The sequence below is a fragment of the Ambystoma mexicanum genome, chromosome 3p (assembly GCF_040938575.1).
Source record: "Ambystoma mexicanum isolate Mex_15411 chromosome 3p, UKY_AmexF1_1, whole genome shotgun sequence".
NCBI lineage: Eukaryota > Metazoa > Chordata > Amphibia > Caudata > Ambystomatidae > Ambystoma > Ambystoma mexicanum.
This window is the reverse complement of record NC_090925.1, coordinates 249,226,084-249,370,262: the sequence shown is the minus strand read 5'-3', so window position 1 is coordinate 249,370,262 and position 144,179 is coordinate 249,226,084. Positions and strand designations below refer to the sequence as shown.

General features: G+C 46.5%; 1 protein-coding gene across 1 annotated transcript; it reads right to left on the bottom strand.

Annotated features, from left to right (window-relative positions):
* Positions 1 to 48,942: 48,942 nt before the first annotated feature.
* LOC138580303 (uncharacterized protein SCO4629-like) lies at positions 48,943 to 143,236 on the bottom strand. The gene is made up of 6 exons (XM_069650722.1): positions 143,025 to 143,236; positions 90,079 to 90,167; positions 87,728 to 87,851; positions 78,841 to 78,993; positions 55,916 to 56,098; positions 48,943 to 49,166 (listed from the first exon to the last, which is right to left on the bottom strand). Exons 1-6 carry the CDS (start codon positions 143,029 to 143,031, stop codon positions 49,048 to 49,050), a joined length of 675 nt encoding a protein of 224 aa, XP_069506823.1. The 5' UTR covers positions 143,032 to 143,236; the 3' UTR covers positions 48,943 to 49,047.
* Between the last annotated feature and the right edge of the window lie 943 nt (positions 143,237 to 144,179).

Sequence of the window (144,179 nt, the reverse complement as noted above, 5' to 3'; positions counted from 1 at the left end):
CAGGACATTAAAAAAACAGGGGTTTATGGCTAAGGGGGAGGTATTTTATACCTCGAGGTAAGGGGAGGGATGGGAGAAGAGAAGTTGGGCATGAGTTGCTGTCGGGGAGGCTGGAGTCTCACAGGTAAATATTGAGACGAGGAAGAAGGACGTGAAAGTAATGATGAAGGTGACATCATCAACACGGAAAATGGAGTTTGGCTGGCCTCAGCAGCGTCGTCGCTCTTGCAGGACCTTTAGCACTAAGGGAACATCGCGGGTGATAAAGGACGTATACGAGAAGCAGCTCGAGTGCCAGGCAGGGATATGCCACCCAGGTGCAGGGCAGCGCAGTACTCAGGCTGCTTAAAAGACAGGCTTGTACTGCTGAATACAGCCCGCTTTCTGAGCAAACTAATTGGCTGTGCACCCATCCCAGGGTGGCATTGTCTTATAATTACTTTTTGTGCCGGCCGTTAGGTGTCACTTGGAAAACCTACAAGACTAAACTATTGCATTAGAGTACAGATAAGGAGAACTGGCATATGAGGAGGGACACACAGCTTGTAGGTGTTGCTAGGTTGTTTGCCCACCCATTGACTGTCCGTGGCCATGCTAATCCGTATGGCCATTCCCACCCAGTTCCTACCCCTCCCAGCCCAAAACACCTCCTCACAGGAACTATTTGAGCTTGCTTTAACCAAGCCTTGCCATTTATTTGAACTTTACTCAGTTACAACTAAGTTTTGTCAAAACTTCCACGTCTTCAGGATCTTGTTCTCTGAGAAACTGCAGAAACCTCCCCAAAGCTGGCCAAGCCACTTAAGCTTGCTTAAATTCCTTTTACCAGGTCGGCTTTCAGACACTCGATTTATAAGGACTCTGCACATGACTTCACTGAAGTCCTGTTGAAAACAAGAATTGGCAAAGCCAACAGTTTTGGCTTGTGTATAAGGATTAGGCATTTGCCAGACACTGCTATTAGAGGTCCAGGTACTCACACCATTTTGCACCGGCTATCAACAGTGGCCAGTTAATACTGCTACGGCTGTGCCTGGCAAGCTCAAACGGTTGGCATTGCCTATACGTGTTGTTCACTGTCATGGTATTTACATTTAAAGACTAAGGGCCAGTTTCAGTGATGCCTCCTCCCGTCCCTCGTTGCAAATATCAGGGTACATTTATGAGCATTTAAAAGCACATCCAGAATTCACAAACGGGATGCACTTATAAATGCCCAGACAGGAGGGTGGTCCCCCTGCACCTTTTGAAACAGGCGTAGGGGGAGTTGCAAATCATGACAGGTTCACTTTTGACACTGTCAGGATTTTCTTTTTTAAGCGTGACAGCTGCCGTTTATACTGTAGTTGTCACACTTGCATTTCCTTCCCCCAATCAGGACAGGGATAGAAATGCTTTTTTTCCCTTGAGTATTTCACCGAGACAATGTGGCGCACGGGCGAGACCCTGGATGGGCTTCCAAATTCCCCACCATGGGGGGGGGGATCACTTGCAAGCAGCCAGGATGAGCAGATGTGCATTCTCTTTCTCCTTTAGGCATGATGGAAAGAGCACAGTGCATTAACTGGGCCCATGGGATGGGTCTTAGGATTCCCACAGATCAGTCACAGCTGTGTTTAGAAGGTTCCATGTCGTTTTATTGACAGGAATTCGTTCAAAGTAAAAAAACGAATTGCATTTTCTGGTTTCATTTGGGGGGAGTCCCCCCCAAACCCCCTCTTTCTTTATATTAGACATCGGAGCCCACGCCCCTCTGCACCCATTTGAACCCCTTACCCGACACCCCCTATATAATTCCATGAGTTTTTTCGAAAGAATTCCTTTGACGTAAATTACTTGGAATTCCTGTCAGCAAAAAGACGGGATACGTTTAGAAGCATAGTCCTGAGCACTTCCTTCTCGAGCCTAAAGCAGGTCCACCTTTGAGGTGGAAAGCAGACGCACAGCTGCTCGGGACCAATATGTACCTCTAGTGTTTGTAGTGTACCTGGCACCCCCACCCCAGGTCAGGCATTAGGTTCTTTCAAAGACGTTGGACCCCAATGGATGTTAGGTTTTCCTTCCAGGTGTCAATGGCTAATCTTGACGGGTGGGCCTTCAGGGACTGTTGCTGCAACATTAATCCTTTGCCTTATGATATGGTCTTTATCAATATTGAGATTGTTGGAACTGTCATCCACCCGCTCCCTGTCCTCCTGTCGTCTGTCCTTCTTGTCTTATTGACCTTTTCTCGTCCTCTCTCTCCTCCTGTCTGCCATCTCTTCTCCTTTCTCGGTCTTCTCCTTTTTGCTCCTCCAGCCTCTCACTTAAATCTCACTCTCTGTTCAACCTTTCACCTCCTCTCTCTCTTCCTCCTCCTTTGCCATTTTCTCTCCTTCTCCACTTCAGCCCTCTCTTCCACTCTGTCTCTTCTAAGCTGGTGCTCTTTTCTTCCACTCTCTCCTACCTTTCTGCCTCCACACCACTCCACTGCCCCCTACCATTTCTCTCCTCCATCTCCTCCCCTCAGCACTCTTCTTCTCCTCGCATCCTCTTCTCCACTCTCTCCTCCTCTCCCTCACCACCTTCTCTCTGCTCTCACTCTTCTCCTGCTCTCCACTCTCTCTTGTTGTCTCCACCACCTCCCCACTGCACTGGCATGCTCTATTCTGCACCCACAGCAAGCTCTGACACCTAACTGCCACACTACTCTGAAGGCCCAACCCCACTTATCGTTTCGGTGGGAACACCTGTGTGGGTTCATTGCACTAGCAGAGTGATTAGGGGTTCATTTTCTGGTCCAGGTTGAAGCACAGGTGCTTTTTGTAATGATCTGATGTTTGATGAGTGACGCGTGGCTCTGCCGCCATATATGTTACAAGGAAGCACCGCCATTTTGCTGTAAGGCCACTCATTCTACCATGGTGCTCCTTGGAGTTGACATTGCCTTATGTAGGTGTGTGTGGGCTCATCCACCCTCATTGCCTCCCGCCGACCCCTTGTCTGCAATAAGCACCTGCTTTTATGGTTCGCTTTGTGGATTACTCTGGATGTTTGACAAACCAAATGTGGGTGTGTTTGGGCTCTTGCCTGAGAGTTGGACGGGCCCTTTACTCTTCATTGCTCGGCCGGGTCTCTGTGATTTGTTTAGCCGCTGTAGTCCGCATGCCTACCAGTAAGAAACTCCTTCTCCTGCTATGCCCAAACAAGGAGTCCGTGATCTACTTCACAGGTGCGAGATTACTATGGCTCCACGTCTGTGGAGTTTATTGGTGGGTTCCTCTTGTGGGTTACCATAGTTTCTTCAATCAGTTCTTGGATAGGGTCACACTGATCGAGAACAGGTGGGAGTTGGTAGTGTCCTTGTCTTGGGGGCAGGGGGAGAGTCTTTGCAGAACTCCAAGCTCTTCCCTCCCCGTCCTTCTACTGATGCTTCCTGGTTTCCAAAGTTCTCCTTACACATTCCCCGTGCTGGGACAATGTGACCAGAATAGAGGTGGCAGATAAACCTGCAGAAGCACTGGCGGTGTCGACTGCCCACCATGAAAAGATACTTGGACTCCAATATGACAGCCCTCCCCTTCTTTCTTTATCTCTTCAGCCTACAAAGCCACAGTAGGCAGTACAATACATGTTCCGCTTGAGCCGCAGGAAGAGAAGCCGCAGGAGGACAATCATACGCTCCTTTTGCCATTTGGTCCCAGGTGTCCCCGGTGAAGCTCATAGTGCCCCAATCTGTCGCTGAAACTGCATATAAAAAGAGGAGGTGCTCATCCTCAGGTGTGGGAGTTTGAAAGGGGATCAGGTGAACAAAGTAGCGCGGCAAGAGGACAAAATGAGAAAATAATTGGGGCATCATTACGAGTCGGGCGGTAGCCGTTGCCGGTAAAACGGGCAGGCTGCCGCCAAACTCGTTTATTGTTCCGGCGCCTGGCTTCCCGGAATAACCAGGGGATTACAACCCTGGTGTTCTGGGAAGTCAGGCGCCGGAAAGATGTAAATCCCCATTCCCATTTGAGTCCCATACGACTCAATGGGAATGAGGTTGACGGAAACACGTTTCCGTGAAAGTCTGCGAGCAGGTGCCGTCCCACCCACCAGTTCAGGATTGGCGGGCAAGCCGGCAGCCGCTCACAGACTCGTAGTGTGCCGGTCTGTTAACAATGGTGCCGGGAGGCTTACCGGCACCGTTGTTACCGGACCGGCACACTTGTAATGAGTGTAATGAGGTCAGAGAGAAGCTGGAGGAGGGAAATAGGAATAAGGAGGAAAGCAGAGCAGGAAGGAGGCGGTTGGAGGTTGGTGTTGGAGGAAAAGACAAAAAGAAGGACATTACAGACCAGGGGACCACTGACTGTGACGAGGTGGAGAGAGAAAAACCAGACAGACAGTAAAGAAGGCCGGGAGGGTGTATCCTTGCCTACAGCCTGCTAGGGTTGTGACTTCCAGTCCTGACTGGTCTAACAGGCCACAGATCAGGAAAAAAGTGTTAAGAGGAACTGTATAGTATGGTATGGTTTTGTATATCTCTTGTACTGAGTTGTGCTTTCCTTGAACCACTTCATGGTTACATGGTGGAGTAGCCTTTTTCATTTCAGGAATCTCCCTTTTAGACTGTATGGGCCTTACTCCCCCCTCTGTGCTTAACACTAGTAAATCCTAGTTGAGCAGCACAACCTGGTTGTCTTGAGTCTTCCATTAAGGCCACAGCCCGTGGCAGGTCATAGATTGCTGTATATCGGCAGAGTTCCCCACCTAAGGGTTGTGGGCCTTAGATATCATTGGCTGATTGGCTTCGATTTCTGTAGATGGTTAAACATTTGTCACGGACTGTGTTAATTAAAAAAAGGGCATTATTACCACCTATTGTATTGCATTTGGTTATTTATATAGCGCTCTTTCCACATTAGTATGGCCTCGATGTGCTTTTTCCAGGTTGGAACGCCATCCGTGACCGTAGTCAATGTGTCAAGGAAAATTCTAGAAGTTTAGTTTTAGGAGATGGGTGTGCATTTTTTTGCCAGTCTAGGACTTGTGTGGCTGGCTAGGCTGGACTAAGTAGCCGAATGGTCCAGGCACATGGGAAGGCGCTGTTAGAGGTTGTGATAGAGAGCTACTGTTGAGATATTCGATGTGTGGCCGGCTATACTGAATTTCTTTTCGTTGATAGTCGCTAGTGGCAGAGGTGTTGAGGTATGTCTGGTGTTTCAGTCTGGAACGTTATGTTTGCTGCTAGACCGGAAAGCAAAGCCATAGCTGCATTCTATGGTGCATGGGTGCTTGGTCGTGCCTGCGGCCTGTGTCCTCTGGTGTAGTGTAGATATACGTACCAGAGGACTTCAGGGATTATACATACCTTGGTCTTTGGAGTTGTTTGGCTGGTGAGATCCCCGTTCAGAGAGGGCGGCATGGTCTCATCATTCATGGTCTCTCTAGTGAAAAGGGTCCTAGGAAGCACTGGCGTGGGTGGGTATATTGCGTTGTGCCTTAGTGATGGGTGTAGGCTAGCCTGGGCTACATAGCTCATTGTTCGTGGCCTCTCTTGTGGGCGTATCTGTGAGCGGGCGCAGTGAGAATATTGTGGGTGTGCCACAGTGAAGGCTGCTGGCTTACGTGGAGTACTTGTCAGATGGGAGTGTTGTTGTGCATGGGGTGATGGTGTGTCAGGTGAAACCACTGCTAGAACTGCCGGCCCCTGTGTTGTAATTGGTGCAGGGGAGTTGCTTCAGTGGTGCAGTCTCGGGGTACCATGGATCAGGGGAATATTGGGAAAAGCCAGCATTTAAAAGCCTTCCTGAATTGCAGGCGGTTTTCAGTGTTGCAAATGTTTAGTGGTAGGGAGTTTCAGATGATTGGCGCTTGGCCGGAGAAGGAGGAACCGCCAAGCCTTGTGTAGCTGTGGGGTGGGATCACTAGGCGAAATGCTGTGCGACATCTGAGGTTCCGGGAGGGTTGAAGGGGACAATTTTGTCTCGGAGGAACTCCGGGCCGGTGTTGTGGACTGCGCAGTGCGTGATACACATGGCTTTAAAGGTGGTGCGTTGAGCAATTGGGAGCCAGTGGAGGACTCTCAGGGTAGGGCTGATGTGTTCTCTGGCAGGCAGGTTAATGAGCAGGCGTGCTGTCGTGTTTTGGATTCTTTGGAGTTTCCTTAGTTGGGATGCCGGGGCTCCTAGGTAGAGGCAGTTTGTGTAGTCTAGACGGGACAGGATGATGGAGTTGATGGCCGAGAAAAGGATAGATGAGGTAAGGGAAAATGCGCCTGAGAATCCATAGGTGGTAGAAGCAGGTTTTGGATACGCTGGTGGTGTGTTGGGTGAAAGATAAGTATGAGTCCAACGTGCATCGAAGGTTTTTTACCACGTTAGAGATTGACAGTGTTTGTCCTAGTGGTTTGAGCCACCAGATTGGTTAAGGGAGGAGCACTGCTTTCCCGCAAACTAGGATTTCGGTTTTCCCAGGGTTGACGATGCGGTGCTTGGTCGTCAGCCAGTGGTCAATATCAGAAATGTATGATGACAGGTCCGGACTTCCAGGGCCTTCGAATTTGGGGATTTTGAGGATGATCTGGGTGTCGTCTGTCTAGTAGGTAAGATTTACGAGTGGATGATTGCAGGAAGGGGCTTTATGTAGAAGTTGAATATTAGGGATGTTGTGGATGCTCATTGGGGGACACCTTTACTTACTGGTTGTGATGTGGATGTGAACTGGTCGAGGTGCATGATTTGCGACCGATTAGAGATAAAGGATGAGATCCAAGAAAGGGCTGTGCTTCTGATTCCCAGTGTTTGCAGTCTGTCTAGTAGGATGGAGTGCTCAATGGTATCAAAGGCTGCGGAGAGGTCTAGCAGGATGAAAACCGAACAGCCTTCTGCATCGGCTGTTCTTTTTAGGTCATCCCAGATAGAGACTAGTGGAGATTCTGTTCCCCTTACTGATCTGAAACCTGATTGCACTGGGTCTAGGAGGTTGTTGGCTTCGGCAAATTGGCCAATCTGTTTGTATGCAGCACAGTCCATCAGTTTGGCGATGAACCGCGTTTTGGCGATAGGCTGGTATTTTTGGGAGAGGAGTGGGTTGAGAGTCATTTATTTGAGAATGGGTTTGATGTACGATGTTCTTAGGGCTTTCGGTAAAGATCCTGATGTGAGTGAGTGATTAAGGATTGTGCGTGCGACGTTACCTGCACAGGAGGAAGTTAGTATTCCTTTAGCATTGAGGGTGGGCAGGGATCTTCAGGGGAGCCTGACAGGTGGCTGACTGCTACAAGCGAGAGGAATTCTTGGTGTGTAATGGGAGATAACGAGTCAAGAAAATGTGTCTTTGAGGGTTTTGTGTGGAGGTCTGTGGGTAAGTGGGAGACGTGGTATATGTTTTAGTTTAGAGATGATGGCGGAGTGTCTTTCGTTGGCGGCATTGTGGAAGTGGAGCGAAAGGGTGTCGCATAGGGCTTGGGAGCTTGGAGTGGGCCAGCCCGAGCATGCAGGGGATTTGAATTCTGCTATGATTCTATGTCGTTCCTTACTCGGTTGCAAGGATTTTGGATTTGGTTCCCATAGAATGATTTCTAGCTTTTTTTGATTTCCCATCTGTATATTCTGGTTGTCCTTGCTAGGGCGGTTTTGTTCTGGGCTGACGGGTCGGCTTTCCAAGCCCATTCCAGATGGTGCTGGAGAGTTTTGAGTGGTTTGGAGATTGGCGTTGAACCATCTTGTCAAAAAGGAAATTATATCGTGCCTCCTATTGCAATAAATATATGTATATTGGCCTATGCCAAGCTGCTCGAAAGTCGCTTGTGAAAGAATTTGTGTTGCAAGGTCCTGACCTAAAAATCAATGTAACCCGCCATTTTAGGTTCATCTGCCATTTTAGGATTCGCTTTGTAAAAGTCACCCTGTGAGTTAAAAGGGTGGACGATGTCATTCCAAAATACAACATGGCCGTCTTGACCTCTGTACATAGCTAATATGTAACTTGCCTGCAGGCCACCTGTTGAGGTCATGAACTGAGACCTTGTCCTTCGTTGACTTGTGTGTAAGGGATTACTCGAGTAAAGAAACTAAGCCACGAGTATACTATAAAAACAATGTATTGAAATACTGAACATAGAACACTTGTTTAACCGCATTGTATTAATGTTTAAGAAGACTAGCATGGAAACTCCCAGATCACACAGTTATTGCATAGGCTTGTTGATACATGTATTAAAGGCAAACCAGATATATGCGGTTGTTCGAGACTTGGCACGAACCCTAGACCGGTGATGTATTAAGTGAAATATTAACCCGAAGTGGGGCTGGACATCATGCCCACCAAGTGTATAAAAAGTGAATGCATTCTAATGTACAGCGTCTCTCACTGAACATATTGAACCACACTGGAGTTCGTTGTGTTGTACTGAGGGCCGATAGCTATCCGATTTTGCTCTGTTTTTGTAACTGGATTCAATATAAAATAAAGTATTTTGTATGTTCCTTTGTAACCCGTGTTCGGTGTATTTCCTTTTGGGGTACTCAGCCTTGATATTTTGATTTTGTTTTCACAGTTGGCGCCCGAATAGGGACCCTCAAGATTGATGCAGGATTGTTGAAGGTTGACGCAGGCTATCAGACCGGGATCGGATGGTGTGACAAAAAGGGGCCCCACTGAACCAGCCGGTCCCTGGACGATTAGCTTGTGGTCTGAGACAGCATCTTGACGAGGGTCCGCTTATCGAGGCGGGCAGATTTGCCGAAATCACCATACACGAGGTAAGATTAGTTAGGTAAGATTCTTTGAAATCCGATCGGACCTCCTTAGGTTTGTTCAGGTGAGTCGTGACCTGACTCTTAATTCAACCCTGAAAATCTGAATTTGGCGCATTGTATCTGCAGACACAATTATTGACCAGGTAACACCAATAATTTGATATGCCTGGGAAATTGTCTACCTGCTTCAGGGCATTGTTCCGCAGTGATAGACAATCTTTGGAATTTAGCTGTCTGGCACCACAGGAGGGGTCGCCGGCATGTACTATGTACTGTAAGCATGGCATTGGAAGTATAGTATTTAATGATATTTGGCACAGACAAACCAGACATGCCTCCGAACTTCGGTGGCCAATCAATGGGAGTTTTGAAATCCCTCATACCTCATATTGAGTATTTAGAGTCAAATCTATTAAAGAAAAAGGCTAGACCTGCAGCATTTGATGTTTTGCAGAATTGAAAAAAAGAAGCGTTGCAACAACTTAAAAGTAGAGAGAAGCATGCGCGCCGTCATAAGACGAACGCCTAAAAAGCATTTTTGTATGACCAAGATAAACATTCTGAACCGACTAGAAATATGTACAGGGCTTTCTCACTTGGAATTCAAAAAATATATCCGTCCAAAGACCTCCATGCTTCCAATGAATTTATAGATAAATTGTTAAATGAACAAAGGCCTGGTGCCTCTGCGCCACCTCCGTATGTTCCTCTTCCTGCCGCTTTGCCTCTTCCTCCTGTTATTCCTGCTCTACCTGCTGTTGTTCCCGTTGTTCCTGCTCCTCCTAATGTTCCCCTTCCTCCAGCTCCTCCACCTCTTCTTATCGCACCAGTTACAGTACCTCCATTGAATTTCCTGCTCCCTCTCTCCCAAGTGGTTCTAAGCCGCTTGTAATCGATCGAGGTGCAGGGTCAAAGGTTGTCACTTGCAATACTATACCACTGGAGAAGAAACGTGAGTTAATTGCATGGGCTAAGCATTGTATGGAGAAGGATGATCAAGCTAGTGTTTTTGCCACACTTGTAATATGGATAATTTTCCTGAGAAAATTTTTTTTACTGAAGGTTTAGGGATTCAGTTATGTGTAATGTGGGGAAAATTAAATAATGCAGATCTCCCGCAAGGGTTAAGGGATTCTGTAAAGAAATAGAGTCCGTCTTGCAATCCTCAGTGTTCACCTTAGGCGATATTGATTTGTTATTCCCTGTACTCCTGCCCGTAGATTTGTGGAAACAAGTTAGAACTATAGACGACGTAGCAGGGTTGGGAGATACATGGGTGAATATAACTAGACCTAATGGAGAAAGGCCAGCTGGTGAAAAGCCGCCTCAGGTGATACTAACTTTGCCTGATAGAATTATTGCTAAATTAAAAACTATAATTCCAGAAAAAAGAATTATATGGGACAAACTTGCGGCCTGTGTCCAAGGAAAGTCTGAGGGTGCTACCGAGTTCTTTAATCGGTTCGAACAGGTATTCTCGGATTTCAGTGGGCAAGACCTAGGCACAGAGTCTGGGAAAAGGTTGTTTGTGGACATATTTGTGCGTGGATTGCTGCCTGACATCCAGCCACAAATTATGTCTTCTGAGAGCGCTTGGCAGGCAAAATCACAATCAGAGGTACTAAACATGGCTCAGTACTTCGAGAACCGTGTCAATAATGAAAAAGATAGTGTTGAAAAACGAAAAGGCGATTTGAAAACTAAAGTGCTATTGCAGCAAATTGTTAGAGGCCCCAGAGGGGGTAGTTCTCAGGTTAGAGGTCAGTATGTCCCGCAAGGGAAAGTGCCCCTGGGTCCTGTGAACATTAACCAGTGCGCTTATTGTCGTCAAGAGGGTCATTGGCGAGCACAATGCCCCATCCTTCAACAAAGGTCAAATAATACATTCGAAAATATGGGTAGACGACCCAAAGGTCGCCCGGGTGTAGGGGGCCCTGGTAGAGGTCAGTTTGCACAGGACCCTCAGCAATCTTTCTCACAGGATAAGCAGATTTCGAGTGAGGACACCAGGAACATATTTGATCATCCTTCCTCTGCATATTTATCTGAAGAGCTTCCTTTTGATGATATTCTGTTTCGTTAGGATTGCCCGAAGCAGGGTTTGGAACCTACACCTATTCCGTCAATCAGAAAGGTCCCTACGTTGAAATGATGGTGGGAAATAGGAAACATCAGTTTTTGATAGACACTGGAGCACAGAAGTGTTCCATTGATCATTCACGGGTTCCAAACATTCCATTGTCAGGGCAAACCAATGTTTCTGTAGGGTTTTCTGGCACACCAGTTGTTTGTCGGGTTTCTTTGCCGGTACCCATTTCTTTGGGTCCCTTTATGGACCACTGTCCATTTCGGTTGACTTCGAATTGTGGAGAGAACTTGCTGGGGTTGAATCTGTTAAAAGAATTAAATGCAGTGATTTATTGTTCTTCTGATGGAGTGCGCTTGACGATTTCACCACAGCAATTTTCTGTCTCGCAATTCTCGACTAGACCTTTGCCGCCAGAATTCATTAATGTACCAGAGAGCTCATGGGCTGTTGATGACAATGATGTCAGTGTTTTACAGATTGAACCTGTTAAGATAGTTTTGAAACATGGAATTGAGCTGCCACGCATCCCCCAGTATAAGATTTCAGTTGAGGGCGAGCAAGCTTTGAAATGCATTGTTTCTGATTTTGTGCATCGAGGGGTGATTGAAGAAATTTCAGGAAGTTTGTGTAACAGACTGATTTTACCCGTGTACAAGAAAAGCGATAATGCAATTCCATTCCGTTTCATAATTGATTTACGTGCCATTAATAAAGTCGTGGCTCCACAATTTATAATTGTGCCTGATGTAACGACAATCCTAACCATGATTCCAGCTACAGCTACTTACTTTAGTGTGGTGGATCTAAAGAGTGCTTTCTTTAGGATTCCTATACACAAGGATAGTAAATATTTGTTCGCGTTCACCTTAAGGGGACGCTCGTTCACATTTACTCGTGCACCTCAAGGGTACACAGAGAGTCCTAGCATTTATAGTAGGGCTTTGAAAGAACAACTTGGTACCCTTGAATTGCCCTCTACCTGTACTTTGCTTCAGTACGTTGATGATTTGCTTTTAGCTGCTGACTCTGAGAGTGCCTGTAAGTTGCCTGTGTTATTGCTTATCCATCTAGCTAAGCATGGTCACAAAGCTTCGCTTAAAAATTTTCAATATTGTTGGTAAAATCAGCGCTCGCTTTCTAGTTTTTCTTTGCTCTCTGCACCATAGCAGCCCGTCTTCGATTTTGCCTTGTATGGCTGTTGAATCAGGGGTTAGGAAGGGAGGAACCTGTGAGCCTGGGACCAGAAAAAGCAGTTCCGCATGCAGGCATTCAACAGCTTCCAGATGCAGTTGCTGTTATACCGAGGTCAGGGGTCAGGCCCAGAAGAGCGGAAAAGGCATGTAGACTGTGGTCAGCAGATGATAGATGTGGAGGGTTCTAGGTAATCAACATGCACAAAAACCAGCTTAACAGGGTGTAGTCAACTTCTGGAGACCCCCAAGGAAGTATAAACATTGAATAAATGTTCAAGAGGTCACAGTGGAGAGGAGCTAGCCATTGACTAGGGAGCTTTTAAGAGAGTTTGGCAGTGCGGTTGCAGTAATCGAGGTAGCACAGGGAGATGGAATCAAAGCTCTTGCCTGACATCCTGGGATGAAGATTCTCCGGTTAGTTTTGCACACAGAGCCGTCAGAGTCCCTGCAGTGAAGGGGCACCCACTTCTGTGTCCAGAAATGCAAGCATGGCCAGGAGCTTCAGGGACACGAGGCCTTTAAGCAGGAGCTGTGATCCCGTTGTCCTCACTGGGTCGGGGGAAAGGAGCATTGTTATGGTATCCTTCAGGTCATACTGGAAAGTCAGAGTTTAGCTGGGGATTATTCATAGCATCAGAGAACGCTAGAGCAGGGCTAGTCTTTCCTCAAGCAGCAAGCCTTCCAGAGTACATGTTTATAGTTCCAGCTGTAGACAAGGTGAGTGGGCATGGGGGTCTCCTCTTATCCCCCGTCAGAGGCAGTGCGAGAACACAGCACCCAATCCCAAGCCAAGCATCATTCGAACAGAAGGGTGGTAAGCCATTGACCAGCCATCCCTTTAAGCCCACCCATGCACACAGGAAGGGCTCACCCACAAAGGATTGAATCCAGACTTTTCTAGACAGGTATCTGCAAATAACAGTCAGAATTGGATTCAGTTGGACTACAGAGTCCCGGGTCACACACATACAGTGGTTAAAGATTACCACCTCCTCTCCCATATACAAAGACGGGAAATGGCTAGTCATGCGACACCCCCGAGGCAAAGGCAACCTTCAATTTGATGACTGCAGGAGGGTTTCAAAAATGAACCAGCCAGGTAAAATGGATTCCACTGTGTGGAACCATTTTACACAGGTGAAAAAGCCACCAATAGCTTAGCTACATAACTAACAGAGAGAGGCAGTCTCTCTGGAACTCTGTGGGGTACTACTGCCTTAAGGACGCCATACTCTCAGACTTTTCATTAAGCCTGGCTGAGAGAAAACATGTCCAAAACCCAGTAAAGTCAAAAATAGGTACAGGGGGCTACCTTATGAGGTATAAATTGAGCTGTTTACTTAACAGACAGGCAGACAGACACAAACACTGAACAGCAGCAATGAAATAACTGAGGGAAGAAAGCATAACAACATGATGTGAGAATTCACAGATAGCAACAGAACAGGGAAGAGTGACAGGAGGAAGAAATATGATCGATGGCGGAGATGGAATGAAAGGACATTGAAGCTATGGGAACAGGGAACAATCAAATTGAATGAATGGGGCATGGAGGACAGATGGGGAGATGCCTGAGACAAGCAAATGGACAAGCAGGGAAATGAGAAATAATGCAGAAGAGAGAAGCCACAAGATGGTTTCAAATGACCAGAGTACAGCGTTCCAACAAGCAGAGGACCAAACTTCCTGAGTAGAAACTTTGTCAGTCGTCTTGTGATGGCCTCAGAAAGTTTATAAAAGAAAACAACCCAGATGAGTTAGCTGACCTATGTTTGTGCAACTAGCCCGCCTGTAACAGCTGCCATCTTGGAATGGAGTTCTATTACTTCCGCTGATCTGGCTATGCTTAACTCTTCGCAGGTCCACTGTTCTAACTATCTTTTCCTGTTTCAAACCCAGTTATCCCATATCTTTCAGGCAGCTTTGTAGCATTTTTCCGTTTGAAGTGTTGTTCTGCCCCAAGGAGGAATTATATATCTCTCTGTATTCCTATAAAATCCTCACTCAAACTATACATCACAGACAGACCAAAGGATGTTGAATGAGGCACCTGGCAGAGCCTCAATAAGTCAAAAATGGATATTGTTCATTCATGGAATACTTTATGAGCTTTGGCTCAGACCTTGTGTAGGCAAATTGTCCATTGCTGAGATGGAACTTGCACGAAAAAGACCAAAGAGAAAGGAGCCAGGTCACTGGGATTAAAAATCTCTTGGTAGTAATTTTGCTCCTGTTCAGACAGAAAATGGCTACCTATGTAGTAAAAGGGCTACAGCATGCTTTGCTGCCACCGCTCAAGACCTGCAAGCCCCTCTCTCCATGTGTGGGAGGCACTGGGTGAGTGGGTTGTGTTGCTTGGGGCATTGGGTATACTTGAATGTGGTCTTTGTACTGTTTGCCATTGTAGCTTTTCCTTACATCATAGGAGCCGCAGAGTCACACTGCTTACCATCTGCCAGTACCGCTTTATCTACTGCTCTGCATCCCTATTCTCTGGAGGGGTGGATTGGTTGATTGTGAGTCACAGTGGTAATCCATGGGCCATTTCTCCCTGCTTTGCTCCCTGGGGTCTATCTTCTGCCTCTTACTCAGACCCTCACTTGATTTGCTGCCACTGCCAAAGATCTGCTATCCCCTCCATGCTCGAGTGTGGTGTGCAGCTCAGGGCATTGGGCCTGCTTCCATGTGATCTCTGTACAGTTTACCATCACAGCCTTCCCTTACATCCTGGCCATCACAGTTGTACCCTGCCAATGCCTCCAAGTGCTGCATGGAGCAGCCCTCATACTCATTTCTACATTTAAGATGGACCCTTAAATCATGACCACCCCACTTGTAAATGCTGACTATCTCAGAGTGTGGGCTTCTGCTGTCCCCCTCCCTTTTCTCTGGAGGGGTTGATTGTGAGCCACGGCTGTTAATCAGGGGGCCTTTTCTCCCTGTTCTGCATCTTCGGGTTTAACTGCTGCATCTTAATCACACCACTTGATTTGCTGCCAATAGCAAACTTCTGCAATCACCTCCCTTCTTATGTGAGTGCGTTGTGTGGCTTAGAGCATTGGACCTTCTTGCATGTGGTCTCTATACTGTTTCCAGGTGGGGAGTTGCAAACAACTGCCAGGTGGTTTGCTCTTCCACATTTGGTGCAGGTTTGTCCAACTATGGGACACTTCACCCGGTTTTGATGAGGGGATGGAAAGCCACCTCGATTGCATCTTCCGGACAGAGCAAGTCCCCTTGACGTGTTGCCACTTGCGTATTTGCTCCGAGTTGCTTGCAAGACCTGATATATTTGTTCTCCTCCAGAGGCCTTGGTAGTTTTGATTTGCGAGGCCTGTGTGTCTGCTCTGGATTCCGTCCTGGCGATTTGTAGTATAGTGGGCAGAGGGAGTGGTTCTCGTAGTAATTTCTGAATGAGGACGACATGCATCCTCCAATGGTCCTTAATCTGATCATCTCCTCATTCGTGAATTTGTGGAATTCGCAGTGTGCCACTAGTTTCCGAAGACAAGTTGAGAAAGCGTCCATGGATTTGCCCACTATTTGGCATGCCATTTTGAAGGTGTATCTTTCATGGTAGATATTGCGTTGTGGGTCACATTATGTGCTTCGTGCTTTTTTGAGACCAGCGTATGTGTTAACCTCTTTTGGCGGGAAGGTAGGTATTAGGCCTTCTACCTCATCTCCGACTAGATTCATCAGCAATCTCCCAGCAAATTTGTCAGGTGCATTTTCATCGTGAGATTGTAGGAAGTTTTCATATCTCTTATCCAGCTTTTCCACAGCATTCACAGTGCTTGTTTGTCGCTCATGTGGAACGGCCCAGGTCGTCGAAAAGCTGCTGCGCTGCGCGCCTCTACTTCACTTGGCTCACCTTCTGACATTTCCGGAGTGAAAAGTCTTTTCTTACACCTTGAAGTTCACGTGGTGCTGTCAAATTGAGGCTGAGACTGTCTTCATTGAAAAATGTCTTCAGTGAAAGATCCCACCCTCGTTGCCATTGTCCTATGGGTGGCTGTTAAGTGGGGCCCCAGTGTCCAGCATGCAGCTGGGAAGAAAATCACACACTCAAGGCAACGCCGCAACAAAGAATGGCAGGAGATTGAAAGCAAGTGAACTAATCTTTATTCTTCGTGCTGGCAGACTGCTGAGTGCAAGATACCTTCAATGCGCATGCATGAACATCGTGTATGCCCATTCGCGGCACGAGCTCCATGACGGAGCCGCGCAGCCCCATTAACCTTGTCCTTGCCAGGATATGACAATGGCTTCCCCTTTCACTGTGCCCGGCACAGTTGTACCAGGCTGACCATCTCAGAGTGCTTCCTTTTCTACTGCCCCCTCTTCCTATTCTCCAGAGGGGCGGTTTGGTCGATTGGGAGCATTCAGAGAGGACTGAATTAGGCAGCTCAGCAAAGGGAGGTCTAAGCAAAAGGGGAGTCCTCTTAGCCTCCCATGCATTCTGCCTGTGGGTCACCTTCTGCCAACCAATGATTGCCCTGCCTAATGTAAGTACCAGTGCTGCACTCTGCCTTTCCGCTCGTGTGGCTTTCTTCCTGAATATCTCTTATATACTCTTGCCTGATAATTATTGTTGCTAGTGTGGTTTTCTTACCTACCAACTTCCATTGTCTTTGTTTCCTATGCTGTGCTCTCCATCTTCCTCTCACCCCTACAGTTTCCTCCTTCTTCCCTATTTTTAACATCCCTCCCATACTCTGCATTCTTAACCCCTCTCTCTTTCTCGCTCTGGTTGCAGTGTCCAGTCTTGCACGCTGAGGCACCTGGTATACTATGGTCCTGGCTTTCTCCATCCATCTACGTGTGTTCCCTTTCCTCCTTCCTCTCATACCATCACCTTTCTTTAGCCTTTCCCTACTGCATCTTGAGACTACTATGGTATTGTATTGCAACATAACTTATTAAGCACTACGTTTGTCCAAAGGCATCTTGGTGCTCCTTAGCAGGGGGGCGGACAAATTAAATTAGCACAGCAGGGTTATCAGGGTCTTGTGAAAAGAGAGATGCTTAACTGTGTCCCTAAGAGAGAGCGAGGCAAAGAATTCCATAGGTTTTTTTGGGGGTGGGGTGGGGGGATAGTGATATTTCAGCATTTTAAAGGTCACCCAAAAATGGCAAAATGACTGTCTCTTTCATGTTCAGCCTTTAAAATGCGGAAATATCACATAGAGCCAATGACTTCGGGCCCTAATGTCCCAGACAAACCGGACAATGAAATGGTCAGTCCAGGTGACTGGGAAAGTTGGATAAACAGAGACCTCTGAAAAGAAAGAGAATAGGAGGTCCAAGGTATTGCCCAACCCATGAGAGGTGACTTGTTGAGAAAACAACAGTTCATTCATAGCCAAAATGAAGTTTTGAACTTTGGAATCATTCGTTCACCCAAAATCACAATGGGTGCATGCCTAAACTGGATATCAGCAGCTAAGTCCAGGAAGGCATCACAGAAAGATGGATCATGACCAGGAGGGTGATACACGACTAAGAAATGCACGTAAAATGTAAGAGATACAGAAATGCACGCCAAATGTACCAGGTACAGAAAAGCGAGCAAGCAACGCCTCCATTTTAGCATGATGGTTAAGGGTGAGCAAAGTGCCTGCATTTTTGTGCACGCTTCCTTATCTGCTCTGACCTATAGAACCCTTCAGCACATGGCCATTTACTACTCCTTTGCTTTTTACCCTCGCTTTCAAGCCCCTTATCTGGTTGTTCCCCATCTGCCTGTTCCCCCTTCCATTTTTCCATGCTCGTCTTACCTGCGTTCCCTCAAACTTTGCCTCCTTCACAATGCCTGCCTGGCCATTAGTCTGGTCACACCTCACTCATATACGGCATCTGCCCGGATGCAATGAAAACTTGGCTACATCCTTTCCCTACTGAAGAAGCCCACAATCAACACAGACAACCCAGCAAACTAGCGTCCCCAACGCCAATGTACTCTTCATTGCCAAGATCATTGGGAAGACTGTCACGCTCCAACAACACAAAACGCTTCTCAAACACAAGCTACTTCAAGAACAGCAGTCTGACGTCTGACCAAGATGCAGCACAGACACTGCCACCATCCAGGTAGACAAGACCCTCTTCATCATGGAAAAGGGCAAACTATGCTCTTGGTTCCGGCTTGACCTCTCTAATGCATTGACAAAGCCAACCACAAAGTGCTTATCAACACAGTCTCCTCCCACATGGGATTCAATACCACAGTTCTTTGCTAGTGGACTGCATATAGCGTCGGCAAACCTGGGCCTGTATCTTGACTCTTTACACTGTCTTATTTTAAAGAACGTTTTGCGGCTTTCCATTTCTATCCCAAACACTATTATACGCCACAAACTGAATTTAACATCTTTACGAGCCCAGTATTACGGGCTGCAATTATTGATCTATTCCAGGATTCTGTCTCCCCCACCAAAATCCCTTTTCACAGACCTGCACCAGATCCTGGGATATTGGTCTGTAAAATCAGTCATCATGCACAGGGATAACATGCACAATCTGTTGGAGCAAATTGATTCATCAGAGTTAGAGCTAACATCCAATCCTGATTCAGCTAATCTAAACCTTTCAGGGAGGTTGACTCTCGAAGCCTTGTCTACATACTCTTCATACCTTGAGTACCCTAGGTTTCCACGCACACAAGGTCATCTACTAGTGTACTTGAGGTATTTTCCATGTAACAAGGCTCATAATACGTATTTATGATTCAAATTGAATCCATTTCACACCAAAGAGATGACGAATCATTGGTCAACAACTCCACCAGCTGAGTTACTGCTGACTTGCCATTTTTGTAACTCCACGACAGTCATTGGAACATTAAGACATTGGATTTTAGATTTTTGCGCTCTGGCTCCAATTCAAACTATTTCCTTTTCCAAAGAATTGGATAGTTTTACATCAGACTACTCAAAGGAATTGTTATGGTTGATATTTATGTGGGGTGAGAACATATCATTAATCATTGCACTTGTTTGTTATTTTTTGTTGCATGAAATTGATTCTATTTTGTAAGTTGTATGACATTATTTTATGATATTTTAAGTTTTGTGTATTCATGTTTTTCTAAATTTGTGTAAGGTTTCATGTAAACCAATTCACAATAAAAATAAAAATATAGTGTGACAACTACCTCGCCAACAGACACCAGCTGCATCGGATGGCAACATGCAGATCCCAAAAACACCTGTGACTTGTGGAGGCTGTAGTGAGTCAGAAGAAGGATTCGGACTCTTTGAAGACATTTCTAAATTACTTTTATTAAATAAGAAAATGGCCTCAATTTCCCTGTTCTAAAGGGATTTCCCTACCGATCTAAAGGAACAAAAGGTGCTCGTCTTTTGTCAGGAAGTCCAAAAGAAAGAAAATAAATCTGTCCAAATCTAGCTCTACTCTGACCCTACCACTATGAAATTAAACCTAAATGATTCCAGGAGATTGACTTGATTCTCCCGATGCACCAGTCTTTCTGATGGCCTCTTTTTATCTAGTTAATATTTATCCAGTAGGATCTTCATTTATTGTCTCTCTTTACTTCTTTCATTAGCAATTGTAATTCCTTCACAACACTCCGGAGTTTGATATTCTCTTCAGCGAAGTCGTTTTTCTGGCAACCTTCCCCAAGATACTTCCTCACTTGTTAGTTGGGATTTTTAGGGCTCACAAAGCCTATTGATCCATTCTTTCTCAGCTTGGCTGGGGCTTCTTTCCCCCTTTGTATTTACCCACTTATGGATTCTCTTTTTCTTTCCACTTTCTGCACTTGACTTTGCAGCTTCTTGCTCACATAATATCTTCCCTTTGTTATTTATTTATTTTATTTATTTTGGTTGGCTAATTAAATTAACCTTCCAAAACAAAACATGATTTTATGCAAGACATATACAATACAAGTAATCAGAATATACCAAGTAAACACAGAAAAGGAGAAAGTAAAATAAAAAAGAAAAAAAAAATTCATACAGTTTCACATATGATTAACATAGTTGATCTTACGGATCAAAAGAAGATAAATAGTTAAAAGTTAAATAAAAAACACCACAGTAAAATAGATATGATCGCATTATCAATGTATTAAGAAAAAAAAAAATATTCTGTTCTTTCTTTCCCAACTCTTCCATTTTTTCAAACCAGTTGGTTACTTGGACATTTGGGGCATAGAAGCTTATTTAGAAATTGGATAGTGGCTATTCTTATTGTTATCTTTGGAGTTGCAAATAGCTCCTTCCATAGTTCATCATTAGAACGTCTTATACAGTGGTGCCTTGTCAATTTATCAATAATATCTTTTCTCTGGATTTTTAAAGCCACGCATTCTATTAATAAGTGTTTCAGATTTTCTTTAACTAATCCATCATTACAGAATCGGCAGAGTGAAGCATCTGACTTAATGATGCCCCTCCTTAACAAAATTTCTTTGGTCGGCCATAGATTTAAACGGAATCTCAGTATTTGATTTCTGAGTTTATGAGATGGACATTTCAGTAAATAATCAGTGGTTTGGCGGAGTTTTTTATGCCCAAACAAGGATCTATAAAAATCTTTTAATTTTAAACAATCTTATTGGGTTAGATTCCAGTCAAGTTGGTATAATTTAGTTTTGGCTTTAATAGGATTGGTTAGTAGGGTATCTAATGAGATGTTTGCTTCCGTCAAATCAGACATGACAGCCGCTCTCCAACTGGATGGTAATAATTGTACCGAGCGTAATAGATAATCTGCCAGAATCTTAAGTATGCCATTGCTTGCCAGGCCTAACACACATTTCCTAAATAAGCAGCATCTCTTCCACGATGCATGTATGTTTACTGATAAAATTCCCAACTCAAAGCGAAGCAGTGCTGTTGGACTCGAGTTTGGAAGATTCAAGACTTTCTTCCAGAATTTTGCTTCAAGTTTATTCCAATAACAAGCCTCTAAAGGCAACCAAGCCTCACACCCATAAGTAATGATAGGGAGTACCTTTTGCTGGTAAAAGATAAGAATATGCTTACATGAGAATTTACCATACTTGCGTTGCAGAATTCTCGCTTGAGATATTAGTGTGGTCAGTTTACCGTTTAAACTGTCTCTTTGAGGCATATTTGTGGGAGAATTACTGAATAAAACACCCAGGTATTTATATTCATTCACTACGTTCAGCTTTTGTTTGTTCAAAAACCATCGATACTGTTTTCTTAGTTTTGACTTATATCTCCCCAATTCCATCACTTGTGTTTTCTCCAAGTTTAAAATAAGATTATTCCCGGTGACATACTGGTCCAATTTATCAAGCATGTTCTGTAGGCCACTCGGCGTTTGCGAAATGAGAACTAAATCGTCCGCATATAAGAGCCATGCAATGGTCTGATTCCCAAGTTTAGGAGCATCGTTCACTACATTACTGAGTTCGTTGCCTAGGTCAAATATAAACAAATTAAACAATGTAGCAGCAAGAACACATCCTTGTTTCAGGCCTCGTTGGGTTAAGATCTCTTTAGATAGTAGCCCTTCAAGGTTCAATTTAACCCTCATTGAGGTATTAGAGTGGAGTAAATATATTAAATATACAAGCGGAGGTGGACACCCAAATTTTAATAATTTCTCGAATAGCAGATTCCGATCTACGGAGTCAAACGCTACTCGAAAATCAACATAAGCTAAGTAGATTGGTTGATTTCTTGATGCATACAGCTCTTTAATTGCATTAAGAGTCGTTATGTTAATACTGGTGCCAAGGCCTGCTACAAATCCAGTTTGAAATGGATCACGCCGATTCTCTTCTGACGCCCAGTTATTAAGATCTCTCAGAATAATTCTACTAAATATCTTACCCGGGGCGTCGAGAAGAGAAATCGGACGGTAACTCGCAGGATTCGCTCGGTCTCCCTTCTTATAGACTGGTACAGTAATGGCCTTGCACCATGATGGAGGAACTGCTTGTTTAATTTGCACGGCTTGAAAGACATCATACAAAATAGATGCCCATAATTCTGGATTCTGTTTTAATACAAAATTTGATAGACCATCTGGTCCTGGGGCTCTTGATGAGCTTGCTTTGTTTATATAGAATAGCACATCCTCTTTATCGAAATTAATTTGAAAAGATGGGTTAATTAATTCGAAATTGGGTTGTGAAATTTTTTTAGTTGGAGGTTCGTATATGTTAGAAAAGTAAGTCAACCACTTCTCCTCCGATACACCATTAAGTTGAACTATTGATTGAGTATCAGCTACTCCATTATTTAACAACTTCCAAATTTGCGATGTATTTTTAGTTTTAGCCACCTGTAGCCACTTTTCACCATCATGTTGGTACATAGCTGCCTTATTGCCCCGAACCCAGTTCTTATAGTTAGTCTTCAATTTGCGTAACGCAGACTCTCGATAATGTACCGGTAAGAGGGCTATCTGCCTTTTCCGTTTTCGGTAATGAGCTTTCCTCTCTCTGATGCTCTGATCAAATACATGAGTATGATACCTATTACCTTTTCCAATACCTGGGGCTGAAACCGAGGCAAAGAGATGCATTTTGTCATGATAATTAGGTGAATTCATGCCTCTCTTCAGGCGGTGATGGTCACTTGTTACACTAGACGCAAAAGCTTGTAGTGCATCACATGACCATTGTAGCCTGTTCCGTTGGGGATTTATGACCAGACCATTCAGTTGATACTGACAGTATCGAGGTTCAATCTTGACCTGGATTGAAAACTCAGCCCTCAGCATCCAATGATCACTTGCTGAGGTTGGTATTACCTTAAACTCAGATAATTTCTCAAATAACCTTCTATCAACATACATATAATCAATTGTAGCATTTTGAGCCCCACAAGTCCAAGTATAAGATGGTGGATTATCAGTGTCAACTGCTCCATTTAACATTATTAAATCCCAGGTGTTAATAAACATCATCCATTGGGAAACCCGGTCCATATTTCTTTTCTTAGTTGGTGTCAACAGATGTAAATTCAGATCCCCGGCTAATATAACATGCGTAATCTCTGTGGTGGTTATAGTATCTTCTATCAGTGCATTCAAATCATTAAAAAAAGTAGAAGTTAAAATTGCAATTGGATTCCAGTATACATTAATAACTAGGAATTTCAATTCATGGAACATTATTATTGAACATTGCAGATAAGGATTAGGGTTAGGCCCTTCTGAAATTATACTTGTCGTGGTCATTTTAGAGATAGTTGTCAACCCTGACATAGGTCTGCCTTTTTGTCCTTTGATAGCTGGGACTAAGTGGACATAGTGGTTATCCCAGGATAGTGGGACAGTTAGCCAGGTTTCTTGCATAAGAATTAAATCGCACTCTTCCAAGCAACCACTCACATTATTTATCAAATGTTTATGTCCTCTAGTATTCCAGCTCATGGCTACAAATTTCTGGGATCGCGCAACAAATTCATCTGTTCTTAGTTATGCTTTCCCACAGCTACATCCCCTAACTGAGTTGCTGTCATCACCATTCATCTCACTAGTAGTTTTTTTAGCGATCTAAACAGCCGGAGACTCTTTTGTGATTGGAATCAAATTAAAGCCCAAGTCAAAAAGATCAGATCTAGCAGACCAAATGTTGTTATAAATGATGCGAGATCTTATCCACAAGCAGGACACTGTTGGATCATTGTCATCAGGAAACTCTACTTGTGCTACATCCCCAGAGGAGATGTCCTCTAAGCTCGGAACATCCGAGAATATTTGCATTATGCTTCGTCTATTCATGGTGTACTTTGGAAATAAGCCTCCACGACAACTAAGAAATAAAGGAAATAACTCAGTGGACATTTTACTCTTAGATATTACCTTCGTTCCAGGGCGACTCTGATTATTAGATGTTTCTATATGCAGACAACGTTTGGTCTCTTCGACTGGAGATTTAAACGAAACATTCTTAAGAGTGTTTCTTCCATCGAGGGATTTAACTAGATCAGATTGACTATTATTCATTGCTTTCAGAGATGATTTAAGGGTTTTTTGTTCTGAGGTCAGAGCGACTAGACAGTCTTTGATGGAAATTAAAATATTACTTTGTAGGCTGTCCTGGGCATTAAATACTGGATCTATTACTGGTAGATCATTTCGGGAGGGTATTATAAATTGATTATCAGAGGCCCTCCCAATATTTATATTCCCATCAGCCTCTAATTCAGATTTTTCCACTGCTGGGATAACGGCCCGGGTTAATGGATAGGTCAAAGATGGCTTAGGATGAAATTGAGTCATATACTCATCTACTGCCTTTCTAAGATCCTGAGTGTTAACTATTGAGTTGGATCTTCCATCAGCATTCACTTGTTTATTCTTCGGGGCCGTTGAGGCTGAATTCCGAGCCATCAACTTTATAGGTTCGCTCTCAAGATCCTCCGCAATTTGTACCAACTCGTCTAGAGGAGCATGAGGGGGAACCACATAGTGGGGGTCATGGTGCAGGTCAATCTCCTTACTCATCAATCTTTGTCGCTCTTGTGATAAGTTCCGATATTTTTTTGAGATTGCATTAGAAGCTATCAATGAGCACTTATCTGATTTAAATAGAGACTTAAAGAATTGTTTTGTTTTCCCACTTGAAGGTGTTATCCTAGACTTCTGATTTTTTGATTTCTTCACGCTTTCTTTCAATTGGTGGTCTAAACCTTTAGAATTTTTGGCAAATATTGTATATGTCCCTTTTGGCTGTTGCTCATCTCTTATTTTTGAGACAGCAGCACTAGGGACCACAAGTTCCTCTTCACTCAGCATTAACTCGTTAGATGCAGGTGCTAATTTAGACATCTTCACGGAGCCTTCGCCCCTCACATTCTCAGTAACCACTTTTGCTGTTCTCACAAAAGGGCTTGGCTGTAACATCACAGGTACCTTCCCCACCTCTTCTGTTGTTATTTCTCTTATAATACCCTCAACAAGAGGTACCGCAATCTTAGACTTTTGCATATTTTTCTCGGTTATAATTGAACTCAACTTCCTATCCAATTGGTCATCGATGCTGTTACATGATGACAGCAGTTCACCTAATTGTCTAGAGAAGAGTTTAGCCTGATCGACATCAAACTCTTGTTTCTGGGCCAAAGATAATCCAAGAGCCTTCTGTGATTTCGAAATAATTTTAACATTGTTTTGTATTGAATTAATCTTTGAGTCTAAGACTTCAAATAGTTAAGCGAGGGACATCAAAGCCATATTCATTGCTTCTAATGTTATAGGAGCTACTTTTTTTGTCTCAGGAGTCGGGTTTACAGCTAAGCTGTCTCTATTTGGTCTCCTCGGGGTCGGTGGAATAAATGAGATGGAGCTTTCTGATTCAGAATTATCACCAGTTTTAAATAGAACTGGGGACTTAGAGAGATCGGATTCATCATCTTTGACCACAAAACAAGAGTCTAATGACTCCAGCTCTATAATTGCATTATCTTCAACAGCATCAACATCATAATTCCGCTTAGACAGGGGTGCTAGGCTAATAATCCCTGAACGTGCATTCAGCAACATCATTGAATCCGACAAAGAAGTGTTACAAGGCTGTTCTGCCACCTCATTGTCACCGTTTATGGCTTGAGCCAACCGAGGGCTCGAAACAGTTGGCTGGACAGATAAACCCTCAGGTTCGTTATAAAAGGGCTGCGCCTCTACATTAGATATACTTAAGTTATTAAGTTCAACAGTTCGAGCCACAGAGCGAGGAGAGCATCTAACATTAAACCCATAGTCTCTCAGGTCACCTGCGACAAAGTCAAGTCGCGATCTTTTCTTCTTCTTTATTCGCCTATCCAAAGGTACACCTTTAGCAAAAGGACGCATCGTTTTTGAGGGAATCGCAGGGCTGTCTCTTGAGGTGGACTCCAATAAGGCACGCACTCGTTCCACAGATGGCATACCAGATCTAAGAGTGAACATGGTTGGCACTATCTTGCTTCGTTATAGTACCTCTCTTTGGACTCCTCAATATTTATAGTGCATTAAACTTTTTTTTAAAAGGTTAACATTTAATTCCAAAACACTTAAAATCAAGCTCTCCCGCAATAACCGCGTCACCGCGGCGAAGCAGCAAAGCGGGACTTCACGGGACTTACACGGGTGCGCGCGCCCCTGAGCTTATATAGCTCCGCCCAGCCCTTAAAGCAATAGAGCCTAGACAAAAAGAAAATATATTAAAATATATTAAAAACTGTCTCGTAGATTCATATCAATTGTTCCTTCATGTAGTCAGTAATTCTCCCTTTGTTTTCACCTGCTGGGGCTTGTAGTTGTAGCTGTAAAAAGGTCCAAGGATCAACAGGAGAAGTGCTGGGAGCAGAGTCCGCGGCAAAGCGGGACTTCACGGGACTTACACGGGTGCGCGCGCGCAGTGCGCGCGCCCCTGAGCTTATATAGCTCCGCCCAGCCCTTAAAGCAATAGAGCCTAGACAAAAAGAAAATATATTAAAATATATTAAAAACTGTCTCGTAGATTCATATCAATTGTTCCTTCATGTAGTCAGTAATTGTCCCTTTGTTTTCACCTGCTGGGGCTTGTAGTTGTAGCTGTAAAAAGGTCCAAGGATCAACAGGAGAAGTGCTGGGAGCAGAGTCCGCGGCAAAGCGGGACTTCACGGGACTTACACGGGTGCGCGCGCCCCTGAGCTTATATAGCTCCGCCCAGCCCTTAAAGCAATAGAGCCTAGACACAAAGAAAATATATTAAAATATATTAAAAACTGTCTCGTAGATTCATATCAATTGTTCCTTCATGTAGTCAGTAATTCTCCCTTTGTTTTCACCTGCTGGGGCTTGTAGTTGTAGCTGTAAAAAGGTCCAAGGATCAACAGGAGAAGTGCTGGGAGCAGAGTCCGTGGCAAAGCGGGACTTCACGGGACTTACACGGGGGCGCACGCGCGGTGCGCGCGCCCCTGAGCTTATATGGCTCCGCCGAGCCCTTAAAGCAATAGAGCCTGCTGGGGCTTGTAGTTGTAGCTGTAAAAAGGTCCAAGGTCCAAGGATCAACAGGAGAAGTGCTGGGAGCAGAGTCCGCGGCAAAGCGGGACTTCGCGGGACTTACACGGGTGCGCCTTTGTTATTTGGTTTTGATTTGGGCTCTTCATGGGCTTTTAAGCCACCCTCTTTCTCAGCTTTGTACAGTTACAATTACATAGGTTTATGTTATTAAGGAAATCTTCATAAGTACTGGGACGGGTTTTCCTCACCTTGTCTTCCATTGCCCTGGTGAACTCCTGCTTCTCCTTCTTTCCTCGTTGCCTCTCCGCCAGTTGGAGAACGTTGTGGGTTCTTGTGTTTGCTTGGGTGATCTTCTCTGGTACTGGGTCTCTCTTTCTTTCACTTCGTTGCAGCCTCGTCTGTCCTTCTGCTGTACATGCAGCATGTTGCTGGGAAGCTGTCTGCGTTCTCAATGCCTCCCTCATTGTCCGTGTTCATTGGTCCCCCATTCTCGGCTTCCCTTATGCCGTATACAGCCTTCACTTTTCAGAAGCTACTCACGCTTCCAGTTGCCTTCTTGAGGGTCTCAGCGTGTTCTGTTGGTCGGACGTGGTCTTACCACCACCTGCTGCAGGACTCTGCTTTCCTGCCTCACAACGGTTCTCCCGTTGTAGGATACATTGGGATTCCAGCATCTCACTTTGGCCTTCAGTCGCTCTTTGAAAGTCAAAGGCTCTGCAACTACTCTCTGGTCCACTTTTTCCAGGCGTGCTCATATCAGGGGGCTTCCACGGCATAGGATAGTTTCTGCCTCCCCAGCATCCTCCTCTCCTCCCAGTTAAGTATTTGTTTGTTCTTAAAGAGATATCCTTGTTTCTCTCTTCAGGCTGGTATGTTACAGCATTACCTTCAGCCAAACAGGTATATGGTACATTAGTCTTTGTAACAATTAGTCCCATGTATGCGTCTAGGCTGGGTGGCTTAGGGAGATCCTAACAGGAATTGGAGTCCTTGTCCCGTAAGGGGGAGTGTCCCAGTGAGGTCCCACTTACCCAGACCCCTGGGGAGGGTCTTGTAGAGCAGACTCACCTCCCAGTCTCAAAGGGGAGGCTCTCACCTGGGCAGAAGGGACAAATACCTTCGATTTGTCACAAGGCCCACAAAGGCTCCATCCTCTTGCCTGTCATCTCCATCCTTTAATGGAGCCACCAGGGACACTCCTGGCCAAATGTGGCACCAACTAGCATGCTAATGACACACACAACTATCCCTGACAGTCAACTACCTTGACGACATTCATCAATTTAAACATTGCTTCTCCACCATTCAAGCCTGGATATCAAGTGCCTACCTGAAACTCACCCTTATCCAAATAGAGTTCACCATCCTCAGTGGTGCCACCAAACGCACCCAACTTCAAAACTGGCTGACACAGATGGATCTCGATGGCTTATCCCCCAAACACACTGCAAGTGCAAAGTTCCTCGACTTCACCATCAATTGTGACCTCTTCTTCAAAGCACACATCACCAAGAAGGCCAAAACAGCATGGTACCATATATCACTCCTGTGCTGAATCAAACCCTTTACCCCATCTCAGACTCACACATCACCCAGGTCCTGATGCTCTCCAATCTGGATGTTGGAAAATGTCCATGAAAGGCACCTAAACCACAACTCTAGCCCTTCTGAAAGCTGCCCAGCATGCCACAAAACACCTCATATCAAGACTGAAGAAACATTTCCCCCACTCTCAAGGATCGACACTGGTTACCCCTCCAAGCTCTAATCAGGCCCTCAAATATATTGCTGCATTACATCGAACATTTTGCAGTATTAAGAAAGCACATTTTGCAGCACACAATTTTATTTATTGTAGCATTTTGGGGCCACACCTTTTCTTGACTGGAGGGTGCTAGAGAGTGAGACTGCAGGAGCTCTGGGCTTTCATTATCTGCACCTTTTTATGTGTGGTTTCTTCTATCAATTTAAAAGAAAGCATCCAAGATATTCCTGGATTCACAGAACAGTGTTGTTTTTGCTCTTAAGTTTTTGTTTAAAGTGCATGCCTATTTTATATTAACTTCATTGGTCGTTATCAGTTGTAATGGTCCATTTACTCCCTTCCTATATTCTCCAATCTATCCAAGCATGCACACCCTCACAACTTACAAACCTATCACTGTGACAGACATGTGCATTCTCACTTTGCTCTTTCACACTGCCAAGTCGCAACTCACACTCCTCAGTCCCTGCCACGCTCCTAACTCGCACCTTACTCTGTCCAGTTTCTCCTGCATTCTTTCTCACTCCCTCTGCATCTCACATCCTTTCTCCAGGTCTATTAGGCTCTTCCCCATCCTTCTGCACAATCGGCCGCTCCTTCTTTTCTTTCTTTCCCAGCGTGCCCCCTCTTGCCCACTGCTCCCCATCTTTGTTCTTGCTCACTGCTCCTCCTCTGTCCCACAGCTACTTTTCATGACTACCTCTCTCCGTTTCGTCTATCTCTCCTTTGCTGCTTTCTTGGCCATATCTCTCCCTCCGGCCCATCGCTCCCTTTCTGCTTTCTTGCCCATTGGCCCCCACTAACCCCAGGCTTCTTCTCTGATTTCATGTCCACCGCGCTCTCTATCTGGTCCACGACTCCCCCGTCTAATTTCCAAGACGCCATCACACTAAGCTGGAAGGATCACCATCTCAGGAGGTCAATGAAACATCAGGACCCAAGATACTGCCAGTCTGGAATCTAAGGGGTGCAAGGAGGAGAAGACCAGGACACAAGAATTCTTCTACTGTCTTCTCATGTGCTCAGAATCAAGCTTCCTAACTTCAGGATGATTGCTTCCCTGGTGTGAATCAGGAAACATATGAAGACCCTGCTCTACAAGGAACACTTCAATGACAAATGAGGACCGTATGCTGATAAAGCGAGCCTCTCCCTCTCTATGTGCTACTCCCTTTGCTGTATAGTGAGCCGCTGCTTTCTAGCTACGCTGACACTGTATCAATCATCTACATACATGCATACTGTCTTGCCTTCTCCCGCTTCCTGTTCATTCCCTACATGCCACCACTGTGTGGATTGCACCTGGTGTGTCTCCTCTATATATTGTTTTTATTTTACCTCCACAATGCCATTCACGTCTGAACATATTTTGCTCGCCTGGCCTACATTGTCCTCCTGTTCATCACATCTTCTCTGCTTGATGTTAGCCTCTCTGCCCCTTACAGGGAACATGTCCCCCCTGGCTTTGTTGTTTGTTGTCTCCCCCCCCCGTCTGCCCCTCCATTACCTTCCTCTCTCCACTTCCAGCCTCACTCTCACCTGCTGTAAGCCTTCTTTCTGATCTCAGATTACTTCCTTGGCCTGACCCTCCTCTAGACTTCTCGCCCTTACTCCTGCACCCTACTAGACGCAGGTCTACCCTGGCCTTCTTAAAGTACTCCTGTCCTTATGCTTAATACTATATACTCTATCCCCATCTCTAGCATCTCTCTGTAGCCTCTTTTGATTGTGCTCTCCCATACACGCATCACCATGCCCCGCCCCGCTGGAATCATGTATGTAGCTCTCCTGCTGTCTGGTCTTATGGCATTACCCAATTTTGCTCTACGTGATTATCTTGCTCTTTTTTAAATAATACAATTCCTAACGACCCCCCTCCCGCCTGCTGCTCTAGCCAGGACTTTGAAGTGGACTAATCTTACCCCTTCATGTTTCATTCCCGATTGTCTTAAACTGCAGAAGCAGGGGTTTCCTATAACCCCTTCCCTTTTATCCCTACTCTAGATTCCTATCCGCCTCCTCTCTTCCTTCTGCCTAGATGTCCAAACTCTTAGTTACCAGCAGCCCCTGTTGGGCATATTCCATTAAGGCCTTTCCTCACCTTTCCCGCCCCTCTCTCCTCCTCTTATGCTTCTGGGCTGGGCCTTCCCTTGCATTAACACATACCACACACTCTCTCCACCTCTCCTCTTTTGAATACTCCTCCCATCTTGACCTCGGTCCTTTCCATCTACTGATTGGACACTCCCAAGATGCCCTGACGCTGGTTTCCTTATGGCCACTCTGCCTTCAGCCCTCCTTATTAATTTTTATGACCATTTAATGTGGGAAGTGCATATGTGACGCCCTTTATCACCTCCTGTGTAGATAGAAATAAATGGGAGAGTATATGGACCATCCAGAACAAGCCTATATATCTTCTCTCTGACCTCCCTATGCATTGCTCATCCTGGGTCTCTCTCCATCTCTGCTCTCCCTCCTATCACTCAACCTTCTACCACTTTCAAACTACACTCATTGCTTCAACTCCAACTTTACTTCTTGGTGGTGCTCCTTCCCCCAACCTTACGTAATGCAAGTCTTGTTACATTGGATCCAACCCTAGTGGGCCATGCAATCAAATACTCTACTGGATCATTGCTTCCCTCGATGCCTGCTCTACCATAAAGCATATGGTTAACACCTATGGCCAGTTGGAGGACCTACAGCTCAACTTTCTAGCACGGCCAGAGACTTGTTTTTTCAAAGACTAGACAACCTTGGTTGATGCCCACCTCCCGAACGAGTATAAGATCCAGGTTTGCAATAGAACCAACAAAGTTGGGGCAAGGGGTTAGCCCCAACCATGCCTTCCTCTACCACTCTACCACAGTGATCTCCAGCTACTATATCATTTGAAGGTCTGTTCTGTAACTGTCTCATTGACCCCCAGCACCTGCATCACTTTCATGTGACCACACTCCCTTCTTTGGAAAGAAGACACATTTCATTGGCAACCTTCAAAACCACCTCAAACATGATTGTGGTCCTAGGAAACCTCAATATTTGGTTGTACAGTCCATCCAACAGGCATAACCAGGCAGTTCCTATGTTGTTCAGTTGTTGGACTCTTCAGATTTGGCCCGATGACCCCACTCATTTGGAGGGGACACACACTGTGCATGCCATGCTGTCCATGTTATATGTTCATTTGTCCAACTATATGGTTAGTCTTCCTCCTTGGTCGGACCACCATCTTTTGTATCCCACTCCTCATGTTGACCTGGGATCCATCCAGATTAGACCTATGCGATGTGCATGCCTCGCCTTTGCCTCTGAAATCGTTATTGGTCCTGCTGAATCAATCCTTACTTGCATATTTCAGGATCTCATTGGCACTTTGGACTCCTTTACCCTAGCCACTAAAATGAAAAATAAGTTTCTGTTAATCCCCATTCCCATAGAGTCCTATGCAACAGTGCCAGTGCTTCCGTCCTAAGTCTGCCTTCCGTGGCCGCTGCGCCCGGCAGGGTCAGATCTGCCGGCACAGTGGCTCTGGCATGCAGATTCGTAGTTTGCCGGTCTGGAAAGAAGGGTGCCAGTGAGCTTAACGGCACCCTGGTTTCCAGACCGGCAAACTCGTAATGAGGCCCAATGACTGTTTGCAATTGGTTCCATATAGAACTTCAGATAATAACCACATAAAAAGTAAACCGCTGCTACCACGCTGAAACTCTGCCACTTTCTAAGAAAAGAATCTCACCCCGGAACAAAATGGACACTTTTCTGTACCCCTATTTTGAGGATTTTAAAAAGAGCTTCAATGGTGGCAAAGCAATTCAAGGTGTAGAAAATCCAGCAAAAATACTAGGGGCTGACAAATATAAGGGGACTTTCTTCTCCAGTGTTACAATCTGTAGAAAATTCTACTAACTAGCTTTTGTAGAAGTATTTATTTTATTTATTAGGTGTTTTATAAAGTGCTGCATTGTAAATAGCCGGGTCTTAAATCCTTTCCTGAATTTGAGGTTGTAGTCTCATATCCTTTTTCCTGAAACTCTTGATTTTGAAGATCACTCGGGTCATTTTATGTCTGCACACTACTGTAAGTGTTTTCTCAGGATGTATTTGTTAAAATTGGATGTGTTGGTCTTACAACCTGCTCTCCCGATGAAGCACAAGAATTTAAATTCTATTCTGCTTTTTATGCACAGCGAGTGTAGGCTCCTGGGTGCTCTCGTTATGTCATTATTTTACTTCAGCCCAAATATCAGGCAAGTTGTCCTATTCTGTATGGCTTGTTGTGTCTTGGTTTCTTTTTGGGAAGGCCCAGCGGGAGACTGTTGCAACAGTCTAGTTTGGATAGGAGCAGCGTCTGTACTGTTTGGATTTTAAGGCTCATCCTCAGTGATGGGATAGATTTCCAAAGTACATTAAAATTGGAATGGCAGCTGCTCACCACGGTAGACATAAGCTTGTTGAAGGATAGGAATTGGTCAAGGGTTATTCCCAGGTTTTTATTAGATATTGATGGGGATTCAGCCTAGTTTAAATCGTTAAGCCACAGAGTAGCAATTGGTGTGGCTGAATCCTGTCCGCCTAGCATCATTTCTGTTTTCCCTTGAGTCATGCATAGTCCGCCCTCTTACATTCAGGTATGGAATACAGAAAAACGCTCCGTGATTTTGGAAGCGTGGGGTAGATTGGCTGTATCTAACTGGTTCCTTAGTTGTGCGTCATCTGCATATATTGTGATGTCCTGAAGTCCATCTCCAAGTGGTCAAGGATGTCTTTGTTACGCTCACCTGGTCTCCACAGGGGCACCGAACGGAGCTGGATGAAAACTGTCTTCACCGGCATCACACGTAGCAGAGTGATGAATGGCTCCATGTGCCCTCTCTGGTTTGCCCTTCCGTCACGGAAGAAGATTTGCCTAAAGTGTTGAAATGAAATGTTAACTAGCCGTAAGGAGGAGGACCGACTTCCACCTCTCGTGATCTCCTTATGCACCCCTCTACTGTGTCTCACCTTAGTGTTATGAATGGCAGACTCTCCATCCTGCGACTGTTGCAGGGGTGCGTAGCAGTTCAAGGATCAAGTTACTTTACTGATCCTGCAGATTCTGAAGAGTTCCAGACAACTATGACTCAGTGGGTAAGTCTTTATACCAATACTCCTTGGTACGGATTGCTTTAGAGTTCAAGTCACCAAAAGTTCACTCTTGTGCCTTTTTCTTTGCAGGTTCCCCTTTGGTGCACCTAATGAAGCGTGACTCCTCTCCGAAATGGTGAGTAGAATTCCAAGGTGAGTTTCCACGCTAGCCGATGCAATAATGTCTTAACATACAGTGTTGTTCTTCTGAGCAACTAACCTGCTGTTCCTTTTCTATTCTGCAGCTTTAGTGCCTCCGGAGCGGCGATCGTGTGATGGTGTCTCGAGGGACCGCAAGAGTGTGCAGCTTTCGGGTGAGTATTAGCGCTGCGTAAGATTGAAATGTCTTTAATGCGGCCTTTTCCCTTTGCGCTGCTAACCTGATGCTTTCTTTTCTGTTCAGCAGGTGCGGCAGATCCGGAGCGGCGATCCCGTGATGGTGCTTCGATGGATCACAAGAGTGAGCAGCCTTCTGGTGAGTATTAGCGCTGCGCAGTGTTGCAATGTCTTTAACGTGGTCCTTTGCTCTGCACGGCTAACCTGGTGTTTCCTTTCCTGTTCGGTAGATGCAGAGGCTCCAGAGCGATGTAGTGTCAGATAAGAGCCTTGTTCTGTTTTCTCTCCTCTCTCTTCCTTTCCTTCCTTACAGGCAGCGGTTCGTGAAGACCTGGACGGGCGTGGCTGAAGACCGGGCTGAAGCTAGCAGACACAGTGAGCGTTATGCTGCAGGAGTGCAGAATTACGCAAAGCGTGTTCTGTTCTGAGGGTGTGGTTTATATAGCCTCAAGAAGTAGTCCCAGGTAAAGTAGTCCCTCCAGTATGCCTCAGACTGGCCTGCACGTGATTCCTCTTCCCCTGCAAATCGCCTTGCTTGAGAGGGAAGTATGAGCCTGGCGCCTTAGGCAATCCTTTGGGGCCTGGTCTGCTCCGGATGTCTGGGGGCAAGCACCGTGACAGCCTGCTAGGAGCTTGATGTAGATATTGAAGAATCAATTTAATAAGGAGGATCCTTGTGGTTCTCCACATGAAACAGTGGCTTTTTCTAACTAGGATTGGCCCTATTTACCCTGCCGGAGCACATTTTCAAGGATGATGTTATCCATTTCAGGGCAGTCCCCTTGATGCCTATGCAAGATTTCAGTCTAGCCATAGTTGCCCACCATACCATAAGCAGCTGAGATGCCTATAAGGGTATTTCCCAGAGGTTGCTTGGTGTTCAGGCTCCCCAGGATATCTTCTTCTCTTATGTCAAAGAACATTGTATGTATGCTTCTCCCTTGTCTAATCCTTGATGGCTTGTCATGGAAGAGAGCATTAGCTTTGCTAAACTACCAAAGTTGCTTAGTGAGCACCCTTTCTAAGCGGTGCTCGCTTCAAACGGTGGCGTCGAGACTGGCCGGTAGTTAGTGAGGTTGCTGTTTTGTAAACCCTGTGTTTTCATGAGAGGAGTGAGGATTCCTTCCTTAAGCTGTGAGGAAAGGATCACTGCAGTGTGAGGAGCTAATGATGCAGGATGCTATCCCAATGCGCCCACAAGCAACTTCGTAAGGTGCATCAACGAAGAATATGCGTATGCTATTGAATTCTTGATTATCTTTTAAGAAATTACAATTATTTTCCAGGATTAGAGAATGGCATGTGTCAACGTTTGCGATCTGATCTCGAGTTTTAGCTGATCTGAGCATAAACTGATCTATCCCAACGAATGGGGGGATGAGTTCTTGATGGAGTTGGCCTTGTCCACGAATAATGCTGCTACCATATCGTCTCCAAGGGCGTGGGTCCCTTCGGCAGCAGATGCTGATTGGCTAGGTTGACTCTTCATGAAAAGAGTACAGTTCTCTAGGTTTATTGGCTCCATGGTTCATTCACTGGTGAATGAAGGTGGTTTTCTTCTGCCAATAGTGTGACTGTATTTCCTCGTATGTTCTATGCATTCTCTTGTGTCAGGTGGGTTCTTCAATTCAGCCCAAGACTATTTGAACCTTTCCCTAAAGTCTTAACCAGTACTGTCAGTCAAGCTAGTTGTTCTTGATAGGGGGGACTTGGATTTCGGTGATTGGTTGACTTCTCTGGATAGGTTGACGAGCAGTGTGTACGGGTTTCCAAGACTGGGATCTTCCGAGGTGAAGGTAAACACATTTTTTGAGGTTTCTCAGTACATTCTCATATCTACTCTGAAATGGGTGGCTATGTTTGAAGGGCCAGGTATGCTCGTGGATCTCAAGGGAGTTTGGAATTGTGTGGGAGTCTGGAGCACGGCACACATAAGTGAGTGATTAGACTAGAATATGAGTACTATAATGAGGTTTACGATGGTACATGTCCATGTAAACAGGACGTCCAGGTTATGGTCCTGGGTGTGGGTGGGCCCTTAGATGAGTTGGGTAAGCTCCAGGCCTTCGATGGTGTCCATAAGGTAAATACCACATTTGTTGTCCCTGCTGTCTATCCACTTGTGGATGTTGCCCATCATGAGGAAGCCGGGAGGCCAGTAGGCTAGAAATAGAAGTACAAAATTGCTGGTGTTTGACCAGATATGTATAGCAAGGTATACGAGCGATAGGTAGCTACCACTTTCGATGATATGGCGTTTCCGTTTGCTCAAGTAGATACGGGCAATCCCCTGCCTTTTTTGTTTCGTCATTTTTTCCCTAGGAATTTTTAGTTTATGGGGGTCAAGGTGTCCGGGAATCCAGATAAAGTTGTCCTTTCAACAAGTTTCTGTTATGGCCAAACATGGTCATTTTTCAGATTCTATGAGGTTTTCTATATTGACAGTGATTTTAATAGTGGATCACTCATCATTGCATCCAATTGGGAGAAAATAAATAGTTTCTTTTTGTATTCACTCTGCCTTCATAAAGAAATTATTTCTGCTATGCTGTAACAGAAATCATTTCTTTATGAAGGCAGAGTGAATACAAAACGAAAAGAACAAAAAAAAAATTCTTTTCTTTAGTAAAGGGGGTAGTCCAAGGGGGCCCCCCCTCCCAGGACATGTGGTGGCCGGACAGGGGCCCCCGTTACGCCAGTGTCTGTGACGGTTGCCTGATGCAAAAGGCCATGTGGATTGCGCCTTCTTGAACAGGGAGCTATGAGCAACCATCACACACACACAGGTTCCTGACTTCAAATGTAGGGTCAACCATACGGTTTGGGTGCATTTGGCCATCTGAGAACTGATCACAGCAAACTGACTGACAAAGAACAGCCGGCATGCTATCATGACTGACAAAAAACAGCCAGCATGCTATCAGTTCTCAGAGGCTGAAACGCACTCAAACCAACCCCCCCATCCTTCAACCCCCTTCCCCACTTACCCGATTCCCGTTGCCTGGTCCACTTCAGCCCTGCAGCGTCAAATACCTCCCGCTAACGTGGGTTGGCTCAGACGCCGCAGGGTCCCTTTTTAATTTTTTCCCCCGTCCCCTGCCTCCAATATCAAGGAAACGGGGGACATCGCTGTAACCCGGCCCAGGCCAATACACCCCGATCATGGGAAGCGGGGACACCCCCGCAACCCCCGCTCCCAATGATTGGTTTGTATTATCCAATTTGTTCGAATATATTCAGTCGAATGGTACAGGGCAAATTTGGTCAAATGTACCATTCGGCCAAATATATTTTCGAACAAATTTACTAATACCATCCTTACCAGGTTACGTTTCATCCGTAAAACCAGCGCAATGGAAATGCGCTGGTTTAGTGAATGCAAAATTGTCATCGTCAAGGTACAAAAATGAGAATGCAACCTCTTGAGAGCCACACAGGTAGGTGAGTGGAAATTGGGCAGCCCCGCCCCCTGTTTTGCAACTTACAAGGGAATTCATCAATCTTTTGTAATCGCTAAAGCGGTCACAAAGCTTTGAATGGTTGCACATTCATCAGGGGCAGTTAGCAGTGGCGTAACTAGGGTGGGGCCGGGCCCCTCCTCTGAAATCCTGTGCCCCTCTTAATCCCCCCCTAAAGTGGCCTACCAAGCACGGAGAACAAGCTTCTTCCTCCCCCCCCCCTCCAGAGGCTCTTTTGTCAGTGGGACACCTCTCCGGTTAGGCAACTCAATGAGGGCGCCCGACGGGAAAGGTGTCCCGCTGGCAGGACAATATGTGCTGAGCAATTCCTGCTCAGCACGCTCATTGACTTGGCAGAAGGACCCCTGACCCTTTCTGAATGGGAGAGGTGTCCCGCTGCCAGGACAATGTCCCAAGACGTACGTGCAGCAGAGGGGCTCTCACCTTGCTGTGTCAACAGAGCATTTCGATGGGAGGGGGGGGAGGCACTATAAGCAGGGGCGTTTGTCCATAAAGAAATGTGAATGGGGATGATCAGAAGTGAGAAAGGTTATTATAATGCTGCATGCTTTATGGAATAGTGACTATGGCTTTAAAACCCAAGGTGGATTTCCTAGGCTCACATTAATCTACATGATGCTATTGTGACTTTGCATGCAGGATGGGGAAAATAAAACCAAAGCCACACTCTCATTCCTCAACATAGTTCTATGGCAATGTATATAGTGTATGGAACAAGTTACTTACCAGTAACTGTTGTTCTCCAGCATGGGTCTGGCATGTATTCACATGCTCATGAATATTCCCCGTCGTCAGGCTGGGAATCCTCGGTAAAGAAAAATTAGTATCAGTTTAGTTTCTGATCTGTCTTTCGTAGTAGTAACCAATCACTGATCTCTGCGTCATACTGACCACAGCCAATGACTTCCATCTCCCTAAGCCCCGCCTCTGGCAGCCATCTTCAGATTTGGTAGCACGTGAAGAGGCAGTATGACCAAGTGAAGAGCCGCAGAGGGGTAGGCGGGAGGGTTCGCATGTGAATCCATGCCAGACCCATGCTGGAGAACAACAGTTACAGATAAGTAACTTGTTCCTTCTCCAGGATGGGGTCTGGCATGGATTCACATGCTCATGAATAAAAGAATACATAACAGTACCCACATGCACAACCACGGGAGGTGGCAAAGGCTCAACATTAAGCATTACATCAAAAACTCAACATTAAGCAATTCTTACCTGCTCACCAGGCTCACCTTAGGCGAACAGGTTGCGCAGCACTGCTTGGCCGACCCTGGACTCCTCCCTGGAATCCCGATCGACGCAGTAGAATTTCGTGAAGGTGTGCGTCGACCTCCACGTAGCAGCCCTCCAGATGTCCAGCAAGGGCACTCCAGATAGGAACGCCGTGGTAGCTGCGATTGCTCTGGTGGAATGGGCTCTCGGACGGCCAGGCAGCGGTCGGTTTGCCAACCGATGACAGTACATGATACAGCCAGAGAGCCATCTGGAAATGGATGCCTTCGAGAGAGCCTTCCCCTGATTGACAGATCCAAAGTTCACAAAAAGTTGTGACGTCTTCCGAAAACTCTTTGTGCGGTCCACGTAGAACTTCAGAGCTCTAGCCACATCCAGCGAGTGCAAAGTCCTTTCAGCCGGCGACGAAGGAGACGGGAAGAAAACAGGCAACACCAAGGGTTCGTTGAGGTGGAAGTCCGACGGCACCTTGGGCATGAAGGAGGGGTGCGTCCTGAGCACTACCCTTGTGTCGTGAAAAGTCAAGTACGGGGGCTTGCAGGAAAGGGCCTGGATCTCTCCCACCCGTCGGGCGGAGGTGATGGCCACAAGAAACGCTGTTTTCCACAACAAGAACATCAACGGAGCCGAGTGCAGAGGCTCGAACAGAGGTCCCATGAGCTTGGTCAGCACCACGTTGAGCTCCCACGCCGGGGCCGGGGCCTTCACCGGCGGGAACGATCTGAACAGTCCCTTCATGAATTCTTTCACCAGACGATGAGACCACAAAGACGTCCGTCCCGTGGTTCTGGTGTATCGGGAGATCGCAGCAAGATGAATCTTGATGGAAGCGTGCGCCAGTCCAGCCTTGGCCAGCGTCAGCAGGTACGGTAGTACTTGAGGAGCCGTAATCCGTAGAGGGTTAATCTTCTGTGCGTGGCACCAGACAGAAAACCTCTTCTATTTGTGTCCGTAGCATTTAAGAGTTGAGGACGCCCTGGCCTTTGCAAGAACCTCTCTGCAGTCGGCCGGTATGTCGTAACCTCCAAACTCTAACGCTGCATGAGCCAGGCCTGCAAGTTCAGCGACTTCGGGTCGTGATGGAGGATGGCGCCTCCTTCCCTGGAGAGAAGATCCGCGTCCACTGGCAGTTTGATTGACGGGGACGCTGACAAGTCCAGAAGGTCCGGGAGCCATATCTGCCTCGGCCACATAGGTGCGACGAGGATCATCCTGCACCGTGACCTCTTGAGCTGGTTGATGAGCCGGATCAGCAGCGGCAATGGAGGGAACGCATATAGGAACAGGCCCTCCCAGGGGAACGAGAAAGCATCGCCCATGCTCCTCAGTTGGGGAAACCTGCTGGCGAACCTCCAGCACTTGGAGTTCGTCGCCGTCGCGAACAGGTCGATCTGGGGTGTGCCCCACCGTAGGAAGAGGCGGTCCACTAGATCCTGTCGTAGTTCCCACTCGTGGCATGAGCGCAGCTCTCTGCTGAGCGAGTCGGCGATGGCGTTTTTTATTCCTGCCAGATGAAACGGCACCAGAAACATCCCTTGGGCGACGGCCCAATGCCACAGATCCTGTGCCTCCTTGGACAGCACTGGGGATCTGGTACCGCCCTGCTTCCTGATGTAGAACATGGTGGTGGTGTTGTCGGTGAAGATCCTCACCACCTTGCCCTTGAGGGACGGAAGAAAGGACCTGAGGGCCCAAAACACTGCACAGAGTTCCAGGACGTTGATATGGAGGGACCTCTCCTCCGGCAGCCAAAGACCCCTCGCTTGCAGGTTTTCGGTGTGCGCTCCCCACCCTTCCAGGGAGGCATCCGTGGTCACTGTCTTCTGGTGGCCCGGGATCTGGAAGTCCATGCCCGCCGTCAGATGCGCACGGGTGCCCCACCACCGGATCGCTCGTCGGAAACTCTCGTCGAGTGTGATCCTGTCCTCGAAGCTGCCCGTCGTCTGGATCTAGCGCGCGTCCAGGAACTCCTGCAATGGGCGCATCCGGAGCCTGCACAGGCGGATGAGATAAATGCAAGAAGACATCATTTCGAGGAGGGTCTTGATGGACCTCACCCTGGCCGCGTCCGCAACCAGCATCCGCTGCACCTTGCCCAAGATGGCCCTTGTCCTTTCCTCCGACGGAGAGGCCAGAAGCGACACTGTGTCGAGCTTCGCTCCCAGAAACAGTGAGTCTTGCGCGGGCACCAGGTGGGACTTGGCGTAGTTTATGGAGAATCCCAGGTCCGTGAGTAGTTGGACGGTCCTTGCCGTGTGCTCTGCGGCGAGCTCCTTCGTCTTTGCTCGGATGAGCCAGTCGTCCAGGTAGGGGTAGACGTGGATCCCCGCTAGGCGCATCCGCGCCGCCACCGGTACGAGGCACTTGGTGAACACCCTGGGTGCCGACCTCAATCCGAAGGGGAGGGCTCTGAACTGGTAGTGACCCCCTTGGACCACGAATCTGAGAAACTTTCGGTGTCCCTTTAGGATGGGGATATGGAAGTAGGCATCCTCCAAATCCAACGACGACAGGAAATCGCCCTCCTCCAGTTGACCCAGGACGTGTTGGAGGGTGACCATCCGGAACTTCTGTGCCTTGATGAATTTGTTCAGTCGTCGTAGGTCCAGGATGGGACGCCATCCTCCCGTCTTCTTCACGAGGAAGTATCTTGAATAAACTCCGGAGCCCCGAAGCCTCTTTGGGACGAGCTCGATGGCGCCCTTACCTCCAAGAGAAGTTGAGGGACGTGATGTTCCTTCCTGGCCACAGGGGGGACGCGCGGGCACCTCTTTAGAAACTCGAGCGCGTGACCCTGAGCCAGGGCGTCCAGCACCCAACGGTCGGTGGAGATGGACTCCCACACGCTGACGAAGCTCGCCAGCCGGCCTCCCACCGGGGTGCTTCGGTGGGGGCCCGACCCCACGGCCGGTTCAGTCCTGCTTCGATGAGGCTTTGCCACCTTGTCCTCCTTGGCGACGACGGCGGGGTCCGCCCGACTTGCCTCGTCCCCTGTAGGCTTCATGTGACGACGAACGGGCCGCTTGACGATAGGTGGAAAATCCGCCGCTGGCACCTTTGGAGGCAACCTGTTTGCCTCCGCCGCTCCGAAAGGGCGGCCGTCGTTGCTGGAGAACACCAAGAGCCCGGGCCGTCTCCGTGTCCACCTTGATGGCTTGTAGGGAATCGTCCACTGTTTTCCCAAGCAGGTTGCTCCCGTCGAACGGCATGTCCATGACGGAAGTCAGTAGCCTGACCCATCCATGCCGCCTAAGGCACATGCCGTTGCCCAACTGGCGAAATCCAGTGTCCGCGATGTCCGTCGCTATCGTAATGGCGTGGTCCGACGCCACTTCTCCTTCCTGCAAGATCTCTAGGGCCTCCGCCCTCTTGTCGGCTGGTAGGAAGTCCAGCAGGGGACGAGTTTGTACCACAACTCCCTGTCGTAGCGGGCTACGATAGCCAAGGCGTTGGCAGCCTTTATCGGCGTCGCTGCCGATGAGATGAGATGACTCTGCGTCCCATCGTGTCCAATTTCTTTCCCTCGCCGTCTGGCGGGGAGGTTGACGTAGAGGCCGAGCCCCCCCCCCGCTTTCTTCCTGGCCGCCGCGGAGACGACCAAGTCCGGGGTCGGCTGTGCCCAAAGGCACAAGGGGGCCGCTTCAGGGACCCGGTACTTCTTCTCGTACCGATCCCTTCTCGCCGGCGTTGTGGATGGGTTCTTGAGGAGGGAGAGACCCTCATCCCAGATATCGTCCAGTAGAGGTACAGCGAGGACCGTCTTCCTCTTGGTCTCGGGCCGTTGATAAAGGAAACCTTCCTTCTTCTCTTCCGGGCAGAGCTGGAAAAGCTCGGATGCCCTGGCGATCATGGCGTGAAAGGATCCAATCTCGTCGGGCGGGGAAGCCCGGGGGGGAGGTGACGACGGGAGATCCTCGTCGAAAACCTCGTCGTCTGTACCCATCGCGGCCGTGTCAGTCCCTGTATCATCCCCATGTGTCGTGGATGGGGAGGAGGGCTGAGCAGGGCGCGATGGTTGAAAAGGAGGTGGAGGATGAATCCTTCTTCTCTTAAGAGGAGGGCTCCCAGAAGGGCCTGGCTCCGGGTCCCCCGTCGGGAGCGGTTCCTCCGTTGGTGGTAACGGCAGTCTCGTCCTTATCTCCGAGCATAAGGACTGTATAGCCAACAAAATGGCTGCCGAGTTGTCTTGCGGCACTGGTTGAGGGGGTTCCGATGGGCAGTCAGGAGCCCCGTCGGCACCCTCGACGTTCTCGTTGTCTCCTACGTCGGGGTCCCTCCCGACAGGATCGTCTTCTTCCACGCCAGCGCCGTGGCCTAAGACTTCGATCAGCTCCTCCTCAGAGTTTGAGGCCGAATCCACGACGACCTCCTGCCCTCCCTTTTTCTTCTCCGTCGGAGGTTGGCTCGTGGTTGATGGCGCCGGGAGGATGCGCCCTGCCTGGCGCCCGTAGAGCCCGACCGTTCGGCGCTCCCGGTGCCAGCAGACTCGCGGTGCTTGGCCTTCTGTTGGACCCCCGTCGCCGGGGCGCCCTCAAAGGTCTTAGAAGACCGCTCGGACTTCTTCTTCTTCTCGCCTGACGGGCTCTTCCCTTCCAGCCAGTTGGCGAGACGCAGATGGCGGTCCTTCATGGTCCGTTCTGACATATTGCCGCAAAACGCACAGTCCTTCTCCACGTGCGTCTTGTCCTCATGCAGGCAGTAGAGAGGCAAAGGGAGTGTTCGTCCTCAAAGACATTCTGAAGCAGGCGTCCAGGGCAGACCCTGAACAGCTTTCCGGGCGTCGAGCTTCCCTTCTCCTGGGCCATGCTCGAGAAGGGCCTGAGAAACTTCTGGAGTCCTCCAAAAGCGTGGCTCGACGAAATCTTCACCCTTGAGGGGCGTAGAAGAATCTGACACGGGTCCCCGTTGATCGGATAAAGAAACGGTGGAGCTTGAGGCTCTTTTGACTGAAAAAGAGAAAATTTTCCTAATAAAAAGCGCAAAAAAAGCACCAACGCTCGAGAGCGATAGCACGAGGATCCCAACACTTGAACATGCGGTAAAAATCTGAAGATGGCTGCCAGAGGCGGGGCTTAGGGAGATGGCAGTCATTGGCTGTGGTCAGTATGACGCAGAGATCAGTGATTGGTTACTACTACGAAAGACAGATCAGAAACAAAACTGATACTGATTTTTCTTTACCGAGGATTCCCAGCATGACGACGGGGAATATTCATGAGCATGTGAATCCATGCCAGACCCCATGCTGGAGAAAGTTAGTTTACTATTAAAGGATAGTTTATTATGAAATGTGGTTTGCTTCCAAGGCATTGCTATAAATAAAGTATTATTTAAGCACATGAAATTCAAAGCAAAACCTTAATAAATATCTATATCAACTAAACCTGGGAAGATGTGCTCGATTGCTTAAATTGTCCACATCCCAGTTTCAATATTTAACCAAAGTGTGTGATCCTGGCCGAATCATTAATTGCGGTGTATCTTATCTGCAGCTCTGTAAGTGATTCACTTCATAGCTTATGTTACTATATCATGTTGTTATTTTTTTAAAAAGCCTTATGACTATATATAATAATAGTGCAATTTAGGTATTTTACATCACAAAGATATTTGCCACTTGGCTTACTTATGGCAACTTATTCCAAAGTCGCTGTCATGATGCCTCCAAGTATGAAAGACTGATGATGCTCCCTGCGATGTTAATTCTGTGAAGTAATTTCTGTTGGGGCAAGCCATATACAAATTAGGAGGTTTGCAAGTATTTTGTCATAGAGCGCCTGGACAGACCGCTAATAGATGAGTTTCCTGCATCTGTAATGAGTTTTATTTTTTTTCCTGTGTTAAAATGCCATCTACCACAAATGTTATCAAAAAAGTAGATTGGGGCAGGGGTGGGTGTGTTTTGCGTAAATGAGACCGTATGGAATTGTGCGCACTGCATTGGGGTGGGAAAAGTAGCAGGACTTTTTTGTGGCCGCCCCCTGACTCTTGCAATGCTGGATACTCCCCTCAACCCCTACGTGGGCAACTCTCTCGGCAGTGCGGCCTGGTGTCCACCCACAAGGCACACACAGGACCGCAATACACAGGGCCACAATGCTACAGCCGGGCCAGCTATGGGCACAGCAGATGCAGTGAAGAATGCACCATAAAGGTGCACACAGGACAGCGGAACAGGGGTGATGGTCAGCAGTCAGGGTCCAGGGCTTGCCATGCTACTGCATGCGTGTGCATGCATGTGCTGCTACGTGAAAAGGCAATCCCTGCCAGAGGGAGTGAGGGCACAGTAAAAAAAGACGCCAATTTGAATTTCAACAATCAGGCCGGCCAGGGCACTGATTGTTGAAATTCAATTTGGGGTCTTGGCAGGTAGCTCGCCCCTGACAAGGGTTTCCCGGCCAAGCCCCCATCTTTGGTGAGGGAAGCAGGGGGCTCTGTGATCTAATGTGCTGTCCTTTTCCCAGCCGTCACTTGCGCGTTTTCAGACTTTTGGCTCAGCCGATTTTCTTTCCTCTGGCCTGAAAGGGACACACTGCCCTCGAGACATTAGAGTGGCTCCATCTCTGCAGAAGACACTGATTTAAAGGAACATATCTTGTCGCTGGTTGACCACTGTTATAGCGCACACACTGACACACACTGAGCTCCTCTAGTTCACTTGCCCGCTCTGGATATTCTCAGTGCTCTTGCTACATTTGCACTATAAAATGTCCACACAAATACACTGCTGAATAAGGAACCCACAGCCCCAATTGCGATCTGCACAGACCTTCCAAAAAAGCACCCGCAGACCAATGCAAGATGCACAAAAAGGCATCACGAACCGTGGGCATTAATGGCACACCTGTGAAAGACCACCTACAGCAGATGCTATCGGGACACAATATGGACACTATCATTTCAAATTGCATAAAATGGTAGGTGTCCATTACCAGCCAATGACAACAGGCAACATCTGAACAAATTGCCCATGGAGGCCGAAACCAGGAGTGAACCTAACTGGTGCTGTGTGTGTGCTGGGCGATATATCGAGTTTTGGAGATATACCGATATATATTTTCAATAACGATATAGGATGAGACACTATCATTAACATCACAATATACACATATATACAACAGAATTGCTTGCTGTATAAATGAACGATTTTTACGTCACCCGGGCCACTTTGGATTGCCCGTGTCAATTTGGGAAAAGCATACACAATGCCCTTTTATAGGCGGCGGCCCTACTTTTGTATGTGGCCCCCTCTATGCCGCCCACCCCTAAATATGCTTCCTGGAGAAACCACTGGCAGGTAGTAACCATTCACAAAGTGGAGAGAGTCCACAGATGACCACTTCTACTGTGTAATGATCAGTGTTTGGTTTTGTGGTTGCAGGCAGAGCCCCCACAAGACTGCAACCTGTACCCCAAGTTTCCATAGCAATGCAGCCTTTGGTTGCATAGTGTCTGCTGCTCCTTTCAGGGGCCAGGGTCACAATGTACTTGCATTGATAATGTAAATGGGAGGGCAAAGGCTGCTGTCCATCCTGAAATGTTGCATTTAGGCGCATGTGGAACTCCACCTTATTAATATTTATGAGACAATTGGTGGGTGCACCTTATTCCGTACCGCCCCTTTGCCCACTGCCTTCCTGCCCTTTTTTGGGCAATGGGCTACCAACATCCCACCATGAGCATAGTTCCTAAAATATGACTCCACACTGCCTGCTACCTCGAGTCCTACAATGGTCTCGGCCTTTCCAGGATGCCTGGGCTCACCTTAAATAGTGCAGAGACGCAGCTTGACTCAATACTCATGTTTACATGACATTTATTTCTTAACATACTCTATAACAGTGCGATCAAGGGGAGACAAAGACAGCATCCATAATACAAGTATCCCAAACTCGACCCAATGTATCGCTGTGCCGAGCGAGGCCATCGCATATTTACCATCACCAGATTGAAAATGATTTCTTGTTTCCAGAACAAAATACACCATCTTAAATTTTGTGAGTGATTCCTGTGATTAGTTATTTTATATGATGTTAGTTTCATTTATTTATCACTGCTTATTGACTATGCTGGCTAGGGCTTATGTGAGTTGTAGTCCAAAACATCTGGAGAGCGAAAGATAGCAGCAGGTTCTGGATGTAGTGGGATTAGACATGTACATTGGGGAGTTGGAGGGGCTATCCAGTCAGGGTCGGATTGACTCCTCTGCCTTTCAGCCCGTGGCTGGGCCGAAATCATCCCTGGGGAGTCGGGGCCGGTTTCTGGCCATGCCTGTACCGGTTTGGAAGAAAAAAAAATAAAAAAGAAATAAATACATGTTTAGCATTTTCAAAAAGCCTTTCATCCTTCTTAGATCGATAAATGCGTACCAACACAGGTTGGGTGATAATGTATGGATATTTGTTCGATAAAAAAGAGCTTAAGCGTAAGTGCTATACAATAACATTATCATTTGCCCTTGGACGTCTGCTTGGATTCACAGTAATTTAGTGTACTTGGGTACAATGCTATTTGATACCACTTCCTGTGTTGTCAAGGGGTAAAAGGTCGTGTTTCATCGCTTCCCGGGATGTCACTTTGGGGTGGGGTCAAATGACATCACTTCCGGTGATGTGACCAGAGGTCAAGGGTCGTGAGCCGAGGGGTGGGCCACTTTTTTTTGGGTGGCCGGGCCCATTTCTTGTCCCAGTCCAACCCAGGATCCAGTAGGTGTTTGCAAGAGAGTAAGGTATGGGAAGAATGAATGACTGGGATCTCAGCATGGGGTCACAGTACGTTGCCGGGGTATTGAGTAAGATGGGTGCGCCTTAGTGAAGGGATGGATGGCTCTTCAGCAGCTTCCTGAATTACAGGAGGATGCCGGAAAGTGGGATGTAAAGTACACAGCCTGTGGGCAAGGACTGAGAATTCTTATCTCCATGTTGGGTTCCCATGTGTGGTTTTGAACCCTGCCCTCCCCAGTCTTGCGAGGGATTGGTTGCTGGGGAGGGGGGGGGGGGGGGGGGGAGTACATTAGATAGCATAAGGTTCCCGTGCAGGTGATTTCCTCTTCATTGAGTTGGAGGCGACGCCCCTTGTCTTGAGAAAGGTGCAAGCTTCAATGAGCTAACCAGGTGATTTGGGTTGGCGCAATATGCTCAAATCTATGCATCCCGTTAAAGGGATGTGCGGCGGCATTAAGGACTCTTTTCATGGGGGCCAGAGATGAGCCTTTGAAGCTATTTTCAACTGGGAGACGCTTGTGAAAGCGGCAGAAGGAAGGGGAAGATATAGTCAGAGGTTCACTTGCCCCCTTCGTCCCCCCTCACCTCCATCCCAGTCAATTACAGTGCTACCTCCCTACTCACTGTCCCAACAGCACCTATTTTCACTGGCATGGTGGTGCAGTTGGATCTGGTGACAGGGGAGGACACTTGCAACAGCTCAAAGTTTCCTACAACTTTATGAGAGCACTATTGACCTGAAATAACTTGGCAAGGGAACAGTGTTGTTTAGAAAAAACTAAACACAAACAAGCATATGGTCAGAATCCCACTTGTATATCATTATTTCTCCAGGGCACTGTAAAACGGACTCATGGGAGCCAAGGCTGGGTGCTCGGGATAGGGGTTCCTTGGCATCAGCACCCTGGATGCCCCCCCACCCCCCCTTGCTTCAGCACACTGGATCTGTGACTGCAACTAAGAGGTTAAGCTCCAAGGGCCGCCCAGTGGCTCTATGGTTATGTACAGGGGGTCCATGGAACAGAGCTTGGAGTCTGCACCTGGCCTCCCGGGTGTGTCCACACTGGCTTCATTGGTGAGGTAGCTCGGTCAGAACTGGGCAGTCCATTCAGCAGGTTCTTCCACTGCCATGCTTCTGCGCCAATGCACCCTGCGCCAGCTGCCATGGCATTCCGGGTAAGTCTGGCATATACTCTTGCATGGTTGCCCTCTTGGGAAGACCATCCGGCCAGTCCAGCTGTTTGGGTCCTCCCACAACCCCAGAGGAACTGTGGGCTTTTGCTGGCCATGGTGTTCAGTAGAGAGCAGTGAGGCAGAGAGGAAGAGGAGATTATGCAGGGCTGGTTTATTCGTCCTCATCGGATCTCTGTAAGCAGCACTAATGCCAGAAGGGTGTCATGAGCGCATGCGTGTCTGCGAACACGTGGGGCTTATTTTGCCCGGTAGCCAATAGTCTGCAGTTCACTGTATGCCTCCAGCGCTTCTGGGGAGATGTGTTGCTCGACCTGAAAGCCTTTACTTGGGTAGTCTCGGATCCGCTCCACGGTAGCTGAAATAGGAGAGGAATCAGAACAGAGTGTTAACTGGGTTTCTTGTGAATTTCATGCAACACAATTGGCCAATATGTGCATTCGGATTGACAGCTATTGGAAAAAAGCTAAGATCAGCTTTCTCTACTGTCCCTTACAACCACATTGATCTGCCAGATCAAATGTGTAGCATCATGACTCGTTTTATTCAAAACCCTGAAGTCACCATTGGTGGCACCCTGAAAAATAGAATCAGACCACATTTAAACATTTAAATTAGTCCTCAAAATGAACCCTCAAATGTACTCCTGCGGTGAGCCATTTCAGAATGCATCCGTCTGATTGATGGCTGGCAGTGTGGCATTGTTCAGCTGGCAGTCCATCCTGCCTGAGAGCCAATATAGGGCTACATTGGGGCAATAGAATATTAATATCGCTGTGTGCTCGTGCCCTCCTGCCCGCTCAAACTTCATCCCCCATCCTGAAGGTGTGCAGAGAAATAGAGTAACACACTGAGCCCTCCCAGAGTGCCCATCTATTGCCTGTAGTCTCTTTGCAGACTTTAAAGTCTCCAGATATAACCTTGTTTAAACAGCAACACTCTGCTCTTGTGTGTTTTCAGCACTTTCACTGTTTTTATAGCGTTGCCCAATCGGCGGCACGGCTACTCCATGCATGTCCACATGCTTCCTACTCTTCTGGGAATGCATTATACGTCATGTTCTTTTCTTTGCATCCTGGGGCACGCAGCTTTGTTATCACCCGTTATAAACCTAGCACTACAAGTCCCAGAATGCAAAGACAACCAGGACTGGATCAGCATCCCCCAACTGCCATGGGGGATTTGAGCATATTTGAATAGCCATGTTGAGATGCATGTATGTGGGAAAAACATTTGAGAAGAACTGTGAAAGGAAAGTCTCAAGGAAAAGCCCACTAAACCTATTTGTATTTGCATTTGTATTTATTTTATTTATAACGCGCAATCCATCAGGCCCGGAGGCATCAGGGCTCAATTTGTACAAGGTTACAGAAATGCAAATATACAGAAAACATTACATACATTTACACAGAGGATCTATATACATATATTACAGTGGTTTCGGTGCCGCTAAGTAATAGCATAGGTCAGCAGGTCAGAGTATGTCAGACAGAGGCGCAGAGCCGGCCTTAAAGCTGGTCGAAGAGCCAAGATCTAGTATTGGCTTTGAAAGTGTTAAATGAGTCTTCAGCTCTGATTGTAGCAGGGAGGGAGTTCCATAACTTGGAGGCTAGGACAGGGAAACTTGAACCCCCTGCTTTTTGCAGTTTAAATCTAGGGATCGCTAGACAGTGGGACTGGGCAGTTCTAAGTTGTCGGGAGGATGAGTGGCACGACAGTCGACTACCGAGGTAGATCGGGGCTTTATTGGCCAGGCATTTATGCGTAAGGGCGAGTGTTTTGAGTGAAATTCTCTGCTTAACAGGTTGCCACTTTAACTTAGTTCTGGTTTCTGTGATATGGTGGTTGCGGGGAATGTTTAGGGCGGCACGAATGGCATTGTTTTGGGTGGTTTGGAGTTTATTCAGGTTCTCTTGGCTAGTGCCTAGGTAAAGAGCACTACAGTAATCAATTTTTGCCATGATAAGGGTTCTTGCTAGAGTGACATTGTTAGCCGTGGTGAGGAATGGTCTGCAAGCTGCAATGAGTTTGCACGTGTATGCAGACGCAGATCTGACAGCATTCGTTTGTCGGGTTAGTGATAGGGTGGCGTCAAGGTAGAAACCTAACGTTTTAGTATCTTTTGAGACTCGAATGTTATTACCGTCTATAGTGAATGACTGATAGGACGGTTCTAGTCTGCTCAGGCGTTGTGCAGTGCCCAAGATCAGGAGCTCCGTCTTGTCGTCATTTAGACACAACTGGTGTTGGGCCATCCAAGCTTGGATGACCAGGTAGACGTCATTAAGGGCCTTGGTGTCAGCTAGATAATCACCAGTGATGGGAATGAGTATCTGGGTGTCGTCCGCATAGTTAGTGTAGGAGACACCCAGATAGTCAAGCACATCAAAGAGTGGTTTCATGAAAATGTTATAGAGTGTAGGTGACACACGGGATCCCTGAGGTGCGCCACAGTGAATTGGGGAAGGGTCAGCGGCTGCGGATGGGGCAAAGACTCTCATCGATCTATTGCTCAAAAAAGATTTGATCCAGGCCGCAGCCGAGGATGAGAAGTTGGCAGCGGAGTGGAGGTGCTTGCAAAGGATCTGGTGGTTGACCAAATCAAATGCGGCTGAAAGGTCGAGAAGTAGTAGCATTGCTAGTTTACCCTGATCCTTTAATACCTCAATTTGGGTTTTAAGATCAATTAAAGCAGTCTCTGTCCCGTGTCTGGGGCGGAATCCGGATTGTCGTAGACCTAGCAAGTTGTTGGTTTCCAAATAGTTTTGGATCTGAAGGTATGCAGCACGGTCTAAGATCTTAAGCAGAAATGGGACAGTGGTGAAAGGTCGGAAGTTAGTGGGTATGCTTGGGTCTAGGGATGGTTTTTTAAGCAATGGGATCACCCAAGCGTTCTTCAGATTGTCCGGGACAATACCTGTCTTAAAGGAAGAGTTGATGAAGGCCGTGATGAATGGGGCCAACTCATGCGCTGAGTCCTTGATAATAGGGGCTGGGCACGGGTCACCTTGGCAGTTGGATGGCTTAATTCTCAGAATTAGATTTTCTACCTCTGCAACGGTAAGCGGAGAGAATGCGAAGGGCATGGTATTGGCAGTGTCTGGAAGGGTGGCCTTGGCGGGGGAATGAGTGCGGTTGTCACGCTTCAGGCTATCCTGCTTATCTTTCATTTTTGCTTGTAGTGTGGAGATTTTATTTAGTAAGGCTGCTTGGATGTTGGCACACCATTTACTATCTTTTAAGCACGTGTCGGGGGGGCAACTGGAGTTTCAAGCTCTTTTAGGATTTTGAAGAGTTCCTTTGAGTTTGAGTCAGCTTGTATAAAACGGTTGTTAAGAGATTCCTTTTTTTGCAGTGATGATAGCATCTTTATAAGAGAGTGAGGCTAGAAGGAAAACATCTTTATGCTCGTCCGAAGGGTGGCTTTTCCATTGATTTTCGGCACAACGTTTAGCTTTGCGGAGCATTCTTAACTGTGGGGTGAACCATGAATTAAGATGAGCTTGTGGTTTAGCCTTCCTGAGTTTGATAGGTGCTATGGAGTCAATGGCCGTTAGCATTGTTTGGTTGTAGGTGTCTGCTAAGGAAGTCGGATCAGAGCATGTGTTGGTCGCTGCATTAAGGGTCGGGAGTAACAATGGGAGGAGTTTCTCCTTAGTTATGTCTTTTTTGCTTCTAGTCGGGAGTGCTGGGGCTAATGGTGACGGAATTCGTGGGGTTGCTTCAATGTTGAAGGTTATGATGTGATGGTCAGACCATAAACAGGGTATTGTTAAGAACCTTAATATTGCAATTGGAGCCAGCTAACCAGTCAAGTGCTGGTTCTTGAACGCACCTGTGTGCGTTCTTATTTTCCTCTGCCAGGGGATGGCAGTCAGCGGGTGCCCCCCTTAGCAGGGAAGCCCACCAAGGCTGGGCCTTATGGAGGAAAAAGGGGGCGGGGGAAAGGTTGACAGGGTTGAATGGAAAGGGTCAAGAGGAAATGACTCACGGCAGAGCACCAGAAGTAGGGTGCCTATCCTAATGAGAGGTATTTAAAGCCTCATGGGACACGAGATTGCCCTCGTTGAAGTCCCACTCACCCACACCTCAATGTTGCAGGATCTGTCAGACGTTTGTAATTGTCTGATGTCAATTTCATAGGTTTGCCCAGCGGATGTTACATGGTGCATCCCTTTAGGAAAGCACTGGCAGAAACCCCCAGGGTACTGCACAGCCAACAGATTATAATTCCGGCGCCCAGGGGTACAAGACTCCGGGGGAGCCCTGAACAAAAGCAGAAGGATAAGGATGGTTTGGAAGTCCTTCCAACCCCAACATCGCCAGAGGTCGGGGGGTGAGGGGATTGGGACGACATGAAGATGTCACAAATGCAGCAAGAATGAATTGAAAAGAAACAAGGGGGATGTTGATGAAATAATACAAGAACAAGTAATGGAGGTATGAGAGCAAGAAAGAGCAGGGGGTAAACTGAGGGTAAGGGGCAAAGGGAAGGGAGTGGGCATGCAGGGGAAGGTGCAGGGGGTGGATTGGTAGGTTGGCTAGACGGTGAGGGCAACAGGAAGTAGTTTGACAGATTCGGGGGTGCTGAGGAAGGGGAGAGGGAGAAGGGAGAGAACGGGGAGGCGTAGTAGAGCGATTAGAAAGTGGGACGGGCAGTGGAAGAAGGGCTCGAATTGGGGTAAACCCGCATTGATGGCGGTGACAGGGGTTGTTGAAAGGGATTACGGGGCTAAGGAGCTGGTTGGGGCAGAATCGGGGGAATCCAGGGAGCATAGGGTTGGGATGGGGTGCAATACACAGGCTAGAGGGGAGCGCCCGATGGAAGTAATGCAAGCAGGGTACCCACTGGGACACCGACCAGGGCAACTCTTGGGGGGTGAGGGTTTGGCATGCTCTCTGATAGAATGAACTGGAAAACAACGAAATGGGAAAATAAATAAAATAATATAAAACATAATATGGCCCTGGGCTGAGAGGGATGGTTTGGCAGACCGCGGGGTTGACCCAAATGGAACTTAAGGATCCAGGCGGGGGAGGGGGGGGTTGCAAGGAAGCCACGCCCGGCACAGAGGTGTGGAGGCCAAACGGAACACCTGTAAGATAACTCCTGCCTTAATAAAGCTTGCTCAGCATATTAAACTTATCCGCCTTAGTAAATCGGAATTTACTGCTTTACTTTTCGCCACTATTTGTAGAGTAAATCCATCTCCACGTGCAACGCTGCACTGTGAAATTTGCCCCCATCTTTACCACAAACTGCATTAAATGCAGTAGCTTGCCCACGAGGTCTGACTTTCAAAGATGGCCACACAACCACAGTAGTGGGCTTGTAACTACTGCTGCCCTGCATGGCCCCATAGGATTGGCTGGAGCCTCCTATTTACCTTCACCCCATTCGCCGGCAGGCGGGAAGCCGGCATGCCCTCTAAAGCAGGACATCGAAGGCTCTTTGCTTCCTGTCCTGAGCCTGTCACGAGCCGGACAGAGCCCAGGGCAATACTCCATGCTAGTCTCACACCCACCAGGAACCACATTCCCTCCCTCCACTGACCAGTTTGTGACCTGGTAAGACTTCCAGACTCTGTGCTATTGAACTCTAAATACGGCGCCTGCATCACCCCGAGTTCATTGTAACCTGCAATCAATATTAAAGTGCACGTTGTATTACAATATTCACTTAACTAAAATATTTCAGTTGCAGTTTGTTTATGACCGCTCTGACAACCCTACGATTCCTTGCCTCAGCACCTGCGCCCACACTGCTGTGTAATTACGCCTCATTTAACCTGCAGCCCTCGATATATTATGCTTATCTACATCTCTGCAGGCAGCTGTAGACCACTTTGTTTTTCCTTTCTACGCAGCCAGCTTGCTTCCCCAGTGCGACGCTCTGCTATTTCTACCTCGTATCTTGTTCGTGCCCGACTTGTAACGGCATCAAACTTCCTGATCTGACTCTGCCACACTTGTGCCCACACTGTATTGCATATCTGTATCGTATATCCAGCCTGCCTGGGCATTGGTTACTACGTTGCCTTGGCCACTGCCATACTGTAAATTCATACTCCTTTCACCACGGACCCCTTGCTACACTAATCTCACCACTGTATAACTAGTTTACAGTCCAGACGCTAATGTCATCTTTGTCTATTATATGCTATTAGTGCATATTTAGTTTGCAGCCCTGACGCCATGTTTAACCATGCCCAGCTCGAATTCTGCCCTCTCTAAATTCTGCTCGTAGCCCTTGAAGCGTGTTGACCTGGGAATATACTGAATTACTTGATCCTACTCATCCAACCGGACCCACATTTCTCCTGGCCCGCACCCCTGTGCCATGTTAACTCGTGACTTTCTGCATTCCGCCCACAGTGTCCATGCCACAATGATTACCACTGTGCATCTAACTCACACCCTGGTGTCATGCTGTAGCATTCCCATCTCAAATCTTTGACTAGCTAATTTCTGGCGCCAGTCATGCGCCACATTGATCTGTGAACATATTGTATTTTGACATCAGCTCTGCCCTGCGCCCAAATTGAATTGTGTTTACTTCACATCTAGCCTGTACGAAGTGCTTCCTGCTTTCTTCCACTAAATGACATTTGGGTGCCTGCATATGAGACCCAAGGTATTGCACCTAGTTTATACTGTGATTTTTGAATTTAGGTGAACATCCACTGTTGAAATTGCACCTACCTGTTTGCACATTGCATTCTTAGCCTATACTGTGACTTTTGAATTTAGGTGAACATCGACTGTTGAAATTGCACCTACCTGTTTGCACACTGCAGCTTTAGCCTATACTGTGACTATTGAATTTAGGTGAACCCCCACTGCTGAAATTGCAACTACCTGTTTGCACATTGCACTTTTAGCCCATACTGTGATGTTTGATTTTTGGTGAACCCCTACAGCTGAAATTGCACCTACTTGTTTGCACACTGTAGCTTTAGTCATGAACAGGATTGTCAAATCTAGATGCCCTGCTGTAGCATGTATGCATTTTAGTCCTGAAAAAGATTGTCAAATCTAGATGCCACCCTGCTATTGTCGCCCAACATGCGCATTACCAAGACTTGCCTGAGGATGTGGCGTTCTTACCCAGCATGTATCCAATCAGCTTGGCCAGGCCCCCCGCAGTCTCGTTGTGATACTCCTCGATTCCCAGGGTCGGGGAGGTGACGAGAGCCTGGGTGTTCTCCTTGTCGCCCGGCCACTGCCGCAGGAAGGTGGCCAGGACCCTCCGCTCCATAAACGGTTGCTGCACCAGAATCACTCGGTTAGCTGCAGAGAAAGAGGAGAGTCAGGCCTGAATGAGTGATCATGCGCTGTGTGGTTTGGGGGTACACAGCACAGGTGATGAGCCAGACAAATAACAGGCATTGAATAAAAACAGCGAGCTAGGCATGCTGCATAAGGAAGGCTCTTGAAGCTGTGAGCTTGAGGCCTTTGAGTTTAGCATGAGCTTTCAAAACAGTATTACTCCCTTCACTAGAAAGAACACTGAGATGTAACAAAGAGTGGAATAGGTGTGGTTTACAAGCTTTGTGCTACTTTTGTAGGTCAAACAGGCATCACTACTAAACACAAAATGCACCACTCCACAGCACACCATAGCTCTCAACTTTTGTGTTGACCAGACAGGTGAAATCAGGTGTTTTTGTTTTGGGTGAATGAGCGCTCACTTTAGTCTGTAGACGGGTTGGGGCCCTGTCGCGATCATGACCCATCAGGGTCAGGTGAGAGTTAACAACCTCTGATATGCTCGTACAAGACCACGCACAACAACCCGACATTTTTTTTATTGAAGTGCCAAGAGGTTATATATGTGTTGACGGAGGACGCCCCTGGTGACAGGGCACACCCTACGTCATGGGTAGTAATAAAAGCACGCACACGCCCCAGCACGGGATGCAGTCCCGATAACAAGACCGTGGGTGGCGTGTTACAGAAGCTACAGAACATTTTATATGGGGGTGGGCGATCTGTATACCCCCGCTTCCCAAACATGTGCAGGTGCCTACAGGGGCATCGGGGTGCCCCAGCGGTGCTACCTACACACGACCACAGGGCACAAAACTGCGATGCCTGCATCCCACATGCCCCGGCTGAGACTTCCTGGCCAGCGAGCGCACACTCTTGCCCGGCTCAGCCTGGGCGCACAAGACTCTGTATTGCCGCCCAGTCGCCTACGACCAGCCTGCCTCCCCATAGCCAACGGTTGGAGGTCTCCTGGAGACACCTATCTCTGTGTCAGCTGATGCTACCCCACATGACCGGTCTGCCGGTGTGGTGGGGACTGGTGCTCCACGTGGCATACGGACAGAGCTGTAAGCGGCCTGAGGGCTCCCTCATGCACGACTGGGGCGGCAAGTCGGGATAGCTCACTGCATCCCACGGTGATATGATATAAGTCATTTGTATTGTAATTGTAATTGGTTATTTATAGCACGCTTAATACCCACAGGTTTCTAAGCGCGGACCCGGGAATCAAACCTGTGTTGCTACGCGTTGTCTTGCTTCCAAGGCGAGCGTGTTACCCCTGAGCTATCCTCCCGAGCGCGCCTGTACACAAGTGTTTCTAGGCGCGAAGCGCGGGTGGAGTGTGACAATGTCCATTTTTAAAAGGTGAGCAGGCCCCGTCACCTGCCCTCTCCCCAACAGTCCAGCAGGTGGCTTATGGCCCTGTCTACAGGGTGCTCGTGAGACCATGCCCTAGGGCACAAAAATCGTCTCTTGCCAAGGGTGAAACCAAGGTTTACGGCCCAGTCAGGGTGCTCCTGCCGTCAGACTTTGTCTGTTGATTCCTGGCGCCACCCGGGCACAGAGAGGAACCATGGCCATCGAGATGAGGGGGATGGGTTCTCATCAACTTCTCAAACACCATCAAAGGCCAGAAAGACGGAAGACGAGGCAAAGAAGTCCAAGATGCTGTTTGCTGCTGGCAGTGAGGTCCACCAGTTATTCAAGACACTTCAGGTCAGAGATCAGTCGTATGAAGTGGCCAAAGAGGTAATGGTCAACAGGGACTATGAATGATTTAGCCTACATCAGGCCCATTGAGACACCTCGGAATCCCTGGATGCCTACCAAGCTTGCCCTCCCCAGGATGGTGGTGTCATGACGGCTGAAGGATGAAGCAGACGATATTCGGGCACATTACCAGCCCTGTGCTTTATCACAGCTACAACATCAGATTCTGAAGGAGCCCGACATCCAGATGAACCGCATACTCAAGCTAGGTAGGGTTCACGAGCTGTCGGCAGCCAGAGCTGAACATATGGAAGAGGCCTCCAGGCATGAGTGGTCAGAAGAGGCCCATGCCGTCTCCACGAAGGGCCCATGCAACCAAGCCAACCCAAGGAACCAACAAGGTGCACCACGACTGCTGGACGACCAACGGCAGAATTGTAAAGGCTGTGGTGGAGGCGGGCACCCTCATGCCCAAGCATGCCCAGCTAAGGGCCAAACCTATGGGCAATGCACGAAGCCCAACCACTTCGTCAAACTGTGCCACGCCCCGTGGCTGATACAACAGCCCAACTGTCCCCACAGACAGCTCCCCACCCCCAGCAGCAATGTGTTGCAGCAGTGGAGGATGCTCGAGACTCCATGCTATCCAGGCTGGAGGGAGCAGAGGATGTTTTCTTCGTGTCTGCTGTGTGCCTCAGTGCCCAGAGGAGGTGCCGCCAGCCAAGGTATTCAGTGTCCGTACTGTAGAGAAGTAGCCAAGTACCCCCACCTCAACCACGTCGCCCATATTGCCTATATGTTGAGAGCCAGAGTGTGAGACACGTGCGGTACCAGTAAGAATACTGCTACCAAAGAGAATCCTGGAAGCAAGGTTCCCATTGAGAAAACCATACCTCCATATGAGAAAATACGATGGCCATTTGAATGAAATCCCGGAAGAAGCAGAGCAAATGAACGACCAAGATGAATGGTGACGTCATACAGAGTCGAGCTGACGTACATAGAAGGGATGCAGACACAAGAGACTGAAGATATTCTATAAGGCAACAAGAAAGTATCAAGGATAAGTGACATCTTGGGACCAAGGTGAAGAAGCTTATACCGCAGAAATGAAGATATCAAGCTATTTTACATGTGTACCGAAGCAGAGAAACACAAGCAGATGAAGTATTCTTGAGGCTAGCTTTATAGTGAATAGATTGCGGCATGCGCCAATATATACATATATGCATAAGTGAGTAAAGGATGGATGTTTCCACTATGTGTTATAGCAGAGCTGGACTAAAAAAGGAAGGCCTCATTTACAGTGTGTCGCAGTAAGAAAACAGATGAATTAAAAGTGAATCTCAGAAAGGCTAGGTTGGATGAGCCAAGCCAAAAAGCCAATGTCTTATCAGGCTGGACAGAGCTGACATTGGATATAAAAGTGTGTGAAAGAACAAGCTCCTGTTCAGAAGGCATGAACAAAACAAGGAAGACGTCAGAGGTCTATTAGAAAATAGTATTTTTAATACGCTAAAGGCTTGAAATCATGGTCTACAGTCACATGGACAGATGAAGTTGGACGAACAGGACTATCACACCTACGCCTGAGGGCAGAGCGTGCCTTCACTGCCCTGAATTCCCCAGAGCTAAGAACACTCCCAAGGACAAGTTCAAAGACTTAATTGACAGCAGACCACTGAGGTGATGATAGATGAATATGCTAATTGGTGGGAAGCTCTGTTTTAGACGAGCTCACCAGCACTTGGATGTCCAATCTGCGTGCTGCTAGTTGTAGGTGGAAAAGTACTGATGAAGGTTAGAGTGCCAACCAATTGTAAGGGACTGCGTAATTACGGGTCCTATAGTTTGTAGAGCCAATGGTACGTCGTGTATTTAGTGACATTCATGGTGGCCATTTTGAAGGGAGGGCTTAGTTGCCCCACCTGATGTTAAGAAACCAATTACTTTAATTCACTGTCCTATACTATTATAGGACGTATACTTAGACATTCCCTTAGACCCAGTCACTTTCTCCAATAGGTTTTTGTAGTTTGCCACGTAGGATGACGTTCGTTATACGTAGGTTAATGTCATCAATGATGATTTTTTGCTATAAAAGATTGCTTTTTTTTGTAATGCATTGGGGGAATTTGCGCTGAGACATCCATTGATGTCCGTTGTACTCCCGGTTTTAGATAATTGATATTAAAACAGTTATCCTTTTTGCCAACTACCTGAGACGTTTTGATTATTGATCTAAGAGTAAGCTCTGCATCCCCATCCATCTCCAGGGTAGTGCTACTTATCTTAAAGGGCTGGAGATCACCCAGTTCAGTACTCTCCACGTCCATGCCAATTCTGATTGACACAGGGGCATTAGTGAATGTCATGCCGTCGTTACAGTTCCGACGCCTGAAGCCAGCCCCGAGTTGGCCAAGCAATGGATTTGGATCTTCACATATGGCGGGCCCATCGCTCTGCTGCTATATGGGGCTTTTCACATGTGGGGGGTTCAAAATCGACTGTCAGTCTTGGCGGGGATTCTACGCGACGCTGGTCGCGACTGACAGTCTCCTAAGCTACTCATTGGTGGAAGATCTGGGTCTGGTCTGCTTCGCCTTCCAGGTCTACCGACGAGACGTGGACCCACTACTGGCAGATTATGGCATGCTCTTAAAAGGCATGGGCTGCCTGGATCTGCAGGGGGCCAGGATCTTCTCCATGACTGATCTGAAGGCAGGTTATCACCAAGTGCTGCTGCATGAGAACTCTCCCTCTATTAGCACATTCTCCTCGCATATCGGGTAGTTCCATTACAAGTGCCTGAGCTTCTGCCGCCAAAGTCTTCCAGCACACATTGAGGGTTGTGCTGGCACAGATTCCAGGCATCCTGAATGTGTGCGAGGATGTCGTCATCTTTGCTGCCTCGGAGGCTGAACACGTGGAGAGGCTGAAGGTTGTACTCCAATTCTTACAGGAGCATGGGCTGATGCTCATCCAACGCAAGTGTGGTTTCCTGCAATCAAAGGTGGACTTCTTTGGGTTTGTCTTTCACCAGCAGGTCTTATCTCCAGACAGTGCAAACATCAAAGACATCAAAGGGGCGGCAGCCCCGGCCTCCCCATCAGAGGTGCAAAGCTTCCTGGCGATGGTGACATTATATGGGACCCTCTTAGGGTTCTCACAAAGATCAGGACTGGAAGTGGGGTCTTGAGGAGCAGCACACATTTGTTGGCATCAAGGAAACCCTCACTGCAACTCAATCTATGGCATACGTGGACCTATCCAGAGACACAGAGCTGGCGGTAGGATGCTAGACCGGTGGGTGGGGTTAGGGGCAATGTGGCTGCAGGTGGATCCCGAGAGCAACAGGCGGCCAGTGACCCTTGTGATTAAGGCCCTATCTCCCATGGAACGAAGGTACTCGCAGATTAAGAGGGGGGCCCTGGTGGTTCGGTGGGGCTGCCAGCATTTCCCCTCTACATCTTTGGACATCCGGAGACCATTTCTTGGGCCACAAACCACTGGTTCCTATCATGCAAGGGTCGTGCAGAGACACCCCCCCATGAGGTTGGAGAGATGGCTGCTATAGATACATCAATATGGGGCGACTACCCCATTCTTGTTGGGAGTGGACGATCTCAGGGATTACCTGTCCAGGCACCCCCTTCCGCTTCCCAGTACCGCGGACGAGGTAGGTCAGGGCACGGAGGGTTCGGTGAAGATGATCAGGGCCAGCCTTAACTGCCTAAGCACCCTGGGTGGCAAAACAAAAATGTGGTGCCCCCATGTCCCCTCAAGTGCGCCCCATGTCATGCGGGGGAGGTGAGTGGCAAGTTTTTCAATAGACACTCATCAGCTCCCTATAGATATTAAATGCGCTCCGCTCTAAAGAGTGGAGCGCATTTAATTTCAATAGGGCACCTACCACGCCAGCTTGGGGGAGACCTTGAAAGACTCCCCTGAACTGCCGTGGCGGGGGACTAATTGGAAGGGGGGCCCAGGCAGTCGCCCGGGCTGCCCACTCCTAAGGCTGTCTCTGGTGACGATCATGAGAGCGGTGGTGCCCAAGTCCATGTCCCTAGCAGAAGTCAGGGAATCGGTCGGAGCAAGGGGAGGTGAAGACGATGGTCAGCTGCCCGAGCAAGAAGAGGTGGACCCGACTAGGTACCCCAAGAGACAAGAAAGAAAGATCTCAGACAAATTCAAGGACTAAGTGATGGAGTGATGTCTGACGCTGGTTGCCAGATGAGGAAAGTTTGCTCTGCTGCTCCAACTGAGGATACAATTTCGTGTTGAAAGCGGTGCTCGTGTGATTGGTTTGGTTATAACGTTGATAGAGACGTTGTGAATTAGACGCCCCTGGTGACGGGGCACGCCCTACGTTACGTGTAATCCCGCGGGTAATAATAACATTATTCAATAGGTACGGCAGGCGTCTTATTGTTATTAGGAGGAGACCTCCAGCTTGGAGGAGACCTTGAAAGACTACCCCGAGCTGGTGTGGTGGGGGGCTAATGGCAGGGCGCTCCATGCGGTCGCCCTGCCCGAAGGCCGGCTCTGCGCACCAGCACGGGATTGGGGGTGGGAGCAGTCCATATAACGAGAGAGAGAATATATATATACCCCAGGGGTGCACTGCCCTGCAGAGGACGCTCTATATGGGGCCCAGTGCTATCTCGCAAAAAGTAGCAGTATCCTTTCGCTTACTCTTGCTCAACACACACACCATTATTGGCCTTTACTGATCCAGCTCTATTCACGAGATTACAAATGCATTTAGCGCCACCTAATGGATAAGCACAGAATTGAAAGCGTTCATTAGGTTGGACCCAACTGCCGACATGCTGCATTGCTACTGTCAAGTATCACGTGAGTTGCCTTCTGACAGAGCGCCGAAAGGACTAGACTTCTGAACTTTGAAAAGCGGAAGTGGAGGGAGATGGGGCTGGGAGGAATGATTGACGGAGCATGCACGAATGTGTGTGCACACGTACACGCTCCAGAACAGCCTAGCGGTGCCATATAACACCAATTCCTGATTTATAATGCGCTCTAGGTACAAAGTACAGTTCGCGACGCAAAGGAGGAAAATGGGACGTGCGTTTGGGGGAGAACAAGGCACGACTGGACTTGGGGGTTGGAGGGCGCATTCAAGAACATAGGGGTGTTCAGTGTCTCCCTGAATTTGAGCTGGTCAGGGTCCGTTACCTATTGCGAGTGTGAACGCGTCTCGACCATCAGGTGTGCGATATACAAGCGTTATTGGTGATTTTGCACATCAGTGCAATGATCCAGATACACATGACCCTAGTGGATTGGAGGGAGTTGGGGGAGGAGAGTGTTCAATCTGTGATGGGGTGAGTGTTTGATTAAAGGGTTTACTGTTCCTTCCGGGGGCGCAGGATGACGGGAGCCTGTTGCAGGGACAGCGCAAGGGCCTTTTAAATTTCTTCAGTTGAAATTGAACTCGAGCCTCTGGGGAGGAGGCGGGAAGCAGCTGCTTCCTTGTTGCCAGTATTATAAATCAAACATAATACTTCTTTGATTCAAAACATTAAATGTGCGCTTTGCAGCCGACACGTTTTGGGCTGCTTGTGCTGGTGCCCGCATCTCATCACCTATCCTAGGCCCTGCAGTATCTCGCAGCGATCTTATCAACTTGTTGCCCTTTTACACCGGTTTTGACTACATTAGCACCCTTTGCTGATAAAGAGAGCTTAATAGCTTTCCAGTGTACATTTGGGGCCCAATTCAGAGGCTAGACCAACATTAGAAAAACATATTCCAGCTTGCACTGCCTCCGGGGCTACCAGGCACTTAGGGGCTGTAACTGTAAACCGACTGTTGCTTGTTCTCCTTGCACTGCTCAGAGCCGCGCTGCACTGGCTGCACTTACTCAGCATTGCTGCCCTGTTTTCCCCTGCCCTCTCCCTTGCACCCCCCTCCCTTTCCCCTTGCACTTCTAGTTCTCGCACTTGCACGATATGAATGACACAAGGCCTAGTAAGATTGTTTGTCTTCCCTCCCTTGTCTTGTCGCGCCTAGAAACACTTGTGTAGGGGCGAATTATAAATGACTTATCATATCATGAAGGAACACCACATTTTCTAAAAGCACCATGTTCCGCAAATGAAAGAATGTGGTGCACTGATATGAAAGCCTCACCCTCTTTCATTTCCCCAATTTACGGCCTGACAACAGCCCCAATGACCACCAGTAACGCAGGGCAAACACTGCAAGGGCTTTTTCCTTGTAAACGCCCAACTTTATTTACATTCAATAGCAAAAGGAGTTAAAGTACTGCCCCTGCAAAGTGTGATTAGCAACTGCACAAGCCCTTTCTGTATAAGATAGACATTTATCAGATGGCAGCACCACTTTTCTGATTTACTGACGGCTCAAGGGCACTTTCAAAATTAATAGAAAAGTGGCAGACATTTTAGAAATGCTCGCAGTGACACTGGTGCACATGCTGTCCCCCCGCAACGACAGATATTCAGCAGCTTTTGCAGCTGGAAAGTTCCCCCTCCAATCGGGCCACCTATCTCAGCATGGTGGTGCTGGAAACTGGAGGGGGAGAATAGATCGCTGACTGCTTCATTATACTGGGATCATTGGCCATCATTTGGATCTGCTATGGATCGCTTTCATTTCAAGAATTTCTAGAACACTGTGGAATGTTTTGTAGGAGTTTTTCTGCGATCAGAAGCCGTATGTACTCAGATATTCAGAATGCTTTTATTGACGAACAAGTGCCACTTTGACGTTCCTACTTGCAGCTTAGTTCATCATAAAAGCTTAAGTGTATGGGATTCTAATGAAGGATGTTGACAAATGTATAGCAAATCAGCCGCTATTCTTCAACCACTATAACTACACACTTTCGGAGGATAGACGCGTCGGCTAGTCAGGTTGGGGTCTTAATGAGAACTGTACTTATACCATCTTGGAGCCTCTACTTCGAATTAGGCTCACGGTAAAATTGTCATTTTTGGTTTGGAGGGAGTTTTGCTCATTTTCATTCTGTTTAGTTTTAACGATCTGTCCAGATTATTTAAATAGGGTCTGCAGGCCAACTATAGATTGCACAATCATATGGCCTTTAGGACTGTTGTGCATTCTTCGGAAGTAAAATAAAATCTAGCATGAGATGAAGACAGAACCAATACTTAAGAACTGGTCACTGTCATGGTGCCAGGCTGTCAATTTTGAATCATTCGATTGGACAATGCTATCTCCTCCCTACCCTGTTTTACCCACCAACACTTATATTTTTAAACCGTCTGTTCTCGTCTAGGCCACCCTCTGTCCTCAGGCATGACCGTCCCATAATTCATGTTCTGGGGTTTGACCGGCGGTTCAAGTGTACCCCGAACCACTCCAAAGCACCTTTACACTTCAGAACATTCACTTCTCTGCTACATGACAGACCTACAGTATGGGCCAATTAACAAGACTGACATACACGCATGCTATTCCACTACCTCCCCCCTTTTTTTCCTGTTGCACTGATTCTTCCTTTCCCATCCCCTTATGTTTCCCTTGCTCTTATTCCTTCTGCAGACCAAGCTCTGGATCCCTCCTGGGGGGCACAACACACCAACCTGCGGATAAGGCTGGGCATTCTGATACTCTGGAGATGTTGATTTGGCACAAAACAAAAGCCTCATTCCATATCCATGGAAGGCGCAGCGTAAATCTCCCCTTTTTAAGACAAACTCGCCTCTGCATTGCAGTACAACATACATCTCTATTTTGCACTGTGTTCTCCTGTGACTCTGTGCTTGTGCTCTGGTTATTTTCTCTGTGGAGCCTGTGAACTGCTAAGAGTCTTTCCACTCTTTCTGCTGCCAGGAGGCCAGAGCTTAAAAGCTCCAGAACACCCGGAGTGCGCAGTGTGTTCCTGTGGTCACCGTCATTTGGTGGTTTTGAGGTGCGGCTGATTTGGATAATCTCGGACCAGAAACAAGTTTTCATCCCCTTCGATTTGATCCTTATAAGGTATGCCTTTTTAACTTGCCTATTACCATGCATGGCTTACACAGGTTGACATCCAAGACGGCGGAGCCGCTTCATGTCAATTGTAAGGCAGTCCCTCTTCCTCCTATGCTAGTGGGGGGGGGGGGCAGGAAGAGGTGCCTGCCCCTGTAAACCTGGATCAATCAAGTGCTCTCTTGCAGCTGAACCTATCTCCACCTAATGACAGGGGGGTCTGTCTCGATCGGCTGTGTCAGGGAGTATTGCTGCCTTGAAACCGAAGGAAGGAATTTGATCCCTTACCCACACGGACCCAAACGATTTACGGGATTGCCTCGACTCTAATCGAATATCAGATGTTTCAATTCTGGTGCCTGTTATCTCCTCTGAATTGGCAAAAAGGGTCTGCCTTTCACTAAGGGTCTCGACACAGCAGCAACAAGGATACGTTTCCTGCCCAAATCGCAAACTGGAGGTCCAGTTATTTAGATCAACTCAGACTTTTACACCAGTGCATTTTTGTCGGGATGAGGATTCCCCATTGCATTCCTTAAGATCTTTGATCAGGGTTTTTGATCGACCTGGTCCTGACTTTTCTAATTGCTCCTCTCCCAAGTCCGAAAAGGCCCCCAAGCATTCCCATGATCAGCGAACTTCATCATTTTCTCCAACTCATGTGCCTCTGGATACACAAGCTATTGATGCTTTTTCTTTCCCTCTGTTGACTCGGATCCTTGACTCAATGGACAGAGGTCATGATGTAACACAGTTCGAACTACATGAGGTTCGCGCTGTTTTAAAGCGCCGAGTAGAGAAGATGAATTTTATTGAAGGGTTTGTAACCATGCTGGGCATGACGGACTCAAGCAGAGCTAAATATGCAGGCTCTGATCATAAACCTGTATCATCTGTCACTTGTCAAACATCTTTTCTAGTGCCTAATGTTGGTGATGAGATCAAATATGATTTAGCTTCTCTTCATGATAAACCTTCCCTGATGTTAGTAACAGGTGTTCAACCAGGAGCAATAGAAGGAGATAATAATGCTTTAGCACCAAATAACAGTACTATACCAAACTCAGATTAATTCCCCTGAGGATGTGATCAATCCTGTATCGGCCTCCTCTATCTCCTCAGGACTATCTTTATTACCCCCACCAGAAATTGGGCAAAAAAGAAAAAGAAATCTAAAAGTGCTAAAAGAATGAACTGCTCACTTCCTCAGAGTAAAAAAAGCTCTCTCAAATGTCTTTGCTCCATCAAAGCACAGACAGAAATGTTCTTTGAAGTTTAACGCCTCAGGGTTATCAGGGTGCCGATATTACACTTTCTGGATTCACTCTAAGCTCTAAATCGGCACCCACAGAAAATCTGGCGAAACAGTCTAAGCAAAAGTTGTCTACTGGTCCCACAAAGGGAAGTACTCCATTAATAACCAAAACCAAAAGTCCTTGTGACTAGTCCCCTGGAGATAAGCCTGCTTTCTACCTATTCAGCTGGGTTCAAGGAGGATGAGGAAACACCTGTTGATCAGGCCATTACTGCCCCCGTTGAAGCTGTGGCGAGTATCCCTGAGGGGGAGGCTAGTGTTCCCTCTACTTTGGTAGTTCCTATAGCTCCAGTGGGATTGCAACCATTGGCCTCACCAGCCTTACTGGCAGAATCCCCTAAATTCTGCACTCTAGAAGATAGGAGGAGACTAGCATTTCAGCCTCTGCATCCTGGAGCTACGGAATTAAAACAATTGTATGGCCTTAAAGGCCCGAATAAGGCCTCTAATTTTAAGTTACCCCGGAAAGAAGAGGTAAAATGTCTGGAACAAGTACAGGCTTCACCTGAGGGTGGGGTGCAACTGGGGGGATGACCCATTTTATCTTTCCCTGAAATGCACCTTTAGGGTAAATGACTTTTACCCACTTAACTGGCAATATATATTGGCATTGTTTAGAGAAAGTCCCACCCTTCATTTACTAACATCTAAAGACGTAGCCCAAATCTTTTTCCTTGATTTTAGACGGTTGGATATGGTTAAAGTGGGTTTTTACTCTTTATTGATCAAAAACGTGGTCATATCAGAATCAGAAAGTCTGTTAAAACTGGGTTATCAATTGTCCGAAGATTGGGCTGAATTGTCGCAATTACCAATTGCAGACAGAGATGGTGGGTCTAAGAGTAATCCCAGGGAACCCTTGATTATTCATGTCAAACTGGATGCACATAGTGTTAAGGGGACAAGTCATTCACGTTCAGAGAAAAAAGCTGTGGCTTATGACTGGTCACATATCATAACTTCTCTCCATGAACAAAACTGTGTGCATAGGGGCTCAAATTCAACAAATTCCACAGGTTCTTATCGTGGAATACGCGTGGCTTTAACCATCTCTGTATTAATCATATGATCTGGAAATCAGCTGATCTGATCTGTTTGTAGGAAACCTTTATATTGGATATTCCTTTTGTGGGTGGGTTTTCTGGTATCCATGAACCGCTAGAAAAGGCACAATAGGTAGACCTGTTGGGGGGCTCATCAGTGCCTGGAGGGTTTCTCCATGGTCTAATATTGAAAACCTGTCACTGGGTCGTGCAGATATCATGGACACTAAAACCTCATGGTGGTACGCTGGAGTAAACTTGTGGAGGCTCTTAATAGTGCTGAATATCTATTTTAACCCTGCTGCGACAACTTTGGGGGACTTTTTACTTGGCATAACCAATCTTATTGACTCACAGTCTTTTTAATAACTCTCGGATTATCATTATGGGAGATTTCAATTCAGAGTGTTGGATGGCTATTGTTATGTGAGGGGACTTGCTCGTCTGCACTCTAGTTCATCAAGAGCTCAAGGGCTTCAATTTCAGTCAGTTTTTTACGCTTCTGACTTGATATGCCTCCTAATTATACATCGACAAATGGCCTAAATAGCAGTACCCTAGGTTATGTATTTTGCTCTAGTATTCTATTTCCTAACTTTGCCTATTTTGAAGTTGTGGCCAATGAGTGCAGTGATCACTCATGTGTCCCTACTGCAAGGTCACATGACTTGGTTCCAATTACGGTTAGACCCAGAGATCATGCAATCTTGTTGCAACCTAAAATAGCTACTTGCTTTAACATTAAAGTTGGTCAGGATTTGACTGATGTTGTCTTCTCCCCAATTCCGCCTCAGTCTTTTGGTTCTCATGTACAGACTCTGCTTTGAGGGTTCACTTCCATAAAACATCAAGATGGGTCCTTCGGAAGTGTGCCTTTAGCCTACAGAAGTTGGTTGAGGGGGTTTTAGGCACAAATTGTTGTAAAGAGACGCCTAGCATATTTTGTCCGCTCTTGCCAACAAGGACGCCTCATGTTTATGGAAAAATAAAAGGGGGCGGATGTGCAATCAAGCCTGCAGTTGAAGCCCATCTCTGGCTCAACTTGCGAATACTACTTTGGAAAATTGTATGCTGTTCTGTCCTCGGCGGTCATCTATCCGATGCAGTGTAGTAACGTCCTTAATGGGCCCCTATCATGGGAGCGAACATAGACATTGGGGGTATTGTTTTGGCTTTAAAAAGGGCTAAGTCTACCAATGCACTAGGGCCTGGCAGCCTATCCAACCTTAACTTGAAATCTGCTCTGCAGCTATGGGCAACGGTCCTCTTAGTTCCCTTTGAGAAGATCCTTGCTACTTATCAATTTCCCCATAATTGGAAGGAAAGAACAGTAGTTGTGATCTTGAAGAAGGGAGGCAGGTCGGAACCTTCGAATTACCGCCCAATCTCCCTTCGCAATGCCCCGTATAAGATCTTTTCATGATTTCTATCGCAGGCCTTTGAACGATGGGCCGAAAGCTCTGCTAGATCCTATCATAACCAGTCAGGATTCCACAAGAGAACTAGTACATCTTTGAATTGCTTTCTGATCAAGCTCCTGACTAATCAGACAATCAAGAAGAAATGTACCTTGTATCTGGCTTTCTTGGATATTGCCAAAACATTCTATTGTGTTGATCACTCCAGGCTGTGGGCGATGCTAAGAGAATGGAAGTGTGCTGAACCCCTGGTTAAAATTTTGGAACATCTACATACTCATTAGAATCAGGATTAAGATGGATCACGCTGGATCTTTCTCATGCTGGATTTATGTTGAGCGGGGTTTACGGTAGGTGTGTGTGTTGGCCCCCTTTTTGTTTAATCATTATATTGTTTGCATTGGGATAGCTCTAGCTCGTGCTGCTTCTAACCCCCCTAGAATGGGCTCTTTAAGGATGCAATATCTGCTATATGCGGATGACCTTGTCCTTAAGGACAGAACCCCAATAGGTCTCCAAAGGACCTTATAATCCATGGCTGATTATTTTGGTGATTTGGGCTTGGACATAAATGACCCAAAATCCAAGATACTTGTTATAAACCAACGCAGGACACTTGTACATAGGCCTCAGCCGGTGTGGTTCATAAATAGTTCTAGATTGGAAGTGGTCTCTGAATTTAAATATCTTGGTGTTGTTCTAAAAACAAAGAAATCTCTTGGTTTAGCAAATCAGGCTCTTAAGCTTGAAGCTATTGCAGCTGCCACAAGATTTGTGCGTTTTGGATCAGAAACTGTCATTTCTCCCTTCTACAAGTTGTGAAAATGAACAACCTAATCCTGGTTCCAAAATTGATCTATGGAGCGGAGGTGCTAGAAGCAAGGCTACTTTAGCCCAGACTTGAGTCATTCATATGAACGTGATTGCTGGCACTTCTGTTAGGCCCCTATAGTGGCCCTATGCCATATCCTGGGCCTTGTTCCGTTAGAAGAATTGATGACTTGGGGTGGAATTTTACTAGCTAGAACTATTTTGTACCCTCCTGCTTTTTCCTTTTTTGTGCACCTCAATGCTCTTTTTAGGGTGGACATTTCTCCCCTCTGAATTCTTGGATGCAAGGTGTTTTAGCCACTCTGGAAGCTAATGGTATACTGTTGGAAGATTTGCAGTATAGATCTTCCAAGGTTGAGGTGAAATCATTTGAAAATGTCTGGAGTTCTAATAGGGACTGCCTTGAGACGTATACAATCTTTTGTCACTTCTCTTGGGATATCAAATCATACAATTAAATTAAAAATCTATGAGAAGATATCCATCCAAACAAAACGGAGTGTTGGCTACGTGTTACATTAAATTTGTTGCTGACTAATGAGTCCTTGGTGCAAGGAACAGAGTGGGAAAGGAACTACTGTATGCCGCTTATTCCAGAATAGTATTGAAACTATTAAGCATGTAATCATTGAATGCCCAGCCATGGATAAACTGCTTAATTTTATCTAATTATCTATCTGTACCGAGCTGACAGCCCGCGGGCATCTGGGCGCAACATAGAAACATCACTAACATGAGAAACGAAACGTGAAATGTTTGAATTCTTTTAAATCTAGACCCTTGTTTACATGGGAAATTCTGTGGTGGAAATTTCTCTGACAGCATAATAATCAATTGTTGATTACTACCATGAATTTTGTAAAAAGCATAGAGGTAGACTCTGTAAAACTATTTTAATAGTATGACATTTTAGGAACTATATTGTATATGTGATTAGGAGGACGAATTGTGTAAATAGTACAGAGACAATTTATGCCAAATTATTTTTAGTATGGAATTTTAGGAATTGTATTATTTATTGTATCGATTGAATGTCTTTTGATGTGTGTAAAGTTTCACTTGTTGATGCTAGATCACACAAACAAATAAATAAAATAATTAATCTCTATAAAATGTACAAAATTCTTGTTGTCAGTGTGTGTTATCCCCCAAAAATGTTTCCCCTGGTATCTTACCCCTCTGCCACCCGGTCACAACCAGCTCATATATCACTTGACCTCCTGTAAAGCACCAGGCAAAGGGATTGCTCAGCTCACAGTTGTTGCTCTCATGTGCATTGCTTTTGATAGAAGCGCTTGCCCCCCTTTTCAACAAATATATTACAATGCAATACAATTAAATGGTGGATGTTGTGCGGGGGTGGACTGGCTACCAACATTATGTAGCAAAGGACTAGTTGGCTAATTGACCTAAGGACTTTATAGCGGACCTGGTTGATTTGGGACTTCATTGTTGCTTGGAGGAACTGCTCTGCTCTTCCGCACTAATAAGATCTACTTAGCCCTAGCGACCCTGTTGAAGCAACATTCGAGTGGCACGTTTATACGCAGCTCATCAAGTCGTATAACCGATAGCAATTTTCAACATGTCCGGAGAAACGCAGTATGACTTTCTAAACAGGGGAGCACCCGCATCTTTTCCGGGTTCCTAGCGGGATCACAGTCTACCCCTGAACCTACACCACAATTGCCCTAAAACGCCCACTACCCCACTCCTGACACTTATTGGGAAAAGGTTTTTTTTTTGGTCAGAGGGACAAAGTGTGCATTAAGAATCAGAACGGCTAGAGTGGCGAGTTGTTGTATGTGGGTGAAATGATCCACCAGGGACTGGGCTGGTAGGGAGGCTACGGGAAATGCCTCCCAGGGTGGATGGGGAGGGATCTCACTGGCTTGCTGGTCCCCAAGAGATGCAGTAATACACCACTAGGCCTCACACTGCATGATACTGTGATACTGGGGGTCATTACGACCCAGGCGGTAAGTACGCCAACTTTACCACCATGGTGTAAACTACGTTTACACCATGGTGGATGGCGGATTTACCGCCCCATTCCAAGGTGAGTGGGGCGGTAAATCCCCATTTCCCATTTTACCCTTCCCCATTCCCATTTTTGCCCCATAGGGCATAATAGGAGTGGGGAAGGCGCTAATTACGCCACCGTAAATTACGGTGGCGTAATTAGCACCAAGGCGGTTTAGCGCCATGGATTTTAACGGCTGCTAAAAGCAGCCGTTAAAATCGGAATCAGGCGTTAAGGGTTAACGACGGCGTTAACCCTTAACGCCTGAGTTGTAATGAGGCCCACTGGCCTGTAGAACTAAATCTCCAAGAAGCCTTGCAAAGTGTAGCCACAGTCCAGGGACTGGAGCAACAGTCAGGTCATTGTAGAAAAAATGCATTCAGCAATCCTGTAGTGTTCACGAGTCATGGAGAAGCTGTACCCGAAAGAAGCACAAGAAGGCTTGCATACTCCACATTACAGTACTCCCGGTACTGCCCAAGCCGCAGCTGAGCAGAGGAACCGCAAAACACCATGGAACTGCTCATTGCATGGATATTGGAAGACTGCATCGCAAGCCACAAACATCTTTAAAACCTTTGCTGGGCCTCATTTGTAGCACAAAATGTCTATCGGGCCAAGCTCCAGTCCAGGAAATGTAAAGGGACTTGGAAAACAGTGAAAGAAAGAGGTACGATGTTAGTTGTTTTTTGCTGCCGATTTTTGGCTGAAAAATGTAATCGCAAAATATAGGGGTGGATAAAGAGATATAAGGGTTGGTAGTAAATAACTAGAAAGGTTGGGGTTGAGGGGAAATCCCCCCATCCTGAATTATTTAAAAGAAATGAGTTTTTCAGCCAAAAATCGGCAAACGAAAACTCAGCAGAAACAAAACCTGCCGATGGAATGACATAGAACAAGGAGAGCATTACAGAGGAGGCAGACACGCTTATCCATACTCCCTTTTATTGTTGTTATTATTATTATGGTATTTATTGAGCGTTGGCCCAGCTTCAGAAGCAACGTAGCACTTTACAGAGGCACGTAGCACTTTACAGAGGCATGCCACTTTTCAGAGGTAACAACATAACATATACAGCGGGGGGTAGGATACAGAGGAGAGGTGCAGCTGTACAGGGTGGCGGGGTGGAGAGGGGCGGATGGCGTCTAGCGAGTCAGTTGGCTTGGGTTGACGTGATGGCTTAGGTGTTGAGGAGAGACTCCTTGGAAGAGGTGGGTCTCGAGTTATTTTCTGAATTGTGGAATCAAGTCTTTTGTCAACGGGGAGGAGGTTCCATAGTCTTGGGGCGTAGGCAGAGGCGACTTGTTTACTGGTCCTTTCCTTTGTGCAGCAGCGGATTTCAAGTCTGCAAGTGTCCTGGCTTCTGGTTGTGCCCTGTCCGCTGGAGATGCAAAGTTTCTCCATGAGGTAGCTGGGTGACTTGAGGGCGACTGCCTTATAGATGATGCAGCAAGACTTGAAGGTGATTTGTGCATGCAGTGGGAACCAAGGATAGATCCCTCAAACAATATACCAGGAAAGGATATACTGGCTGGGCTACAAATCCAGGCGGAAAGCAGCCCAGGGCTGGATGCCCTGGAAGGAGAGGCTGACCAGGGTGCTTGGAAAGCACTTCCCAACCCCTCAGGGAAATGGAAGACCAAAGCCTGAGGTCATCCACCAGTGACTGCAAAATAAAAAAGAGAGACAGGACCACTAGCAGGAACATGACATTAGGGTCCTTGTCAGGCAGCCGATGTAATGTAGGTAGAGGGTGTCAATTACTGCTGCTGTGAATGTTGCGAAAAATAGGGCCCGGAAAAGACATGCTGTCAATCCTAATAAAGCCAACATCTGTGAACGGCCTGTTGTGAATCCTGACCAAGTCAAAGTCTGGGAGAGATCAGCTGTAAACCCATGAGAAACCCAAGGGCTGAGAAAAGTGTGGGTTGCAAGTCTTAGGGAAAACCAGACTGACAGAGAACCGAAACCTGAAACCCAAGAGACCTTCAAACGCACGGTCAAAGCAGAGAGGCCTGGAAGCAAGACTAGAATGTGAGTAACTGCTACAAGAAACTTCTCGGCGGAACATTTCTGCTTCGATGCATTAGAGTACGGTTGGACTTTGAGGAATAGGAAACCTTTACTTTAGGCCAAAGTCTCGGCACATTTGTGTTATTATCTTTGTGTAGCCAAGAGGCTAAAGACTTGAAAAGATAAGGTGTTGGAACTTTTCATTAGCTACCACTTTACTTTGTAGCATAGGGCAACTCAAGGGGAGACGACGATGGTAATAAGTTAGGAACACTATGAGTTGAACCAGCTAAGGTGCTAGACACCTTAGGGAAAACCTTACATCGTGTTGCTATGACCTTTGCACTCTTTACTTTAGGACACTCCCTGCTGATTTTAATTCATCCAATCCCTGCTCGCCTTAAATCTCCTGGTAAAACCATTCTGTACAACCACCAAAAGTCATTGTCATGCGAGTCCCTGCTCAGCCATACCACATAGTGCCCAAGAACATAGCCTAGTTGTCCCTCTGAACTGTGACAGTTATGCTGTCTGAAATTAGGACAGTGCCAAATGGGAAATTGAAATGTTTGCCAACAGGTAAAAAGCTTCAAAGGCCAGTAGGGCAGAGTCCAAAACAATGACTGACTCTACCCCAGCCTCACATGTCCTTGAGGATAGAGGGGCACCTCGACAAGCTAGGAGGAAAGATAGTAGTTTATGCCAGTTTATCTCATTGCCCGTTTGCTAACAGTGAAACGCAAGAAGACCCCAGTGTATGGTGGCAGCGAATTCAATGCATTGCAGCTGAAAATGCTGCCTAATTACAAACATTCAAGGGCATGAAATGTGCAGAACTACTTTGATTGTGTACCCACTATGCCCTCCAGGATGCAGATACATTCTAACAGATTGAGGTTGTTCCATCACAATGAAGAGTGTGCCATTAAGACAGTGGTGCCGCGGGCACCAGAAATCTTGCATTTATGGTAAAACATTAAACCAAGGACTCAGTGGGTACGGGGAGATTTTATTGTGCGACTCCTTACTGCAGAGCTGGCCTTCCTGCACCAAGCCTGAGCACCTCATGACTCTTCGTGGTTCTTCCTGACCGGGCGCGGAAAAAGCACCAGCCTTCGACAAAAGGGCCTAGAAGATGAGCAGTACCTTACCACTGGGTTCCAAGGCAAGCTGCAATGGAGAAGACCCAAGCCACTTCTAGTTGAACTATTCACAGGTTAAAATATCCAGGTGGCCATTACTGGCATCACTTGATTCCATAATCCCACATATGGACACGGTGCTGATGGGAATTGTTTGCAGTTCAATTGCCTACATGCTGATCAAAAATCTTTCACTTCTAGGATGTCCTTCAATTTCATTAACTTTGCTTTTCTCGCTCTGCATTATTCTAAGGAAATGATACATATCCCTTCATGCCAGGTTTCTCATGCTACTAACAGCTGCAATAATAAGTGATTATGCAATGTATTCATATCCAATTTAACAACCTCAGGTTGAAAGGCTCCGTCTGCCCTGTTGGGACTCAAACCGGTCAATGCTGCATATCTATTGCAAGAGCTCCTCGCTTGCTGCGCGGCAGAGGCGTGGCTAGGGGGTCCCTGAGCGGACTATAACCCCGGGTCCTTTGGCTGTAGCCCCGGATTGAAGCTCAGGGTCAACCAACAAAAGGCTAGCTACCCCCGAGTCCCGACAGTCCCGACAATAGCATAGCCCCGGATCTTTTCCAGACCTAGCAACACCCCTGCTGCACGGTCTTGCTGCGTGGTCTCGCTGACTCAGGAATTATAAAGTAACTTTCTCTCCATTTCTTACTTCACTCCGAGACGGAGTAAATGTACAATTGGTCACATTCCTCCCTCTCTGGTTCGGAGGACATGCACAAGAGTTTACTTTCCTTCCTGCAATCCACCTGAGCTAGGAGTGGCAGCAAAGGAGTGAGAGAGAGAGAGGGGTGGGGGACAAAGAGAGGGAGAGAGAGAGGGGGGGGTATCTCCCATTCTTCCCAGTGGGCTATTGATGTGTGTTGCACCAGCAGACTGCCTAGCCATCGAGGTGATGCCCTACATAAGAAGCACAGAGGAAAAGAGAGGGGCCTTTAGACCCAGACACGAAGAGAGATGCCGGTTCAGCCGGGATGGCAGCCTCATCATCGCAATTATGTGTACGGTCAATATCGCTAAAGGAAGGTTTGTGGAAAGACAGAAGAAAGTAACTAATATAGGGAGGATTATCTGGCCCATCCCACCATGCACAGGCATTTGGAAGGGGCCCGTCAAATTGATACAACATATTCCCCAAATCCCTTTAGACATAGTAAGTTATTCTTACCACTTGGGAATTTGTGGCTTGATTGCCCTCAGAGTACAGGCCAGGTAATTTTAACTGAACCCCCACCTTTCACGATACACACTTTACTGCGTGGCCCCAGAGAACAGTAACAAAGTGTTTTTGATGGGGTTCTATGTTGCAGAGTGGAACGTCATGGCAATGCGCGTTTACTTTGAGAATTTGGTTCTGGCTTGTAGGCACTTCAGGCTCTCTAAACACTAGGAGGGGGTATGTACAAATTCCTCACATGACCACCTCCTGCTCAATGATGGGGACTAAGAAACGGTGAACAGGGGTCCTCAGCACATCACCACCAGATCCATCATTCACTTGCTCGAGGAAGTCCCAAGGCCCTTTGTCCACCCCAAAAGAGGTCCTCACAGCTAAGTTGGGGAGTTTGCGACAGGGCTACAGCCAGGAACCAGGGTTAGGGAAGAGGCAAGATACTGCCAACGACAGCATAAGGGAAGAGTATCTGGCAATCTTAAGGGTGGACCATGTGGGCCGGTCAACATTTCACTGAACCCTGATCAAGCCATTTGGGAAGTCTGGATGGCCAACATCCTGGTGGAAACTGTGGAGCTCAGCCTAGTGGTATCCAGCCACAACTGCAGTAGCGATTGCGGCCTATTAAGAAGTGCACCTAGGTCCGGAGAGTATGGCAGAATGGGTCTGTCCAGGAATCGAAGAAGAGCTAAGAAGGAAGAATAAGGACTAAAACCCATAGACTGAGAACATGAAAGACCTGTCAGGGAAAAGATGTGTCCTGTTTTGGATGGAGAAATTGACAAATCAGAAACCTTGTTGAACCAGAGACTTTGATAAGTAACAGCGATTACTTATTTTGTTAGCATTAATTCCTAGGCATATATAGCCTTTGTTAAGTTATATTTTCCCTAAGGGGTCTCGCCTTTGGCTAAGGAGACGGGGTGCTGAAGGACAAAGGAGTTGGGAAGCAGGCAACTAAATTTGGCCTACAGTGGAATTCCCTCAAACAAGTTTATTTTCTTTCCCCTTCTGAGTCGCTTATGTTGTTCCCACTTGGATTCATGACACAGGTCAGCCTGTTCCAAGAAGCTGGCATGTAGGCCAAAAAGGGGTTGCAAATAAAGGATGAAAAAAGCCCCCCCCCTAGAGGAAAAGGGAGGAGGTGCTCAAAGGAGAGAACATTCAGTGAGAAAGGTTGGAAAGCAGCAGTGAAGGGCCATGAGAAGGAAACAGAACATATGGAAAGTAATGGCTGGGTGTGGAATGGCTTTAAGACATCAGCAGGTATATCTGCTGCCAGGAGGATGGCAGTGGTAGCGATGTGAAAACAGATAAACCGATCTTAAATAAAACAGCCTATATTCAAGAATCGCGAGTGTGGCTGTCCCTTAGCGCTGTCCTTTCCACAGGATCCACAGTGCAGACCGCAGAGGGAACTTTCCGCTCGCCCCTCAGCTTCTTCGTCACAAACTCTTGCGCTCCAGTGCTTTTGTGATTCTTACTGGATGCTTCAAAGGAATGTGTCCAGGAGTAGAAGAGTGAACCCTAGCAGAAGCAGCCACATGACACAGGGGACATCCTGCCTCCAGGTCGGCTCAACTTCACCTGCCGGACACTGATTATGACGGAACACCCAGCCTCTCCCTCTCTGTTAGTTTGGTCACCCGAGCAGCACCCATTAACTCTTCCACTCTGGATAGCATTCAGACAAAGCACCCCGGCTCCACCTTCTGTCCACTTCCATACGGGAGGGATGGGAGGATAGCTCAGGGGCAACGTGCTCGCCCTGGAAGCAAGACGACACGGAGCAACACAGGTTCGATCCCCAGGTCAGTGCGTAGAAACCTCTGGTTATTAAGCGTGTTATAAATAACCTATCATATCATATCATAACATACACTAAATAGCACATTGGAGAACAAGATTTTTCCTTTTTTCGATTCTTTTAATTTTTTTTAGAAACAAATAAAAGGGAAGAGAACAATTGTAGTCGAGCATAATATTTATAGAATACTTTAGTTGGGGGAGGGGATATATATAGCTCAAACCCAGTATAAAGTGACAAGTCTCAGCAAATATGTCTGTAACTAATCAAGTTATCGCTTCTTACCTGGGATGTTGCGCTCATTAAGCACTTGCCATGAAAACCGTATATTCTCCCCCGTATTGGACGCCTTTTTCTCCAACAGAATCCTGTCTTCAGGAACTCCCATCTTTATCGCAATACGAGCAAACACTTCTGCCTCTGTTTGGTCCCACACTCCTGTAAATGTATTAGGGCAAGGGCAGGGAGAGGTAAATAAAAAAATAAGTAAACGAAGCACCCGGAAGAGGAAGTTATATCTGCCCAGTTAACTGAAACATAGTTTGCTGGACATGTCCAGAGAGAGAGGGGGAGCTAAAGTCTGATTGAACAACTGCAGGTGCCAGTGCAGCAAGAGCTTGAGAAGGCTCAAGTCTGCCGCATTGGGATACGCAATGTTAAATGAATAATGGACTGAAAGAACATTAGACAGACGAGGCCATTAATGGCAGAACACCTTCATCTGAGCTAAACACACGAGTAGGAATATTGGAATGGGAGAGCAACCATATTGGACCTGAAACGCAGCCCCTTTGGCATGCCAGACCTATTTCTAACTTGATTGAATTGAATAAAGGAAGGTTACCCTTGCACTGGTGACGCCCGATCCAGGCGAGGAGCATTGCCCCGTGCATGGGTGTGCAAGATAGGGCTTTGTTAATACAGTATCATATGCCTAGCACATATTCTTGTTTGACACAACAAGGATGTCTAGGCACGGCATAGAAGTACTTTGTCGGAAATAGACCAACATTCAATTTATCAAGGATCAAGGGGGTACACTGAAAAGAGAGAACAAAATGCCCAAAGTTATGGGGGTCCGGTGTTGGCACAGACATCTATTCCGGACAAGTACTTGCTTATTTGCTGGGTCCGATTCTTAGTTGAAAAACATCCAAATCAATAAACTCGTGGTATGAGCAGGCTTTCGGGCACGCAAGCGTACAGACTCTTGCTGCGTCTCTGGTACCAAAGTATTGATTGTTTCTCTTTAGAGTATGCATTTATCTGGTATTGTGGCCCAGAAAACCTGGGAATTCAGCAGAATAGATTCCTTCGTGCAATTACACTCCCTTGTGCACATTATGTTTAACGTTTATTATGCTGTCAATTAAATCTCTCCTTTGGCCCAGCTCTGTGATCTACATATCGTGGAAAATAAAAGAGTAATGGCATTATTAAGTGAGACCCATGGGCATTCTGGGAGGCCACCAGCAGCCCGGCCAGGAAGGTAAATCCAGCTGGGAAGGAACATGTTCACCTATCCCTCAGCACGCTGAGCATTGTGAACGCTTTTACACTCACAAGAATACCACAAAAACAGAAGACCTCTGCCCCCGGCTGCCTGCAGGGCAGTGTCAGCAGCACAGGGATTCATGTCATTGCTGCCCTTTTCTTAATATTAGCCATTTCGATGGAAGACATTTTCTCAACAGAATAAATGATTGAGCTCTGCCTGGACTCGAACAAATCTCTGCACCGATCTGAACACCATTCACCTTGATGCAGTGAGCCATCAGTGCTGCCTGGGAGACAGCCTATGCAGATGCAGATAAGCAAAGTTTACAGTGAGGAACATATAAGGGAGGTACTCTACAGAGTCTCACAAGCCCTTTGGTTAGGCTAATGTGAGCTTTTTAATTGCCTGGTCTCTGTTGACACTGCCCGTAGTTTGAGAGGGAAGGGGAGGGCAGTGACCACACACAGGGATGCAGCCCTAAACCAACACTAGAGCAGTTCTGGCGCCTTTGGTGGAGCCAGTCCAGTGGGCGAATGCCCGAACTTAACAATGCTCAATACGCCCCTGGTGAGATCCATACACCCCTTATGACAGATTAAACAAACCTGTAGCTAACTCAAAAACGGTGTTCCCCCTCCTATCCCCACCGCATCCCTGTAGGAAGGCATGGTATCACAAGTATGACACTGACACAATGGATACAATTTGTAAAACCTTTATTGAAAATGTTGGGATTGAAGAAACTCCTATTTTGCCCTATAACTAAGATGGGAGGAGTCTCGACCATCAAACGATAAACAAAACAATCATAGTGGAGTCTGTCAAATCAAGATGGCCTATGCAAAAAAAAAAAATGAATGCCTGCCCTATCTCTTGTACAAAAAGTATAAAATGGAGAAATGTATTCAAAGGAAAAATCAGTGTTCAAAAGAATGAATGTAGTTGAACCAGCTCTCCTCCTCACGTTAAACCTCATGGAGTAAAGCTGTCCTTCTTTGCAGGATGACACACTCTGGCTCAGTTTCTGACACTCAAAGCATTTCCAAACCGTGGATTGAGGCCCGCATGGCCTTCCACATTAAAGTCTCTTTCTTGACTTTCAAAATTGTATTCCAACGTAAAGTTCACAAAGGTCCCCCTCTGCCGGGCTCAGACCTTACAGCACACAGATCAGTAAAGTTCACAAAGGTCCCCCTCTGTCGGGCTCAGTTCTCTCACGTCACAGTTCAACACAAACTTCCCGGGGGCTTCCTTCCCCAAGGTTATTGTTCTTTGGGTTTACCTCCATCAGGCTGTCGGTTGTTGAAGATTTTCGAATGTGTGTGGCTCTCTTTACAGACCACCGCAGGACCACTTTGACTCAAAGTTCACGTTTACTCGCGATTAATAGCTTTATAGCTGCAAACAATGTACCTTTTCGAATGGGCTGCTTTCTTTCCCCGGACAACTCTGTTATTTATCACTGATCTCACAGCTGCCGTTTACTTCAAAGTTCATTCACGGCTCTGCCTTTCTTTGCATCTCATCCACACACGTGCAGCCTTCACTTGTGATATAATGTTGCTACTTCATTCGCTTTAACACACATCGGTCTGTCAGGTTGCTTGCCAACTCACCGTCTGTGAGCGCTTCATTCTTGCTTTGCTATTTCAAATTCACGATTCAAGGTTAGTATCACAGGCTTGGTCTCGCCTCCCCAACTCTGCTGTTCACCCAGGAGGGTCGCTGGCATCCTTTAAACACAATGCGATCTTCACTTGTGGGATCTGGCCTTCTCCACACGTCTTTCGAGGTCTGTCTGAGGCAATGACCTCCAGTAGGGAATCCTTGGGGTTTTCGGCCCACTGCTCTCGTCCCTTGGTCCGTTGCTCTGTTGCAGTAGGTGTGCCTTTGTCCCGGAAGTTCTTCTCGTACTTGTGTTCCACCTTGCTCAGAGTGTGTCGTTAGGTGTTGCCTTTTATTCGTGTTAGGAGAGCTAACTGGTATCAGGTGTATGCACTTAGTGTAAAGTGCTTGACCTTGCTTGACCGGATTAACTGCACATGTCCAGTACAATGTGAGAGAGTTAGTCCAGTTACTCTTAGTCACCCTCTTCCTCAGCCCAGTGTCTGTGTAAAAAGGGGGAGGGTGGGGGGGGCCAGACTTCGGAAAATCCTACAAAATAGGATCAAGTAGATGAACAAAAAAGGGGGGGGATACTGCATCTCACCATCGGCTGTCTCGCACCCACTCCCTGAAGACCCCTCTCCCAGTTGATCCTCCTGCACTAGTCCACCCCCAGGAAATGGATCCAAAAGCGAATGCCATATCCTGGCCACCTAGATGACTAGACCATGAGGACTAGCGGGTGAGACAACCTTTGGTTTCTCACAATCCCACACTAGAGGTCTTGACATAGATAATAAATTATGACACAAAAGTAATGTCTGGGCAAAGGGAAATTTGGGCCTGGACCATACATACACATTTGCTGAACCAGAAATAGGTTTTCGAGTGAAGTGCCAGTGCCAGGGGAAATACTCATTATTTTACAATCAACTGTACATACCACATGGATCCAAGAAAGAGAATACTCCCCCGTGGATACTACAAGGAAGGGCATGATGAGAAGGGAGTGAAATGCATTTCACTTCCTCTCCCTGCATTCCAATCACTAGAAATACGTGCTCGCTGAAAGGATTAAGCAAGCTTAGATCATTCGCTCATAAAAAATGAGAAATACAAAATATATCTTCACAGGGATTCAGCTACACTATGTCCTTAACTGTCGCTCTGCCACAACTTGTGAGGAAGCCTCCTGCCGCAGACCAGGACGGAAAACTCATCAAAAGAATTTCCACAGAATTCATTCATGGAGTTTTGAATCTCATGTACGCAAGACTCCCATCGGAAACCCTGATCCACCACAAAGCCACCCCCGGTGACATTGACTCAACAACCAGTTCACAGATCTTTAATGCCAAGAAGAAGTGTAATGAAACTGGCACATGCACAAAAGGGTGGAGATGGAGCTACTGACTCCGCCACCATGAAGGTACTTTTGTATTCTCTTAGTTTCAGATTCTGTACCTCCTTTCCAACCTGTTGGGCCATTGACACGGAAAGAGGAGAGAGCGTACACGGAAAGAGGAGAGAGCGTATACCAGCCTGCTTCAAGAAAATAGATGAAGCAGAACATCACGCACACAAGAAGTATCCGTATTCAAGAAACGCCCAGAGAACAGCGCTTACAAAACATACGGCTAGTAGCTCACATGGCCGCCCTGCAAATCTCAAAGACGAGCACGTGCCGTTGGAAAGATACAGCTGCTGCCTTGGATGTGATGGAAGGCCCATGTGGCTCTAGGGAACAAGACCATGCCACCTGCATGTTTTTGAGATGCAAGAACCGATCCATCTGTCAAGAGCGGCCTTGGCCAGCTGGAGTCCAGATGAAATGCCACTAACTAAAATATTGTCTGACCTGCAATTGCGTCTTGTCTTGAAGACCTAGCGCCATATCCAAACTGCGCAAAGCCTCTTTTACTGGTGAATTAGGCGGTACAACAGGTAAACAGATTTAGTTCAAATGGAAATCAAGCAAAGGTTCATGAATGGAGAACCTGTGCTATATGCCCTCTCTGCATAATGAGTAAGGCGTCCCCACGTGCTAGGTGGTCAACTTCACAGGAAGCCGTAGCCTCGAAAGCATTTCTCATGCAGGAATCCAGAATACAATAAAAATCCCACTCGGGGAGATTTTTAACAAGTAGATTAAGATTATGCAAATCATTCAAGTGGTATTTGATGCAGGCCTCGCAAACTCTTAAGAATGTCACTAGTCCTGCAGGTCGAGTTAATTCTTTTTCTAAATCAACCTAATATAAATGCATTCGCCCCTTTTTTTACTGGTGACAAAAACTTTACAAGTGCTTTCTGTGAAATGGTGCATGGCACCATAGGCACTCTTCAACGCTGCCAGCCAGAGAACAACCAGGCACAGTGACATTTTTATTTGGCATTTCCTGCATGCAAGGTTTGTCTGCATCACATGTCAAATAAAAGTTTTAATCATAACTACTCGCCAGAAAGGTTGAGCACCATATGTATGGTACTCGACCTTCATAAAATCTCCTAGACCATGCAAGGGGACCAGGATCGTTCGCGAGCCCTGTGATGGTTTCATTCTGCAAGGAGAAAACATTCCAAGCCCTCATCAAACGGGCACGAATAGCCAACTGATGTTTGCATGACTCATTCCTGATGCCAGTGTGGGCCAAACAGGATATATGGCATATTATAGTCTATGGGTATAGTTGATGGGTTGACATTGGGGCCCAGAGCCCAAAAAAAAGCACATCCACGTGTTTTTTGTACGGGCTACTGGTTGAACACTTTTTGGCGTAAGACCCAATTTGAATGTGAGGAGCCAAATGTTGGGCAACCCTTGATACTTTGTGTGTCATCCATGCCATTCTTATCACTTAGAACTCATCTCAAAAGGTACAAAGTGCATGCCTGGATGTCAAGAGTAAAAACCTGGACAGCACATTCTTGAGTCAGTAGCAAGAGGGAAACCACACGCAGTGAGTGCCGCGTGGACCTGTTCTTTCTTGTTTACTCGCCGCCTTCGGACTTAGCTCTTATCCCGACAGTCCTTCTAGCTGGTCTCCGATATACTAGGGCCCACTTCATGCATAAGGAGTTCCCTCTGTTCCACCGCTTCACCAGCTGGCTACCCACGATCCACATTATGCAGAGAAAAGAGCCAGAGGAAGATGGGGATGCACACTCATTATGCCACCATTAACTATCCTACTCCCCCTGTCACTGCTATGCAAAGAAAATGTTTTCTGTAGTTATTTATCATTTGCTTCTTTGCATTTTATTTACATCATTTTGCATACGCCACACGACTTTTTGATGTAGGCTCTCCCCATGTTAGTTTTCTTCAAACCAGGAGTTTTATGTTATGTATGAGATAACTTTTACAATACCGTTAATCTGCGAAACGCATGTCAGACTTTCTTTTTGAACCCCAATGAATAAACCCAAACTGCTTCTACTCCCCACGTGTGCATGAGAAGTACCTTACCCAGTCTTTCAGCCCAAGTAACTGCAGCACAAATGCACCCAAAAATCCACTCCTCTCCCTCAAGAAATGTGCAGATCACAGGATGTAACAGTGCCTACAACTACCCCCTACCTGCAGCATCTGCCCAATAAATCTTCTGCCAACACGTGAGGCTAATCTTCCACACGTACCTTGCCCACAACGAGTAAAGTGTGCTCCTCGTCTGCCTCTACACACTCATCCATTTGTGTTTGCTTGTAATGTTAAAGGTGCAGTGAATTGATAGTAAAATGAAGGGCATTGTATAAAACAAATAAATACTTAATTTTCCTTTGTATCATAAGTGTGGGTATAATTGAACACAAATAAATAATGATGTGTTATTTATAAAGCGACTTAATCCAAAGCGCTTTACAGAGCACATATTTGCATACAATATCACCCAACCGAAATTGGTACTCATTTATCGACCTCAGAAGGATGAAAGGCTGAGTTGCCTTGCCAGGATTCGAACTGGCGACCTGCAGATCACGCTCAGATCGTGAAGAAAGCATCAGCACCCTATTCACATGAGGATTACCTTCCTGATTACCTTCCTGCTCTGACGCGGCGGGAGCCAGGAGGTTTTCATTGGAGTAGGGCGCTCATGCATTATTCCAGTGATGAACCCCCTGCGCGGCACAGGAGCAGGGAGGGACAAAACAAATGTGGCCCTCATGCCGCCCCGCCCCCGCAACCCACCCGGATTCTCCCCTTGTCGACCAGGGGCGTGCAAGAGGGGCGCCAATTTGCCCAGGGCGCTGCTGCCTCTAAGGCCGGCCCTGCCCATAAGCCCTCAGCGTCTCGTACTCCACGGCTGCCATAGTCCCCATCAATGAGAGACTATAAAGAATTCAAGGAAAAGCTTAGCTTGCTAGTACAACTGAACCTTTGAGATTGGGCTGTACATTTACCATTGTTGGGTTATTATAAGATAGAGAGTTAAGGTAAATCCTTGATCCATTGACTTTGCCAACATTCTATAACTAATACCTTTTGACCCATTTGATGCACAGTAACTGGAAAATGTGCTGCACATTCATCCAATGGTGTAAAAGTTATAAAGTGCCAAATAAAGCTGTGATTTTGAGTTTTTGCATTTGTTTTACTGCACAGACAAATATGCAACCTTTGCTCACACACACACAGCTAAAACTGCTGGGTGGATTTTCAGATTAACTAGAGAGCCTCCGATGTCACTCTTCTAGTTAAACTCGTTGTGAAGTGTATAGGAAATCATAGATTATCTGGATCTTGAATTACACAGGGCTTTTATGCTTTCAATTCCCCGTCCACCGGGCCAAAAATTAGCCCCTATGAATTTACTAGGGCCGCAAAAGGTTTTCTTTCCCTATCTAACTCCTGGCAAAAGTCATTCCATGTGCATCCACCACATCATCCAACCACTGCGGCAACGCCTATCCTTTGGCAAAGCTACTCACTTCCACTGTATCCACATCCTGCAACCACTGCAGCACACCTATCCTTTGGCAAAGCTAGTCACTTCCACTGCCTCCACCACATCATGCAGCCACTGCGGCATGCCTATCCTTTCGCAAAGCTAGTCACTTCCACCACATCATCCAACCACTGCGGCAACGCCTATCCTTTGGCAAAGCTACTCACTTCCACTGTATCCACATCCTGCAACCACTGCAGCACACCTATCCTTTGGCAAAGCTAGTCACTTCCACTGCATCCACCACATCATGCAACCACTGCGGCATGCCTATCCTTTGGCAAAGCTAGTCACTCCCACCACATCCACCACATCCACCACATCATGCAACCACTGCAGCATGCCTATCCTTTCGCAAAGCTAGTCACTTCCACCACATCATGCAACCGCTGCGGCACGCCTATCCTTTGGCAAAGCTAGTCACTTCCACCGTATCCACCACATAATGCAACCGGTGCGGCACACCTATCCTTTGGCAAAACTAGTCACTTCCACCGCATCCACCATATCATGCAGCTACTGCGGCATGCATATCCTTTGGCAAAGCTAGTCACTCCCACCACATCATGCAACCGCTGCGGCACGCCTATCCTTTGGCAAAACTAGTCACTTCCACCGTACCAATGACACTCTGCAACAGAGCAACAGGATTGCCTTTGCCTTCAGCTCAGGGCAAGGACTCTGCTTCTGGAGTATGTCATTAGATGTCCTGACTGCCCCCTGTCGCAGTCAGGAACAAAGCTTAATTACTCAAGGAGTTTCTATAAAGAACAATTTAACATGTCCTATTAATCCTCTTTTTTGTTTAGTTCTGTTGCTTAAACCTGTACAGGACCCAAAGGGTCGATTCGCGCTGCCAAACTGCATTCACTACAACAGGGGTCTTCAACTTTTGGCTCTGCAGATGTTTTGGACTAAGACCCAAATAAGCTCTAGCCTGCTTAGTCAACGGTGAAAGATCATGGGGGTTGCAAAACATCTGGAGAGCCAAGGGTTGCAAGACCCTCCCCTACAATATCCCTCCGATAGCTCCATGACAGCAAAGAAGACCATCCTGTCTGCCAGATGCGCCCCATTGGAAGCATTAGTTAGGAACTCACCCCATGAAAGATGTGTCGCTTACCTTCGGTATGGTTCACATGATGTCCAGTGAAGAGGATCCACGGGGCCCACCCCTCGAGGTACAGAGCAGCTGCTTTTTCTGCCACGCGCACGTCATGGCACCCCAGGCAGATGATGACATCACTCTGCCAACAAAAAGCAAACCAAACCTATTATTCAAGAACTACCTAGCATATGATCAGTATAGCCCCATAGACAGTTTGTAGACGTTTATGGAATGGTGTTATGGAAGCACTCTCTTTTATGAATCAATAGCATTTCTAGTAGCATACACCTTATGGATATTGTGGATGTGTAGAGGATGGATGTATGGTGAAAGCCAGCACATCCTGTATATCTAAATAGACCCTGACCAAAAGGGAGACCTTGCATGTGTTCCTGGAACAGATGTGCAGCATGCCTTTGTAGTGGATGAAGGAGATTTAGTGAAGGGTGTGTGCTCAAGAAGAAGAGTGAAGCACTCGAGGGGGTGGGCTCTAGTAGGAGGAGTCTCCTAATGGCATGCACTAGTGGAAGAGACGTACACTCGAGGAAGAGGTGTGCACTGGCTGAGGTGGCAGGGTCTCTTGCAGGAGGCATGCTTTGGTGAACGGTGCGTGTGAGAGAAGAGGAGGCATGTTCTGCTTGACAAACTATGTTCGGGTGGAGTAAGCATACTCGTCAAGGAAGTATGCGCTGGTGGAGAAGGCATGCACAAGTAGAGGAGGCATTCTCAGATGGAGGACGCATGCCCCGGTGCTAGAGGTGGGACCTAGTGGTGGCAATGGGTTCTGGTGGAGGTGGCATGACCAGTATAGGAAATGTGCTGTGATGGAGGAAAGGAAGAACGTTCATCTCTAGGAGGCATGGAAGGTTGTAGGAGGAGTGTGCTGGTGGAAGAAGCATGCACAGATCAGGAGGCATGCTCAGGTGGAGGAGGCTTGTCCTGGTGTTAGAGCACGGTTCTAGTGGTGAGTGTGTGCGCTGTTGGAGGTGGCATAACCAGCATAGGAAATGTGCTCCGATGGAGGAAGCCCTTTTTGGTCTAGGAGGCCAGAACTGTTGTGGGAAGAGTGCTCTGGTGGAGGAGGAATGCTCTGGCAGAACAGGTGTATCCTAGGAGAGAGGCATGCCTTGATGAAGATTACACACTGTACTGGGAAGGACGAGACTGGCTGGTGACCAATGCTCTGGTGTTGGAAATGTCCATCCTTGTCGAGTCTTCAGGTTTAGGACCAGTAGACTCCACTCTGCTTTCCTGTGTGTTGTTAAGTACATTGCTGTCTCACTGTGCATCTGCTACCTTAAATCACAGCAATCAAGAATGCTTTGAATCCAGCAAATGCCAGGCATTAAAAACATTGTAAAAAAAAATAACATACCCCGAAGTGCGGTTCCAAGGGTCGACGGTGACGTGTGATTATGCTTAATAAACTATTTTGGGAAAAACTCGGTTGTGCATTGCATCAACGATGGGAGCCTAGGCCTTTAGGCAGACCATGAAATCCAAACATTTGAGAAACTACAGATAGCAGGTATTGAGTGACTGATGAATAAACACATCAATGACCTGCTGTCTTTAGAAGCAACAGGCTTCAAGCAGACACAATAAAGGGTGTTGTTTCTTGGGGGATGCCACTATGAGGTACTATTCTTTTGGTCATTGGAAGATCGTTTTGTCCTTTGTTTGGTTAGTAGCTGAGCCCTAAACGTGCCTATAGAGGAAGGGCACAAAACATTTCTCAACTTTTCACTTCAGGTAGAGGGGAGCCATATGTGAATATGAAGCAGGATTGAGGATGTAGCCTGGGAGGAGGTGATCACAGGATCCGAGATTCCAACCACCACTGACCTCTTCTATGGCGCCCTTAAATCCAGAGGCCAATCAGACAAACCTGAAGGCATGCTCCACTCGAGGTCGAGTCTCTTTTGTTTTGTGGTGTCTAAAGCTGGATGAGGTCAATTTCCGGGTTCGGTAAACAACAGGCTGTTTCTCAAACGTCAATTTCAAAATACCATTATATACGCCCAATTTGGTCACAAACTATCCAACCCCTTCAACACTTGTTTCAATGCCCGGTTAAGAATCAAGTCAATGCCGTGTTCTCCTGTCTCGCCCTATTCCCCCTGTTAACACTGCTTCTTAATACTGTGCGCATGTTGCAATTTAGTTTAATTTCAAAGAAGATCAACTATTTAACTGCACACCGCAAACAAATCAACCATCCTATACCCCCACACCAAAACCCCCACTATCGAGGGTCTCCAGATACAGTCGATATAACTTTTTCCCTATCTAGGACGATTTTAAATAGCTGGCATCTATAAACCTTTAAGCCATGTGAGAAAAAGTATGGAGTAACATTTTGAGACCTGTGATAGCTGGTGTCCTAGATGTAAATAGTTCCAGAGAATGCCGGCCCACCTCCAGCTGTCTGCATCCATTCGCAGGACATCATACCCTGCAAACAAAGAGCACGCATCAAGGTGAGTCACTTATTGTTGGAAGGCAAGCTGTACACTTTCCCTATAGATTAACAGAAGTCATAAACCGAAGGCACTTTTATAGGGCAGTGCACCACCTCCAGTGCCTCATTCTTCTTTACAAAGATGCCATTTACCCTGCTTAATAGGGGACTGACCAGTGTGACCGGTTGTATACTAATTGACCGTTTCACAATTGACCTCGGGAGAATTGACCTAATTTAGAAGATCAATTAGGACATATATGCGGGGGGGAAAACTCCCCCCCGCAACCCTCCCACCCAATCCAAAACCCCCTGAAACCCCCTTATATGATTTATAATCCAAAACCAACCCAATACATATATAAAATAACTAAAATAATAGAAAGGTCAATTGTGCAGAAGGTCAATTAGGACCACTATAATTAGGTCAATTGAGCAAAAGGTCAATTGTAAAAGGTCAATTTGGGTAATACTGTGTGACCAGAATCAAAAAGCAGGCATCTCAGCTTTTTCCATCGGGTAGCTAACTGGTCACCCTCCAGATGTGTTGGCCTACGATGCCCATGATTCCACACAACTGTCTTGGATGGTTAATGGGAGTTGTAGGATAAATCCTCTGGAGGGTGACAGGTTGGCTTCCCCCTTAGTCCTGTGTGTGCATACTAAACCAACAGCACACATCAGAAACAGAATTTTGATGTTAGAACATCAGCATTTCTTTGAACTGTTTTCAGGAGAAACAACAAAATAGATAAAATGTTGATTTGAAGACATCCCATGAGATGTTGCTTTATTTTATTTTGATTTGTAATGCAGCAATTTCAAAACATATTGCATCAAGGTCTCAGGACTGGGCTTGTCATGTACATCACCTCAGGACAATTCAGGTGCCTTCAGGGCAAAGCTGGGCAACTTCCAAGGGCACCCTCAACAGAGCAGTTCCCCGGGATGCCCGGTTGGCCCTAGAACCATCAAACATGGCCCAAGTGGAGTCGCCAAAATGTTACTTCAACAAGGACGGCATGAATCCCTACCCCAACCCTTCAGCATTACCAAGAGGACAGAAGCCCAGGTACGCACACTCTAGGCTGCATTTGCAGGCAGTTTTGGCGGGGAGAGGTCTGCAGCAAGCATAGCGGAGGGAGGAAGTCAATCCGGCAGCGTGCAGATTTAGAACAGATCACTATATGTATTAATGGGTGGGGGTCCCGGAGTTGGAAAGAGAAGGGCAAGAGGTCCAAATTGCACATGTTATGTACTGCATTTTTAGGTCAGCTCTTCATACTGTGAGGTTGTCAGGCTGTCATACACCAATAAAGGTTGAATTTCCGATATGTATAATACACACTGAATGGGATAGGTCATTTCATGGAATAGATGCAGGAAAGGAAAGGGTAGAAAGACCAAGGCATTGCTATCGGTAATGAGGCGAGGAACAGTATACACCAAAGGATGAATAAGGCTCGCGTATGCGCAAGGAAGAGGATACAATGTTACATATTACATGGGGGGAATGCCTACGAGAAGCTTTGGGTTGGAGGTCCGATCAAAGATTCAAATGATATTAGGGCTAGGTGATTGGGGGCAGAACATCAGGTGCATTACCTGCTGTCATTGGAGAGAGGTTGGCTCACCACCCAATTACGCCTGGCAGTCAAACTGGCAATTGTAGCTGTGTGTAACCTGGAGGCCGCATTGACAACAGCTTTATGGCACAATAAACTATGGCATATTGTACGGATGGAGAAGCCAACGTCAGCATTAAGGCGGGCAGACGGAGAGCCTTGGAATAGATGGTCTACAGGCCCTACACATAACAGGAATATAGAGGCCTTACCTGTCCAGTGAGATTATGTGCTCAAAACATGTTTGGTATACATGGCTTAATAGTGTGATAATACATGAGCATGTTCACCGATTACTAAATAATTGCTTAGGAGTAGTGTGTCCCATGAGGGGGAAGGAATTGACGGAGGGTTCGGACAGGGGTTAGGTAGGAGAGATTAGAAAATCTCAATGGGGCTTCTCAGTTGATATGCATACACACTTGTCAAAACTTAATAAAAAGTGTTTAAAGAAAAGTAAGAGTGGTATGTAACTTGTATTTTTTGTTTTATACGGTGCAACATGCATACAAGATACTTCGGGCGCAGAGGAAAAATGAAGAGGAAGAGGTGGGGGAATATAAAAGTTAGGAAAGTAATACTAGAACTCAAAAGACCTTAATAAGATTGCAGAACTGAGTTATAAAAACATTATGTGACCATACGTGCATAACAGGGGCAGAATCAGAACCCAAGAGTAGTGGACAATCACAAGTACTCATCATTTGGGAAATTCCTGAACAGTAGAGTTTGATGGGCTTTCCTGAAGTGACAGTGGCTGGATCCCAGTCTTCATTCCAGGGGCAGGGCTTCCAGAGTGCTGGCCCAGTGACAGCTAGTCTTTTCCTCCCATATGTATTCTTTTTTGTGCCATGGGTCAGAGGGTTGGTAGAAATGTATATTGGGGTTATGGAAGGGGCAGTCTGATCAAGTTCCCCGTCTGATAATGGAGACTTCTAGTGGGGGTGACCTAAAGAGCACATGGTCACCTACCCTTAGCACTCTTCACATGGCAGGGACAATCATGGGAGGAATCAGTACAGACTCTTTCCTCATGCCACAGAGCATAAAACTCCAGCTATCCCGACCCAAAATCCGCAAGAGAAAGCTCAGTAACATGGCCTGGTTAACATTACGCGTCAAAAAACAAATTGAACAACCCCTGTAACTGTTACCGAGAACCTTGCACTAAAGGAAACCCCAGTTCAAAGGTTCTCAATGAGATTAATGTTCCGACAAGGGTATACAATGTTTCCAGTTCACGGTTTACCAGCAGCATTTTCACTTGTGAATGATATTACCGTATGCATTTGTTTTCTACTGACAGTTTCCACTCACACAATGCAAAGATGCCAATATACAACCATTTATTTCACACAAAGAAGGGTTAACAAGACTTAAAGGATTTAACAGGTTTTGACCGAGATGTGGAGAGGATGCTGGCTGATTGTGTGGAATGTGGAAAAGCGGGAAAAGGGGAGGTGGCTAGAATGCAACCTTTTGTGGAGGCCAGTGTGCCTGGAAAGGTTTGGGATGACTTGGCCATGGATATCCTAGGACCAAATAGAAATGGGAAGTGGTCACGGAAAATTCATTATAGTGTGGATAGATTTGTTGTCTCAGTGGACCGAGTATAAAATTGTATGAGACCAGGGGAGACACAGCGGTTGAATTTGTACAGGAGGGTTTCACGAGAGAAGGGGTGCCTAGTGGCATTCTTACTGATAATGGGACACAGTTCACTGGTGGATATTGCCAGGAATATTTGAAGAGGTGTGCAATAAAACATAAGTCAGCATTATACCATCCGTAGAGTAATGGCATGGTGGATAGAACTAATAGATGTATCATGGATGCCTTTCGGATGGCAGGTGCATGTGGCAAGGATAGGAGAATGGCGGTACAGGAGAGGTTATATGTACTGCGTACGTTTGAAGTGATGAGAGGCCGGAAGGCTAATACGTAACTTGTTCTGCCTTTGCTGGGAAGGGCGAGAGAATCAGATTGGGTGGTGGAAGAATTGAAAGGTAAATTAAAAAAGGATAAAGGCCTCCTCCTCTCCTTCCCTCATCTCTGACTGTCTGCTATCCAGGAGTGGTGTACCGCCAAGGACCTCCGCCTTAATGCCAGTAAGACTGAGATTCTACTCATCGGTACACCTACTCCCTCCTTTCCTGCCGCTCTCTGGCCGGCCTCTCTAGGCCCTCTTCCTGCTCCTACCTGCAAGGCAAAAAACCTCGGGGCCATCTAAGACTCCACACTCTCCTTCTCTCCTCACATTTCTGACGTCTCTAAGAAGTCACACTACCAGCTGCACCTCCTTAGAGGTATTCTTCCTTTCCTCTCCTTCCCCCAGAAGCTCACTGTCTCCAGAGCCCTGGTTCTCTCTAAGCTGGATTACTGTAACAGCCTCTATCCAAATCTGCCTGCCTCTACTCTCCGCCCTCTGCAACTCATCCAGAACAGGACTGCGAGACTTGTTCTTGGCCTCAAGCCCAGGGACCGTATCTCTCCAGGACTGAAATCTCTTCACTGGCTCCCAGTGGCTGAGAGGATTAAGTTCTTCTGGGGCCAGGGGGCGAAATACCTTCAACTCTCCCTTCCTAAATATCTTCCTTCTTGAGCTTTCGCTCATCCGCCTCCAACTCCCTCAGGGTCAGCTGCTTCTCCAAGCAACGAGTAGGGGGTAGATCTCTCTCCGCGGCAGGGGCCTCCCACTGGAACAGCCTTCCTGCCTCTCTGAAACTTGAGGATAACCATCTCCGGTTCCGGAAGCACCTCAAAACCTTCCACTTTGCTTCTGCTTTCTCTCCCCCTCTCCCCTGCTAAATTCCTGATTGAAACTGCAACTAATCGGCACCGGGCCACTCCCACTGATCTCGGTCCCCGGCCCAGCCACCTGCCCCTGGCTCGGCCTCCCCGGCAACCCTGCACCGCGGGACTGTCTCTGTATCCCTACAGCCCCCTCCCAGTGCTTTGTTCGGCACTTACCTTGCCCTTGCCACCAGCTGGCCCCTTATTTGTTTATCTTATTATTCCACTATCCCATGCTCTGCACTGCCCCTAGCACTTTCCCCTCCCCCTTACCATGCACTTGCGCGATCTGAATGATACCGGGCCTAGTAAGATCGTTGTCTGTCTTCCCCATGTTCCCCCCTCCCTGCCTTGTTGTGCCTTGAAACACTTGTGTATAGGCGCGTGACAAATGCCATATCATAAAGAGAAATGAGTGTTGATCGAGAATGAGAAGAGAGGAAAGAAGGAATGGTTGGTTCAGTGTGGAGATTGGGTGAGGATCAGAAAAGGCGTGTTAAGAAGAAAGGGGGATCTGCTGTATTCAGAACCTGTGCGGGTTGAGGCAATGATGAAGGGTGCTTTGAGAGTGAGAGTGGGTCAGGTGTGGAACAATAATAGGATTACAATGGTGAGGAGGGTGTGTTGAGTGAAGGAGAGGAGGTGTGTTATGAAGTGTCTTGGAGCATGGAATGCAGGCATGAAATGTGTATGTGGAAATGCAGCTCTATGTTCTGAATAAAGCAGTTGGAGAAACAGAGCTGGTGTGAGGAGGATGTGCTGGAGGTTGCTATGTGTATTCTTAAAAAAACACATTGTGAAGCGTACCCACTCGTGTTGGTCATGCTTCATATCAGTTATCCATGTAAGGAAGCAGGGAAGGTGTCCCCTTTTCAGGCAGTGCTCTGCAGTGCCCTGAGGAGGATTTGCAGAGGGGGGGGGGGGGGGGGAGTCCAAGATAATTGACAGGCCAGATAACATCCAGCCCCTAGTCCCAAGGGGAAGCTTGGGTGAACATCTGAGGGGAAGCCAATCTTGGAACCTCATCAATTCCAGGACCCAGGTACAGATTCTCACAAAGATCCCACCCCATGGCGAGGGAGCACGGGGCTATGCAAGCCCACAAGCTCAGTCTGTCAGCATGGGAGTCTAGAGAGAGGAGTTTGGTGCAAAATGGCAAGTGTTTGGTATAAACGGAAGACATTGGAGGAACAAAGGAAACAGAAGGAGAGTGGGGGTGAGAGACGAGAGTGCTAGACAAAGGTGGTTCAAGAGTTCACAGAAGAGATTGGGAACTATTGGGAGGTGGTTGCAAAATTAAGCAGTGGGTTGGTGAAGAGTGTAAAGAGTCAGCTGATAACAGTCAGGGAGAGGTTGTAGAAAATAGTAAGAATAAAGTTTGTTATAGTAAGGATAAGGTTAGTAACACTCGGCGGGGGTGGGGAAGTGCAGGAGGGCAAGGTTGGTGATAGTAAGAAGGAGGTTTGTGAAGTTGATAAGGATGAGTTTTTTAATCAAGAAGAAGTTGGAGAAGAACAAAAGGAGGAGGCTGGTAATAGTAAGGAGGAGGCTGCTGAAGAGAGTATAGAGGTGGGTGAAGATCACGAGAAGGAAGCTGGTGGAGAATATTGGCTGAAGAGTAAGTAGGTGTGGGAAGAGAATATCAGAGGAAAGCTGCTGGAGAAAAATAAGGAGGTAGCAAGAGAATATAGAAAGAAGGTGGGTGAAGAGCACCAGTAGCTAGAAAACCTTCCAGACGTTGGCAAGGCAAGTTTGGAGAGAAGGCTGTAAATAAGAGTGAGACAGAGGTGGTTGGAGAAGAAAAGGATGAGGTGGGAAAATACCCAGAAGTGGATCTAGGAAACAAAGGGGAGAAAGAGAACATCAGGAGGTGTAAGAATAGCAGGTGGATATGGAACCAAAAGATAGTCAGACCTGGCAGCTTGGTTGGCCCTAGGCAGGTGGTAGTGGGAACAAGCACATGGCAGGCATCACACATGAGGGTCAGAGAGGAGAGGAGGGCACCAAGACCAGAACCTTACCCTTGGAGTAAGAGATAGGCAGGATCGGGGAATTCACCTCTAGGTAGAAAAAATGACTGCAAAGATGGGTCAAAAGCTTGAAAACTGCATTTCTCTCATTATCCAAATCACTGGAGACTGGGTCATACTGCACCCATTCAATGACAACCGTCTCCCAGACTCCCACCCCCTATGGCCATTTTTAGATTCAAAGCATGTGAGGTGCCAGTATGAACCCAGAAGAGCACAGCGGGGAAGAAGAGAGTGTTCACATATGAATCCATGCCAGACCCATGCTGGAGAACAACAATTACAGGTATGTAACTTGTTCCTTCTCCAGAATGGGGTCTGGCATGGATTCATATGCTCATGAATACGATTATACAGCAGTCCACACATACACAACCATGGGAGGTGGCAAGGCTCAACAGAAGTACAAATACTTACCCCTGGAACAGACTCACATCAAGCAAACATGTTGTGTAGCACCAATTGGCCCATTCTGGACTCCTCGCTGGAATCCCAGTCGACACAGTAGAACCTCATGAAGGTGTGCATAGACCACCACCTAGCAGCCCTGCAGATGTCCAGCAGTGGAACCCCAGAGAAAAACACTGTTGTTGCAGCGATGGCTCTGGTGGAATGAGCTCTAGGCTGGCCCGGGAGTGGTCTGTTGCCCAGACGATGACAGTGCATGATGCAGCTTGAGAGCCACCTGAAAATGGAAGCGTTTGACAGAGCAGTTCCCTGATTCACAGGACCAAAGTTCACAAAAAGTTGAGAAGTCTTCCGAAAATCCTTTGTGCGAGCCACATAGAACTTCAAGGCCCGCACAACTTCCAGCATATGCAGTGACCGTCCAGCAGCTGAAGCAGGATTAAGGAAGGACACTGGAAGCACCAAGGGTTCATTAAGGTGGAAGGCAGACTGAGTCTTAGGAATAAAGGAGGGGTGGGTCTGAAGCACCACCCTTGCAGCATGAAACGACAGGTATGTCCATCTGGCCAAGGTGATAGCTACCAGGAACACCATTTTCCAAGAAAGAAACTTCAGGGTGGCCTGATGCAATGGCTCGAATGGCAGCCCCATGAGCCTGGTGAGGACGACATTGAGCTCCCACGGTGGGGCAGAGGCCATCACTGGAGGGAAATATCTGAAGAGGCCCTTCATGAATTCTTTGATGAGCCTGTGGGACCACAGGATGTTCTTCCCGGTGAGTGGGTGTATTGTGATGTAGCTGCCAGATGCCCCCAGATTCCCCCAGATGGAGGTGTGGGCCAATACAGCCTTGGCTAGTGACAGTAGGTATGGCAGGAGCTGTGGGGCCATGAAGCGCAGAGGTGTGATCTTCTGGGACCTGCACCACACTGTAAAGTGCCTCCACTTGTGCCCGCAGCACGATAGTGTAGATGACGCCCTGACCATGGCAAGAACAGTCTTACATTCCACAGGAGGATCATAGTGTCCAAACTCTAGGGCTGCAGGAGCCAAGCCATGAGGTCCAATGATGCCGGGTCGTGATGCAGAATGGTCCCCCCTTCTCTCGAGAGTAGGATAGGAAGAGGAGGCAGACGGATGGCTGGAGCCACCGACAAGCGGAGCAGGTCCGGGTACCAGATCTGGCAGGGCCACGCTGGGGTGATAAGTACCATCTTGCAGTGAGAGAGTTTGAGTGTGTTGATGACATGCAGTAGGAGTGGAATTGAGGGGAAGGTATACAGAAACCGCCCTTCCTATCTGAGCGAGAAGGTGGCTCCTAGGCTCCCCCGCTGGGAAAACCTGCTGCTCCTTGCATTTGGAATTTGCTACTGTGGCGAAGAGGTCAATCTGGGGATGGCCCCATTTGCTGAAGAGGAAAGATGCCTGCACTTGTTCAATCTCCCATTTGTGGCAGCACCGCAGCTACCTGCTGAGGGCATCCGCTACAGTGTTCTTGATGCCTGCCAGCTGAAACATGATAAGGAACATGTCTTGAAGAATCAACCAAGTGCCACAGGGTTTGAGCCTCTCACAAAAGAGCAGAGTATCGGGTCCCACCCTGCTTCCTGATGCAAACACTGTGGTGGTGTTGTCTGTGAAGATCCCTACTGCCAGACCCCTCAGAAGAGGCAGGAATGACTTGAGAGCCCAGAATACGGCCTGTAATTCCAACACATTGATGTGCAGATTCTTCTCTTCTGGCTGCCTGTTGTGAGCCCTCCATCTGTCCAGAGAGGTATCTGTGGTTACTGTATTACATCACAGCGGATGGGTAACAACAATATATCACAAGAAAATCCCAAAGGGGAAAAAAGGAGTTCACATGGAAGAGTACTATATTAATTTGAGTACTCAATTGTGGAGACTAGAGGCGAAAAAGAGAAGGAAGCCCAGTCATACATATTCACGTTTTCATTTTTAATTTATTACCATTGTAAAATAGCATAATATACAAACATCACAACAAAAAATAAAATAGATGAATTAATTTATAGTATAAAGTACTTATCAAATCTAATGCTTTACACCATTCAATCGCAGTTTGATTGCCACAGTTCATAACCTCGTATTACTCAAGGTAAAATACCACTGTCGCATTTTTAAATTTCATTCAAATAGTGGAAATGCTGTGGAAAAAGCGAATAGTTAACAGTTGGATAAAGTGCTGAATGTAACCAAGTGCTAAGTACCAAATTGTTAATAAGGAATAAAGTACTGAATGCAAAAAAGTGCAAGGTGCCGAATGCAAAAAAGTGCTGGGTGCCGCTGTAACCTTGAAGTGTGGGACTTGAAAGGGGAAACCCCGAGTGAGGTGTGAGCGCACTCCCCACCATTGTATGGATAGTCTGAATTCCAGTTTCAGGGTAATCTTGTCTGTCCATTTCCCTATGACTTGGCGCCACCTGCCGTCCAGAATGAAGCAGTCTCATCTGCAGCCTGCAGAACGGGACCAGGTGGATGCAAGAGGACAGCATGCCCAGTAGTGACTTGATTGCTAGGATGGTGGTGGATCGCATTGTGGACAGCCGATGTTTCTACCTCAGGATGGCATCACCCTCTCCTCCGAGGGGTATGCCAAGGATGCCACTGTGTTGAGGCGGGCACCCATTAACAGAGCGACCTGCGATGGCACTATGCAGTATTTCAGATAATTGATGGAGAATTTAAGCTCCGTCAGAAGGTGTATGGTGCTTTATTGTCAGGTCCTAAGAACACGACCAGATGAGCCAGTCGTCCAGGTAAGGGTATACGTGTATGCCCTTGAGGCGCAGATGCTCGTCAGGTAAAGAGACAGCCAATATCGTCTTCCTGGTCTATGTGCACCTCTGGTAAAGAAACCCTCCGTTTTCTTTTCCTCAGGCTTTAAGTTGAAGAGGGTAGATGCCCTTGCAATCATGGAGTGGAACGACCCCATCTCATCTGTGGGAGGAGCCCTAGTCAACACCTATCAGGACCCATCTGCAGGAATAAAGTCGACAAACTCATCCGTGTCTATGGTGCCGGTATCCGTGCCTATTGCAGTGTCCATCTGTGGTGCATCCCCCATTGCTGCTACTAGGACAGGAGGTGGTGTTGGTGGTTGCCTCAGGGTAGCCGAGCGATTCCTGTGCAGAGGTCTTGGAGGGCTGTACCTGGTGTCCCTCCCTACCCTGGGATTACCCCTGGACGCACGTTGAATCGAGATCAACAATAGGAGGCACTGCAACCCGCCAACCACATGCCAGTGGCAGTCGATTCACTGGATTGGTCATTTTGATCACCCATTCATTGGTTGCTGTAAAGTGTATTCCACTGATGAAGAGAGAGCCCTTCCAGTGGACATTGCGAGCTGTACGGCACAGCGTAATACAGTTTGAATTATACTGCATCCAAAGCTTTACTCCAAGCCCAGCTGGCGGTATTCTGCACATTGCTTACTAAAGGCCGCTGTCTCCTTGAAGAATCTACACTAATTACGTGTTGATAGGCGAGAGTGAGGTCTTTGCATCCACCTCCTGCTGGATTAGAAGTCAAGTTGATTGTTAGAGCAGGAACCAGTCGCTCTGATTTTTCCAGCGATTTTTTTCAGTGGCTAATCCCTGCTTGACAACAACAGTGTTTGGTGGGGTGAAGTTTGTTCCCGAGCGGGAAACTTCTCAATTATAAAATGTTTTTTTCATTTTTTATAGCCTTTCAAAATTGCACAAACAATTTTTAATGTGAATTGTCTTTTAGTAGTGCACTCCCCTGATGAATTTCCCCTTACTGTGTGTGTTTTGAATGAATGAGGAATGAGACATGTTGGGTTGAATGGGAGTGAAGGAGTGTGAGATTTAGTGTTTAAGTCAATATATTTTAATTATTTAGGTTAACCTGATTGATTTTTGTGTGACCCTAGATGGTGATTCCTTCATGTATCATTGTTTTGAAACCGGAGCTAGTGCGATTTACTTACACTTTCTTTCCCCGTGTACTTGAGTTTCCCCTTTTTCTTGTTGCAAATTTGTATTGTATTGCGTTGATTAATTGTAATATTTTTCGAAGGTGCTGATGTTTTAATCATTGTTAACTACATCAATAAAATGTATTTGATAATATTTTACTTATTGTGAATGTTATAGTGGTAAGTTGTTTGGTTAACCCCCTCATTGAATTTTTTTGGGGGTATAACCCTTTATTGAGGTCCGTTACAGCGCAAGTTGGATGGTTCACCTGTGTTATGACACTGTCCACCAAACCTGATGTTTAGTATGTATAGGTTTACCCAAGTCAGGGGGTGAGTTTGGTGGAACAGTATAAATTATTCCCCCCTACCGCTCTGTGTGTTGGGTTGCTCCCCTATGGGGCTGCTATTGGTGGCAGCCATTGTTGAATCTCCGGGACCAGATAACTCAGCACAGTGAAAATGTCCTGAGACTAGAGGCCTGTGGGGGGGCCAGAGGCGAGATCACTGATGGAGGGCTAATGCGTCTCACTGGGCTAGTATGCCTTGGTGACTCTATGCCTATCTGGCTGTTCTCACCTGTGTCCAGGCATTCCTGCAACGTTTCCTCCCCAGAACGTGTGTAGACTCCCCACCCCCGGTCGGGGAAGAAAATCCGTTGATGGTAACAGATCCTTTGGTCTTGCCACCTCATCAAAGCAGAAGATACCACAGTTGCCTTTACCAACTGAGTAGTGGTAGTTGACGAGGCAGTAGTCGTGGTGGGAGCAGTTGTGGGCCTTGGGGGCAGCGATACACCGTCAAGGACCAGTGAGAAATCCAGGGTAACTGTCGACGCAAGTCACCAACGGGGTTGTCAATGGGGATGTGCCACCCGCAGTCGTCGACAGGACAACCGTCGACGAAGTCTAGTTGTCGAAGTCGTGGTTGAAGGCATCGTCGATGGGGGTCTCTGCTTGTGCGGCATCGCCATGGATAAAATCATGGATGTAGACGAGGACCTCGATGTGGCCTCCTTACGGGAATGCTTTCTCGGTTTATCCTTCGACGAAGGGCCACGTTTTGAAGGTCTCACAGACGATACACCACCCACCAGCAAGCTTAGTGGACGGGCATGGTGACGGAGAGCACAAGTGCCCCGATCTAGGACCCGCAGCATCTCCAGTCAGCTCAGCAGCATGACGCTTGGCCTTACGGGCACCCTGCGGGGATACATCCTCAGCTGTTCTCGACCTCTTACCCAAGGGAGAGCGCTCCAGAGGTCGACTGGATCTGGGATCTGGCTGAGTGTGCCCGCAGGCCATTCCAGGGGCCCTGTCTTCCTTCAGCCACACCACCAACTGTCGATAATGGTCTCTCGTAGTCTTGGCTGGGAAACTTCGGCTAATGTCGTATCGGTCTTCCTCATGGTTGGGATGCAAACAATAGAGGTACCTGGTGTCTGTCCTCCACGTAGATGTTCCTCAAACCACACCTGGAGCACAACTTGAAGACTCCTCCTGCCTTCCTTCGACATGGTGAGGTGCGAAGTAGGCCTCACTATGCCTTCCAATACTTGACATGAAGATCTGACCGTGTAGTTGTCGATCTTCACCGGCAACGGACCACTGCTACCGGTACTGACTACGATTCAGAGGATGAGAGATTTAGGACAAAAAATAGGATATTTCTTCCATTGAAAAACAACAATCATGAAAAATAGCCCGAAGAGCAACTCACGAGGACTCCCTGCAATGAAACGTGCCGAAAGATCTGAAGATGGCCACCGGGGGCGGGACTCTGGGAGAGGGTCGTCATTAAATGGGTGCAGTATGACCCAATCTCCACTGATTGGATAATGAGAGAAAGGCAGTTTTCAAGCTTTTAAAGCAAGACCGTTTTCTTGTTCATGCCAAGGATTCCCGGCCCGACGACAGAATATTCATGAGCATGTGAATGCCAGACCCATGCGGGAGAATGCGGTTTAGACCTGCACATGCCCCAAAGTGCACAATTCCCCTTAGTGGCTTTTATAGGAGTCTAGTCGTGTATTTAGGTTTTCATACACTGTTGCGAAACATGAACATAAGCACCCTTCCCAAATCATTCTCTGGACACGGATTATTAGCTTGTCAGCCAGCAGAACTCAAGTCAGGATCCTCGACCAGCAAACCGGCGGACTGTACTTTCACACCGTAAATCGCACATGTATTTAAACAATGTCATTATAGGTGATGGATGGGTATCAACAGGTTGGGTGACCGTAGCTCAGGGAAAGGGCAGCCTCTCAAGTGTTTGAGTCTGGCGGGGTAGTGGCAGCTGAGCGAGCCCGGGCATTGCACAGGAATTGGGCAGAGCAGTGAGCTGATCACAAGTCTGTACCCCGGCCTGGGGGTAGGATGGCATACACAGCAGCACACGTGTCTTACATTTTACTAAGCACTTGGCGTAGTGAGTTGTATATTTTACTATAAGTAATGCTACTGTTTTTTATCAGCATCAGACAGTGGATGGCCCAGGTGGCTTGGTAAGCACAGGCAATCATGTTTCTTACCTATTGAATAGGTGATGTGTCTTGAACATTTTTGACGATACTTATATGTACAGGTACATTGATCCACTGAGTTACATCATAACCATGTAATGGCGGATGTTACACTCCAAATTGTCCCTGAATTTGTGCTTATGGACAAAATTCCTAGAAAAGGAGCACGCTGTAAATTTGCGTTCACGTCTCATGCTTCACTCATAAGGTTGTAATACATTAACACTGAAGATCTTTTCATGTTGTCCACTTGATATCTCCAAAACCGCACATAACTCTTCATGTCACTTCCTCAGGTGCACAATGTCATACTTGCCAACCCTACTGATTTAGGCAGTAGGCTACTGATTTTTAAGCAGTCCTACCACCTACAGATTTGGGTGACAGGTCCTACTGCTTTTTACAGGGGCAGGCAGTATATGTGACTCTAAGGCAGGATGCTTGAGACCGGCCCATCACAAAGCATGCAACGCATTAGTTAGCCTGTCTGCGTGGTGGGCGGGTAAGTGGGCTCAGACCAATCCACTAACCTGACAGCTACAGGACTCTGCTGCCTTGCACTGTGGCCGGGACAGAACCTTAGGTGAACCACCAGTGAAGGCAAGTAGCAGAGCAGTACCACCATCACACAGCATCTGGATATCAGATTGAGGAGGGTATTAGCCTCCATGTTGTTCAGTTATTTATCTTGCTTCACAGGAATAAATATGTATTGCCCATGCTGGTGCTACAGAGCAGTTGCAAACGTTGCCTACCAGCTCGGTGCGAGTACTCCTCTTCTGAATTTTGAGTTAACTTACCATTCAGAATTATGCATTTTAGACATTTGAACATCTTTCCATGCTGTGCTGTTTGATGGGTTGTGTATTTTAGAATTCTCCAGTGGTGCCAACAATGTATGATTTGTATTTTCCTGTGATGTCATTGCTATGGGAATTATTTTTGAAACTTGAAATATCCTAGATCTTTTTGGTCACAGAATGTTGGCAAGTATGCAATGTACAATGCTATTTAGATAAACGACTTGTATAGCTCACCAAAAACCTAGGCATCTCATGGCACTTGCTTCTTACAGTTTCGACCTCTGTAAATCGAGCTGGCGTGTGGGAAACGCGTGTATCCTGCACTAATGCGATGGCAGCCACAGAACGCGCAAAGCTGAAAAATGAATGAACCGTCATTGTTAGAAAGGTTGCCAGGGCGACATCTGATTACCCTGAAGTTTGGCCCAGGGTTACCCATACACACTGTAATGGTGCCAGCCATAATGTTGGCCTTGTAGGCCTGGATGCATTCTAAATCAGGCTGGGGGCGTTCCGTCTTTCGCAAACTGTGCAAAGCCCCGCGTCAACAATAGGGCTCACACACTGCCGCTTTCACAAAGCGTGTGCTGTCACGTGTGCTTACAGCTAGAATGCTGCATGTTGAATGCAGGAACATGTCCACCTTTGGACTGAACTCACATTGTTTGAGGGAACGAGTTGGGAACGTGAAGGACGAGCTGCGCTTTGCTCCCCGAGAGGAGGAATTTACGCTGTTCTTCCATTTTTCATGGTTTTACACTTGCCCAGTCTCCTGCACTCAAAACTGATATATTTTACTTCTTTTTCGTTTCTTTCTTGCAATATGTATTAGTTTGGGCTATTGGGTGGCGTTTGCGGGACCCATCAGCCGAAACTATTGCATTAGAGACTACACATAGGGAGAGGTGGCATTTGAGGAGGAACAAACATTGTAGGTGTTGTTTGGTTATTTTACCACCCATTGACTGCCCATTGCCATGTTAATCCCTATGGCCATCACCACCCAGTTCCTGCGCTTTCCCGACCAAACACCTCCTCATGGGAACTCTTTGAGCTCACTTTATTCACTCCTTGCCATCAAACTTTGCACTCAAAGTGCCTGGCAGTGTTTTTCCAAAGCAGTTTTCTGGGAGTTAATGACTTAACTGGAGCTGTAAAACTGCTATTGGTGTAATACAAATGTCTTAACAAGGTCTGCCTTCAGCCACTCGACTTATAAGCACTATCTGTGTACATCACTAAGCATTGGTAAAGCCAACCGTTTTAGCTTGTGTTAGATAGGCATTTGCCAGGTACAGAAAACATATGCCCTGGCAATCACTCCATTTTTCAGTAATTGTGATCTTTTGAGTGCCTTTTGCATACCTAAAAAAGACCAAACTATTGGCTTTGCCAAAGGGTATGTGGGTGTGTGTGTGCCCCAGCGAGCACATGGCCAGTGGGCCATGCAAGGCCAGGTGCGTTTTGCTTCCCCAGCATTGCATGGATCATATGACATGCTGGCTGGGGTACTGCAGGCCATGTGGGTGCAGTGGGCACTAATGCCCTGTTATGCGTGTAAAATGTTAACATATAGGGCCATGCTGCAGGAACCAGGACTCTGGAAAGGTGGGACTGACACCTGGCCCGGCATCCTGCCACTACACAGACACAGATTGGGCCATCCTGCTGAACAGTGGATTCCAGGGGTGCCATTGGACTTTGGAACTGGCAGCAGGCAAGTAGTATAAAATACAAAAACGTTGCATATGTGTATATGTTTTAATTAAATATGCTCGCATTGATAGGCAAAAAATATTGATAAAAATTCAAGAGATTGAAGAACAGCCGCCACATATTTCCCAAAGTGAAGAAGGGAAATAAAATTAGGAGCAAGCATGGAAGGTGGCCTAAAAGCCTTTGAAGATGAGAGCAAATTAAGGAAACAAAGAACATTTCTCAGAGATAAAGAAGAATTTGAGAAGGGTTGTGTTTGTTTAAAGGGCGCTAGAGGGCCAACCAAGATGGCCGCTTCCTAGTAAGCTCCCACACGACCCGTCATTAATCCTTCAGAATCCTTTCATTTCGGAATAACACAGCCCTAACTAAAAGCCATCCTCATCAGCCAGACTCTGCTCAACAGCCCGGTGACGTTTGCAACCGAAACAGTGGACCGAAGCCCCCAAACGCGGCTCCCCGCGCCCATGCTTGAGAGAAGCGCGTGGGCCTGCCGGGAGCCGGGACGTGTGGTGACAGCCTGAACCCGGGCATAGAACGAGAGAGAGGACTGCCTGCCCCCGCGGCGTCCTCGCACAGCCACAGTTCGCAGCAAGGGATCTCGCCTCCCCCCTTACCAACAACCCGGATACGGAGATACCCGCAGCCCGGGCCGGTGCGGACACCCAGGGACCACAGCTCGGGCAGCGGCCCACAAAGGGGCCGAACAGACACCTGGTCGCCCACGCGAGGGAAGCGCTAGGCGAAGAACATGTCCATGCCGCATCCCTGGCCCCCCTCCCATCACGAGTCCGGACCCGGCATGGGGTGGGACCGTGCCCGCCTGCCCCGCACCCGTGGAGTCCTCGTGTGGCAAGGCCGGGCCAGTCGGCAGCAGGCCACGGCCGGGACTGGGAGTAGGACCCTTCCTCCCCCCCTTGCCAACAACTCACCTACGGAGACACCCATAGCCCGGGCCGGAATAGACGCCCAAAGACCACAGCTCAGGCGGCAGACTGCGAGAGGGCAGAACGGGCACCTGGTCGCGCGGGGCGAGAAACACACCCGTGCTGCCTCCCGGCCCCCACTTTCAACACGAGACCAGACCCGGCGCGGGGCGGCGGTGCCCCCTGCTGCATGGGCCGGTGACCGCGCTCCAGGGGCGGAGGGTGACAACCCCCTCCAGGCGACAGGAGCCCTGCTCAAGACAGGAGAGACAAACAGCAACCAGAAAGTGTGCCCAGCAGCTGAACACTTGCCACAGGTATGGAACATGCGGGGGGAGCGCCATGCTAACTGCTAGGGGCCCTGCCTGAGCCCCCACTCCTGTGCATTCTGGCGACTACCAACCCTGAGCCACACACCTCACCAAGTCGGCACACCATCCCCCAGCTCTGGGCATCTAGGCTGGAGAACTGTATGCCTAAGCCTCTATACCCGCCTAGAAGTGACAACCGCCACACCCCCGCAAGATCTGAAGGAGGGTTCTACACACAAACCCCAACTTCGCCCACCTACTACTAGGCTGCTAAGCCCCCCTGAGATCTAAAAAACGTGCCACCCAGCTGCAAATCCAGGCGCTACATCCGCGCTCCCCTGGCCTAATAGAACACTCCATTGTCATCACTCGCAGAGCAACGCACACCTTACCTCTCTGCAAGAAGACGGCCGGGGCCCTAAAACCACACACAAGCGACAAACCCAATTCAAAATTGTCCCCAGCAGCGCAGCTTCAATGGGTAGAACGGACAAGTCGCAGCGAAAACTAACATTCGAGTCTGGATCTGTCCCCAAAACTCCCAGACCACAGGAAGAACCAGAGACCCCTACCACCAGCGGGCACCAAATGGACGAGGGAGCCGCCTCTACCGACATCAAAGGACTCCTAATGGACCTGAAGGCAGGCATTGGGAATCTGAATAACAAAATGGACAGCCTGGCCTCTAAAGTTTATCTCCTTCAACACCGAATGGACACTCACACTGAACGCCTCAATGAAGTAGAACAACGCGTGTCCAATCTGGACGACAGCGCAGTGACCCTCAGAGCAAGGGTTACCCAACTAGAATCCCAAATGAAGGCAAAAGCGCCAAATGCGAAGACTTAGAGGGCCGCTCCCGAAGAAATAATATTAGGATAATTGGAGTGAGGGAACACCAGCCTGGAGCAAAGATGGAAGACTCTGTCAAAGCGCTATGCACCACCCTTTTCGGTCGAAAAGCCCTCTCCCAGCTGTTTGTAGTAGAAAGAGCACACAGGATCCCATCCAAGGAGTTCCTGCCAGGCCCATAATCTCCAAATTGCTCAACTACAAGCACCGCAATACCATCCTCTGATTAGTCAGAGAGAAGGGTGAAATCCACCATGATGGGGACAGAATACACTTCTACCCAGACTTCTCCCCAGTGGTTCAATCATTCACTACCACTAGGCAGAGTCTTAAAGAGAACCAAATCATATATTCGATGCTCTTCCCAGCACGACTCAAGATCCAATAAGGGGGGGAAAGTCCATATTTTCCAGACTCCGGAAGAAGCAAACGATTTCATAGACCGAGCAGGCTGTTCAGGCTTAAACACCAAAGAAGCACGAATACGAAGAGAAAGAAGTAACAGAAACCCACCGTAACCACACACTGGACCATCGGCATCAACACCGTTGCACAAATCCGTTGCAACTATTCCGAATCCAACACCGGAGGTAAACACTCCCAAGGCTGTGTAACTTGGGAAGCCCCTAGTGCCCCTTGCACAGCAAAGTTAAAACATTTGTTCATTGCTAATGAGGCTCTTAGGCATGGATGAACGACACAACAAAAAGAGCAGAGGAAGAGGCAGTAGCAAGGCCTTAGGCCAGAGAGAAAAAAGAAAACAAGGCAAGGACAAAGGACCCAGCACCTCGTACACCAACAGATCAGAGAGATCAACACGCTCTGGCAAACGGATGGGGAAGTAACCAATAAAGAAAAAGATATAAGCATAATCAACGTATCATCTCATATTCTAACCAGTAATCAAGCAGAAGTTCTGAAGTACTGTCCTAATTCCTTCCCGACAGCACACTACGACTATTCGCAAACCAGAATTGATTTTGATGAAGATGTGTGCAAGATTCGTTTGAAGATGTTTTTAGCTGTCAACCCACCGAAACAACAACACAGTATACCATGTGGTGTACTGGACGAACAGAGGTTGTTATTTAAGACGTGAATGCTTTTAGATTTGGTACATCTGGAATCCGGAACAGAGATTAGTGATCCTGTTCCGCCGATTCATTGGGAAGACAAATATAAATACAGAACAGCCTAAAAAAAAGCAAGGTAAAAAATAAATCACGATTCAATCCTGTTTTCCAGCATGGGGGGCCATAATGAAGCCTTCCAGGATCTGGTGATTCACAATCTCAAAAAGATAAGAATGAAGTGTCATGGTAAAAGTAATCTGGCAAAAAATGAAAAACAGATTTTGACAGATCTCCCGAATAAACCAAATTTCATTATAAAAGCCTCTGACAAAGGTACTAACATGGTCATCATGGATAGAATTGACTGTATTCAAGAGGCAAAATGACAGTTGATGGACAGAGATTGTCATAAGAAACTGGTGGCAGATCCATCAACAGATATGAACCAAAAACTGACCTATTTCCTAATCAAGTGGGGAAATCTGGGTATTTCAGACAACGACGAATGTAATTATCTGCATCATAAATTCTCTGTCATGCTCACTATATAGTTTTTACCACAAAAGTATGAAAAAACCACCAAGTAGGACAATTGTTACATCGAATGGTGCCCTACTAGAAGACACATTGAAATATGTGATTGAGACCTTGTTACCATTCATGTCGACTCTCCCTTCTTATCTCAGAAACACAAAAGATTTTTTATGCAAGATCATTGGTATTGCTTGGGAACCTGATTTTATGCCGCCAACTTTGGATGCCGTCTTGTGAACATCAATAAAACATGAACATGGGAAAAGAGCATGTCAATATTTTTTTAATATAAGATCATTGAATTATTTACAACATGGTTTCATGATCATTGAAATTATTGATCTATGTTTGATAATACTTTTCTTTTTGACAATAAGTACTTCATACAACTTCAAGCTACTGGCGTGGATACCACCTTTGCCCGGCATATGTGAACTTAATTATGGGTTGGTGGAAGAAGTTTGTTGTCTGGACAGGAGAAAACACCAAGTATACTGATAAAATCATTATTTGGCTATGTTTTATTGATTACCTTTTTATTATGTGGCAAGGAAATGAGAAGGACTGGAAATGAGATTGCGAAGGTAATACATGTGAATCAGTTGAATTTAAAGTTCACTGAAACTTATAGTCGAGATTCTATAATTTTCTTGTATGTGTTGATCAAACAAGACAAGGGAAAACACATTACTGAACTTTACAGAAAACCGAAGAGTTCAAATACACCCCTATTTGATACCGGCAACCATCCACCGACCCTAAAGTGGAGTATTCCCTATGGAGAGTGTAGAACACTCTGACGAAACTGTTCCTGAATCGAATCCTTTGACTAAGAATGTAGAATTACAGCACAGAGTTTTCACAGCCAGCAGTATCCCAAAACATTATTAGAACAAGCTAATATTAAAGCACGAAATATTAGCAGAGACTCATTGTTATCTACGACCAATTCAGAGGTAACTGAGGAAAACCAAACAATTAGATTCATTCTTACATATGGTGTGCATTCATGCTAGATCAGACAAAATGTGTACCGCCATTGGCATGTACTTAAACTATACGAGAACTTGGCATCTGAAATTGGAGAAAGAGTAAACATCACCTTTTGAAAATCAGCATCACTCTAAGACTGTCTAGTTTCCAGTTGCATGCATCCACAGAAATTGAGTCAAGGTAATACTTGGATGAGTACTTGTCCTGTGGGGGTTTATAAATGGTCCAAGTGCAAATCCTGCCAATATGCCAATAGCCAATCAAGTTATAAACATCTAATACTTGCACACAAAGTCAATTTAAACTGGAGAATTACATGTAAATGCATGATTTGTTGTCTATGTTTTAACTTGTTCGTGTGTGAAATGGTATGAAGGCACCACCACTGGAAAATAGAAATTGTGCATTTTACAACACATTAGAGCAATAAAGAATGCATATCTGTCGTATCCAATGGCTCAAAGTTTCCAGGACAAACATGACGGAAAGATGGAAGGCTTTGGAGTTTTTGAAATCTACAACAATAAAAAAAAAACACCTAGAGGAAGGAATCGCGAATTACAGCGGTGTGAGTTGGAAACCAAGTGCATCTTGGACAAGAAACCTCAAGGCCATAATTTGGATGAGGACATTCTTGGGAATGTCAGCTACTACTGACTCTTTTTGATATTCCAGTACATGAGCCTCACATAGCATTTGGGGTCAAACACACTTTTTAGAATTATTTCTTATGTATCTTTTAATCATCTCTTGCTTCTTTCTTGTCTTTTTCTTCTTCTTTGGTCGTGTCTGGATTTGTATTGATGTGCGTTGCCAGTAGGAAGCACTGTGAATAATCTTATTTTTCTGTACAGTGTTGTCATAAAACAGCTGGTTTCAGTGGGGTATTTGCTGTACTGAACGAATATGTTCTCTGCTATGTCTGTTTATGTTTTTCTTGGTATATATATCAACTGTTCTAGTGTTTTGTTTGTGTTTTTGTTAGCACTTATTTTTTAGAGGGGTCACTCTTTGTTGCCAGTCATAGCAAATCTCAGATAGGCGACATACTGTAAGTAACAGTTAGGTGACCAGCAGACCCGGTCTCCAGAAAGTACACATTTTTCTAGCTTATAGCAACACAGAAGGGAAACAACTCCTTATTTAGTCTGACATTTCGTTTTATAATTGCTGCTTACATCGAGGGCCTTTTAATGCGGACATGATGAGTTTAGACATGCTGTTGGTACCAGCCAGTCAAGGGTCATTTAGCATTGGCATTTCCCAAGTTTACACACTGCATGCAATATCCATTGGCCAGTGAATGCCTTCCAGCATCAATGCAATACATTGAAGTACATGCACTTTTAATCATAACGTTGATTAAATATTCCATTGCCAGCCAGTATTTGTGTGTCTTGATCTGATCCTTTCATGCACTTGCACTTTAATAATGCAGTCGATTGAGACTGGAATGCATTAGCATAACCTTCTGAATTGTCAAACTGGATATCGTCTTCTTATACAACGATGGCTAATTCTGTTTTAAGTAACATTTTTAAACTAATAAGAGGCACTAATGCATGTGCATTTTAATTTCAACGTTGATGTAAAGTCTTCATGTTAGCTAATGCCCATTTGCTTGAATGTATTAACTTCATGTATTTGCACTTCAACAATGGTTTTGATTGAGATTATAATGTATTGATAAACCTACGTTAATCTGAAATCTAAGATCTACATGATGTCTAAGTTACAATATATTTGATTACATATTTTTGAACTGTGTATTTGCTTTAATATGGCATCCTTTTGTACTGGCATTTGAATCATGAAGCTGATTTAGTACTGTAATGCACTATGCACTTTAGTTTACAATCGAATAGTCAAACCTTGTAAACATTACATTTTGCAGCCCCCTGGGCATTAAGGAATGTAAAGCACATGCATATCATGAATTTCTTGGTCCAACTGCCCGTTCATAAATCAGGAACAGCTGAATAGTATCAGCTAATATATGAAGTGGTAAACAGTAAGCGTGATTGTCATGTGGAAATACCTTGTGAGCACCACACAAGTAGATTCTTTGTTCGTAGCAGAAATAGAGATGCACTTTATTGCATAATATTCCAAAATATTGCTATCAGAAATTACTTTCCGTTGAATACTTGGAGTTACATTCATTAATAGCCATGCACTGGTATGGATACTGTGGGGCACCGGGTTACTGAACTAAGACGATAGACAAGCCAATTGAATGGAAATTAGTCTCATTGATTGTTTGTGGAAGAGTGCCCGTTTATACAGTTACCGTCATATGTATACATTTTTAATTGCTGGTATTCCATGTTTTCTTACCTAGCATCAGCGCATTGTGCCAACAATCTGTTTTGCTGAGATTTGAAAGCAGTGATAATACGGCCACCATATGTACGGTAGACCTACGTTGTCTGTATGTGATTTGCCATGGAAACAGAAAAGAACTAACAGAATAAGGAAACCATAGAGCCCATGCCATGCTATGCTATGAAGAGTGTCCTCCGAAATGTAATGTTGTATGTGATGAAGCAGTGGAGGGCTGTGAATCATGTTGTAGCGCATGTTTTTTTTCTTCCACTTGTGATAAGGATTAAAGATTATTTGAATATGTTTGTCATCTCTGTCTACTGCAATTCAGCAATTGAGTCAGGGATTTTTTCTGAGCTGCACTCTAGAGTGCGATCTGATGGGAAGGAACTGGTGTCTTCCCGCACCCCCAAGTGCTTTAGAATTAGGCAAGACTTCTTTTGACTTCTTTTAGACAGAGTATGAGATACAGTGTACCAAAGGCGCAGATGTTCCACAAATTTGTTTATATCCAAGGCTCACACACGTTTCTTAACAGATAAAGGACTAATGGCCCTGTCCATTCAATTTCCCTTAGGTATGAGTTACATTCATCGAAAAACGATGACAAGGCAAAACAAGATCTGCTCTGAGATGCTGCTCCAAGTCTACCAAAAATATGAGATTGGTCACCATTATTAATTTTGTCCAGGAGATTTATTTTACACCACTTGTGATAGGCCCACCTGGATCAAAGAACAAGTTTGAGCCTGATCGCCTCAACCAGGACATGGGGACGTAGTCTCGGCACCTTACGCCACAACTTTCCTTCCAAGACATTTAAAAATGTTTAAAAGGTTTGGCCCCGGATACATTAAATGGGTCATGGCAATCTATCAGAAACAGTCAACGTCTCTCCAGGTTAATGGGCAATCAATTACTAGGGGTACCAGTCAGGGCTGCCCTCTGTCCCCATTGATATATGCATTGTGCATGGCACCGTTGGGCCATCGGATCAGGGATAATGTGGGCATTAAGGGGATGTTGGGGGGTAGCTATAAAGTATCGCTATATGTGGATGACATTCTGCTCACTTTCCAAAACCCCTGCACCTCCCTGGCCCGACTAATGGAGCAACTAACAACCTAAAGCGGGGTCTCAGAGTTCAAAATTAATTTTGATAAGTCGCATTGGATTGGATGTCTCATTGGGGGCCTGGGAATGATACGCCATTGAAGCTCTGGCGCTGAAACAGTGATCCCGGGAGTCGAACCTGTATCTGGGCTGCATATCCGAAACAGGGTCTCTGAAGTGTTTTGCTGCCATTTTTCCCGTTGTTCCAAGCGATGTCCGAGAACCTAAACAGATGGGGTAAGCAAGAAATATCATGGCTTGAGAAAACAACCGCAGTAAAGATGATCTTATACCTTGCTTACTATATTAATGTCTGGCGTTGCCAGTCAGAATCCCGGACTCAGGATTTCACACACTGCAGAGGAAGATTCTCAAATTCATATGGAGAAACAAAAGGGCAAGAATTTCCAAGAAGGTGTTAATGAGGCCAATGTCGTGGGGTAGCTGGGGGTCCCAGATGTGTTCAAATGCAACCTAGCGGTACAGATCTCTCATGCAGTCATGTGGGCGATCCATCTAGGCAACCAACCTGGAAAGCTTTATAGCATGCTAAATTAGCTGTTGGGCTAGCTCACCTCGCATATGTAGCCCAGGACTCCCTGGACTCGGCGCACAGATTCTCACTCTTGTCGGACACTATGCACACACTGTACTATATGGGTACAGCTCTTCGTAGGTGAGGCGTGACATGAGAACTCAGTCCACTCACGCCGGTCTGGAATAATCCAGAGTTTTGCCCGGTGTGTGATGTCAGGAGTTGGAGCATGGGTAGCAGGTGGGTTGGTAACATTGCAACAAATGTACATGGAGGGGCGCCCGCTCACCTTCCAAGAATGCAAAGACACCATCACTTTGCCCAAGACTGAACGTTTCCGATGCATCCAGTTGAGACACTTGGCTTTGCATCCCCCCACGAAACCTAGGGCTACTAGACAGTTAAATGCCCGTTGAATTGTCAATCCAGGGAGGGACTTCCCGGGCCAGAGTGTACAGAGGGTAGACCCCTCCCCCCTCAAACTGAATGTATAGGAGATAGACCCCCAGCCCCTTCAAACCGAATGCAGATAACTTGTTAGGATGATCAATAGTTCCGAGTGTGCAAAAATCAGACTTGTAGGGCATAAAATAGCAAGAAAACACATTTTAAGGGTGACGTGTATTTTTTGGGGTCAAAATGTCTTGCACAATAGAGAGTATGTCAAGTAGTACACGCTTATCATAGGGTAAGGTACCAAGTTCTGATCAAGAATAGGTTGGTCCACCATTTTGTGATAACCAGGCATAGTCAGCCAATTTGTAAGATGGTGGACTTTTGCTAGTCATGATGATGTCAGTGGATAATTGTTTCATAGAGGTTCATGAAGAGTCCACAGGTCTAGAATGAGTTAGATGAAACCTGTTTAGACTAGTTCTGAGTGGCAGTTAAGGCAACCAACCAGGGATTGGAAAAGGTGTTATCTTCAAGTCCCAAGGCCAATCAGGATGTTTTATGTTAATTACTAAATTAACTCACTTTTTAAGACTGCATATAAGGGACTGAAATCAGGCGGGAGTTGCTGTGTTTTCTGCTGTGTGCTGTATGCTGCCTGCCTTGCTGTACCCTGGAAGAATAAAAATGTCTTTGAAATCCAGCCTGAGTCTTTGCCCGCTTTCATACTTGGTCTCAAGAATGCCTTTCCTGTTCCAGGGGTGCAAAAGCTCAGAGATGGTGTTGGGACCTTCTCTTGAAGAGTCTCACAGATCTACCAACTATTAGATACAGAGGAACCAGTGGTAAGACTGCCATACATGAGTCAGTGGGAAGAGGATCGGGGGCCCCTATTGAGGATGAAGCATGGCTGTGGATTTGGGCAAGAATGCATAAATCATCTTGTCTGCTACAGACCATGGAATGTGCAAACAGGTTCTGCCTCCGGTGGTACCACATGCCAGAAAGGCTGCACCAAATTTCTACAGAACACCCACCGTGGTGCTGGCGGGGCTGTGGCACAGTGGGTTCTCTCTTCCATATAGTGGGAACATGTGCCAAGGGTCAGCTCTTCTGGAAGGAAGCGTTGTCCAAGATTAAGGAAATAACAGGGCTGACTCTCCCTATGAACCCCCGGGTGGTACTGCTGAGGGACACGGGTGAAGGGCTATTTCACTTGTCGGGTCCAATGGCTAGGCTGCTTGGGCACCTTCTCCTGGCGGGCAAATTGACTATTGCACGTAACTGAAATAATTAGGAGGGCCCGCTGGTCGAGATGCGATGGGTGAAAGTATGGGACATTATTGTGGCAGATAAAATGACTTCAATTCGTGAGGGGAGGCACAATAAATACCTGTCTGTATGGAGACCCATTATTGACTTTGCAGAAAACTGCCCAACGATTTTGGGCAAACCCCCGCAAATGAGACACTTTGTATTAATGTGAGGGGTCTGGCAGCACATGCAACTCCCAGTGGGGGGTCTTAACCAAAGAGTCCATTGAAGAGGCAACGTTTTTGGGACGTCATCTGGTACACAGGAAAAGAGACTGCTGCTACCCCTGTCTGTTTATTAAAATGCAATGTGATATAGGTCTGTTGATCCTGTTGAAATGCAAAGTATGTATTCATGTAACTGTCTTTCCCCCTGTCTGTTTATTAAAATGCAATGTGATATAGGTCAGCTGATCCTGTTGAAATGCAAAGTATGTATTCATGTAACTGTCTTTCCCGCAGTATGTTAAATATTATTATTATTTATTTATGTTTAAAAAGATTTAGGGAGTAATTCACAACCATAATTGCCGGGGAAATTGTTGCTTTATGAAATTCTAATTGCGGCAAAAGTGAATAAAAACAAAACATTTGTTGAAATACCAAGGGCACTGTGAACTGATGAGAATGGCAAGCTTGGTGCAAGGCAAGTGTGGGCTAAGGATCAGGAGGCTTCTTAATTGTGAATACAGCCATATAGCCACAGCCAGCATGTAAGGGTTACTTATAGTGGCATGGCCTTAATGGGAAAGTAAACATTGGGTATTCTCCGTGCTAACACTGACATATTGACCAGGCAGCATTAATATGTTTTCTTACAGTGGCCTGACATTATGGGCACATTTAATTTGCGAATGCTGACATTTACTGCCAGGATGGATTGGTCTTCTTACAGTGCCATACATTGGCATCGACATCATGACTGGGTTTTAACAGTGGATATGCATCTGGGTTTTAACAGTGGATATGCATCGGTTATTGGGCACAGTCAGCATGACAATGTCATTTTACACTGGCAGAATACCGGCATGTGCTGTGGTACAGCCAGCATGAGCATTTATTTTTTCTCTGGAAGAATCTTGGAATGTGCTGTGGGCAAAGGCATCATAGAATGCATTGGAAAATGCTCCTTTGCACCGTAGGTGACTTGCATCTATTGGATTTTTTCCATGTGTGAGCCTCCAAAACAGATTGTAAACTGTATAGCCTTTTTAACCAATTTTTCACAAAATGTGTGCTGTAAAGTGCACCCTTTTGAGTCATTATTCTGAAAAGTGACTTGCTGAGAACCCACTCTACCCCATTGTTCGTTAAGGCTCCCTTGCTATGCTCGGTCATCCAATAAAAAAAAACATGTCAGCAGCCGCCACTGGATGTAGTCCAATTTATGTTGTGGTGATGGTTATTAAATCTCTTGTTTAGGAATGATGGGTCCTCTGACGGCCAGCAGTGGAGCTTCTCTCTGTCCTTCCTCGTACTGGAGAGTGTCAGCTAAATTACATTTCAACTTCATTAACTTAGGTTGTATTGTTTTCATTTCAAGCATGCAACCCAGCGAGTGTATACTATCTTAATTATGCATTAGAAAGTGTTTTACATTAGTGCTTGCCTGTTCGGGAAACATTATAATTAACAATAACACATAACCGCCCAATACTTCATACATTTAACCTTTCAAGTTCAGTACAGTTGGAACATTTATTTTGTGTTTTAATATCTAAACAATATACAATTATGGGGCTCAATGGGAATGGGAAAGAATTTTTTCCGGTGCCCAGGAGTGGGCAAATACCGGATCCGGCAAGGCCGTAATGACCCAGTAATTGCCCATTTCTGGGTGCCGCAAAAAATGCAACTCCGGCGGCAGCTGTGCCTGTTCTACAGGCATGGCTACCACCAGGGTTGTAATGAGCCCCACTGACTCGCGAACTGACTTGTATCTGTAACACTGTAACAAAGCTAAAGTGCCTTGCTACCTGAGGATTAGGCGCGCTATAAAAATAAATAAACTAAACTAAAAACTCTGCAAGTGTCCATCATTCCGACATAGGAAGCACGCAATAAAATCAAGCGGGATGCAGCATAAAAGCGGGTGATGATGAACTTCTTAAAGTTTGCATCATTAGTGCGCAAAGGATATCCTATTTAACATGCGCTTGACCCACCTGAACTATTCACAAAAAGAAATGGTGGTGTCTACATAGGCTATTTGTGCAAGCTCCGCTCATCTATGAAATATCATTCTAATGAAGTATGTTGATACCGAAGATTGTGTGAAAAACAGATTGTTTGTTTTAGGTTGCCAACATAATTTCACTGACAAAGACCCCCTGAAGAAGTTCTGATAATTGTTCATTTATATCAGAAGGAACGAAACATGTTGAGAAATGTTCAGCTACATCACAGTAGCTGTGTAGAAAGTAATTAGGTTATGACTTTAGCCAGACTTTAGTAGTAACGTGTAGAGATCAAATCTGTGGTTGTGTAATCTGTGGTTGTGTAACATCTATGGGTGATTTGTTACACTTTAGTGCTTGGAAATTGGTTAGCAGTATATGTTTTTTAGCAGTACGACATAATGATGTGGAGTCATTAGTCACTGCACAAGTCACTTTATTGGGGTGCACATGTCCCTTTGAATAATTAGTATAATGATTTATGTTTAAAAACAAGTGTGAATAAAGTATATTTTTGTAAGAGATATTCTGGATTCACATGATCTGCCTATTCAGCATCTACACAAAAAATTGCAGGTACAAAATAACATAAAACTTACTGGCAACCCTAAATATTTGTACCAGCTACTGCCACACACCAACACAATGTTTGATTGAATGGGTCTGTTGTGTTTCTTTTTTAACAAATATCCACCATCTTCTTGTCACTCATGACACTATTTTTTTCCTATGACCTCAAAGGATGGCTCTGTGCAGAGGCCGGTCAGCTGGGACAGAGGTGGATATATCCAGATGCAAGCAAATAAGATCTGGGTTTTTTATACAAACCGCATCCAAATGTCAAGGTCAATGAGGCGAGGCCACATGTCAGAAATCCCTTTCATCCTCAGAAATATCTATGTGAATCCGAGTGCCGCAAACGCCAGCGTGGCCTGGAACTTGAGCAAGGGATTTTGTGAAGACATTGAAAAAGGATTGGCGAACACTAAAAGTCCTAAGGCGATGAGGGGTTTAAGCAGCAGTGTACTCATAGCACTTTGCATAAACAGGAATGGCTGAATCTGCCATCTTGAAGATCTGTGCCACTGAAAGGCCGGTGGGCAGTGCTGAGAATGTTGGTGTATCAATTATTTCAGCGGTTGCTTCCTAAAGGATGGCGAATTCACACATGGTGGTGGCAATTGGGGCTCTGTGACCGTACGCCTTCTTTGGGTGCGTCAATGGGGGACACATTAGCCTTGCGGGAGCTCATTTCATTGGAGGAGAAATCTATGAGGTCATTTCAGAGTCATTGTGCAGGGCCAGGTTAAAATGATGCGCGGGGCCGGTCAAGTGCTGAATTCTCGGTGCAGTGTGGATGGAAGCAGGGAGAAACCCCCAGCAGGTCTATTACTCCCTATTACAGGTCAATGCAGCGGTTAGGCCTGGGTGTTGGCACAGGACCTCAGTCCCTGGTGGCTCGCTGTCATCACAGTCTTCCTCAGCGCATCGTTTCCCTGCGTTGTGTTCAATCACAGAATGCATGCATGATTCAACACTTCAATGAGACAACCATATCCTGAGACAAGGATGGGCCAGGAGGATGGCTCAAGGGCAACGCACTCGCCTTTAAATCAAGACGACGCGGGGCAACATAGGTCCGATCCTCGGATTCGCGCTTAGAAACCACCATTTACAAGAAGACAGGAGAGTCCTCTCTCAAGTATTTGATGCAATAATGGCACAGCTCTCATTTTTTTCACTTCACCATTTTTGCAGTGGGTGTGGGCTGTACTAGACAGCAAAGTGTACAATGCAGTTCTTCCAGACTGGACAAACACGTAAGAGCCCGGATGTCATACATGCTCTGTGTATGTCTTGTAGAGCGTGATGGTTTTCTAGTGCTAACCGAAGAAAGATGGCTGCCATAACAATGCTGAATGCTCAGACTGTAACCGGAAGCGTCTTGAAGGCTTTCCTGGAAGCACAGGCTCACCCCACAAAGGATAAGTCTATAGGGACAATGTTCTGGCACTTCGCTACCAGCAGAGAGAAGCTTCTGACACCCAATCATTGCTTGTTAACATTAGGAGACCGGAGCAGTACTGCAGAGGATGCCTGCCACGAGCTTGAGAGCATGCATGTATGGAACTCATTTCCAAGAATGCAGGCCCTAGATCAGAAAAGGAAGTGTGTACTATGCAGAAAGACTTGAAGGTCACCCTCTGTCACACTGGCAACCAACGCAGAGGCACTAGCACGAGAGAAGTGTGGTCCCTGCACCGGTTATGTCGCTATATTTGACAACTTTGAAGGTGGTGTCTTGCGCAATTGAGAGGCCAAAGTACATGCTCCTTGTGCAATCCATAGGTCACATGACGAGAGCTAAAATGGCTTCTGCCATGCGCAGGGAAGTCAACGATGGGACTATCCTCCTGAGCAACAGTTAATGGAAGAACACAGATTTGGATACAGATGAAAATTGAAAAGCCAAGGTATGGTCAATATCACTCAGAAATTCAAATCTTTCTCACAATCGTAACAGCAGCTAAATGGGGGCTCATTGCCTTAGCCAGGTGGCACCAGGCAGGCCTTCCTCATTATCTCAGTCTATTATGAAGTCACCTTAACACTCATTTGCCTTGCAGGCATCTATGGCCAGAAGACAGCTTGTCAAATTGGGCTGGGAGGCAGCGGTTAGAGATGCAAATTGACAACCAGCAAAGTATCAGTATCACATCAGTGGTAGCAAGTTGATTTTAAATAGCAAAGGGAGAAACTGCAGAAGCGTTGGGCACCAGACAGATGCATTTCATGAATATGGATTTACCCCGGGACGGAACCACCAGATTCCCAGCAATAGGAACGGAAGGAACCCATCATAGAGCACGCAGCACGCCACCCTCCCACCTGGTTTAGAAGACATAAATACAATCCAAATGGTGTTGAACAACGCTAATGGTCGCCTGTGCCCCCTACTCAACCACCTTGGATGATATTAGGGATGGATCGGGAGGGGTAAATGTGGAGGTCCCTCCCCCTCCCCCCTCCCGACGGGCTGCTGCCTATTGAAGGCAGTAAAGATAAGGTAAATCACATCAAGCTCAGTGTTTCAGGGTCCCCTATGAGATGTCTTTATTTGAAGGTACAGCTCTATATGTTCTTAACGTCCAACTTCAAGGCTGCGCTGCATGAGAATTTTTGAACATAGACAATGGAAGAGCCCATTTCCTTTTCAGACTGTGCGAGAGCTGCCAGGGCCGGTAGGGCTTGAAACAGACAAAAGATGGTCTCTGCGGATATCATCAGAGCGCGTACAAAAGATGGACGCCCTTTGAGATTACATCCACTAAACCCCCCACACCCACAGCCTTTTCCAAAACGGCAGTCCCAGAAGGTGGAATCTACCATATAAGTAAATACTTACATGGAAAGTACCATTCCAATGGGTTGCAACCTTTGGAGCAACCCATAAGAGCATGTAATAGATCATGGAGCGCTGGTGCCACCCCTGAAAGCAACAATTTGGACAGGGAAGAGTGGAGCGAGCCCTGGAAACGGAGAAGAGGGAGATGGAACGTAGAGTGGTAAAACCTTTATGAGTGGATCTCCGAGTAGAAAGGAAAAATAACCACTGGCTCCTTCTCTCATCAATTAGTGGCACTCAGAAGGGGCGAACACAAACACCCAAGAAAACCAATCCAAGAAAGAAAAAGAAGTTGTGAGACAAGGGATAGAGAAGGGGAGGAGATGGCATGTGTACGGAAAAGTCAAACGTAAGCAAGTGTTGGCAATGCGAACAGTTTAGGCTTTTGTGTAGGCATCGTAAAGGCACTTGCCAAGCATTGCTGTAGTGGTATTAACTGATCATTTGTGGTAGCAGCTGCAAAATGGTGCAAGTACCCAGGCATATTATCGCAGTCTCTGGCAAATGCCCAATACTTCTACACCAGCCAAACCTGTTGGCTTTGCCAATGCTTGTTTTTAGCAGGACTTCAATGAAGGGCAGGCATAGTGCTTATAAATCGAGTGGGTGAAGGCAGACCTGGTTAAAACATTTTGATTACGCCAGTAGCAGGTTTACAAATACAATTAAGGCATTAACTCTCAGACAACTGCTTTGAAAAATACTGCCAGACACTTTCACCAGAAAGTTTGATGGTAAGGCTTGACTAAGCTAGCTGCAAGACATCCCAGGAAGATGTGTTTTGGGCTGCGAGGAGTAGGAAGTGAGTGGGAATGGCCATAGGCAGGGACGTCATTTCACCAAAATGCCAGGGGTAGCGGAAGAGACATCACATGACCCTTGACCCCCAATGACATACCAGGAAGTGATGTCATTTGACCCCACCGCGAAGTGATATCAAGGAAAGCGAAGGAACATGACCTTTCACCCGTTGACAAAACAGGAAGTGGCATCACATAGCATTGTACACTACGAAATGGTTACGATATCACTATAATGTGATGTACATTTCATACAAGAATGGATTGCCATATATATTGTTAAAATCAGTGTGTATAGGCCCATATTACCAAATTACTGTGAATGCAAGCAGACGTCCATGGCCAAATGATAGTGATGTGTTATTATATAGCACTTACGCTTAAGCTCTTTATATAGAACAAGTATACATGCAATATCACCCAACCTGTGTTGGTACTCATTTATTGACCTCAAAAGGATGAAAGGCTGAGTAGAGGTGTTTAAGAACAGACTAAATCAGTGACTCACCCCCTGAAGTGTGCCTGAAATAAACCTTTAATGAGTCTAGCAATTATTGTATAGAATTCCAGAATGACACATTACTTGGTATTCCTATTCTTTCTTTTTAGAGGTCGTAAGGTAGACCTCAGAGCTCACAATTGCAACCTCTGGCGACCCCTAAATGACGTCCCTTGGCCATAGGGATTAGCATGTTAAGTGAAACTGCAACACAAGAGGACTTATCTAGCCCCTGGCAGGGTTCCGAAAACCGGGACAGAAATTAACTACACTGGCCAAACCCTCATTATCCATGCTCCATTCCAAGGTAAGATTCATGCACTACCCGGAAATGGGGATTACCTCAGTCATCCATAAACCTACTCCTGAAACCTGCAACCCAATTATACATGAGGTCCATTGCAGGGATCTCACGACAGGGGGGGGCGGGGAGTGAACCCTGTGTGGGCCCATTTTGCCAACACCAAAGTCGTCCACGTATAGAACAGGCAACATGGCCATGCAGATCGCCTATGCTAGCAAGGACCTTTGCATACATGCTACCAGGAGCACAGAGGACTTGGAAAACTACACCAATTGGAAACTAACCAGTCCATATAGTCGGGTCTCATATGCCAGATAGGGCTCTTGCAGAGTTTACCCTAGGGGTAGAGGAGCGCTGCCGGAAGCGGGCTACCAGCTTTGTCATGGCCAGGGGGCAGGAGGCGTGGTCCCTAACAGCCAAAGGTGCCGAGGATAGACAGCAGAGAGCCGCTGCAGAGCTAGAATTGAAAGGCGGGACTTCCACCCGATTCAAAGATGGTCAGTGGGGATCTTCTAGCTCCTAAAATGTACGGAGACGTCACAGGTGAGATTAATGCAGCTATGAGGGGGTTGGGCCTACAAAGCGCGCTGATCACTTCCAGGTCAAGACTCAAGAAACAGGCAGTGGAGGCATGGCCTAGACAAGGTCCCATGAAAGCTAGTTACTGGCCTGGGCAGAGGAAGGGACAGGAAGGGCGAACGCAAGCCCAGTCACCACTTCAGAGTCCATGCGAGGAGAATATCTGGGGCAACTACAGCAGAAGTTTGCCAACCTGCCTCACTCACTGGAAAAAGTGAGCGAATCACTATATCCCTTCAGATGCAAATTGGACACAAAATACTGAGGGTTGGGCGCTATATTCATAGCCAAAAAGAAGCGAGTGAAGAACTTCATCGCTGGAAGAATTACTTTATGTCAGCTCAATGCTTTATACCTGCATTAGCGTCAAGAAGCGCTCACAGCGCTATACCCTCCAGTGGTTCTAAGTTGAGAGATCCAGAGGGAGACCCGCATTACTAATGCATAGAACATCTAAATGCACTCATCTGTGCCCACCTCGCCTTTTGATTAGATTTTTACAAGTCAGGAACACTCCTCGTACCCATACGTGATTTGATGTGTCATGTCGCCTACTCATGCATCACAAATACAGGAAGTGGAGCAGAGCAGGCTAACCGACACTAGCGGGATTAGCCTGCCAAACGTTCCGCTTCAACAGCCAGCCTCCAAAAGTTCAATTTCAGCCTTTTGGAAGACCAGGACCGGAGTTCTGATCCAGTAAATGGAGCCAGAGGGTACCTGTCAAATTACCAGCCAGTCCCAAGTTACCCCCTATCTTCAGGCGACCCCGAGTATCTTAGCCGGAATTTGGACGTTAAAGGTAGAAGAACACAAAAGGGCGTCCTCCTCCGTCCTGTTACACCCTCCCCATTTATGCACACAGACACCAAACACACAGCCACACCGCTTCTCTAACCCTGACCACAGACTCCACACACCCCATTCAACGCCCCTCATCCTCTCATTAGCGCACACTCCGTATTTCTCCATGCTGCAGGCATCAGCAGATATCCTTGGAGCAGACCCCCGCCTCACCTTGACCCTTAATCTTCTCATACTTGTGCCTAAGGTCTATAGTCTACATCACATTTACTTCACAGAAAAAAACTTGAAGGATTGGTCTTGTTTTATTGAAGGGCTGTTTCGACCTATCGCCTATTCAAGGCGGATCCCACGGTCTTGGTCAACGGCAATCGTTGTTCTAAGGGCAGTTGGGACAAGCCTGCCAACTATCGCCCAATTGCCCTTCTAGATATGATTGGTAACATTTTTGGGTCAAATCTTAGACAGAAGCTAGTAAATTGGGCCTCCTCATCGCTAATTTCAGATGTGCGGCAAAATGGATTCACGAAGGGAGGCGGAGTAGATGTCAACATAACGATACTGTCCATTTTGAAAGTTGAAGCCCTGAAATCAAACTGCAAACTCCATCTTGCATTTATTGATAAGAAGCAGGCATTTGATAGTATCAATAGAGGCCTGCTTTGGGCTATATTGGCAAAATGGAACTGTCCGGCAAATATTCTTGATCCCATTATAGCATTTCATGTCAATACTTCGATCAGAGTCCGGCTAAACATCTGTGGAGAGTTATCAGACCCCATACTGACTGCTAAAGGTGTAAAGCGGGGGTGTCCCATCGCAGCCAACCTATTTAAATTGTTTCTTGCTGACTTGCCTCTCCATTTGGAACAGATTAAGTGTTTCCTCCAAAGATTAATCATGTCCCTGTAAACCATCTAGTATATGCAGACGACTTGGTTTTAATTGACCAAACGCAAGTTGGTCTCCAGCGTTTGTTTGCAGGGTTACATGACTATTTAGTTTCCAACGAACTTGTGATAAACACCTCAAAAACTAAAATACTATCCATTGGGAGTGTGAGCAACAAGAAAGATAAATCGTTCATGTGGTCTGTCGATGGTGAATTCCCTGCTTCTGTTCCATCGATCAGGTATTTGGGGATCCAATTTAATAACTCAATTTGTGAACATCACTGGGTTATGGACCTGAAGGAAAAGATGTCGAAACTTGCTTTTCAAGGCACCTAGATAAATAAAAACTACGGCAAATTTTTATTAGCTCCTGTCTTGACATTTTACCTTCAAAATAAGTGGTGCCAGTTATCACCCTTGGGGCCGAGGCTGGTTGGAACATCAGCGAACAAGTCTGGCATGTGCTAGAGGGTCGCTTTTGGTGACATGTCTTGAAAATGCCCCAATCAGTTTCAAAGGTGAGTCTAAGGCATGAACTGTCATTGAACTCGCTCTTTAGTAGAATCGTATGGAAATCTATGTCGATGCTGCATAAGCTCCATCTTGAATCTCCCGAGCCAGCATATCGAATATTTGTCAGCAATTCAGGCATGGAGTGCTCAGGCTTATTAAATCTTTGGACTCGCGAACCCTTGTATTTTTGTGCGCAGCTGACATTGATAAAGAAGACCTGCTGCTACGCCCACAATATGCCAAAAGAAAATGAGGTGTGGGCTTGGATTATTAACCAGGAGAAACAAGTTACTCTACTCTCTACCATGTCTCCTGGGCGCCCTCAGAAAAAATTAAATGTGCTGTCTAGGTATTTGCTTCATTGTCCATCTCGCCACCATCGAACTCAATTTCTCAGAATGTGCACGAATACCTTGAAAACTAAAGAGATTTTGTGGCAACGCTATGACAAATCAGTTACTGACAATCTTTGCCGTTTTTGCCACTCAGTGACGGAATCTTTAAAACACCTAGTAACTGAATGTGCCCAAACTTCCAGTCAACAAACGTTACATCTTGGCAATTTTGTTCGTTTGGATGATGACATGGCGGCTTGGTGGGCCACGATCCTCTGGGGTAGTAATATCAATCTTGTCTGTGTGACAGTAAATTACTTAGATATGCTCTTAACAACTGATCCCTAAGCATTTTGCGACAAAACTGGAAACAGTGTGGGTGTCGTCCACATGAACCTAATGTCAAGGATTTCATCTCTGGTAAATGATGTGGTGGGGTTTTACAATGTATCTTATTTTATTTGATTTCATGTTTTGTGATTTTCTTTTTGAATCTGAAAATTTGATGTGTGATGTGCATATGATATTTAGGTATTTGAAACAAAAGTTTGAACCTTGTGTTCTGAACTGTAGTATATTTTCAATAAAAAAAAAGAAAAGAACTTCGAACTTGTCCTGGACTTGCAACCTCCACGTCCCATCAAGCGTCCGCATCATGGAGCACTTTACTTGCCACTTCTGTCCTGCACACAAAGAGACACCTTAGCTCTGGGTCTGCCAACCTCCTCATAGCAACACCTTCCTTGACAAAACATTACACGGCTTATCACAATAGCATCCATCAAACAATGAGCCAACAACTTTCTCTGCGACTTATCCCTACCAATTACACGAGCTGGCAATTAAAACCAGAGAAGTAGACCTCAACCTCCTCCATGCTGCGGACATCAAACAACTTGTCATGGCGCCCACGCTTCTCAGAGGCAACACACTTGACCTAGATCTCCCAGCACAAACATCCTTTTCCCTGGAGTGTAAGGAGCACACCACAATTCTGATACAGGTTCACCACTCACCTTAGATAAAATAAACCAGCTAACACAACCATGACTCCGCCAAAACTCTCCCTGAACAAGCTATAAAATAGCATGACTTGCTTCCGACCCCTCAACCGAAAAACAGCTCCGAGTTCTTTCAACCACTCCGTTGGGCATGATCACCGCCAATTTCCAAGTGAAATCACAAATAGATGCAATTCTAAATTCTTTGTGCACTGAAACATGAAGAAACCAGTGTGAATCGTGAAACAAGATGCTAAAAGCACTCTTCAAGTCCACTGTATCGCCCATAAATCCACTATCAAAACTATCCCTGCCCCAGTCAACTACAACAAAGATATTGAACCCAGCCACACATCAACCGCTTCCTTCCCAACACAACATCCTCCGTCCCACCTTGCAACTTGTCTGAATGGATCGAGTTCTATGTTAGGAAGATCTGCAGATCATCCAAACAGCCTCTTCAGCCACTTACTACTAAGAATCATTCCTGCTTCCTTTATGAACTCCATCACAAGGAAAGCAATCATAACCCTCCCCCATGCCATGAACATTTCCGCCACCCATGACTTCCTCCCCTATGTACAATCCAAATTCCACTCCTCCAGACACCAAAAAGCAGTCTTGACTCAGTCACATTGACAACTAGCTACCATCACGCACTTCGCCTTTATCAGCAATATCAAGAAAGATGTTGCCCTCAAACTGCACAAGAACATCTTTGACGACAACCTCCAAAAGAGGCTACCAATGGTATCTGGTCTATTGCTCGAAAAACAACTTGCTGAATTGTATTAGCTCAAATTTTCTAAAAAGAAAATGTAGATAGCAACTTAGGCAATACTGGTGGAATTGGGGCAAAACAAATTTGAGCAACAACAAAAATAAACCGAGCACTAGGCATGCATCCCTACCAATCCGGCTTCAACCAGAGATGCAGCACACATACAGGCACCACCCGGGTTGTCAGCATCAACTTTCATTTCCCTGATAACGGGAATCCCTGCCTACTGTTCTTGCCTGACCTCTCCCCTCTGATAAGGTCAACCACGAGGCACTCCTCAAAATCCTTACCACACGGTAAGTCTGACAAACTGACAAAAACTAGTGCAGACTAGCAAATTCATCCTCCTAAGGCATAAAACCGAAATGATGGAAATAAAAGACAATGGATTCTCAAGCCAACGAGTGAGCTACACAAATTCATAGGTTTCACCGTTGACTGTGACATTTACTTTAAAACTAACATCAAAAATAAAATGCAGACAAACTAGTATCTGCTCTCATGTCTGCTTCAGGTCAAAGCCTTCCAGCCTGATTTAACAACCATTGTCCAAGCGCTGGTCCTCTGCCATCTGGGCAATAGCAATGCCCTCCTCAATGGTGTTCCGGCCTATGCATTAACCTCATGAAAGCCACTCAAGACACTCCCCAGACCATCTCACCAGATGCAGAAATAAACTCGACCACATCACTGTGGTGCTCCAAGAGCTGAACACGCTTCTCCTCTAAACCACCACCATCTGCAAGAAAGCGACGACGGAAGCCCCGCACTAACTGGCTGAGAAACCCAAGATCTCAAGAGGTCAACAAAACAATAGACGCCAAGGCATATCAAGGGTGGCGTAAGGAAACTGCAAGATGGCGAAAACAGAGAAATGGTCCTCTAGCTACACAGCCAGAATGTCCAACACCACCATTCCAACTGCGGCGATGTACAGTGAATGGGCCATCGTTAGAGGTGAGAGGGACGATTAGAGGCCATGATGTGGTATCCGGAGGCAATAAAAGGGGGATACCTCCGAGTGGGTACACACTGTTCATCACAGTCTGTTTTATGAGAGGAGGTCCCTGGAGCCCATGTCGACCCAGCATCCACCTTTTGCGAGTTGGACACCCCGCCAAACTGCTCAGCAAATAGGGCTATACAAATACTTGCTCCCAGAAAGGTCACGATAAGAGGAACCCTAAGGGACGTATAGAAAGAGGAAATGCCATACCACAGAGGTGAGCCAATAGGCTCTTCCGCCCGACCGCCAAATAGCAGGTCACGCCCTTAAACCCACGATCATAGCCAGAAGGAGAAATAACGAATTACAGCCTAAAGGAGATTGGATACTCGCACCGGGGATGCTTAAAAACACACAACAGCCCACTGCCAATTCCATGAAAGGGTTTGAAGGGAACTAGTCAATGACATTATTGGAAAATCAGAAGCCCTGGTTAAATGCTCAGGGGGAGAGGAAATGCAGAGTCTGGATGCTGCAACAACCAGCCCGAGGCTGCACTCCCTTTATCTAGCCTAAAGACTAGGGAACATTCCTATGTGTGTGTTGCATAAGCGTAGCTTTGCTCATCAAAATGTTCCAAGTAAAACAACATTCACTTGTAGTTCAAGGAGTAGAGCGTGTTCTTTAATCAACTAATAATCGAGGCAATTAGCCAATGTGCCAATGCATTTCGGACATGGAAGTCCATCATCAGGGCAATGTCTTCATGCAAATCTACAAAAATCTGGATAACTGGTACTACCCTCTACCGCAAGCCAACATCAAAAAACACCCATCTAGAATACTCAAGCTTTCACCCCTCGGGACTGAAGACGAACCTGCCCTACGGCCAATTCCTTAGGATAAGGCGCAATTGCTCAACACTATGCGACTATGAGTCTAAAAGCAAAGAACTAGCCATTCGGCTAAAAGAAAGAGGTTCCTAAACACATAATCCGCCAAGCCCGCAAGCGAGTAAAATACACCAATCGAGAATCATGCCTAACACCATGTAAAAAAGATCAAACTAAGATGACGTGTGTAACCACTTTTACTCCAGTGAGTAATTCCATCAGAAAAGCGATCCTAAAAAACTGGGACAAACTGCAAACTGACACCTTCAATCCGTAGAAACCCAGTTTCACGTTCAAACGCAGCAGTAACTTGAAAGACCATCTTGTGCACACATACACAGAACTTGACACATCAAGCCACCAACAAACCACACTATGGCAACTCCCCGCAGTCAAAGGACATTTCAAATGCCGTTCCTGTTCTGTCTGTCCCCTGACAGCTAATTTAAAAATTATTGACCTCAAAGGAAATCCATGGACTCTCAATTCCTTCACAAACTGTAGAACCAAATGGTCAGTCTATATAATCAAATACCCCTGTGATCTCATCTATGTGGGCAAGTCCAAACGAGAAATAAGGAAACGCATTTGCGAACACCGATCCTGCGTGAGAAACCAAGTTGAAGACAAACCACTGGTGGCACATTTTAAAGCCAAGAATCACACCAATAAAGACATCTTTTGGGATATATTACAAACAGTAAGCAATCCTTTTCGCGGAGGGGACAGAGACCTAGTCCTACGTAAGCTTGAACAAAAATGGATCTACCGCCTAGACTCTGTGAGACAAGGCCTCAACGTCTCAATTGACTGGAATCTTTTCTTCAACAAATAATGCTCTGTCAACCTGAGGGCACACCCCTTGTGTCCCCAGCAGAATAAGCCTCTCTAAGAGATGGCCCACCCTCCCTTGTTCTTTTAACATCCTAGCCTAGATCTCTCCGTCCATTTTATGTTTTTTAATAAACAGAGCGATTTTTCTGTTTCTTTTTCTGTTTCTTCTTGGCCCACCATCCTGTGCAATGTTATTCTTTTCAAGAAGTACATCCACCCACTACACAGGGGGGTGCAATACCTTTGTTTTGGATGGCTTTCGACTTTGAACGATGTACCACTATGTTAAAAACAGTATGTTGTCCCTTAGTTCTGTTTTCTTATGAGTCAAGTAACTAGAACAGATTTGGTATTTAGCACAAATCAGCAACACAAACTATAAGTGTTTCCATGATATTTTTAGTTTCATTGCACATTAACTATTGTAAGAAAAGCTTTCCTTTTTAACGATGTACCACTGTGCCCAAAATAGAATAATTTTTCTGTGATTTATGTAACTATTACCGTTATATTGCATACGAATTATTGCAAATTAAACCAAGCAACTCGTAATGTTTAACTCAGAGACTGCTCCCTTTTCCAGCAACATTGCGTGTTCAGGTTTTCCTCTGAATACGTGACCCGACTACCTCGAGTACAGACACTGCCCCCCTTTCTGACATGCGCAGATTAAGACAGTTTCCCAACATGCTAGCAAAGCTAAGCACCTATCTACCACACATGCGCATCAGCCCCTAACAGTGACACAGCTCATTCTAAGGAAGAGCCTTCCGCCATTGCACGCAGCATCGCATCCTGGGACTCAGGTAAACCACTCGATCCTCCCCTCATCAGGGACCCAGCTCTCTTTTGTAGCTGTAGCACTTAAGATCACGACCACCGAGTGATTTACAGCACCACGGCTGTTTTCCATCACATGCACAGCTTTTTTGAAATCACTGCCGACTGTGTTCCCAAATTCAGTGTTTATTTCTGTATTTGAGTACCTGTACCATTCTGTGAGGCTAGGTGCCATCTAGTCAATTATAATCATTTTCAATGCGCTGCCCACACGATTCTTGTGCATTCCGCCACTTTTCACTGGGTTGCCCACACGTTAAAATACCTATGCATTCCGCTTAACTTTTCGTTGTGAGTTTTTACCACTTACTCTGCCAAGCACCCCCCGGTCAGTAGTCCCTGGTTTTCAAACGGATAGACACTTTTTCACCCCAGCAGTGGTTCGCCTCATCACAGTACTTTTGTCCGATCACGTCGTCACAGTACAGATCTATATCAAGGTATTAAAGACTAAATCCTTTACTCACTCAGCTCCAAGCCTCTGACTTTTTGCTGACAGCCTTCCAGTCCAACTCCCTGGACTAAAAAGAACTTGACCAAGGCGCTACTACACTTGAACATGGTAGGTCCCCTTTTTTTGCAGTTTTTAATTTTCATTAGACACCACTTCCACTGAACTAACCAGTCCCCTGTCATCCTACAGGCTGACGCACCCCACTACTCACCTGACTCGATCTAACTATCCTGAAGACCGTTCGGTACCTGGTGCTTTAACGCTGTTCCATCTCTTCAGCCACAGCCACCAGTTACTTACATCGAACCAGAAACACAAAATAATGTGTCGACAATGCTAAATGTTTTTACCATTTAAAACACCACATGTAGAAAACTGTTTTTCACCCTGCTTACTAACCCACAAATATGCATACTCTAATGTGCTCATTATGCATACCTTCAGCGCCACGGCGCAGTTTGTAAAAATTGTTTTTGTTTCTTTGTTAGTGTAAAATAAAAATCCTGTTTTTGTTACCTTCACCTCTCCGGGTGTTTTTGTGTATTGAGCTAGCAGCCTTCTAGCTCCACTGCAAACTCAGTGACCCTATGTCACGCCTCTGGTTAGGGTAGCTTTTGACTCAATTTCTGTTCTACTGTCCTGACTGGACAGCCAGACCGCCCCTTTCTGTAAAATGCAGAGAGAGATTGCAGAAGTTGTGCTGTAGTTGCTGTTAAATACTCCGAACCTGGAAGCTGCTGACACGTCGACCACTGGAGCTGGAAACCAAAGAGGAAGATGAAGAAACCACGGCCATGATGATTTCCAGTGACCAGAGAGCCTGCTGTGTACCAGAGCCTTCTGTAACCCTTCCTTCAAATCAAACCGGGGATCCCGGAAAGGATGACCCAGAGCCTGGTGAGATCCACTAGAATCAAGAAGACCTACATTTGAGCCATCCCACGTCAAGGATGCGACCTTGCGTGTCTGCAATACTCAAATACCCTGGCCTTCCGGATCAAGCTGATACTTTGGTGCCCCCCTCACCAGAGGGCTGGACCAGATTAGAGATGAGAATCTGACTGGCGATATTTAGTCTTCTTCTGGCTGCTGAAAAAGGCGTCAAAACCACAGAGCTGCATCCAGCCATGAAGAAACACTTGCCTGCAGCCTTCCCTGTTGATCCCTGCTGCAAAATCCATTCCAGAGTCCGGTCTTCCATCTTCATGATAAAGGAATCCATTGACCAGGTCTTTGGTTGCAGATCCTGAAGTCGTCCTGCTGCAAACTCTTTTTCTGTGCTGAGGTACTGTGTTGGCTTGGGTATTACTTACCTTAAGTCTCTTGTGATTCCTATGTAGCTTTGGGGTGTTTGTGATTTGGAGTCCTCTCATCCAGTTCACCCAGGCCCACTGCTGGAATCCTTCTAGGGTGCCTTCTCTGAAGTCCCTGGACACCTAACTAACTCTAAAATGAAATACTTGTTTGAAGAGACTTCCTCAGGAACTCTGACTTTCCCTGCAACTGAACCATATCTCACCCTGCCTACAGCTGGCACCTACTCTTCTGCCTCTGAGTGAACTCTTGCAGTAGACTTGGGAAGGACTGGATAAGAAAAGGATTCTGCCTTGAAAAGTATAATAAGTGTTTAAAAGTTACTCACTTGTGAACAAGTTGGTTGGTAACTGTCCCCTCAGAGTGAGCAGTTACAAAAGTTCTTACTTGTCGTGAATGTGTTGTGCCATTCTGAAAGGTATATGTAAGGTTATTTCACTCACCGCTGAATTGGTTGCGCCTCTTTTCCAAAAGTAATGCTGTTGGCTTCACTTAACTATTTCTTTCAGAATATTAGTGTATAGGTTTACCAACTGGGTCTTGCTTCCCCTGACCTGCTGTATATCCTGTCTAGAATAAGTCTGCACTTGGGTTGAACTTATCTTGAATAGCTGTGTGCAATTCTTAATAAACGCCCTGTGGGTTTAGCTGACCTTGGTCTGCCTGCTGCAATCCTAAATTAGTGTAGAAAGTTATTGCTTACCTTAGTATGTTTTCCACTGATCTGAAAACCAACTGTAATTGTATATTACACCATAAGGTCACCTGGCATAACTCTGCGTTGTTAGGAAAGATTTCGTAATTGTGGGTAATTTTCCTTCCATGTGGCAACCCCTAAACTTTTTGCTGTTGTTTTTCACCATGATCTAGACTTTGCCAGAGACGTGCAGCCTTCTGCCGCACTCCTCTGGGCTTTCGCTCCATTCTTACGGGGAAACTGACATGCCCTTAAAGGATAGTTCCGGGACTTTTTTTTTATTGTTCCTATGGTTCGGCCATGTGTTTTTAAGCATAAATCGGTAGATCGTAGAAAACTTTCCTATGGACCTTACCCGACTTTTCGTCCATTAACGCACTCGAAAACATCCGCCATTTTATGATAATCCTATTATTTCCCCCCATCGCCCTGGCTCACCTGCTTTTGCGGCACTAAATCAAATCCCCCGCCCCTGAGCCTGACATCAGCAGACGCGTACCGCCCATTTCCCGTTTCGTGTCAACAATCGCTGCGCCTCAGCTAATGAAGTGTCGCCATGGAAATGGCAGGACGCCTCTTTCCTCAATAAGTATAAACACACCGTTTCACAACACACAGCAGCAGATTTTCGAATCCATTCCTCTCTCTGTGTTACTTTGAGTATTCTGTGACTCGTTTCTGTACTCTGGTCAGCTACCTTCGCCGCTTCTAGGCCTTGTGAACACCTGTACCATCTCTGTAAATTATTTTACTTTCTTTACCACACAATGGCTACAATAATGCCGTATATGTACGAGCCCGAGTACACCGAGGAAGAACTACTGGAAAGGCAAGCACGCGAAAACGATGGGGATTCGGACGGCAGTTGGGAGGACCAGTCAACGGATGAAGAGCCTGGACCATGTCGCATGGACGGCGTCTCCACCTGGTGCACGTGCAATCGGTGCGAGCTAATGCCAACTGAGGAGGAGAACTGCTGCTGCCGAGAAAACTCGGGATGCCTGGCCTACATTTCGGAAGGCGAGCCAAGTCCGCAATGCATCACCGAGCTGCCAGAGTTCAGGGAAGCCTGCCTCTCACGGACCGTGTTGAGGATGATGATGGTGCTTATGCACGAACTTCGCGGCACTGTTCGTCCGCGTAATCCGAATAACGAGTAAGTATACTCTGGTTATGATGTCAGTGATGCCACTACTATGTCATGGTCGTCTCCCACATATAAAATTACATCTACATATCATTCGAATGCATGTAAATTGGTTCCATATTGTGCATTTTCTAGATAGAATTTTTATTGAGAGACTTATTGTTGACGTCCTAGATAGGCACATAAATGGAGTTGTGAACGAACCTGTGCAGGGGACAACTGCATTGCCACCCAACATTGCCTCTGTTCCATGTCCACCTAAAGAAGAGCTCATTGAGAAATACACATCACGGTTTAAATGATTGTAATTTGATTGTCTGTTCTCTCGAGTCTCCTCGTGTCGCAGGCCCATTGAATATGTAAATCTATCCAACCTTGTTCATTTGCACATTAAATTAAACCAAACAGTAATATAAATCATTTTTCAAAAAATATAGAATGTCTCCGTATTTATGGTTCTGTGGGGCTGCAAAGCACGCAGACAAAATGCAAAGATGGAGTGTAAATTTCAAGTCCTGTGAGATGGCCTACACTGAATGTAGCTAACTAGGAATGTGTGTTCGTTCAAAGTGAAGGTCAGCTGCTTTGATTTTTTCTCGGGTGCCAGAATGGCCCACGACTCAGTATAAGGTTCTATTGTTATTTGACCTTGACAGGCCGGGACCACGTAAGAAACGATAATGAATATAATTTCAGAAACGAAAGCCATTTCATGTTCGTTCATTAGAAGAAATAACGTCGGCATAGAAGGAGTGGTATTTCGGGGCTGCCCTACGCACAGACACAATTGAAAATGCAAATATAATGTAAGTAACTCTTTAGATGAGTTTATACCGCAATTTAATTACTATACAGTAGCTTTAAAGACGGGTTAAGTTGTACTTGTTCGTTCTATGTGGCATATTGTTTTGTACCGCGCACTATCTTGGGGAGAACCGTCTCCTTTTACGGAAGCACCTCAAAACCTTCCTCTTTGCTTCTGCTTTCTCTCTCCCTCTCCCCTGCTACAACTGGTCCACTGTCTGCGACCTCGGTCCTGGGCCCTTCCACTCTCCACCTGCACTCCCTGTCAACCCCTGCACTGGGGGACTGTCTCAGTATCCTACAGCCCCCCCTTGACGTATAAAACCCAGTTGCACTGTCCTAGCTATGAAATAATTTCCAGACCTAATATATAAAATGAATAATTTTAATAAAGATCTGATGGTGAGACTAATTTCATTTTTTATGTATTTCAAATAGATACATCATCCATTATTGTCTGTGTCACGAGTACCAGACACCGGCGGATGGCTTCTATAATCGCCAATTGCTTCTCCGCGTGAACAACGTTAGCAACCTGACCATTTTGTGGGACGATCGCCAAGTACAAGTATGCCCTTACGCGGTACTAACGGCTAGCTGCAACATACAGACCGTTGTGGTGGCCTAGTGCCTCGTTGTTGGAACAGCCATGCGATTATCAGTGCGACCGAAGAGCTTATTTTATCGTAAACCAACACCCTGTGTACTGCACACGAACATCGCTTGCCTCAAGACGAAATATTTTGGATCGAGAGAAAATAAAAATTCATTGATCTAAGACCCTGTGTACAGCAAAGGAACATCGTGTGCCTCGAAACAAACTTTTTGGAACGTGAGCAAATAAAAATGCAAATCGCTGAATATTCTCAAAACATTTGATGTCCAATAAATGTACTTTGCCAAATGTACAATCTTGCCGTTTGCTTTTAAACCACAGTTTCATATTCCGAATTGTGGCACTGTATTGTGAGATGATCTAAGACCCTGTGTACAGCAAAGGAACATCATGTGCCTCGAAACGAACTTTTTGGAACGTGAGCAAATAAAAATGCAAATCGCTGAATATTCTCAAAACATTTGATGTCAAATAAATGTACTTTACCAAATTTACAATCTTGCGGTTTAATTTAAAAGTACAGTTTCATATTCCCAATTGTGGCGCGCTGTGTTGTGTGAGCTCATCTGTGTTGATTTCCTGGTTCTGTGTGGAGTCGCGTAGAAGACTCCTGGGCGCGTTTGCCTACGCAGCACAGTCACGTCACGGATAGAGGCGGGGAATATGAATGTTTTGATCAAGTCTGTTTCAGGGGCGGGAATTTGATTTAGTGCCGCAAAAGCAGGTGAGCCAGGGCGATGGGGGGGAAATGATAGGATTATCATAAAATGGCGGATGTTTTCGAGTGCGTTAATGGACGAAAAGTCGGGTAAGGTCCATAGGAAAGTTTTCTACGATCTACCGATTTATGCTTAAAAACACATGGCCGAACCATAGGAACAATAAAAAAAAAGTCCCGGAACTATCCTTTAAGACAGTCAGTACCGGGAAACGCTGTTTTCCGTAGTTTCTTTATCATGTTGCGGCTTTCGTGCAACATGACACAAAAGGGCATTGTAAGCTAAGTTACTGCTCTCTTGGGTCTCTAGCCTTCTACAGGCCCTAGATACTCTTTTTTGATTGGAACTGATCGGTGCAAGTGACTCACGGACGGGACTGGTGGCAGTGATAGTTTCTTGTGTTTTGAGCTCCTTTTGGCGTTTTAAGCGCGTTTCTCGCGTTTAGCCCAAAATGGTGGCCTGGCTCCCAAAATGGCCAGACCACGAGGCTCCTTTGTCCTGTCCGCTGACCGTCTTGCTCCCTTCACCTTCCCCAGGTCGAGCCGACCCGGGGCCTTCCTTATTTGGGCATGTACTTTCCCGCGAAACACGGATGCTTTCGCGGGCTTCTACAGGCCTTGTGTGGGCCTCCAGGATGTGGGCTGGGATGTCTGGTCCCAATACACATCCTGGGTGCCAGAGAGTCTAGGGTGGTGTGAATGCCTGGGACCACCGTGGTCCGTGATAGGTCCACGTATGGTGTGAGTGTTGATGAGCGGATCTCCCATTGGGTCCCCTCCGTTTTGGCGCGAAGGGAACCGTGGATAAGAGGGGGCTGGAAAAGCCACTACCATGTCGATCTCCTGAGTTCCCACGAACGAAGGAATACAGGAGCCAAGTATCCTGCAACCACGAGGCTGAACCGAGGAATAGCTGGTGACCCGCTGAAGGACTGCTCCTCTGCACTGCTGTCCCCTTGTGAAACCCTTTTTACCTCCGATCGAACCAGAAGGCCTGTACTGGTACTTCGACCCTTGGAATAGCGGAAACAGCTATTCTCGGCATCTTCACCATCTCCTGCACGTAAGCCTTCGGAAGTGTCTCTGGGCCATCCAGCAGACTGACCAGCCTACACAGGAGTCTTGCTCTGTAACCGCCGCCAGGTTGTGTTGTATTTCTAGTCCTTGTCACTCTCACACGATTCGTACACTTGGCGTTCCCAGGTCTGAAGTGAGTAATGTACATTTGGCTGAGATACACACGGCCGCTCCGTTGCTCTGCTGTGGTAACAACCTGTGTGGGTTCACTTCGTTTGGGACATCTTTAACTCAACTCTGCTGCTGCAGAATCTACACGACGACGAGACGTCCCCTGCTCTCCTGAACCTGCCAGCATTGAAACTGACGCGGAGAAGCCTGGGTCTGCTTGCATCGGGGACAGGTGAGTAGCATAGCTGGGAACTGGTCGCCCTCCTGCAGGAGCCCATAGCTTTTCCCCGCTGTGTCAAAACAGCACGCCTTTCCGTACTCGCGCTCTGCTTCTGCCCACAGTAGAGGCTGCGCTTGAGTCGCGGAACTCTGTTCTTCATTTGTGCACCAAACTGAACTGCCTGATTCCCTCGAAGAGACTCCCCTTTTTGCCCGTTGGCACCCGCGTGTGCAGGTACTTTTGAGCACAAGGCTCCACTCTTCGTAGGGCTTGGACTTCCTTTTAGTTAGGTGCCTCTGAAGGCGGACTGGGTCTAAGCATTATTTCGCACTGCCCGTTTTCCTTCCCTTCTAGGTGGACTACACATTTCGTGCATCTAACGCTTTAGACTCACTTGTATGTGTATATATATTGTATTGGTTTGGTATGTGTTGGTTTACTAGAGTTGTATTGTGATTTCTCGCTACGGTCATTATTGCAAAGGCCTTGGAATAAATGTGTATATATTTTTAATATAACACCTGTTTGGAGTAGTTTGTAAGTGTCCTTGCTTTGTGTGCTCATTGCGGGCTTTCAGTCACCCTCACCCCTCTTGAGACCTAGTCTTGACCGCCGCGATCGCTACCCTGATTGGTCTGGCTTGTCCAGAGGTTACCCTGTTCCAAGTAATTAGGTTGGCCTTCTGAACTTCTGCGCCGCCAGGACAGAGTTCAGAAATCCGTCTTAACATGCGTTATCTTGGCTATAGTTATAAGTTTATACTGTTCCATGAATTTGTGTTCCACTATTCAGAAAGGTATCCTGGTAACAGAGTTGGTTGATTCCTTAACTGAGCGTCACTGCATAACTGACAGGGTCTACTACCCTTGTGTTACTGTAAAGTAATCAAAAAGTAACTGATGGTTTTACTCCCCATAAATAGGTGTGTCCTACACTAAATGTGTTTGATAAGGTCTGACTTCCATAGAAATACTGTTCGTTTTCTGAACAGGGTTGATGCTTTGGTCTGTGGATTTTAAAGCATTGTTGTGTTTTTATAATTGTGTTCATTCATAATGTGATAGTACTTACTTTCCCCAAGATTCTTCTTGGCCTAATGGTATTTAAATAAACAATACATAGCGTTTCTTTGGACCATAGGTATGCTATAATTTCTTTGTACCAAGCTACAGCCCTCTCTCCCTCCTAAAATAAGCCTGGCTACTCTGTCTACACTACCAAATACTCAGGTGGTACAGCCTTATACTAAGTGTGGAGTTTTGGACTGTCTCAGATGTGTGCTTTTACTAAGCCCTTAGTTGGACTTCGGAAAAAACTGTCCCAACAGTCATAGAGTCAGATGTGTTTGTTGTAATCGTCTGAGTGGTGGCATGAATACGCAACAGTGCTGCCATAAAGCACTGGCACATTTAAAAGTTTGTGGAGGGTGGTGTGTAAGTGCCCCTTTCGTGTGAAACCATTTTTTATGCTTTTGTCTTGATTCTTTCGCTCTCTCACACCTATGGTAAATAGCAGCAAAGTTACCCCATTTCAAGCACTGAGTGTGCACATGACCTGAGCCAAGAGCACAGTCAACAGCACTCCAGCTCCCCAGGGGCAACCGCACTGGGACTCCAATTTGGTGTCTTAAATTGGAAGAAAAAAAAGAAAAAAAGACCCTAGGGCCGGGTAAAGCAGGCAATGGCCCAGGGCACAGAATGTGGGAAGGGGTGTAGGAGGGAATGCCTGATAAATCTCCCACCTGGGAGAGAAGCAAGCCCTTGCATTTAATCATGGCAGCAGCAATATGCAGACAGAGGCAGGCGACAATATAGCCTGGCCTGCCCAAGTCCATCTAGCCTCCCGTGATGCAGCTAAAGGCTTTAAGGCAAGCTTGCACCTCAAAAATTAGCAGCTCTTTGTGAAACACCACATCTTTAAACTGCCCCACAACCCTGGATAGAGTCATAATTGCTACACATGGACACTGGCAAGTCAGAAGGGAGGGTTGTGGGTTTATGTTATGTTGATTTATACCGCCCACCGCTACCACCCTGGGACACTCTCCAGGTCCGCTACGATAGCCTAAAAGGCCTTTTTTGCCGTTTTACCCAAAAGGGCCAGCGGCTGCCTGCATGAGTCAGAGGTTGTGTGGGCAGAGGTGGAAGGCTGAAGTAAAGGGCCAAAGGACGGCCCGATATATGAGGAGGGAGGGAGAGAGGAAGGGAGGGAGAGAGGGAGAGGGAGAGATACTAATGGTATGTGCAAAGGTAGAACCCAAGCATTCACACAAAGCTAACAGTTTTAAATCGTGTGGAGAGAAAGTGTTTTCTGTGTTGATATTGTAGACATTGATATCACATGCCCATGCACCCACACAATGTGCCTAGTGTCACAATGGCATGTCCACGTTACCATCATTTGGCAGGTTATGTTCATAAGATATTAAAACTAGTCATCGTACAGGAAGGTACTGCTATCATTGGCAGATACTTGCACACATTGCAGTCCTTTGCCATTAGACCACAGCAACTCACCCAATGTACTAGATATTTCAGTATGCTGGCCTGAAGCTTGCATCAAATAAAAATAATAATGTGCTGTTTTTATAGCGCTTCGTCTAGATGGGCCGCTTCTAAGCTCTGTAATAATCGGTGCTAATGCGCACTGATTGTACTGGCATTATATGGCAGACTGTATTTATTAATTGTGAATTGGTTGAAGAAATATCTTGCATATGGTGACGGACGCAGTATACATATGATAGATTTTGCCATTAAATGCTAATGCGCTCAGAGCCCGTTATTGTTATCATTTGTGTCTACACACCGACATCATTTGATAACAAGACTGCTTCACAGCATATGTGTCCTGCTTCTCTTCCCTCATAACGCCTTGAAGCAGCCGCGAGGCACCGTTTGTAACCTAACAATATTGAATATAGCTAGGAACGGCCGTCCCCCCTTTATCCGCACCACGTAACTCGTTACTTTTTTTTCACAGCCCTCTTGCCTGCTTTCCTCGGTGCCTCTGTAACGGCATCTGGGCGCTATGTTCACCAACTGAAGAGAGCTATTGGATCGTTACACCCGAGAGCAAAATTGCTGGAAAATTACAGTGTAAAGAGTACCTGTCCTTTAGGTAATTAGCATAAACATGGAATAAAACAATTATTGCCTGTAATATTATTAGATACTTGTTAATTTTAAGCACACGTCAAAAAACCATTTAAATCGCACTGATTTAATAAGGTTGGAGAGGGGGTGCAGTGCGGGGTAGCAGGGTGGGGTGCGTATTGTAATCTTTCACCCTGCTTACAATATTGAATAAAAACTGCACTGGCTCCAAGGCAGCACATGACAAAACCAGCCCCTCCCTTTGCCGCGTGCCTGGGAAACTCCGGGCTCCCTAAGGGCAGGCCACCAGTGACGTGTGGCAGGAGGGTGTCACTTTTTCCAGGAGGGCAAAATGCTTCAGCTGAGCCCAGCCCAGTAGGTGAGGTGCACTCAGCTCGTTATTTGGCGTGTGGGTGGCATCCAGCCAGGCCGGCATCCACCGTTCAAAGAATCGCATGCCTTGCGGAGCTGGGGAGTGGCAAGGGGGCGGAGCCTGACGGGCAAGACCCACCCACTAGTCTACAGCGTCAACCTTTAGACTCCACTGCAGATACAATAGAGAGAGCCTCCGGCGCAGCTGCTGCTCATTATTTCTGGGCTGCACGCTCCACTAAAAAGTAATAACCTCCAAACAAAGTGTTATATCCATTTATAGGCTTACCACAAAACAAAGCATACCTTTGAGCCTTTAGAAATGAAAATGCAGCAGTGCCCTCCATTGAAGGGCCAGGGGAATTGCCAAATGCAGCAGTTCTTACTTACGAGTCATGGTCCCCCCTTCCCGTCCTCGATTCAGGGGGGCGCGCTGCTTCGCGTCGGACCTTCCGGGGAATGAAGTCAGGCTCCGCGCCTGCAGCCGTCCAGAGGGTATCCCGGGGAGGGCAGTGGGAGCAGCGGCCGCTTCCGGGAGCCCGCTGCAGTGCTGTGACTGGTGCGCGGCTGATATACGCGGCGGCGGCGGCGGCCGCGCTGTGACTGACTACGCGAGCTGCGATGCGCGGCTGATATACGCGGCGGCCGCGCTATGACTGACTACGCGAGCTGCAATGCGCGGCTGATATACGCGGCCGCGCTGTGACTGACTACGCGAGCTGCGATGCGCGGCTGATATACGCGGCCGTGCTTGCATCGAGTACAGAGCGAGTCACCGCAGGGCAGCGCTGACAGGCGGCTCTCTCAGAGGCAGCCGAGCGGCTGTAAACAAATCAAACAAAAACGCCCAACATTGCGCTAAAAGGCCGGGTTCCCCGCGTCAGTGACTCACTGGCGGTGACTCACTGTGGCTTGGAACACCCGCTCTCGCTCGCGCACTTTCTGTGCCGTATTATTTTGAGAACAACCTTTCAACGAAAAACAAAAAAAAAAAATCTTGCCGGCATATGTCACGCAAAGTCGCAAACGACACCACGGAGCCAGGACTCAAAGGAGGCGACACCACTTTTTCGTTTTTTTTTTTTTTATTATTATTTTGATATAGCTGAAGACATCAACTTTTCAAAATCAATAACAATTATAAAAGAATATCATTACAATTTAAAATTGATGAAAATCATATAGAATTACATACAATATCAACAACCGACATAATGGAGAAGAGTAAACAAAAGAGACAGAGTTAGAGAGTCGGCCTATGAATTAAGATTTAAGTTCAATAAAATGGTGCGATTAAATCTATATATAATGAGAACCGTATTAATAGTGATAATTATAATGATAATTCACGAGTATATAAATAAGATACTCTAAGGTAGACTAATTAAATCACTATTTCGTCAGGTAAAACTGCCTCTAAAAAGTGGACAATGGCCTTCATTACTGAAAATCTAACATTCTTAAATAGAATACTCCATATCTCGTTGTCATTCTTCTCCATATACAAACTCAATAACTTATTACAATGTTTATCACAAATGGCTA

Excerpts from the sequence above, each read along its gene's own strand:
- LOC138580303 (XM_069650722.1), bottom strand. Across the intron at positions 87,852-90,078 it reads TAGGACACCAGCTATCACAG|AGTGATGTCATCATCTGCCT; the intron begins GTCTCAAAATGT and ends TTTTGTTGGCAG. Across the intron at positions 56,099-78,840 it reads TAATGAGCGCAACATCCCAG|CTAACCGAGTGATTCTGGTG; the intron begins GTAAGAAGCGAT and ends CTTTCTCTGCAG.